Below are 142,494 nucleotides of genomic sequence, written 5' to 3'. Positions count from 1 at the left end.
TATTGTTATTTGATCTTTATTTATAAAATAAATTATGTGAAAAATCTTCAACATTTAAATTGAAATATTTTGTTTATTTTCGTATGTTGTTTATTATTTATGATTTATTGTATTGTAAGCAAAGTAGATAAATATTTAAAGTATAAAAAGTTGAAAAACCAATTACACTACGAAATAAATTGAATGTTATTAATGAATATATTCATGTTGTTTATACAATTTATCACAAAATTTGTAGGGATAATAATTATGAATATTTTAGTCTCTTGATTTTTGTAGGCACATTTTGCATAATTCACAACCTGTTTAAGCCACTGATGAGTTGGGATAGATTGAGTCATATAACTTGCAAAAATTCTTTTACCATATTTTAATATGTAATTTAGATAAAAACAATTATTTTATTTTGTTATTTTTTAATATATATTTGAATCCATAAATTAATTGTTTTTTATTATGTTCTTATTAAACTAAGATATAGCATACGTATCCATTTTACTTTCCACTCTGAGTCGATGTATCATCTATCACTAATGTCAATATGTTAGGACAATGGACGAGGTGTCCCCTTTCTTGTCCCAATAATATAATTTGCATTTGATACTAATTAATGACTATGGTTTTGTTCAATAATTTATACTATAATTTATTTTTATGTGTCTTTGTTCAGGAAAATTTTAACTTTAATACATTTATTTGACATGTATCTTGATCTTATATTTACTTAATTTATTTGAATTTTATTATTCATAAATTACTTATGAGGTGCAATAAAAATATAAAACATTAAAATAAAATCTTTGTTACAATATTTGTATAATTTTTTAAGATTTTATTTATGCATGTTGGCCGACAAGCCTCTGTGGACAATTACTGTGTCAAATAACTATCAAAGCCAACTTTCAATTCTTATGCAGAGAAGCTAGTTTGACCTGTTTTTAAGAATCAAATACACGATAAACCAAAATGAGATAAATCAGGATTATCATTTCTAATTTCTTTTGGATTGAAATTTTTTTCCTTGATTATAAAATTTCAAGTTATTGTTATCTATTTGACCTTAATACGTTAATATGTTTTAGAAACTTGCATCTGTGTCATTCTAAAGAGAGATTTTTAAACTTAAATTTTATTAAAATTATTTCAATATTTAAGAATATAATTTAATAAATTGATTAGTTTTTGTTTTAAAATTTTGAATTATGGAATAATTCATAAAATATGTCTTTAAAATCATAGTGGTTTCTAAGATAATTTTGATTAAATTACTCAATGTTTTAAAATTAATTTTAGCACTTACTTTCAGGAGATAAATAAAAATATTTATTTACTGTGGCATATTGATTACTTATAATAATAAGATGTTTAATATTAGAATATATATTAAAGATATAAAGTCAGTATTTAAGAACTATTATTGAATTTATTAATAAGAAATTACTATATATGAATTAATATTCAAACCTTATAACTATTAAAAGATACATATTATTTATTAAAAATTGTAGTTAATAAAAATCAATTAACAATCTCATGTGAATATAATATTTTTATTTATCTTCTTAAAAAAATATGAAACTTTAGTAGTATTTTGTAGCATTTGTGTCCATTCTGGAAAGAAGAATTATTACATTTTGGAATGTATCGAAGAAGGCGAAGTTATACAGAAAAAATGAGAAAAAAATTACAGTATCCTCTGAGAAGTAAAACAAATGTTCAAGTACCACTTTTGACCTAGTCAACCCCGTGGGAACGCACGGGGTGATTTTCTTATTCTATCTTTTTATATTCATTTATTAAATTAAAAAATATTTGAGTTATATTTATTGTACTATTAATGAAATACTTTTAAAAATTATTTTAATTTCAACCCGAGGAATGCCCACGGGTAGTTTTATATTAATTTATTAAATTTAAAATATTTGAGTTATATTTATTATATTATTAATAAACTATTTTTATAATTTAGTAAAGAACTAAAAAATGTATTTTAGGAGTGATAGTGGTATGAAAGCATTAGAATTGATATGTGTCTTAAAATAATGAGATTGAGTGTTTTAATTTTAAAGTAATTTAATAATATAAATATAATTTTTTAAACTTATTTTATTATCTAAAATATTAACCATTTTCCTATACTTCTTTTTCCGAGTTTCATGTCTTTTCTCTTTACAAATTCTAATTTCTCGATAATTTGTTTGACAATCAATAAGTGTCTATGAGATTACAGTAGTGCAATCTCCATTATTTATCGATTAGTTTCTAGTTTATAGTAAGTAAGTTTCAATTCTTTTTTTCTTTCACTCTTAGGTTGAGATCATGCTTGGTGTTTCCTTCTCGCATGTGGCTTTTGGTTTCTTTTTCTAGTTTTTGGTTAATCAAAGATTTTAAGAACTATCTTTTGATCACAATTTTGTGTTATGTAGGTGTTTCTAGGATTCTTTAAGCTCAAAGCAAGGTTGGTGAGTTGTGTAGAGTTGTGGTAGTTCCTTTTAAGGTAAGGGGAGTTAAGTGACCTTGTCTAATTTTATTTTAAATTGATGATCTTGGGAGTTAAGTGACCTTGTCTAATTTTATTTTAAATTGATGATCTTAGTTAAGTTGTGTGGAATTTAGTTAAAATTAGAATTATATATGTTTTTGTATGAATTGTGATTTAATAATTTAAAATAGTTGACTCATACTTGGTGTTGTGATGAATGTTCTAAAATGTAATGAATTTGTTTGGAATTGATCTTGATGTTGAATTTTTTGTGGTTGGAAAGTTAGTGATGTTATTTGATTGGAATTTTTGGAAAGGAATGGTTAGGTTTAGTTGTAGACCAAAATTTTAGCTTTTAAAAAGGGAGTTTTGGTTATGAAGTTTTGATTTAAGGGTTGAAAAAAGGAAACTAAATTTTAGAGTCTATTTTGAGATAGTTTGAGATTTGTTTAAGTTGTGAACTAGTTGAAATTGATCAAGAGATATGTAGTAGTTCATTGATGGTGTTTTGGATGGTTTTTAGGTATAAATTGGGGGTCTTGAGTAGTGAATTTTTGATTTGAATATCCTGAAGCAATTTAGAGTGCTTGGGGCCTGTCTTTGAGTTATTTGTAACTTTTTCAGATTCCTAAATTGCTCAAATATGAGCTAGAACTTGTAAAATTTAATTTTGGTCCCTAAAGTGAGGTTTTGGTTATTTTTTTATTGGAATCTTATAGTAAAACAATTCAAAACAAGTTTAGGTTGGTTTATATACTTTTGGTTAGGTCAATTTTAGTTTAGAATTCAATCTAGGAGTGTTAAAAATCGGTGAAAGTGCATATGATAGGTCATAAAAGGTTGAAGGGTGAAAATTTTGCAGTCTTGTTGAGCGAGTGTAGCTGTTGAGCAAGCCAAACCCACTGTTTTTGTATTCGTAGAGCGAGCTAGGAGGTTGAGTGAATTAGTTTGGGGGAGAAGTTGGTTGGATGGGCAACAGTGTCCGCTAAGCAAGAAGGTTTTCTTTTCGCTAATTGAGTGTGAATAGTGAGCGAGTAGAATCATATCTAGTTAAGCGAGTATGAGCACTGAGCGACCAATTCAGAACATGTTTTGAGTCTTTTTTTTTTGGGTTTCTGGTACCTTTGAACTATATTAGGGCGAGGATTGTTTAAAAGTATCTATCGAATTACATAATGGTTTATTATTGAGATTATATATATATATATATATATATATATATATATATATATATATATATATATTTGAAGTATGATTGAAAAATGTTTCTAAGGTGAAATTCTTAGTTCTTTCAAAGGATTGTTGATTAAAAAAAGTTTAAAAATGTCTTTTATGTATAATTTAATAATAAATTAATTTATATTAAAATATTATAGTTTAAGTACTATTTTTAGGGTGGGCAAACTGCACTGTTTGCACTGTACTATAAACCAATTATAGTTAACTATTAAATAGTTCAAAAAAACTGGACTGAACTAAAAAATAGTTCAAAAAAACTGAACTGAACTATTTTTTAGTTTAGTTAACTACAATACAATTCAGTAAATTGTTTTATAATTCACAGTTTAGTTAACTATTTATTTTGCTAGGCATAATTAGCCTAATTGTACTAAACTATATCTATACTATAAAAACTAAACTATTTTTATTAAAAAGTGAACTATACTCGCCATTTAATTTAAAAAAAATTGGATTTTTCTATTGGCAGTTAACTATTTCATATGGTAAACCATACAATAGTAACCAAAATAAACTGCAATTCGTATTGGCATCGCAAACATACAGAAACTGCATGTTTTTTTTTTATCTTAAAACTATTTCAGAATAAGTTTGAAAAATTTATTTAAATTCTTAACTTAAATAAAATTTAATTGCATTGATTACATTAGAAAAATTGATAAGAAAAACCTTGGTCAAAATCTATTCATTTATAAATTTCAACATCATAATAATTTTTAGTAAAAATAAAAATAATAATAAACGAGTATGATATATAATTATGAAAAGTAAGATATACAAATATAAATTAATACAAATAACTAAGTTACATATTTTATGAGAAAAAATAATTCATAACAATTTGTAAATAGTATTAAATGTGTTTTTTATTTTTTTTTATCTTAAAACTATTTTAGAATAAGTTTGAAAAGTTTATTTAAATTCTTAACTTAAATAAAATTTAATTGCATAGATTACATTAAAAAAAATTGATAAGAAAAACCTTAGTCAAAATCTATCCATTTATAAATTTCAATAGTATAATAATTTTTAGTAAAAATAAAAATAATAATAAACGAATATGATATATAATTATGAAAATTAGGATATAAAAATATAAATTAATATAAATAACTAAGTTACATGTATGAGAAAAAAATAATTCATACCAATTTGTAAATAGTATTAAATATTTTTTTTTTCTTAAAACTATTTCGGAACAAGTTTGAAAAGTTTATCTAAATTCTTAGAGTGTTTTTTTTTTAAAACTAACACTTAAACTTTTTCTTTTAGAAATTTAATTTAGGATATTTGTTTATTTAAAATCACTTTTCAATAAGTTATTTGATAAAAAAAATAAATAGTATGTTTTTATTATGTTTGGGTGAAGCAGCAATTTGTTTTAATCAAGTTGTATTTTCTTACTGTTTTAAAATAGTTAACTGAGTTAATTGAACTACTAATAGGAAAGTTCAGTTTTTTTAAATTGAACTACAAAATAGTATAATTCAGTTTTTAATAAAAGCAGTTCAGTTTTTATAGTATAATATAGTATAGATAATCTATAGTTTAGTACAGTTAGGATAATCATGCTCAGCCCTAACTATTTTGAATGAATAAATTTGAAGATAGAAAATATAGTCAATATTGTTCGAAAAAATATTTAATTTATTAAGTTACAACTTGTTATATTTTACATTTTGATTCGTGAGTGATAAATTTATTACTTGTTTCAACTCTAAAGATTAAATGTTGAGTCATTTATATAAATAAAGTATGGTCTTCTCTTGAATTTGTGATGCATAATGACATTTATGTTTCTATACAGTATGTGGATTCTACATTGTTTGGGACTTTGATGATTCTAAATCTTTTAATCTAAGTTTATTTTGTTTCACCAACTTCTAAGTGTTAATTTTCTTGTACTATATAGTCTGTGGTTCTATTTGTGTGAACATTACCGAGAAGTTTAATCTTATAAAAGATAAATATAGTATGTTTATATATTAACTATTTTCAATATTCTTCTGGACTTTTATGGTTCTATAATTGTTAATATAGATTTATTTTATTTTATATATACATTATTAACGTATTTATCATGTTGTTGCCTTTACTTATATTGGTGGTATTTTAATTAATCTATTTTTTTTTTAAATTTGATATCAGAGCAAATACATCAATACAGTCTGAGTAAGAGAAGGTGACATTTGAATATTTATTGGTGATCCATGCCCATGATATCATTTGTGCTAACATGAAAACTTTCTCTGCATTTACTTTTGAAATTCTAAAGATAACATTATTTCTATAATTCCAAATACTCTTTACTATAGTCATCCACACATATTGTCACACTTTATAACACTTGTTAGTGTACCTGAGTAGTTCAAACTGTTTAATTCTGGAATTGCATTGTTCTTAATTTTTTAGTATAGTTTTATTTTATTTTTAATACTCTCAATACATTATTATTTTTACTGACCTCTTTTTTAGCAAGACTTTAACAAAATATAAGAGTTAAAACACTAACTATCTTTGAATGTGTACTATATATCGATCGGAATTAACATGTATTAATGAGTCACATTGCCTTACGCTTTACAAATATACAATATTAACTATTGATTATTGGGTTTGATTGCCTAAAAATATATTACGTTAATTATTAATGAATGTGTTTGGCTGTCACAAGTCCTATAAAAATACAATTGATGTCCAGGTAAATTGATCATATTTTATCCTCATCTATCCTAACAAAATAATGACCTCTTTATCAAACATATATCTGGATTGAGCGTCGAAGTGTCTTTTGCAGGTCAACAACCCATCATAGTGGATTACGTTCTCGGAGAGGATTGGACGATCGAAAGATAGCAGAACAAGAAAGGACGACCAACCCTCGCCAATTCAACCGAAATAGAATGTAAATTATGTTTTTTACATCCTTTTGAATTGGATGGTTCATAATTTTTTAATGTAGATTTTTTTTTTCAACAATATATGAATAATATATTTGTATTGTTGCTCTGGAATTTTTTTGGTGATGTTTATATTAACATGCTTTTGTGACATTAAGGAAAAAAATTGTAAGAGTTTATGGTTTTCGTAATAATTGTATTGCATAAAGGTATGCAACATTTTATTAATGATATGGGTTAGAATCACTGACAATAATCAAAGAGGATAATTGGTGTATTAATTCTTACATTTTTGCTTCATTTTATAAAGATTATAAATTCTAAACATATTCTTTAGTCCTACACCCACAAAATAGTTTAATATATAAATACCGAAATTTTTTGAATTAAAAGGTAGCAACAATATAATAATTATTGATATATTTTTAAAACAAAAAAAATACATTAAAAATTTCAGAACAATCCAATTCTAAATAATATAAGAATCACAAAGTGTATTAAAAATGATTTAATATGCTTAATTTAATTATGTGTGTACACTATTGTTGTATTTGTTATGACTTTTGTGTTGATGTTTATATTAATATGTTGTTGCGACTTCTATCATCAACAATTAAGGATCAAACATTAACACATTGGGGAAATTAAAGAAGGAATAACTTTTTCACTTGATCTTTTCACTGTGTAGGATTGAGATATGTAGAGAAATAGTTTGTCATGCTATAAATTTTGACTACAAAATCTCTAGATTAAATTCATCCAACAAGTGTAAAATTGTAATGTTTGTTTTGAAATTCATTTCTTACTGTCTTATACGACTCACTCTTTTTTTAGTAATAGAAAGGATAAAGTAGTTTTAAAATTTTAGATCATATGAAATGTATATTTAACAATTAAGTAGTTTAGGAGTTTTTCAAATATAACATATAATTCTCCTTATTATCTCTTTTTGTGATTGTTTTTTTTCCGGGTACGAGGTCAAGTCACTACTAACGCCTACACAATTTTTCCTGGGATGTCGTCTGGTACTTGTTTCTTCTAGTCTCTCTTCGTTTCACCGTTCGGAGGTGTACTTGCCAAAGGTTCTCCAATGCTTAAGTCAGTTGACTGCCTATAGGGAGTTCAATGTAACAGTAATAAATCAGTAAATACGAACACCTACCTCTTACCTTTTACCTATATTTATAGTTTTTGACGTGAGCTTGAGATTAGAGAAATCATAATCACGATCAAATCTCAGTCCAATACCTCTAATTATCATTTACCTTAATCTTTGCAGAAAAATCTGATTATGAGTTATGGTCGGTCGTCAATACTATGCGTCGTCCGATCTTGTCAACTGTTTCTACCATGCTCAATCGCTTTTTTTTTATTTTCTACAAACCTAGGTCGTCTGACTTGTCCTGTATGGGAAAAGTGTAAGGCCGTCTGGTCCAAACAGGACAATTTTCATTAATAAATGCGTGTATATTTTGCAATAGAGTGTTATGTTATGTAAATTCCATTAATTATGTTTCGTAAACAATATTATTTCAACAAATATAAAATTTCCATGATGTTTGGTTTGGAATTTATTATCTTTGTTTTCATCGTTGACTTCCTTCTTCCGTCATGTTGTCAAGTCATATACAACATTTAATTCATGAATGCAGGCATCTTGTGCCATACATGTTATGTCAAATTCTATCAACTCTTCATTGTTAGTTGGTTGATATTTTAGAATACTAATGATCTTTTATAGTCAATTCAAATATGTGTGAAACTGTAAAGCCAAACATTGATGTATTAATAGAATTGTTTATCTAATTGATTTAACAATTATATTTAAAATGTCTTGTAATTGCATATAGAAGATTCTCAAAGTCAAAATACTACGTATCACCTCTAATTTGAATTCTAGAGATTTTATCTTAAGATATGTATTTACTTTATTTATCTTTTTATATTTTATTTTCACTACTGCAAAAATAATGTATAACGTCACGCGTTCAACGTCTAACTATTGAATAACCAATGTTAAAAATGACCGGTGGCATTTTTGTAAATAAATGTAATTATTAAACATCGTTTAGATTTGTAATTCGACGTCAATTTGTTATATTGGGTAAATTTTGCGAAAATGTTTGACCCAAGGATGAAAATGTATTTACGTATGACGTCGAATTCGCTAGAATTAGATTTTAAAAGGATATAAAACGTCGAATGTCCCAACGTTAGACGTTAAAAGGTTAGTGAATTCAATAAAAATTTGAGCGGAAGAATGAAAATTCATTCACTTTATTTTAGCGCGCGATACCCTCTTCTCTACTCAAACTTTTCTTGAACAAAGTTTAACGACCATCACATGTAATATTTCTTTCATTTGTTACAAATGCATGTTAATTAACTACTTTAGGTATGCTTTTCGTTTGTTTTTACTGACTATTTTCGTGTTCTTGTCCTTCTTAGGCGCACTTTACTTTTTTCTCTCTCACTGATGACAATACTTTATTTTAATGAACCCACTTTTGAAGGTTAGTTTGAACTTATCTGTTGAACTTATTTGTTTTTTTTCAACTTGTTTGTTATTTTTGTTTGGTTGAACCCGTTTGTTGTAGTTGTTTGATTGAACGTGTTTGTTGTTTGTTATTGTTTGTTGTTGATACTACACTACATATTCAAAGTTCATGCTTTATAAAATATCAAAAACTAAAATTTGTTATTTTTATGCGTTTGAGGTCTCGTAGAGTTGTAAGAAAGGATCACCATTAATTAAAAAAAAACAAAATAAATTGATTAACGTCGAATATTGACAAAATTCGAAGTTAATTTGATTAACGTCGAATTGTTCTATGTTCGACGTCAATTTAACGTCTCCTGATATGACGTCGATCTCAAATTCGACGTGAAAGACAAAAAATATTCGATGTTGTACGCTGTTTTTGTACTAGTACTTTTCATATATATGAAATCAAATGTGGTTTTTTTATTTTGTTATTATACCATTTTATTCCTCTGTTACTAGGTTATATACCTATTTGTTTGTTGTTTATGATTTGTTTATTTTTTATAACTTTTTAGTGTGAACAAAATACATAAATGAATGAAAATAATAAATATGATTTAGGTGACTCAAAATTGTTATATAATGACAAATTTATGTGCAGGCACTCAAAATCATATTATAAGTTTCTAAACATAAGTTTTGATTTGTTTTTCTTTATCACATACTGGAAATTTACCAATTAATATTTATTTGCAATTTTGCAGCGAAATGTTTTTAAAATAGCATATCACAACCTAAACTAAATCTTATATTTCTAACAGTGACAAAAAGGTTATGCTTAGATATCAATTAGATATAAAGAATGATGACTAATCCTAGTATGATGTAGTAGTCGCACAATTGTCAATCATTAAGAATATGAGCACTTCTTCCTGCACCTCACCTCCTTTGCACCTCTCATTTTACACTTTCGTCCTCATTTACTTAATGATTTCTCCATTACCAGCAATTTTTCTAACCTTCAACAACCCTAAATGATATAAACCTTAAATTTTACTGTTACTGTACATGCACCCCCTTCACTATTATTTTTCTGACTTTCATTTTTCACTCCTTCAGTTCTTCTTCAGTGCACTGTTATATTGTTTTCTTCAGTTCTTCATTTAAGATTAAAACCTAACAAAAAAAAATCAAATTTTACAAACAAAACAAAAAATTCTTAAAATAAAATATACTAACTTAATAACAAAATAACACAGTACAGACCAAAATCGTAAAGACCCTAAATCAAAAGATATAGCCGCAAATCGATAATTAGGTTTCATTTGTATTTTTTTGCATTCAATAATTAGCTAAAATAATTAAAATTCCAATAAATACTTGTCTCGACTAAGCAAACTAAAATTAAATAATTATTTAAAAATAATCTATTACATGAGTTGTTATTAAAACCGATATGATAGACCTAAAATTATTATTATATTTTTATTTTATTTTATATAAAAATTAGTTAATGTGTAAAATAATAAATAAATAGATATAATCCTAGATACAAGTACGTTACTTGAGAATGATAAAATAAACTTATTGGGTACAAAAATATAAATGAAAATAAATAAATGAATGATAAAACTTTACTCGTCTATTATATTAAAAAATATTTATTTAATATATTTTATTTAAAATATTTTTTAGAAAACCTTTCAATATTTAAAAAATATAAATATAGTTAATTATTATTTAAATTTAAAAAGTCAAAATTAAGATATTATTAATATTTCATATGTTACATTTTTTTACTCAATATAAAATACATTCATAAAATAAATAATTAACTATTTGATATAAATCTTTAATCTAATAAATCATTGTGGATGATTATCTGTACCGACTTAAACTCCATTATTTGTATAGTTCAGTTAAAATTAGTGCAATTTACAATTCAATTAGTAGTTCAGTTCAATTTATATTGTAGTTTAGTACAATTTAGTACAATTTAGTATGGTCAGTCTCGTTTGATAAAACAAAAAACAGTTCAGTTTGTCTGAACTATTTTACAGTTCACTTTAGACAAATTAGTTTTTAGTTCAGTTTAGACGTTTTTAGTTCAGTACATTTTTTAGTAATGCAGTGCAATTCAGTTCCATTTGCCCACCCCTAATTTCATTAATCATTTATCATCACAAAAAAAAAGAATAAAAATGATAGACGATCATATCAAATCCATGGTAAAAAAATACACTTAAAGAAACATAAGCAAATAATACCTATTATGAAAAAATATAAATAAATGCATAGGAGTAAAACATTAAGCTATTTATATTGTTCTTTATAATCAAAACTAAATTAGTTAACTTGTCATCACAATGATTTGTTTCACGAAAAATATAACAAACTTTGAAGCAACAACGTTCTCGCGAGAGAAATGGAAACAACAACATTCGCGCTACAGAAATGGAGCCAAAGAAGATAGAGACCACACCAGACACTTCACGCGAGAGAAATGAAGATCATGAACCAACAACTTCACTTGAGAGAAGAAAAAGGAAACAACAACGAAGAAGAAGGAAACTGCGAGGAAGAAGAAGGAAACCGCGGGGAAAAAGGAAACGACGAGAAAGAAGAATGAACATTAGGTTAAAAAAATTTAGTTTCTGAGAAGTTAAATATCATCGAAAGAGATACTACCTTGTTTCTTTTTTTAACCGAAGTAATAGATCACTTACTACCTTGATTATTAATGTAATCTATGCCTGAGTTTTTTTGCACTAATTGCTGTCATATTGCCTAATGACAATAGTATTTAGACAAATCTTGTTTACACAATTAAATAATATTTTTATTTGTGAGTCTAATTTTTAAGGATAAATGAATGCAATAACATTATGTACCCTCGTGATACATTAAAATTATAATATAAGGATATAACAGTACTGTCAACACTCAATTTCGTCCGGGTTGATTAAAGAAAATCTATTTTTATAAAAAAAAAAAAAATAAATAAAAAAAAATAAATATAAAAATAAAAACAAAATATAAAATTAAAAATAAAAAAAAAATAATAAAAGCGTTTGGCCTTTGACTGTGGACCGTTCGTCCCGAGCTGGAGCCTTTAGGACGTTCGGTATTGTTCGGCTTCTACTGCTCGTCCTGCTCATTCCAACTCTGTACCACTCGATCGTCCGCTGCTCGACGTCCGGCAATTTCACCATCTGGCACTCCAAATTGTTGACGTTCGCCCTTAACCGTTCGGCCGAGCAGCTTGATCAGGCGCTCGTCCAAACAGTAATGGTTTTTAGACGCTCGCTCATCTACAGCTCGCTCGTGCGTACGTTCAACCTCAATGATATTAGGACGTTCGTCCTTGGGAAACCGTTCGTCCTCTATTGACGCTCGTCCTGATCGTTCCAGCTTTGTGATCGTTCGTCCTCAACTGTAAGCCTTTAGGACGTTCGGCCTTCGCCTCTACCGTTCGTCCTCTATAATACAGCGTTCGTCACCTTCACCCTGCATGTAACCGTCCGTCCTCTCCTGACGATCGTCCTCATCTGTTCACGTTCGCTCTTGATGAGATTTGACATTTTGAACGGTCGGCCATTTTCCGATTGAGCGTTCGTCACAGATCAGAGGCTTCCGTGTGAACATTTGGTAGGAGCGTTCGGTCATGTAATTTGGACGAACGTTCGTTTGTATTGACCGAGCGTCCAAATAGTGGTGGCTGCACTTTAAAAAAAAATGGTCTGAACTTGCCACCGAAGTTTTCCACCTCCCGCTGCCACTGTCCGCCATTAGCCGTCTGAAGAGCCACTCACGGTAGGGGTTTCTGGCAGCGTTTTGAATTAAAAAAGGGGAAACCAGAGAATCATTTTGCTGGCACCTGAGTCTGCCTCCCATTCATCTTGCTCCCACTTACCTTCAGCACCCTGGCTTCCACTCAACACCCAGACGGCAGAGAAATTGTTGGAGGCACGTGGTGAAAGCATGCACGCGGCCAAAGTGAAAGCCACTCGCAGTAGGGTTTTCACAAATTAAAAAAAAGAAGAAGAGAATATTCCTAGCTGACACTTCCACCTGAGTTGGTCTTCCACGAGCGCCCATCTGGAATCTCTGTACAGATTCCGTATGGCATCTGTAAAGCCTGCTACGCCACTATGACATTCACCCACGGCCAACACCATGATCGGGGATTCTTTCATCATCATGGATAGGGGACACCAACCTTGGTTTTTGCTCACGGTTATTCACCTCATCTTCACCTATTCCCAATAACCAATACGGAGGGCCAACACCATGATCCTGATTCTTTGATCCTCCATTTTTTTGCACACAGCCGAGATTATCACCACCTTCATCCATATTCATTTACCACAGTACTGAACACCAGGATCTTCAACTCCAACATCGCTTGAGCATCACTCTGAATGGCTTGCCTGAGACAGATTTGATTCACATTCCCTCCATCATGTACATCATAAGAACCCGCCATTTCCCCAACCTTTATCATCATTCACACATTTTTTCGAGCCTCTGTCCACTCCAACTCTGGTCCTACTTGTAAGCCACCATGCTTGGATTTTCAACCCTGGCCTATTTCCCCTCACGACCATCACTCAGAAAACGAATCCCCTAACAAAACCGTCTCCATCACCTTCATCTCCAACACCCGAAAACTCCCTTCCACTGTAGCCTCACCAATCCTAAACTTTGACTCCTCTCGCCCGTAACCACCTCACCTCATCTTCATTCATTTTTTTTTTTACCAACACACTGCCAAAGGTCCATATTCAGCCCGTCATCTACATCCCTACCCTTCGGCCATCACTTTCATCTCCAACATTGTTCCACCACTGGACCTATAACTCTCATACAGTATCATCCCCATCCATATTCACCCACTGTCATAGCCAACCTCATCGCTTTCATCTCCGATACCCCTCACGACCATTTTTCTTCATCCTTATACCATTTCATGGCTGTACTTTAATCTTCATCCATTTTCATATCCAACATCATCATCTTCTTCCATTTCCAACCACCGACACACACAGCCAAACGCCCATACCCAGCCCTCCATTTTCGCCCTCACTTCCAGCAACAACCTTCATCCACTCCAGCCATAAAAAAAAAGGAACTGGGGAAGGAGCACCTGATTGCAAAGGAAATCCAACCGAGAGGAGGAGGAGATCGGACGCAGGAGGCTAGCAAAGAGTGAACCAAGCTTCAAGAGGTAAGTAATGCCTTCCACTCCATGTTTTTCTGAATTTGATTGATTGATCTTGAATATGCCTCTGTTAAGTTGCCTTTGAGCATGCCTCTGTTATGTTGTTGCTAAGTTTGCATGTGTTCAGCTTACGTATGTTAAGTTTGCATATGTTGTTGTTTAATGAATGGCTAGTGTTGTAAATATTTGTGCACGTCTGTTGTTACCGAAAATCAACCTTCATCCCTCCATGACACTGAACGTCCAATATCAATCATCCATATTCACCCAATGCCACAAGCCATATTGACACCCGCGGCCTGCACCTATCATTTTCATCGCATTCTCTTTCTCCATTATCTCCTATACTCATGCACAGCCAACTTCATCACTTTCATATCCAATACCTCACGGCCATCCTTACACCTCACAGCCGACACTTCATGACCACAACCAGAGATCATGGCCTACACCTCTGACCCTTTTTTTCACTCATCTCCAACAACCGATGACCACGGCCTAATCCCGAACTTTATCCTCCATCATCCCCATCTTCATCCATACCTCAACATTCACCCGTTACCAGGGAACCACCGTGAATCACACCAAACCTACAAGAAATACAGGAGGCAACCCAATCACCTGGAATACTTGTACATGCCTTCCACTACTAACGCGCACGGCCAAACTCCCATATTCACCACTCCAGCACACCATCTTCGTTGTTACCATTCGGCCAACCCCTTCATCTTCCCTATTTTCATCTCTAACGCCCATTGCCTCCAACCCATCATCCATCATTCATCTCTGAACCTAAAACTCTTCATTCATTAACAACTCACGACAATCCCACTTTCAAGATTCAGCATCCACAATCTCCACTCACCATCACCAACGCACACTGACGGAGACCCATTTTCAGCCCACCATATTCATCACGCTCATCTTCATCCATATACTATCTCCAACATCATTATCCCTTCATCCAGCTTCAACCATAATCCATCAACCACCGAGAAAGGGTCCCAGCAAGTAGCTCCCCTCCAAGCTTGAAAGAAGACTCACGACCTGGAAGAAACCCACCACTCTTGCAACTTCCAGAAACCGGTGCAGCAACTCTCATGCATGCAAGCTGTCCGGGAGCTTCTCGGTAGTTGAAACACTGTCCTAGCCACCCTCGAGCACCCACTATCACCTTCATCTGGAACCTCACGACCAACTTCATCATCTTCTTCCTTTTTACCTCACCCAACATCATCATTCTTACACGCGGCCAGCACCTCATGCCCACTGTCTGGGGACGTTGGCGCCCTCTGCTACTATTGTCTGCAATCACCGAACCACCATCATTCACCTCATTACCTTCGCCTCGCGCCATCCACGTGTTACACTCTGTGAGGTCTGCGAGCGGACGCCCGCGAATGTCACCTGCAAGGCCGACGCCGCCTCGCTCGGCCTCGCCTGCTACCGCGACGTCCGTCCGCCAACCCGCATCGCCGGCGGCAAGAACACGAAGTGGGAGGTGGCTGTTAACGTTGGAATCAGAGAGACTGTGGTGTGGTTCTTCTGCCAGCAAAATACCAGTTAAAAGAAAAGAACTGGACCCCACACGCATTTCTTGCACCTCTATTTTCATACGCCTGACGGATCCAGAGGGTTTCGGCCCAAACTAAAGAAGCCCCAATCTTACTCCCCACGTTTCTTATTGAATGTAACCCCTTGTATAGTAACCTTCACCCCTTTGTTTTTTTTTTATGTATATAGTAAACTTATTTATGCTGTTTTGCATAATAATTATAAAAATTATAAAAATTGTAAATAATAAAAAATATATATAAAACTTTAAAAAACATTTAATGTAATAAATAAAAGCCGTGTGAGTGCTCGTGCGATCGTACGCATCAGCCTAGTACTCATTACGCAAAACAATAAAAAGAGAAAGCCGTGTGAGTGCTCGTGCGATCGTACGCATCAGCCTAGTACTCATTACGCAAAACAATAAAAAGAGAAAGCCGTGTGAGTGCTCGTGCGATCGTACGCATCAGCCTAGTACTCATTACGCAAAACAATAAAAAGAGAAAGCCGTGTGAGTGCTCGTGCGATCGTACGCATCAGCCTAGTACTCATTACGCAAAACAATAAGAGGAAAAAGCCGTGTGAGTGCTCGTGCGATCGTACGCATCAGCCTAGTACTCATTACGCAAAAAAATATGAATATCACAATGAAAATACCAAAAACATATAAAATCTGCAAAAACTAAAAAACATCAACAATTTCAAACAACAAACAATATTGCCTTCCAGAACTACGTGATCCTTGATTCTCCATCAAAAGTGGAGATACGTAGGAGCAAGGCCAGTCCTTGTCAGGCTCACTCTCCCAAAAATCCAAATTATTTTCCAAACAATTTTTCAAACAAATTCTCAAGCAGTTTCCAAAAGAACTACGTAACCCTGATTTCTCACATGAGAATACGTAGGAGCAAGGTCAATCCTTGTCGGGCCCAAAAAACTAAAAAATATTGTTTGTTTCTTCAGAGTTCTATTGTAAGGGAAAGTTAAACATTTTGAAAACCACATCCATATTCACGCATTTAGTTAAAGGTACTGCCTTAGGGCAGGCGTTGTAGGGTGCTAATACCTTCCCTACACGTAACCGACTCCCGAACCAAGAATCTGGTTCAAATTGACCATGCCTTATCATTTATGGTTTTTCCGTAGTTTTCCAGAATAAACTATGGTGGCGACTCCAAAATCTCTTTTCAAAACCCGTTTTCTTTTTATGGATCGTTGTCCCGTCGCGATTCCGATTGCGACAAGTACAATAAATAAGTAACTTGATATCAAACTCATTATCTTTCTACCTTAGCCTATAAGACTCGGTTACTAAAGTAAGAGGAACTTAACGTCTTAAAATATAATAAATAAACTCCTATACTACAAAATATCAACACACATTAAATATTTTATAACATTAAGTCTTTCAAGACTTTTGACTTAAACACGTGTCTACTAACAAATTGTTTCTTTACACTTTTAAAACTAAACTTATATTAAGTTTAATATATCAAACCTCACAAGAATATAAATCCCTTTAAATTAATAACTGCAATAGAAAAAAAGAAAAAATAATCATAATAGAGAATAACCACTTATACTCTAATAAAAATATTGATCACTTATCGTATTCTTCACCTTGTACCTTTTCAAATTATATTATACTTATTCTATCATTAAAATAGTACCTGATTATAGTTTAATCTTAAAAGAAATTTAAAAAGAAAATCTAATTTGAAAGAGATAATATCATAATATTTTTACTAAAATAAAAATAATTCTTTATAGTTTAAATTTTCTAGTATTTACCTGTTATTAAATACATTTGCTAAGATTTCAATTCTTCCCATATTTAATATTTATATATTTTTTCTACAAAGAGGCAAATGAAGCTTCTTTCAAGCCTAAGCCAACAATACTAAAATAGAAAATATTTATTTGTGATATTTTATCCTTATAAAGTTATTATTAGGAGAGATTTACATAAAAAAAGTACATTACTTTGAATGTAAAACTCCAAGATAAGAAATCTATTAGCATTTTTTATATAATATTTTATTTAGTGATTTCTAATTAATGTAAAATTTTGTCATTATTTCCAACAATTTGACATGTATAGGAGAAAGATGAACCACATAAATAAGAAAACTTAAAGAAGATATGAATGAAGAAAATTTGGGTAAAATCTTATTGGAATCTGGAAATAGTTTAATGTCTTGTTGCATGGGTTGTGTAGGTAGATTCATAGGATAGATAAGGTGAGTGTGAAGGAGAAGATGTTGACTTATAGAGTGTGGAAAAATGTGAAAAGAGGAATTAGTGAAACAAATTAAAATTTGCTGCTCGGACACGACAAGCCATCGTTAGAGACGTACGAGGTTGGAACAGATGCAAAGGGCCACAGTGTTCAAGTGTTTGACTGTGACACACTCATCCTCTGGTCGCTTCATTTATGATAAGGAAAGCAAATCAAATCCCCCATTATTTCAATACACACAACACAACACTTAGCAACTTCTACCACACACACAAAGATAATATTATTTCCTTTATCCTTACTATTATTATTATAAATTTAATAAACTCATCATTTTTTAATTATCTCTATTATTATTTTTATTAATATTTCTTTTTCCTTTCACTTTTTTTAACTAAGATTTGAATTTTGCATTGTTTTACTTCAGTTAACATATAACTAAACCTCGAATAAAATCAATTATCTCAAATTCCCTTTTAAACTTCAGTATTATATATTTGTATCGTCAAATTTTAATCGAAATATAAAATAGGAGTCAAATTAAATAAATAACAACAACCATAATAATTAAATAATGTAAAATCATATGAAAAGAATGACAAGTTGACAAGTCATGTGATGTAATGAAAACCAAATAAAATAAGAGACATTTTGAGATTGAGAACTTAAATTTATAGTCTTTGTTTTAAAGAAAAAAAAATACTTAAATTAAAAAAAAAAGTTGCACATAGAACGTAAATTGACTAATACAATTTGATGCTTTTCATACATGTTTTTTTAATATCAACATAAAATTAATTTGTATCCACATTTAATACCTTGAAAAGAAGAAAAAAGAAACACGTAATAAACCTATCAAAATTTTCGATTTTTTTTAATCAATCACTCTTCTACGGCTCTATAGATTAGAATTCTCAATATTACAAGTTATAGATACCATAACTTGTAAAAAGGACATTTTTTACATGTGAAAAGGACACACTAATTCATAAGCACCACAATGTTGAAATCACAAAGATAAAAGCTAAACCATTCCATGATGAAGAATTTAGAATCTTACAACCAGGAAGAACAACGAGGTAATTAACGGTATTAATTAATGCCGACAAAAGATTTCAAAAGAAATTATTATATTTTTATTGTACGGAAACTATACATAGCAAAAATAGTTATTAAAAATGTATCATATTAGTATATATTTTTATGCATTTTTATCTGTTAATTTAGTTATTAATATTTGTTAAAATGAAGGAGTTGAATCCAAAATCTTTTCTATCATCGTTTCTAAATTCATCAAACAAACTTTATATTTACATATTATTAATGGGCAATTTAGTTATTATTTGTTAATTGAATCCACAATGTTTTCTATCATTACTTCTAAATTCATCAAACAAACTTTATATTTACATTACTAGTGGAAAAAGTTAAACTTATAATCTTTCTCCTCCTTTTAATTTTATCACTAAGTTATTTTTGTATATTCTTTACATATTTTAATAATTTCAATAATATTCATGTTAATTACTTAAGTAAAATTTTATTTTAGCGTGAAAAAAATGTATTAATAAAATTAAATTAAGTTTAAAATCTAATTTTTAACCATTCTTAAACGAGTAAAATTGTACTACCAAAAGTAATATGTGAATAACTCGTATGATATAAGCAGCTTTTGTATTCAATCGTAATCAAAACTTGTGACTTTTCAAGTCTAATACATGTCAATGAAAGACACTACTGAAACAAAGATGATATGTTAAACAAAAAAATGGACATGTTGGAACGTTGATTTATCTGTGGATTATACGTGGCCAGTAGTCATATTTCACTAGAAGATTCTCCTACATTTGTCGGAGGGGATCCTAAGAAGAAGATGTTTGGTGTGTATTATTTCCAAAACTTTGATGACTGAAACGTAAACTTCAACCTGTTTATAAGAGTTTCAACATTATAGACAAGTTATAAAACTAATCCTTAATCCAAAGTTTAATGTTGTTAGAGTTTATAACTCCTTTTAATCATATCTTATGTAACAACCAAACTCAAAGGCAAGTTCGGTTTCTATTTGCTAATTACTTGCACCAATCAATTTCAACTAGTTTTATAACTTTCTTTTATTACCTACAAGTTCAAATTATTTATTATCAACATAATTTTAATAGATAGAAAATAAGTTTCACATTCACTTGTTATAGAATTAATATTAAGTTTAACTTAATTTTATACTATTAGTTTATAAAATAATTTTCATTTAAATAACTAAATAACTAAAATCATGTTCTTTCTTCTTCGTAAATAAGACAATCCTTTCGAAATCCAAATGTGATAACATGGAATTTGATGCTAACATGTTTTTTCGTCTTCATCAGAAATATCATTAATTGACATTAAACAAGGAAAAAAATTCTTTTGGTGCTAAATAACCATACACTGTGTTCACTTAAGTAATAGGACCACTGAAAGCGAATGATATATATTATTTGACAGACAAGTTTTATGACATCTTAATCGCCAATCTTGGTATTATTTCTTTTTTATTAGATAAGTAATTATTTTGACATCTAATAAAGCGAATGGTTGATGAAGTTGGTTTTATTAAATTTTTATGTGATAAATATGATTAATTTTGTGATAAATAATTTTCTATTAAAAAATTGATTATAAATGTAAAGCTTGTAAAAGTTTATATTTTCATTTTATACTTCAAAAGCTTGCCACCAACATTTTCCAACTAAAATATTTCTATCATTTCCTCTCTTGTTTTGTGAAGATCTCCGAACGTAAATTAATACTGTTTAAATGACAAATAAGTTAAACAAGCTTATTATATTATGCTTCGATTGTACTTCGTGATATCACTTATGCTTTTGAGACTTTCAAGAAACTATATTTGAACCAAGAAAAACACATTAACTTGAAGTTGACTTCTGATCATCCATGTCTCCCATTTAGGTTTTGTAAAGTTAGTGAAATTGAGACAAAAATGAAGGTCGAAGAAGCAGACTATGATATTTGATTCAGTAAGATACTTGAGTATTCGCTTCACAATTTTTCAATGATGGTTTTGAGGTTGATGCATGTATTGACAAACTTTATCAATGAAGAAGACACGTTTAGGTCTTGTGACAGTTAGATATTATAATGCTCCTTCAATGGACCTAGAGTAAAGTTTGCAATAAGTTGAACAATTAGGCCTCCTTCAATTAAGCGAGAACATATTACTTTGACAAAAAATTGTTCTTTCGAGTGATAAAACTATAATTAATAAGTCATGCATATTGTTGGAGTGCAAACAAAGTCCCACATTGAGTGAAATAAGGATTGGTCAAGGGTTTATATACATATAGATATCTCCAATGATAAGAGGCCTTTTGGAGTGGTACCAAAAGCAAACTCGTGAGGGCTTGGCCCAAAGCGGACAATATCTTATCATGTGTGGAGTTTTATGTGTGTGTCGAACCTACCCCCAACACATATGTTATTATCTGTCAAACCCCTGAAAAATGACACTTGGAAGGAAGGGACATATGTCTCAAATACAAGAGAGTGAACATTTTATAGATTTTTCCAAACCACAGCTCATCTCATTTTCTCATAAATTTACATATCTCTAAAACTCAAATCTCTACCTGTTATCCTCCTTCTCTCTAAAATTTCTTACCAGTGGTTCGTTTGATCGGCGATCCGGAGCTTTCTAGGTGATCTTGTGATCAAGGGCTTCCCTTTTCACTGATCAATTTCGTGGTTAGAGTGGGTAAGTTTCGTTTCCCAAATTCTCATGAATTTCTGTATTTTCTAGTACATGCAAACACTGTTCTGTTTGCCTGTGTTCATCAGCTCTTCTTTTGGGTTTTGATTATCTTTCTGGTTCGGTGATTGGTTTCCTTTCACCGATTCAAAGTCTGTAGGTTGTCCTAGGATCACTTGCGATTTAGCAAAACTGTGGAGAAGTTTTAATCTGTCAAGTTGCTTTGAGGTAAAGGGAAGCTATTTAATTTAATTGATTTGGTTATGATATATGAGAATGATGGTTGTTGTGGTTGTATGTATGTGAAAATTGAATGTTGTATGTTCGGTATTGTTTTGTGGATTGTTAACTGTTGTGGCCATGTTTGATTTCGGTTATGCAAAATTATAGTTACTGTGCCGAGGGAATTGTGAGAAAGTGGATGTAGTGAAAAGGGGGAATTTGTATCAGGAGTGGTTTCGGTTTGTAAGGATAATCTAGGTAAGTTGTTTAGGGCCTATTAGAACCCTTAAGTCTTTCTAAAATGTGTAAAAAGTAGGAAAACAGATTTTGGGTCTTTGAGTTGTGGATTATGTAGAATTTGAAGTGAAATCTGGTATGAGACTCTTTGGAATGAGGTTAGAAAGATTTAGGTACTCTTGGATAGGTGTAAATGTGTATATGATTTGTGTTTGGAAGATTAGAAGTTTTGAATAATGTTTAGTTTTGGTAAAATTTGATGTGTTCATAATTCTGCAGAAGTTTCTGCAGAATTATGCAGAAAACTGAGGGTTCGCTGTTGACCGCTCGGTCATGTGCTAATTTGGTCGTTCGGCCTTGTTTTGCGCTCAGTCATTAACTGGGTTCAGTCTCTTTGGAGTCCTCCTAGTTCATGAATGTTCGGCCTTAGTAGCGCTCGATCTCGGTAGTGCTTGTTATGTATTAGCGCTCGGTCTCGGTAGTGCTTGTTCTGTACTAGCGCTCGGTCTCGGTAGTGCTTGTTATTTACTAGCGCTCGGTCTCGGTAGTGCTTATTCTATACTAGCGCTCGGTCTCGGTAGTGCTTGTTATGTATTAACGCTCGGTTTCGGTAGTGCTTGTTATGTACTAGCGCTCGGTCTCGGTAGTGCTTGTTATGTACTAGCGCTCGGTCTCGGTAGTACTTGTTCTGTACTAACGCTCGGTCTTGGTAGTGCTTGTTTTGTACTAGCGCTCGGTCTCGGTAGTGTTCAGTCTTGTACTGGCACTCGGTCTTGGTATTGGTGTTCGGTCTAAGCCGATAGTGTTCGACATAAGATAAAAACGTTCGGTTTAACTCTAGTTTTCAGTTGTTCTAATATTCGGCCTTAAAACTGTGTTCGGCTCATGCTTGAGTCTTACTCTTAAATGACCGTTCGGTCATGTTAGTATGTAGGGAAAGTTTCTCCCGTTCGGTCTTGTTGACAGGTTATGTTGATTTTTTTGTTCGGTCGTGTTCAAGAATGGTGGTTGTTTTGTTCTGTTTGATTATACTTAAATGTGATGATGAGGAAGTATGTTGGTATTGAAGTATGGTATGATAATTCTAATGTAATGTGAAGTTATGATGAGATACTTATAGTATGGATATGAAAGAGTATTCCAAGGAGGAATATCTTAGGATTTGTTATGGAATGGTAAAGTATGAATGTGGTCATGCTAAGGTGGCGTTTATCCTGACATTCTATGATTACTCATTCTTAATTAGAGAGGAGTAAATCATGTGTGAGAATGGCAAGAGGTCCTAGTCCATAAGGTTAAAATGGGCGAGGTATAACGGACTAGCCTCGGGTGGCAGCTGTTGAGGGCATCCCAGCTACTACATCACCCGGGTGCAAAAACGTCGTAACTACACAAAATTCATACAGTCCGGACAGTCAGAGTAAAGTGGTTGGTCATTGCATGCATTGATGTATGGTTATGGTTGAAAATGTATGATTGGTTGTTGCATGATTGACCTATTGAATTATATCATATTTATGTGAAATATATGTTTAATTGAATTAATTAAATTACATAAGCTTATCCTTATTTTCTTGTCTTGTCATGTTGTCCGTTCGGTCGTTTTGTCCTTACAATGATCACCCTATGGGTGTGAGCAGAGTGTGCGGAAGGTATTCTGGAGCAGGCGCTGGCAAGAGAGGATGGGTTCTATTAGAGTAAGACCGTTCAGTCTTGTACCTAATTCTGTAATAGTATAAGACCGTTCGGTCTAATATGATGCTTGTATGAACATTTAGTTTGTACTGGTAATAGTAGCAGTGTAGGTTTCTGTATAGCTTTTAATTTATGGTTATTTTAGGATAACTGTAAGTTAACTTTATTTCCTATAACTGTTCTATTTTATTGTAAATGTAAGAACTCTTAAGTATAGTTTATAGCTATATTTTTGGGATGTTACATTATCAATTCCTCACTCAAGAGAAAATAAACTAAAAATAAGTACAAAATTTTAAAACAAGTTCCATAATAATATTTTCAATAAGAATCAAATTTTCTTTATTTGTTTTCCAATCCATAGTTAAAGTTGGTCACTCAAAGTTAAAGTTCAAAACAAAATCAATTATATTAATTCACTATAATTTTACCAACCTTCTAACTCAATCATATACATTAAACATTTAAACCTTTTAGACAATTCAAAAACTCATATTTCACTACATTAGTCCAACAAAGACTTTTTATGTTAATGAAAAAGAGACTTTCTTTGTTGATTTTGGAATCGACATAGATACAACTTACATACAAGGTTTTCACTTTTGATGTCAGTTTTTGAACAATTGATATATAATTTTGTGTTATGTAGGCGTTTCTAGGATTCCTTAAGCTCAAAGCAAGGTTGGTGAGTTGTGTAGAGTTGTGGTAGTTCCTTTTAAGGTAAGGGGAGTTAAGTGACCTTGTCTAATGTTATTTTAAATTGATGATCTTAGTTAAGTTGTGTGGAATTTGGTTAAAATTAGAATTATATATGTTTTTGTATGAATTGTGATTTAATGATTTATAATAGTTGACTCATACTTGGTGTTGTGATGAATGTTCTAGAATGTAATGAATTTGTTTGGAATTGATCTTGATGTTGAATTTTTTGTGGTTGGAAAGTTAGTGATGTTATTTGATTGGAATTTTTGGAAAGGAATAGTTAGGTTTAGTTGTAGACCAATTTTAGCTTTTAAAAAGGGGGTTTTGGTTATGAAGTTTTGATTTAAGGGTTGAAAAAAGGAAACTAAATTTTAGAGTCTATTTTGAGCTAGTTTGAGATTTGTTTAAGTTGTGAACTAGTTGAAATTGATCAAGAGATATGTAGTAGTTCATTGATGGTGTTTTGTATGGTTTTTAGGTATAAATTGGGGGTCTTGAGTAGTGAATTTTTGATTTGAATGTCCTGAAGCAATTTGCAGTGCTTGGGGTCTGTCTTTGAGTTATTTGTAACTTTTTTAAACTCCTAAATTGCTCAAATATGAGCTAGAACTTGTAAAATTTAATTTTGGTCCCTAAAGTGAGGTTTTGGTTATTTTTTGATTGGAATCTTGTAGTAAAACAGTTCAAAACAAGTTTAGGTTGAGTGAATTAGTTTGGGGAGAAGTTGGTTGGATGGGCAAGAGTGTCCATTAAACAAGAAGGTTTTCTTTTCGCTAATTAAGTGTGGATAGTGAGCGAGTAGAATCATATCTAGTTAAGCGAGTATGAGCACTGAGCGACCAATTCAGAACATGTTTTGAGTCTTTTTTTCTGGTACCTTTGAACTATATTAGGGCGAGGATTGTTTAAAAGTATCTATCGAATTACATAATGGTTTATTATTGAGATTATATATATATATATATATATATATATATATTTAAAGTATGATTGAAAAATGTTTATAAGATGAAATTCTTAGTTGTTTCAAAGGATTGTTGATTAAAAAAAGTTTAAAAGTGTCTTTTATGTATAATTTAATAATAATAAATTAATTTATATTAAAATATTATAGTTTAAGTACTATTTTGAATGAATAAATTTGAAGATCGAAAATATTTAATTTATTAAGTTACAACTTGTTATATTTTACATTTTGATTCGTGAGTGATAAATTTATTACTTGTTTCAATTCTAAAGATTAAATGTTGAGTCATTTATATAAATAAAGTATGGTCTTCTCTTGAATTTGTGATGCATAATGACATTTATGTTTCTATACAGTATGTGGATTCTACATTGTTTGGGACTTAGATGATTCTAAATCTTTTAATCTAAGTTTATTTTGTTTCACCAACTTCTAAGTGTTAATTTTCTTGTACTATATAGTCTGTGGTTCTATTTGTGTGAACATTACCGAGAAGTTTAATCTTATTAAAGATAAATATAGTATGTTTATATATTAACTATTTTCAATATTCTTCTGGACTTTTATGGTTCTATAATTGTTAATATAGATTTATTTTATTTTATATATACATTATTAACGTATTTATCATGTTGTTGCCTTTACTTATATTGGTGGTATTTTAATTAATCTATTTTTTTAAATTTGATATCAGAGCAAATACATCAATACAGTCTGAGTAAGAGAAGGTGACATTTGAATATTTATTGGTGATCCATGCCCATGATATCATTTGTGCTAACATGAAAACTTTCTCTGCATTTACTTGAGTATTCGCTTTACAACTTTTCAATGACGGTCTTGAGGTTGATGCATATATTGGCAAACTTTATCAATGGAGAAGACAAGTTTAGGTCTTGTGACAGTTAGATATTATAATTCTCCTTCAATGAACCTATAAAAAGTAAAGTTTGCAATAAATTGAACAATTGGACCTCCTTCAATTAACCGAGGAACATATCACTTTGACAAAAAAAATGTTCTTTCGAGTGATAAAACTATAATTAGTAAGTCATGTATATGTTATTATCAATTCCTCACTCAAGAGAAAATAAACTAAAAATAAGTACAAAATTTTAAAACAAGTTCCATAATGATATTTTCAATTATATTAATTCAATGTTACTCACTTCAATTACAAAAAATGTTCTTTCGAGTGATAAAACTATAATTAGTAAGTCATGTATATGTTATTATCACTTCTTTATCATAGTAAAAATTGGTTACTCAAAGTTAAAGTTCGAAACAAAATCAATTATATTAATTCACTCATAATTTTACCAACCTTCTAATAATTTTACCAACCTTCTAACTCAATCATATACTTTAAACATTCAAACCTTTTTTTAGACAATTCAAAAACTCATATTTCACTATACTAGTACAACAAAAACTTTTTTATGTTAGTGAAAAAGAGACTTTCTATGTTGATTTTGGAATCGACATAGATACAATTGACATACAAGATTTTCACTTTTGATGTTAGTTTTTGAACAATTGATATAAAAACTTTCTCTGTCTTTTTTCACTTCAACATCACATCAGATTTAGATTTATTCTCATTTTATTCTCAAATTCTACATGAAACCCTAATTTAACCATTTCACCAAGTAAGCTAGTGATCTTTCTTTAATTTTTATTTGACATGTATGATTGGTAGTTGCTAGTATGTTATGTTGATTTAGTGGTAATTGAAATAATTGTTTTAGTGTTAATTGCGATTTTGATGAGTTTAATTAGCTATTTGATGTTTGATGTCTTGGATGATTTTGTTTTAGACTTGATTAGTCTTGTGAGTTCTACTGTTGTGAAGATTAATGGTATACAATTGGTATATTATTGAGAAATGGGGATTAGACTGAGTTATAGGTAGTTTTTAATCTAAAAATGAGGTTTTGATAGGTGAGCTTTTGAAGAAATTGTCAAAAGGGATAAATTGAGTTTTAGGATATGTTTTGGTGATTATTTTCAACTTGGTTGAGCTTTGATTTGGTAGAAATCTAATATAGAACCAGTTGGTAGTTAATAAATTGTGTTTGGTACGATTTTTAATTTATTTTAGTGAGTTTTGGCTCGTGAGATTCTAAGATAGAAGGTCTGAGCTAAAGTAGAGGGTTTGCTGTCTATTGTTGAGTTATTTTTTACTTTTTTGTCAAGTTTTGTCTTAGAAAAGGTGTTATATTTATTGATATTATTTGATATTACCCGTGTTTATAACATAATTCCTAATATCTATAAATCATATAAATACACATAGTATTTCACCAAAAATACACACTTTTTACTATATTCATAAATCCTAAAATTGTTTCTTTAAAACTTTCTGTTGAAACTAGGAATGACAACAAGTCGGGTCAGGCATGAATAATGTCAACCTGCTACCTGACTTAAAAAAAAAACTTACCCACTATCCGCACAAATATCTGTTTAAAGATATCCGTATATTTTAAAACCCACATATACTTGTAAATACTTAAAAATTTATTTTTATAAATTTTTAAGATAACATTTTAAAAAAATTATAAGAAAAAAAAGTTAAAAATTTAATATAAATTAAAATTTAATTTTAATTAAATTTAATCTGATAAAATATAAAATAATTTTAATTTTAATTAAATTAAATTTAATAAAATATATATATATTTTTTTGCGAATAAAATATAATACTCGTCCAACCTGTTTATATGTCAGTATTAAAGTATTGATTATCCACAACTCTAAAATAATAAATATAGTAATGTATCAGCTGTTGAACACGAATTATATATATATATATATATATATATATATATATATATATATATATATATATATATATATATATATATATAACACGGTTAGTCATTTAATTAAGTGTTTTAATATGAAATTACAATAAAATTTTCCCATAGACATTTAATAACATGAAAAGAAAAAACCAAAGAGGTAAGTTCATCAAAAATTTTCAAACAATATACAGAAATATGGTTGTATAAATGTTGGATATTAGAATTTAGGATAATGTTGCATATGAAAACAGTTTGTTTCTTTTATGGTGAAAAAGGCAGAATCTAATTCATAGTCTAGATAAGGTTGCCACGGCGCAAACAAGGCTGAAACTAATGTCAAAGGAACGGAATGAACTAGAACTTCAACATGGCTTTCATCATTGCTTTTATCCAACTGTTTGTTCTTTTTAATATTTACCAGAAGTGTAATTTCAATTGGCATAATCCAAAGAAAAAAATAGTTTGTACAGTACCAAAAAACGAAAAGTTTTTTCCTTTTTGTCTTATAAGACCACCACCGAAAGCGAGTGAGTGAAATCGAAAGGGGTGCTGTTTGAGTATGGACACGTTCTTATCCGTAAATAAAATTGAACATGCAAATAATAAAGCAAAAATACTATAAAAAAGTGTACGTATAAAGCGTTTTACACCTTCTCCTTCTTAAAATTGCAATAAATATGCGGAAGTACCAGTGGTTGAGTGTTGCCAAAAAAGTGTCATAAAGATATATATGACACAGCTCAAGATTTTTTACTTGGAAGAAATGATTCTATGGTATTTGAGCGACCAACCTGATCCATGAACAGCTTTATTGAAATTAGGTGTTCTGTCACTTCTGCAGTGAAAAGGAAAAAGCTTAAACCACAGGAACAAATAATAAAGGCTCTTTCTGTGGAATCAGTGCGTGGTCCATCACGTGATATTGTGTATATCTGTGGTGCCCACATCATCTGCAGCAGATGTGTGGATACTCATACAATTGGTGTTTCAGGATTTGGTGAAATGGGAGGCATTAACATAGGATATCTGCACTGTAGGCATAAACATGTCTTCAAGAGACTACCATATCAAGAAATACATCAATCTACAATCAATCAGAGCAAGTTCATTTTTCACTTGCCAAGAACATACAACATGGTAGGAAACTAGTTATTGCATGATCCTTAATTTCATGTCAATGCTTTGTTAACTTCTGTGAAAACAGATTGGCAATGCTCATATCAGTAAATTCTATGATCGCAAACTAGAAGAGTGCCAAAATGAGAGTAGAATTAGGATAACCTTCGGTAGTACTATTTTCTTTTACCAATTTTCTGGCAAAAAACTGATACACGACAATGCCTAGAGAAATGAAATTCACTTGCTTTTATTTACATCTTAAGCTTGAAAAATAGAGTTAACGTCTTCCATGTATCTATCGTAATTTATTGGCATTTCACATTATTGGTATCTAAAATGTTAGAAGTCCTACATCAATCAGAAATAAAACAAAATTATAATATATAACTCTATAAACTAGTTTTATAGAGTTATTTTGATTTAAAGTCTACTGTCTAATATGATATCAGAGGTGTCTAATATGATATCAGAGGAGTTTGTAATTGAAAGTGTTACATTATGAGTTTTATTGAGAATAGGTAGCTGCAAACCTTCATGTTCCATTTGGTGAAATTAGCATGGGAGATTCATAATTACTTGTATGGAAAACCACTGGGGCCAGTAGTGCTTCTTCTGCCTTCCTTTTCCATAAAAGAGCTACCAAAACAAACCTCAAGCATAGCAGAATTAAGCAATCAGATGAACTACTTTATGGTCTTTTACCGAATACGATTGAATCAAAACATCAAACAACACTCATTTTTACTCATCTAAACTATTCAAGATAAAAACAAATTACTAAACACATACAAATTCAATTTCTACTCAAATCAACCATCCAAACAAGTTCAAAATTAATATTTTAACTTGATAAAACACGCTCTATTCTCTTTTGTTGCTATACCAAATTTTTACACTGATTTGAGGATAATTTTTTAATTGTTTTTGAGTGGATTTGTGGTTAATTGAAAGTGGATTTGAAAGTAAAGTTTGTGAGAATTAGTGTAGGATTTGATTGATGTGATAGATTTTAAAAATTAGTTTAATTGGTAGAAATTAATGATTACCAAAATGACACATATTATAAAAGTAATATAAAATATTATATTTAATTGTAAAAATGTTTATAAAAAAAATTATGAATAATTTATAAAATTAATGTTTAAAAATTATAAAAATTAAATAATCAACTTATTTTTAATAAATTAAAAAATATGATATACCTAATTTTATTAAAATGTGCATCTTTTTAAATTATAATATTAAAATAATTATAAAAAAAACTAACAAATATATATTGCATAACCGGTTACGCGTTCGTGTAACCGGCGTTTGCCAGCCATCCCTGTGCTAAGCATGGCTGAACGGTATGCTTGGAAATTTGATAATATTACAGGGCAAAGCAGTCTTTTCCGTGTAAATCAGCGCAAATCTTCTCAAATTAACGGGATGCTGATAATGTCCAAATCTCGCAAATCTTCGCTTTTCTCTCCGTCCAAATTGTCGCAAGCGAACATGATTCCTGTATCAAATCCGTCTTCGGTATTTCACGTGTGAAATATCTTCAAACGAACACAGTGTTATAGATGTTCAAAGTAAATATACTTATACAAATAAATCCATCTAAATCAAGTATGTTACTTTCAATTTCAACATTTATAATCACACACAAAATTAACAATCTAAATAATACGATTTGAAATGATTTTGCTTACCTGTAAATTATTTGTACTCCAAATAATAGCTAAAGAGGATTGAAAAAACATCAATATTCTAGAAACATAAAACAACATAACCAAATAAAATCAAATTTTAGTCAACAATTAAACTACTTGAAATGATTACTTTTATCAACCTACCAAACCAATAATAAGTTCAAATAAGATAAAAAAAAGAAATAAAGTAAAAAGCACTTAGTTTAAAATTAAATATGGTTAATTTTAAATATTTCAAAACACCTGAATTACATGTCTGATTTTTAAAAAATGAGATGATATAAGAAATTTAGAACAACAGGATAGGAGTTAGAGAAATAAAGAAGAAAGAAATGAAATTAGAAAATAAGTGGGCCTTTGGCCCGTGTGATACAAGGATACGGTTATTTCTTTCTACCCCCATATCTTCCACTTGCACTTCCATAGGAGTCTATGAAATCCCAAAATGCTCCATATCATGCCCTAACATTATTGTTCTAGATCCCAACACTTCTACTCACAGGCGCATTGACATTTGGGTTAAAAAGGCTTAATATTTTATTTCAAATTGTAATGTAATATCAGAATACATATTTTATTTATTTTCATTGTGTACTGTGTAGAGGCATACACTAATTGGATGTTTGTTCTCAGTTACGATGATTTGGTGCAAAGATCAGTATAAGTAGCATTTCACGAGTACTCTGATACAACACCTCCATAAGAAAGAATGAAAGATGACAAATAATTTACTACATAATAGATATTTTAATATTTACTTATAAATAGGTTAGATACGAATATTATATTATTCAACTTACGGATACTAATTATTAAAGCTATTAAAACAGATAACTCGGTTCGATTCGGTCCGATTCATCACGGATTGATCATTTAATGAGTCAACCCAACCCGACTCACTTATTAACAAACTAAAAAAATTCGAACCTAGTCTAACCTACAACGGGTTATTAGATTAAATGAGTTGGTTCAATATCTTATTTAATTATAAATTTTGTTTAAAATAAAAAATTATATTTTCTTTAATTTAAATCTAAATAAACGTCACATTAAAATGATATTAAATTCCAGAAACAATTTAAAATAAATAAAATTATCAGATAATCCTGACGTAATCCAAAAATTTTTATATCCGTGGAGAAGCCTCTTGCTCCAAATGTACACATGTTGAACCATTATAGAAACTATATGCAAAGTAGCAGGGGTATCATCGAATGACACATGATTCTGTACAATTGTGAGTTTTATTTTGGTTCCATTCCAAAGTTCAAGTGGATGAAACAATACATCGGTAATGAATTGGCTTAAGGTAGGACCCTGCAAGTGATGCAAATATCAAATGCATCAAACAAGGCTTTGAATCAATGTAATTTATTTTTCTTCAACAACACTGTTGTTGCTTTTTGCAGTTTAATTTGCGTTGCAATGTAAATAAAACAAGGAAAAAGTTTATTCTTCTTGAATTTTATCTCAACATTATTATTAAAGAAATGGTTATAGAAAAGTCAGTAGCTGTGAGTTTCATGTGCGGTAAAATTTTATATTTAAAAATGAATTTACATATCAAGAATCTCTTTCATCATATATTGATTATAGATGAATTTAAAATTTATGCAGTAGATTCTTTTAAACCTCATAAATTGAGAGAGGAAAAAAGGGTATATGGTGTCGTGGAATCAATGTAATGGATACCAAAGGAGTCACACATGTGGGGCAGAGGCATCATATCCACAGAGAGTAGAGGATGGCATTGGTGGCAGTGAGAGAAGATAGCAATGGATAACATCATCAAAACTAAGCTTCACAATTCTCCTTCTCATTCTCAATCCTCCATATCCTTCTACCTCTGTGTCTATGGAGGCTTTCTCCGTACAGTCCCTCACTCTAACCACCATCCCCTCCTCTCTGTCACAGAGAGGGGCCACTGAGAAACCTTGTGCCCATGTCAACCTTTCCCATTTCACAAGGTACCCTTCTTCCACAAGATCAACAAAACACAGAATTCGTTGCACCAGAACTCAAGCTTCAGGTGATAAATGTTGCTCCTTTTCTCTGACAGAACATGTTTCTTAATTTGGAATGCCATTTGTTCTAAAATTTGGAATATACATTTTTTATATGATAAAGTTACTTGAATTTGTTTCAGTTCAATCAATTCATCAACCTGAGTAAAATATGTAAACATTAATCTGAAAAAAAAAAGGTTTTTTTTTTCTTTGTGAATCTAAACAAGCACCTTGTTGTGTACAAGGTTCAACTAAATCTAGTGTGGGTACTGCTGAGGGGATATCTGAGAAAACAGACTCCAAAGATGACAACTTGGTATTTGTTGCGGGTGCTACTGGTAAAGTTGGTTCACGGACAGTGAGGTACGTTTGTCTGCATTTTCTTTTCAAAATGTTAACCTTTTCAAAATGCTAAGTGATCATAGTCTGTCTCATCCAGGGAGCTGATAAAGCTTGGATTTAGAGTCAGAGCTGGAGTGCGGAGTGCTCAGAGGGCGGGTGCATTAACTAAGGTGGCGTAATAAGTAATTATTTGAAAAATGTTATATGACTAATATCTTTTTTAAAATGGATATGCATTAAAGATACATGTATGTGCAGAGTGTTCAGGAATTGAAGCTTGGTGGTTCAAGTGCAACTGGAGGGGGACAAGGTAAGGCAAGAAAGTTTTGAAATCAAAATGTCTTGGTTCCTACAACAAAATGCTGGTGTATTGAATAACATTGTTTTTGGGTTTTAGCCCAGCTGTAGAGAAGCTTGAAATTGTAGAATGTGATTTGGAGAAACCGGATACGATTGGATTGGCTTTAGGCAATGCATCAACAGTGATATGTACCATTGGTGCCAGTGAGAAGGAAGTTTTTGACATCACTGGACCCTTTCGGATAGATTATCAGGCCACCAAAAATCTAATCGATGCTGGTAACAGAGAACTTTCACTATCTTACGTTTAAGTGCCATTTGCATTCTGTGTGTTTTGGTCTTGATTTGTCTTAACATTGTTTGCTGCTCCAATTCTTTTAAGCCTTAAACTTGATTGAAACACTAAAACAAACCCAGTTACTGAAATCAGCCTGGCCTAATCAGTCAGTGATTATTATTTGTTATTTTTTATGTATTTTTTTCTTGAGCAGTAATTAATTCATATTGTACTAAAAGTTGAAAACACAAATGCAAATGTTTGTTCTCTGTACCTTGCAGCAACTGTTGCCAAAGTAAATCACTTCACATTGGTTACTTCACTGGGAACGAACAAAATTGGCTTCCCTGCAGCTATCCTCAAGTGAGTATGAAAGCTTTCTCATGTACTTGCTGTGTCCAAAAAATTCCATATTTGTAGTTTGTAGTCAAGCAGTACTTATTGTTCACATATTGAGATCATAAAGAAGTTCATCTGATTGCCTAATTCTGCTTCTGAAGTTTGTTTTGGGGAGTCCTTGTTTGGAAAAGGAAGGCAGAAGAAGCACTGGTGGCCAGTGGACTTCCATACACAGTGAGTTATTAGGAATCTCTCGTACTAATTTCACCCAAGTGCATGGTTCTATTTGAAAAATTATTTTGTCACTCTTCAGATAGTGAGACCTGGAGGTATGGAGCGGCCTACAGATGCTTTCAAGGAAACTCATAATATAACCCTGTCAACAGAAGATACTTTATTTGGGGGTCTGGTGTCAAACCTTCAGGTACTTATCATGTGAAATGTTTTCTTGTATATAGCTATAAATTATGATGTGATATATGGAACATGTTAACTCTGATGTTCAAACTTAAAAGTATTCAAGTACTTCATTTTTTTAAGCATCGTAATTTAAGAAAAATGCTTTTGTGTGTGATGGAATGTGAGTAAAAGCAGCTCTCATAGTTCTTTTACCTGAAAATTGATACAAAAAACAGTACACTGCTAAATGTTATTCTTGTTTGTTCTTCTTTCCTTTTGGCACTCTTTTAGTTTGTGATTATATATTTTCTTGGTAGGATCATTGCCAATCTAATTTTGTAAGAGTTTATACTAGAAATTGAGGATCATGCTAATGAGTGTCCTGAATGGGAGTGCATTAGTAGAATCCAATACTACAATTGCTCAGAAAACCTTTGTGCTTTTGATTCCTTAACCATTGAATATGGATTATCATTCTCCTTCCCATAATCCCCATCCTGAATCTTGTAGGTAATGTATTTGTATAACTTTAGATGTGATTGCTACAGTTTCTACCTGCCGATCTGCCATAGGAGTATATCTGATTATCAATACATATCTACTGAGATCAAAACAATCATTTTTTATTAGTCCATGCTTGTTTGATTCTTGTCTGCACATACAGAACAATATGTATTATATTTGCTTCCCCATGTGGCTTGTATATTCGGAAAGTAATGTAAATATGTTGGTAGTCGTTGTTGCCTCTTATGAATATTAGTACGTGCTGTTGATTAAATTGGTAAGTAAGTTCTAGCCAAGTGCAAAATTAACTTGCTCTGATTCATTGCAGATTGCTGAACTCTTGGCAGTCATAGCCAAGAATCGTGATCTATCATATTGTAAAATAGTGGAGGCAATTGCAGAGACAACTGCACCGCTGACTCCCATGGAGGAACTTCTTGCAAAGATACCTTCTCAACGTCCTTACATTTCTTCTCCCAAGGTACTTCCTCCGTTGAGGGTGCTATTTTTTATAAGCCACACCTTGCTATTGCTAACAAGTGATATTCGTTAATTGATTATTCGGATGGTTCAGAAACCAGACATTCCAGCACCCAGTATTCCAGAACCCCCTGCCAATGTTGTGACAGTGGAACCTAGTATTGCCACCGAGCAAGAAGCTTCACAACCTAAACCAGTGGCAACACAGCCACTTTCTCCCTATACTGCGTAAGCCAAATTGCAAATATTGCCTAAACAACATTAAAATGTTAGCAGTGAAATATGTTACTCTTCCTGATTAGGTAATAAGGATTAGGACACTACCAACTTTTCATTGTGGTCTGTACATGCATAAACTAATTTGATGCTTATTTATTAGTTATGATGATTTAAAGCCACCAACATCTCCTACTCCATCTCAGCCCGGTGGTGAGAAACAAGCTAAGATCAGTGAGACAGTGCCAAAACCAAGTGTTTCGGATACTCCAAGTAGTGTGCCAGGAGTAGATGGCATCACTCAGGCAACATCTTCACCCAAAGTGGAGAAGCCTCTTTCTCCTTATGTAGCGTAAGTTGCCTTCTAACCTTATATAGTTTGGTTTTCAACTTATATCAATCATGTCACTGCCCTCAATGTGATTTTCTTGTGATGTTTGTTCCCTGATGCCATGTTATGCCTGCAGATATCCTGACTTAAAACCTCCCACTTCACCATCTCCTAATGCACCAGTTGTATCAGTTTCCACATCTGCTGCAGATGGTGTGCCACAGATAGACACAATATCAAGTAATGGAACACCACAACTTTCAACACCAGATGAACCGAAGGAGGAACATCTCCCCGAACCCAAGTCAAGACCACTGTCACCTTATACGATGTGAGCTTCTTCCGAGTTGCCTTCAAATATAATTGTTTCTTCTCCAATGACTCTTCATTCCTTATGTAAGGCATGCTGCATAGTTACACTTGAGAAAAATAATATATGGTGTGAGGACATGGTTGCCAACTAATGACTAACTCATTGGGTTGTATAATTCTGAATTTTATTTACTGGTTGGAACTAGGACATTCAGGTTATGGAGAAATCATGCATTGATAATGAATGGACTTAGGTAAGAACGTGTAAGTGAGAATATGCATAGATCAAATACATCAAGGCTTTTGGTAAAAATGTGTCAAGTTCACCATTACATCTTAGAATTCTTCAATGCAGGAACTCAATTTGATTATCTCTGATCATGCTTAGGTGGCTGTCCTTAATTTTTAACATATTGTTAGTTTAATGCATATTTGTCTTATGTTTCTTGGAGGTAGTGTTAACATTCATTGAAATGAACATCCAGGTATGAGGACTTGAAGCCTCCTGCATCACCATCACCTTCCTTCAGAAATTCCTAGGAATTGCCTTTCTGTTCAATCAGACAAGGTTAGAAATGCAGATTATTTATACTATACTATGGTTTATGCTTTATTTTTATCAGTTCAGATTCTTTGCTGAGTTTTTGGTGTTGTTCCTCTGTTGAACTTTCACAATATATTAAAAACTTTTCAATACACCAAAAATTAATATATTTTGAAGATTTAATAAAGAAACAACACCAAAACTCAGCAGAGAATACAAAATACAAATTCTATTTTTACTCTTGAAGTTACTATTATACATAATTTTGATAGAACTGTTGAAAGAGACTATGCGGCAACAACTGATGGATGGTGACTCAAATATGAAGAGAATCATTTCTGCTAATTGAAATTTTCAGCAGTGTCATCTATTTCTTTATGACCTTTTTGGCGAAACTCAACAAACACTATTGCTCCTTTTTGTAATTTATTTTCCCTGTGGTTGAATCTAAACAAGGAAAAAGTATCACTTTTCATGTTCAATTTTTTACAATTTATTTTTATTATTTTCCTGTTCAGTTTTATTTACGGATAATTAATAGCTTTCCGTGATCTTGTAATTTGGATTTGGAAAGGATTGTCTTATTAATGAAGGGGACAAATAATATATGCTTTTAGTCATTTAGTACCTAGGAAAAAAAATCGTGTTTTATGCTATATAAATGAGATTTCTTATAAAGATTTCTGCTTTATGTGAACATTTAATTTAATTTCATCAATTTCATAAATTTTATAAGAAAAAACATAAATGGAAAATAAGGAGAACACAGGTGAAGAAAGAAAGAAAAAAGCTAATATTTTTAATTCCTTAATTGTCTTATCTTATTTTCGTAGTTTCTTAATTTTAATTTAATGCTATAATAATATGATTAAATATTATCAAATTAAAATATGTTTTACCAATAATATAAATCTTTTAGCAACGTAAGATCTAATAGGATGTTGATGATCGGGAATGTGATCGTCAAACAAAAAAAAGTTAAAAAGAAAAAATTATAACCTTTTTCAACTTTCAACTATTCAAAATTATTTTTTATATTCAAGCCAAATTTTTTTTTTCTTTATAGTTTAGAAACTAAAACATGTCAAACATCTATTTAAAGATTGAAATGAAATTATTTAAAATTTGTGGTACTAGATATATATTTTATTACCAATTGTAATGAAACAACACTGTTTTAACAATTTATGCAAAATATTTTTTTGTTTACATTACAATGATAAAATATATAAAAGTTAAATAATATGATGATAAAACGTGTGGGAAAAAAACTCAAATAATGAAATGTGGAAAACAAATTAAAAAATGAATACTAAAATGAATGAACAATTTATGTTTTAAAATTAACTTATTTTTGAAGTCATGTTGAATTATGCTCTGTACACGTGTCAATCTCTCTTAACAAAATTAGACAAAATTTAAAATTGTTTAAAGACTAAAAGTATATTTATTTTTTTTATATAATTTAGTAACTCAATTATAAAAAAAAAAGTTCAAATCCATTAATTTACAGAAAGGTGTCAATGCAGTTTTTTATCAGAGTTTCCAATTAAGTAAAATAGTTTACATATTTTGCTAATCATCATTTTTTACATACGAAATTAGGAAGATTAAAATTAATTACTTAATTAATTAAGTGTATTCGATTTAATCTCAAGTATTTTCTTTTCCTCTGTCAAGTGTCAACGGATACTAATAAAATTCAATTTACTGTGTTCCGAAGGAATAGAGGGGTTTGGTGTTAGGGTTTTGGATTGAAGTTTGAAGAGGAACAATGGAAGATACGCCAACACCTTCAACTGCATTGGCCTACCTTAATCCTTCCTACTGGTAAACCCTATTCGTTGATCAAATCTTCTCAACAATTTAGGTGAATTTCTCAAAAAGTTATTTTAATGTTTGTTTGGTTGGTGTCAGGGATGAGAGATTCTCGAAGGAGGAAGAATACGAGTGGTTCAAGGATTACTCCCATTTTTGCCACTTGATTCAACCCCATCTCACGCCCCATTCCACTGTATGCTTGGTTCACGCATTAGGTTACGATTTCTGGTGGAACGGGGCTAACGCGAACGTATTTGCAGGTCCTGGAGCTTGGATGTGGAAACTCACAAATGTGTGAACAATTGCATAAGGATGGCACGACCAACATAACTTGCATTGATCTTTCACATGTTGCGGTTCAAAACATGCAAAAGAGGTTACTCTCCCGGGGATTCAAAGGTTAGCTTCTGCATTTGAATTAAGGTCCTGTTAGGATAAATTCCGTAGGAAAAAAAATACAATAATTAAAAAAAAAAAAACTGATTTTAATTTGTGCATTCATAAGGGAATTTGAAATTGGGCGAGAAAGTAATTTTATTTTTTGACGAGAAAATCTTGTCTTTGGAGCTTAATTATTTGCTACACACACATGTGGGCGATTGAGTATGAATATTAGCTTTATTACGTGATTCTGTGTTTCTGGTTGTTATGTGATTTACATGTTTTTGTAGTTATTATTTTACGTGTTTTTATTTTTGTGGATAGACATAAAAGTGCTGCAAGCTGATATGCTAGAGCTACCTTTTGGGGATGAGTGTTTTGATTTGGTTATTGAGAAAGGAACTATGGTAAATTGAATGATTTTGCTTTCGTTTATGATGGGATTTTGGCTTGATGTCTTAAACTAATGATTGTGGTTCCCGTACGATGATTGTTTGAAGTTTATGGGATACATGTGATTCTTGGTTTTGAAGGATGTATTGTTCGTGGACAGTGGTGACCCATGGAATCCAAAGCCTGAAACTTTATCCAAGGTCATGGCCACTTTGAAAGGTGTTCACAGGGTTTTGAAAGCTGGTGGCACATTTATTTCAGTAACTTTTGGCCAGGTTTCAAAAAGGAACTGTTTGGTGTGTCTCCTTTAATTGGTGTTGCTGTTATTGATTCTAATATATTTAAATTTTCTTGGCAGCCACATTTCAGGCGCCCTATATTTAACGCACCAGATTTCACCTGGTCTATTGAGTGGACTACTTTTGGTGAAACCTTTCACTATTTTGTCTACATTCTTAAGAAGGTTGGTCCTATAATCTTGTTTTTCTTATGCTGATAAAAACAAATGTTTGTTCCTTATTATTTTAAGGTATTGCTACCAAGACTTGAACATACGAGTTTTCTACCATAATTCCCCATTCCATTGACTACCTTTTATAGTGAATACTCATTCTGGTCCTTCAAATTTAAACTTGACTTAACGTTACCAGATTGGTTCTTCACTGATGATGAAAATTATTTGTATTTGTACTCCAATAACCAATTTGATGGCTAAAAATGCCACATCAAAGGACTAATTTAATGTCATGCATATCTTTCAAGGACAAAGTTGTTGAATTTATAAATACAGGACCAATGTGATGTTGCATATTCCATTGAAAAATCTAACATACTCCTACTTTTTTACAATTAAAAACTGCTACATTGTGCAATATAGATAATTAGTCTATTCACATGAGGAAGTATAGATTTCATCACGAGTAGTGTGAGTGCATCTTTTCTCAGGTGAGGGAGGGTTTTTATATAGTGTGCTATATGTGCGGGGGATTAGTTTTGGATCGTCATCCTTGATGGAGCACTAGGTGAGACACCTGGCAGCTTGTTCGGATAGCAGACAAGAATAAATTCCACCACACAAAATCATGGTGATGCCTTGAAAAGGAAGAAGTGACTATTTGTTGTTTTGTCCTCTCCGTGAAAGAAAAATAATTAATTCAAATGAACAATGAGTTGTTTCTTGAATGTAGTTCTGGTTATATATGATGTATAGTAGGATTGTTCATAAGAGGTTGATGACGATTATGACTGCGTTTTTGTTTTAATTGTTTTGATGAAACATTTTTCAGGGACAGAGATCGTCATATGATGATGTGCCACCTACAAAGGGGTTTGAAGCGCCGTCTATTAATCTACTTCATGAAGAATTAGAAAGTGAAGATTTTGCTTTCCGAATCAATGTTGAAGAGTTGAACTATTAGTTTGTATTGCATTAGGATTTTGTCACCCATTTCAATTTATTTTTCTTAGCGCAAATTTAATTTCCTTGCTTCAAAGGATGAGTGCAATTATCATAACAGTGGATTAAACAATGTAATGAGGCTCCAAAATTGTAATTCTAGTTTGTTGTAAAGTCAATGAAAGCAACTCAAGTTGCCAAGGCTGGCATGCTTTAGGCTAATTACCTTAAATTGTGTTTTGGATAAGAAATTTTGAAATTTTAAGGAATTTGAAATGTTATTATAAGTCTAAATAGCTTTGATTGAAGTTTAGGGTTTAGGTTTTTATTTAAGTTGTCTATACCTTTAAATCTTTGTTTGGGACAAAATTAATTCAAACTTCTTACATATTTATTTTTTAATTTGTATAGATAATTTAATTTATATATTGTTAAATATAAATACGTATTTAGAAAATAAAAAATTAATATCGAGCTTTGGTTAAATTAAAATATTTAATGAGAGAAGGTAGCCAAACATGAGAAAGGAAGGAGGATCAATAATTCTAAATATGCTTGCTTAATTTAATTTGCTTTTGTTTAATGATTAATTTTATATTTAATTAGTATTTTGATCCTAATATTTATAAGGTTTATTTGATAAAATTTTGTTTTTAATATGATCTTCATTTTGAATTCAGTGTACTTTTTTCTGTCATGGTAATTTTTCTGTTTTTTTTTTCTTTAACCTGTACCTTCTTTCTACCACCCTTTTTTTTTTCCTTTCTTGATATTTTTTATCATCACTCATTTTCTTTCGGGTATTTTACTCTTCACACTTTGACGTTGCCTAACTGTTTTTATTTGTATTCCTTCACTCTTTTTTTTTTCAAACTCCCTTCTATTTTTCTCCTATACTTTTTTTTTATTATTCTCACTTTTCAATGAAAAAAATAAAGCTTACATTTTGTGCTCAACTCAGAACAAGTGAAATTCCTTCAAAATTAAAACTTTGTAATATTCCAATTTCATAATATTTAATTATCATTGGATATCTCACACTTTCAATGATACATATAAACAACTATTATAGTTATCCATATATAACTTATAATACAATATATATATATATATATATATATATATATATATAAAACGTCCTACAGCTAATAGTGTTTGACAATATACTCAGTAACTAAATTTGTTCGCTCAACGAGAATATCAAAGACTTAATTTATCTCAAAAGTCACTTAACGAGTATATTCTCACCCAACAAACGTCAAGTCAGTGAACTTTTTGATTTTGGTCTCATTCAGCAAGATTCTGTTTGCCCAACAACTACCACATCAATAGCATCTTGACTTTAGCTTCGTCCAACAAGTATATGCTATTATGCGAGTCTACATAATTTTGTAAAATTATATCATTCCAACCTTACAAAACAATTTAACACTAATTCTATATGTCCAAAACAACCAACCATCATATTAAACACGAATTAATGACTCAATCCACCTTAGATGCAATCTTAATCATAATATACCAACATTTCAACATTCAATCACCAAAGCGATTCAAAGCCCTAATACAACTCAACATGTCACATTTCATATGCACAAACACCAATATCAACATTTTAGCCAATTTCAAGTAACTTATACATGCAACTTAGATTCTCAACACACCAGAAACTTAAAAACAAGGTACTTTAGCTTTTCTTACCTCATAAACGACTGAAAGACTCCAGAAAATCTAAAATCGTTCTCTCAGCTCAAAGGACTCTATCTGCACCTACAAACAACATATTCATGATTAGGATACGTCGTTAGAACTATTGCTCAATAGAGAACCTATTAGAAGACTCAAATGACACATTAGTAAAACATTGTTCACATATATTGAAAAACATGAAACTAGATAGAAGAGTATAAACTAACTTACTCTTTTATAAGAACAAATTAGACAAACTTAAAGACCTTGGCATATTGATTACTTTGACAATCTCAGATGACTCAGAAGGTAAAAAATTTATAAAAGAGTAAGAATTTTAAAGGAATCAATCTATAGAAAAATGATATGATTTTAAATAATAAAATTGGTTTTATAAAATTTCTATGATGTGATTCGAGTTTCTACGTTATAAATTTTAAAAGATAAGTTTTCTTAACTTTTATAACTTTTGTCTATGTTACTATTACAAAATAATGAAAAAAAATATTGAATACAACTTTAAACTAATAAAAAAATACTTTCAATTATCTCAACTCACTCATTCTTTTCCTTTCGTAGATGTATATTTAAGTTTTATTTTTCCTTTCCATCTTTAATTTAAATATATATTTTTTGTAAATTGAGAGAGCTTTTTTGAAAATATTTTAAATTAGTGAAAGCAATGTTTTACAACTTTATAAACTGTTGAATATAGATCAATATATTTATACAGTTATATATGTTTATTTGTTATAAATTGTAATTATAAAATAATTTTAATATATTAAAAATATCTATTTATCGTAAATTTTTAAATATATAAATATAAACATTTATTACTGATACATTTATCTTTTGACGTTTACGCCATTATCTAAAAGAAAACCGCATGTCACGTATTTTTTATGTTTATATTTATATAATATAGTTTCTTTAATTTAGTCTCTGTATTATTAAAAATTTCAACTAAACTCCTCAAGATTTAAATTTATTTCAATTCAGTCTCATCCATCAATTGATATAAATAACTAATAATATCATTTAGTTGAAAAAACCAAATTGATGCTAATTTAAAAATTGAGAAACTTATTTGGAATTTTTAATAATATAAAAAATAATTGAATAAATTATACAAATATAAGCCTAAACAATAATTGCCTAGACAAACTCGAAAAGTACAACTTTACCTTATTTTAATTGTATATTAAAAACTCAACAAATCACATTAATTAAGATGTGAAGATACTTTAAAATATAATATTATAATATAAAAAAGTGATATATTTGAGAAATTTGAGTTATATGTCATCTATTCCAATTTTAAAATATTTAAATTCACAATTTAAAATTCAAAATATACATGCATTATAGGCTTTCACACGAGTAAAAACAATAGAATTGACAAATAGTAAATATAATTAGCAGCAAAATATATATTTTATAGTCCTTAAATATTATACATGCAACTTATTTGTAGTTTTGAAGTAAATTTTGTCCATAAGTTATTTTTTTAAAAGAATAAATAAAACTCAGATTGCTTCTAATTTTTTAAAATAAACTCATAAAACTGTGTTTTTGTTGTTAATATTTCTATTAATATATAGACATTTACAACTAGTTTCCTGCTACATTTTATTTGACATGATTCATTTAGACCCCAACAAATATTATCTTCAAGCAAATATTTTAAATCATTTAGCTCTATATTTATATAATTTATTTAACCGAGTCTTATATTTATATAATTTATTCAATTCTATCACTAAAAGCTCCGATTAAATTTTGTAATTTTAAAATTACCACCAGTCTTTTCTTTTCAGTTTTATAATGATGTTTTGATAATTAACAGAAAAATACCAAACTGATATTAATAAAAAATATTAAAAAAATAATTGAATATTTTAATAATATAAATACCAACTTAAAAAATAAAAGTGAAAATATAAAGACCAAACAAATAATTTACCTTTTATTTTCTAACTAAGATAGAGTGCCAAAATTATTCATTAAAGTACTCTATTAATATAAATATTAAAAGTAAAGACTTAGATAATTGATATTTTAGAGTATTTCCATTTATATTTTTAGTTTTTAATTAATTAAAAATGTTTTGACTTTCTATTTAAAAATTAATTAATTAATTATATTTCTTATTTCAATTATATATTTAAATATATATATATATATATATATATATATATTTTACATCTATTATTCATTAGACAATCTCGTAAAATTTTCAAATCAAATTTAAAATAAACTCAAAATATTCTAATTTTAAATACGCCGAACACATTTAAACCTATAATTTGTACTTAGATAAAGAGGATTATTTTTCTTAACAGTTACATTTTACTATCGAATTTATCCTCGTTACAAATTATTTTATTAATTACGTAATATATATATATATTATAACCTTATAATTATATATAAAGAGAGTTACCATTTCTCGGTGTACACATTATACTTAATTTTATCCTTATTGATATAAATTTTTATTAATCATTATCTTTTACATTATATACATTTTTTAAGACTATAATTTATATATTTAATAATATTTTAATTTCAATAATAGTTAAAATAATTACTTATTTAATAATCATAAAAGGAAACACATATCTTCCATCATGTGTTAATTAATATAATTATAGAAAATAATGTAATATGAAAAAATACTATATAAATATCTTCCAAACCTATACCTATACATACATAGAAGATTACTGATTTTATCCTTATCTTTATTAATATAAATGATTTATTCAATAAATTTTGTATTTATTCTTTTGTAATTATTTTTAAAGAATATATTTTTTATAAATATTTATTTTTGTAACATAAAATAAAAGTAAACATACATTTTTATATTTTTATATGCACGTATTTTTATTAATGTTAATTAATAATTATAATAAAATAGTGTAATATAAAAAACTATATAAATATCTAAATAATAAAATATCACATCTCATTTAACTACTCATGTATTAACTGTTTTCAAAATAATCATAGCAATTTACTTACTCAAGAGTAAATTAATTTAAAATTTAAAAGTACTTGTATTAATGATATTTAAAAAAAAAAAGAATACATACTCATATGAAAATATAACCAAGCATGTGAGTCTTAAAATTTCCAAGATTACGTCAACAAATAAAATAAGATACTCAGGAAATATAACTATATGCTAACACCAAAGCAACAGATAATAATAAAAAACCAATTTATTTCACAATTCTTTTTCAGGAAATATAGGAAAAGTAAATATAATCTATAAGTGAAAATAATGAGAAAAGAAAGTAGAAAAAATACATTTTTTCATTTATTAAAAATTAAAGCAAAAATCTGGATGACCAATGAGGTTGAACTTGAAAAAAGTGGAGACAGTGAACTATTGTTTTATTATTGAAATAATTATCATCATTTCACAGTCCTATTGAGTTATACTTGAAATACAATTAAATAATTATTAATATGATGTATGAAGTTTGGAGAAATTTCACATTTTAAATAAATAAAATCAAATGCATAATTAATTAAAAAATAAAATGAATAAAATAAATAAAATGGAAATTAAATGTGGGGTAGTTTTAAAAGTATAAAATTTTCAGAAATTGAAAAATAATAATAATATCTATAGTAACAATGAAGATTAAATCAATCTACCATATTTATATAGCAAAAGAATAATTGAAATAATTTTGTAATTTATATAAAGGAAAGGGAGTGCGAAAAACTGCAAAAGGAAGAAGGAAAGGTTGTTTCTCTCTCTTTCTGTGTGTCTTGGTGAGTGGCTGCGCTTTGTCTTGCCGGCCATCTCGTCGGAATTTCAGTTATTGAATTTCCGATCACCGGATTCGATCGAATATCGAATCCCTAATTGTGCGATATTTGTTTGTTTCATCAATTGAAATTGAATAGGCATTCAATCTTGGGTGGAGGTGATGGAGATGGAAGATTACGCGAGCAGTGATGAGGATTACCATTACGACTCCGATCAAGATGACTCCGTCGAGGCCTACGAAAACGACGAGGATTACGCGTTGCTCTCTTCCAAGGGTCCCACAACCAAGGTATTCCCTTCCGATAGGATATATCGTTTTTGTGATAATCCCAATTTTTTTCTAGTCTCAAAAACCCTCAATTATTGTGATTTCCTCTTGTCACAGTATATGTACGCGTTTGTTTGTTTGTGTGTGGGGTATTTATGTATGTATTTTTTTTTTCCCTTTTTTGTATTGGTTTGTGATGATTGTTATCACGTTAAGGTGCATTATCTTGGGTTTTGTATTGAGATGGTTTTGTTGAAGGTTGGGGCTTTTAGGGCTGCTTTGAATTTTGTTACCTGGTTGGACTGTGTGACATTAACGTTTGGACTTTCTTGAATTCGTTTGGGGTTGGAATTTGAAGGGTTTCTTTATGACTGACATCTCAGGTTACTGTGGGTTGGTTGGGTTCTGTGATTCTATCATTATTTTTTTTTGGGTATGGTGTGAAGCTGGATTATGTGTTTTATTTTTTCTTAAGTTTATTGTAGTCTGATGAACTCCTTTGGCATTTGCAGGTGATTACTAAGGAATCACTTTTGGTTGCACAGGTAACATGAGGGGGGCAAATGATGTCTTTTTGTGTTTTGTTTGGATAAATTATATTTTTACCTTTTACTGAGATCGGTATGCATATTTTTGCAGAGGGAGGATTTGCGCAGAGTAATGGAGATGCTATCGGTAAGAGAGCAACACGCTCGTACACTGCTAATTTATCATCGTTGGGATGTGGAGAAGTTGTTTGCAGTATATGTAGACAAGGGGAAAGCATTTCTCTTTGGTGAGGCTGGTGTTACTGTGGATGAACATCCCGACTCTGACTCATCCGTTCCTTCTACAGTAATGTGCTACATCTGCATGGAGGATGTTGCTAGGGTCGAAACAACAAGAATGGATTGTGGTCATTGCTTTTGCAACTCCTGTGGGTATTTGTTTTATTATTCATAACCTGTGGTTTGGAACAATGATGAAAATCATGCAAACTTCATTTATGAGCGTGTTTTGTATTTGTTTACATTTTACAGGTTGGATTGAGCATTTTATTGTTAAAATAAATGAGGGTCAAAGTAAACGTATTAGATGCATGCAACACAAGTGCAATTCCATATGTGATGAAGCTGTGGTTAGAACGCTACTCAGTAGAAAGCACCCTGATATGGCAGAGAAATATGAACGCTTTCTTCTTGAATCTTACATTGAAGACAATAAAAGAGTTAAATGGTGTCCCAGTACACCTCATTGTGGGAATGCAATACGGGTTGAGGATGATGAATTGTGTGAGGTAGAATGTTCATGTGGTTTACAGTTTTGTTTTAGGTGCTTGTCAGAAGCACACTCACCTTGTTCATGCCTGATGTGGGAGCTTTGGGCTAAGAAGTGTCGAGATGAGTCAGAAACTGTTAATTGGATAACCGTTCATACAAAACCATGCCCAAAGTGTCACAAACCAGTGGAGAAGAATGGTGGTTGTAACTTGGTTAGCTGTATCTGTGGTCAAGCATTTTGGTGAGTTTTCCTCCTCTTTCCTGCCTTAGCATATTCTGTTTAACAATTAATCTTTCTGTCTGCAAAATATCAGTTAATTAAATACAGCAGTACGGATCAGAAGTTGAAAGCCACCTCTGACACTGACACTGTGTTGACATTTACTTATATTTTAGTAATAATTCAACCCTTTTGGTGCAGTTGGTTGTGCGGTGGAGCTACTGGCCGAGAGCATACTTGGTCAAGTATAGCTGGTCATAGCTGTGGTCGCTACAAAGAGCAAGAAAAAACGGCAGAACGTGCAAAGAGGGATCTATATCGGTATATGCATTATCATAACCGGTATAAAGCTCACACAGACTCCTTTAAGATTGAAAGCAAACTGAAAGAAACTATACAAGGGAAGATTGCCATTTCAGAAGAAAAAGATTCTACACTCAGAGATTATAGCTGGGTAAATAATGGTCTCTCCAGACTTTTCAGATCTAGGAGAGTCCTATCCTATTCATATGCTTTTGCATTTTATATGTTTGGAGATGAGCTTTTTAAGGAAGAAATGACAGAAGCTCAAAGGGAAATAAAACAGAATTTATTTGAAGATCAACAGCAGCAGCTCGAGGCAAATGTTGAAAAGCTCTCTAAAATTTTGGAGGAACCTTTTGAAACCTTTTCAGATGATAAGGTTGTGGAGATAAGAATGCAGATTCTCAACCTCTCAACAATTATTGATAAGCTTTGTCAAAAAATGTGAGTGTCCGCTTTAATAAATAAGGTTGTGGTGCATTTCTTAGTTTTTGACATTGATAATTGCAAATTTTGATATTTGCTGCAGGTATGAGTGCATCGAGAATGATTTATTGGGTTCTCTCCATCTTGGCATTCATAGTATCGCTCCATACAAGTCAAAGGGCATCGAGAGGGCTTCAGAACTTTCAGTTTGCTGGAACAATAAAGTAAATACTGGTAAGTGCCTGTGTCGGTTCTGTTTGAATGATTAACCAGACCCTTTTGACGTTATCATTGCCACTTTGTGTTACCGCCTCTCATTATGTACTAAAGAGAAATTTTGAGTGAGCCACTTTTGTTATTTTGGCGCCTTTTTAATTTATCTACTGTGCATTAAATTATAGTAGTCATTGGTGTGAATTTGATGCATGCTATCTATGGTCATGGTTTTGATAGACTTTGTATTAATCTGTCAAAAAGTGTTAAATTTGTAGACGAGCGATACATAAATAATCATATTCAAGGGTGCTTATTGCAGATCTTGTTTCGTTTGTTTGTTGTTATTTACCAACATGGAAATGAAGTGGCCATTTTTAAATTTAATTTTGGAGCTTTCTTATTCAATTATGTTATGAAAGTTCTTATGTATGTTTTCTTCAGTTTGACTTTGTGGATGCCATCAGAAATGTTACTGAGTGAAAAGGATTATTGTATATATGCTGCAAGCGTAGGTGTAACAGCAGAACTTGATCGGCCTTCGGGATCAGGGAGTTCAGATGATAATGGATGCTCTTCTCGTAAACGTGCTAGAAAAGATGGTGTTGGAGGTGGTTTTTTTGATCTAAACTTGCCAGCAGAGTTTGTAGACAGAAATTGACTTTGAAGAGAAGGACACCTTATATACGTACAGGCGTACAGGTCTAACATAAATTGCTTTGCTGCTTTTGGAAGGAATTAATCTTTTTTGGATTTCTCACCCCATTCGCTTTCACCCATGTCTCTCTACTCTACTCTATTCTACTGAGATATATGTTTCTAAAGTTTATTGGCATCTCTGTCTTTCTGTCTGAAATCCTAGCGCTGTATATAGATAGCCTTGGTGCATTTATTTGCTAGTAGTTTTATGTAAATGGCTACCTGGGTTTCTAGCAACACCTTTCAGGACAACTTCTAGGTTCCTTTTATTCCTATCTTTATCTTATCAAGTCATAGGTGGAGGTAACTTCACTCATTTTTATTGTTAGTTTCACCTTTCAAACACTATACTTCTTCTATTAATGTCGATGCTCTACTTTTAAATTTGATCCAAAACCCTCATGGTTTTATAAATTGGAAGAAATATACTTTTGTTTGAGATTAAGGACATGTTTAAATTGAACTGCCTCATACACATTTTTAGGAGAGGAAGAAATAAAAGAACAAATGAAATATAACTTATTTTTAATCTATAACAATGTTAATTTTTTCTCTCAAGATATCTCTTCTTATAAGATTTCTCCAGATATAAATGTATATATTTTTACCTTTCTAAAAAGGGAAATAAAGTCCATGGGTAAAAGAAAAGTCAATGAAAAAAATATGTTGGCAGACAAAGAAGTCTATGAAGGACCAGAAAGTCAACGATTCTAATTTATGTCATTAAAGTGATCTTATCAAATCGCAATCAATAAAAAAGGTAAATGAATAATTTAGTTTTAAAAAGTGTATTTTTGTGTTGGATTAGACTTAAATCTATGAACAAACTGAACTAATGTTTAGAAATTTGTAGAGTTTTATTTAAATCTTTAAAATTATTCAATTATTCTTCTATTTTGACGTCTAAACATAGTTTATCATTACTATTTAAATGAAAGAATTGATTAATTTTGTGAATTTAAAACGAAATCTTAGAAACTTATTTAAATTTTTCTTAAGTTTAATAATTAATGGGAAAAACCATTTTGTTGTCTATAATAACATGGCATGGAATGGATAGGGCACTAGCAAGAACTGTCATAAGTATTCAAAGGAAGTTTCCTCCTCATAAGTTTCTTCTTGCACTCCAAAAAAAAAATCAGTCTTTCTTTGAACAGTGTAATCTAGAAATAAAAATAACTTCTACATCATACAATTCAAAAACTTTTTGATTTGTAAAACACTCAAATTTACAAAACATGTTTCTTAATCTTAAAAAATTTAATATTAAATAAACTCAATCAACAATATTAGTTGGTGTAAAATCAGATAACTCTACTTGTATTTGAATTTACTTGTTAAATGACAATAAAAATAATAATAGGTGAAGCAAAATAAAATAAAGTTAATACGAGTACATTTAATAACACTATTAATATCATATGATAATAATAATTAAGATGAAGTTATCAATAAAATAATGACAAGTATATCTAAAGTGATAATGGCGGTTATAAATATATTTCTTTTCAATTGTTTTTCATGGTCTACTTTAACAAAATTTTGTTCTTTTATATTTTTGTCATTTTAAAATTTTTAAAATAACTTATTTTTAGTTTAATTAGTATGGGGAGAGAAAAATAATCATGCTTCCCCACAGGAAATACAATAACACAAACATACATTAAAATAAGAAAAAATAGTTTTCTTTGACTGAAAGAAAAAAAGTATTATAGAAAAGAGAGTATAAGATAATAATAGTGAGAACAAAATTGATGCCAAACATATTACTGTCTCATCAATCTCAACGCTAAGATTCTGTTTTCTTTGTTTTGTTGAAATAAGAAACTTCGTTAGGTTCTGACAACACTATTAAATGTTAGCAACCCCAATATGCATGCATTGGTTCCTTTTACTACCATCAATGCTGCATCACTTCTCACTCCTTACTTCATGCATTTAAACACAAACCCTAATAAATGATTCATCTATCAATTTTCATATTGATCTATGTGCCAATACTCATCTTAAATTTTACATTTTCCTATGATGTTTCTCACCTTCTACTAAATTTTTTAATCTCTGACAAAATTATTTGTTATTTTTTATTTTTTTTCTTGTTAATTGTCCATTTTAGTAGGTTGTTCACAGAGTATCTTAAAATTATTCTTAACCTTTTGATATATCGTTTTCTTTATCATTAGCAGTAAGTGTATCAAAATATTTGAGAATTACAGAAGAATATAAGTAAAACACCACATTATTTAAAAGTATTAAATGAACAAAGTGATGTTATGAATATAATTTTTGTTGGACAAATATAAGATGAAGGAATAATATTTAATTTATTTATGTAAATAGGTTATATGAATGTCTGATCAATGTTTATTGGGTGTGTTGTAGTTAATTGTCGTTAAAATACTTCTTAATCTTATTACTTCAATAACCGGCTGGTCATTCAAATCCTTAAGCTTCACTAATAATTGAGTTTACATGTGAAAATATGTTTATCGATTATTGGATTGTAATTAGGTCTATGCTAATGTAAGTTCATCCCGAAATTTATAAATACAAATTTGAGGTAAAAAAGTAGATGATTGGATTTATTGTGAATTTAAAACTTTATTGTATTAATCGAACTTCATATTACTAACTTGAGCGGAGTGTCTTTGACATGTACATGTCTGCACGACTTGAATAAGTAGTAAGGAAGGTGAAGAAAAACACAATTTGAGCTTGAAAGACACTTTTAGAATTGAAAGTGACGTGAAGTGTTTGACTATGATCTAAGACCATACCCTCACCCGAAAGAGTAAAGTAAATTTTTTTACAAATCATATTATTCGATAGTTAATTGGTGTCTTTAAAATATTTTTTACCAAGGAAAATTTTATAATTTTTTTAATGAAAATTTAAACTCAGTTTTCATTTGAAATTCAACAACACGTAAAAGTTTATGTTCTAAATTTTGTGTACTAACAAGTTGCCTGTGTCTTATCTGATGACACATTAATAGGTAAAGTTTTCACTAATTCTGAGGTCTTGAAATTAGTAGAATTTTGGTTCGTTCTGGATCATTGAAAAAAACTGTTGAACTGATACGGTTTATTGGAGTAATATATATTATAGAAGTCACAAGTATGTCTGTCAGTCTCCATTGAAAAATTGACAGTGTAATGTTTTGCTCCATAAGACAGATTAATTTTTCTAATTAATTAAGTAATTAACTAATCTTGTTGCTTTGATTGTTGTCAGAAACTCATATTGGAGACTCCCAACACAGAGAAAAAGAATAGAAGGGCTTTGGTTCTGCAGGTTTAACCAAGCCACAAGTCAAACTACAAAGTACTTAAAAACTTAGTGAAATATCAAAAAGTGAGTCAGAGATTGGAAGAGTTGCAAGACCCGAAACAGAACAAATGGAATTAATAAACAATAACAGATTTTTTTATTTTTACCTTTGCTCGTTGGGGTACAAGAAAAATAAAAAAAAATTAACACATGCACTTAAAATATAAAATGTTTTTTTATTCAATCACAGATATCTGTGCTAAATAACATTGTGATTTTCTTTTTACAATTTTTTTCAGTCTTTTTTATCCCTCAGCTGCTGTTGCAAACCACTCTACTGTTATATTTCAGCCACCTTTCCCTCACTAATATATATAAAAAATCTAAAAAGAAAATAGAGTGTAATTTCATAAAAAAAAATGGACATAATGAACATGTACTTCTTATCTTTCTAATAATACGTGATAAATTTGTTTCATATCAAGAATTGGACATTGTAAATAAAAATTCATCTTATCACATCTAATAGTTTTATATCGTTTAAAAATCGAGATCTAAATAATTTAAATACTCATTCTTCTTTCCATAGTTTAAGATATTTTTTAAGGATAAATCGTGACAGAATTTTTATATTTAAGATGAACAATATTTTGGATATATGGTAATTGACTCAGGTATTAGGAATCTAAGTGTGAGTCTAAGTCTCACATTGGATAAAAATGAGAAAGTAGAACACTATATAAAAATGAAAAACCTATTAACTCATTGTCTTAAAGTTTTGGATAGAGAGTGGTGTCAATCCTTTATATGGTTGGGCTTAAATCTGATTGGTGTTTGTATATCTCAGGTGAACCTGGAGGGCGTACTGTAGTGTAAACTAGTGTAGAACTTTTTTCCATCTTTGAAGCTATGGTCAAAAGATGGCAAAAAAAAAAAGGTATTGTTCATCAAAGGGCATTATTCTGGCAATTGTAAAATTATGTGTACACATTATTCACTATGCAGGCATGCATATATCTGTACCATTATTGTAAGCAGAGATGTAGAGACATTATTTTATGCTGTTCTTCCCTACGTGTATATAGCACCCTCTCCAATGAGAAAAGGCATGGCACTTTTTCCCACCAAAGTCATTGACAATGCAAAGATTGGTTGTATCCAAGTTTCTCCATGAAATTAGACAAAAGACAGCCCACCAAAACCAGTCACCTCATATAGAAAAACATACTCTGCTTCTTCCTTTGACAATAAACTTTCAGCCCTTTTGAGGCTGCTTTTCTATAAGTGCGTTTTCCTTTTTATTCCAAGTCACCAAACTCACTGTGCTTTCTTCTTCAACCTTCCCTGGCGTTGGTAGCATCGCCTAGTGGAGGGGTCATGAAGCCTATCACTCTAAATACGTGGCATAAAAGTTATCACAGCATCCTCAAATTTATCTGTAAGTTATGTAACAGTATATTCAAACTTCTATAATTTAGTAATTAAGCATGTCCTAGTCCTGCTTGTTTATATTTTAAATATGATTTTAGTTCCTAAACGAAATTAGAATTGGTAGAGTGAATATTTGAGTTGTCTATCTATATCTTTGATATATTTCAGCTTAAATTCAATCTAAAATACCATTTAACATCTTGGGTTAAGAGGACTATATATCAATTTATTTGTAAAGTTTTTGAAACAAAAATGTATCAAAGTTAAAGACATTAACAAATTTCAATATTACTTTCCAATTTGAGGAATAAAAACATATTTAACTCTATTATAATTTTTAAGACAAGTTGGAATGCCACCAAATTAGACTAAACACTTTCATGATTAGGTAGTGAAGTTATTACCAAGTGGTTTCACCTCTCATTGTAATAGGAGGATAGTGGCAGGTTGTCTAATTAGTAGGTAACATTTGTCTTAGTTTAGTATAAACAATTAGGGGTCATGTTTCACTTTAAACCAAGAGATATACTGTCTGGTTAAAACCATTTTTTTAATCAAGTATAAGGATTAAGAAGGAAATTAAGATGAGTTGATCAAACTTCAAGAACACTAAACTTTTACCATTTCAACCAAATGATGGTAAATGATTTGTGAGATGTATCACATGGAAGTTTGCCCTTGGAATGGCATAGAAAAGAGACCAAGTGCACGAGTGGATGGAACTGTGCGGTGATGCATTATGTAAGTCCATTGTCCAACAAACTGCCATCTTAATCACAGTCTGTGTTTTTGTCACTATGTTCTATTCTAAATGGTGAAGGTCTCAGCTTTTAGACACTGCTATGAGATAAAAGAAAAAACTAAACTTATGTGATTCTTTTAATGCAGTGCATAAAGCCAACCAGCACAAAAGTTTCAAAGTTGGAGTGCCTTTTGACATGCATGCAACATATTTGCATCATTGTTGATTACATATTCTGCGATACACATATCTCAGTTTGCCTCCATGTTTCTTGTCATATCATTCTTTTGTAATCCCTAAGTTTTACTTTGGAATACATTCTACAAAAGCTATGACTTGATTTTTCTTCTTTTGATGAAATGCAAAAACCACAACTTTATCTAAAAAGGGTGGGTTGGTCAAAAATTTAAAAAAGGTGGTCATATGTTCTTCATAGATTGTTTGTCAACAGCAGTACAACACAAGTATACCCTTCTTGTATTTGTACCATAGTGGTTGAGAATAACATATACCAGACGTATATATGAAAAAAAGAATATGTTTTCGGAATTGAAATAGATATAACTGAGAGGCTGTTTGGATTTTAAACCACCAAATCGATTCAGCTTTGAAAAAGCTTCACTGGGCGTGAAGTCGCATTCCATCAGAGAGGAGATTCTGCTGCTTGTAAGCGCAGCTATGCTTTAAATTAATGCATTTTGGATGTATCTTGCCATTTTGACCTTACATTTATGAAACTTTGTCAATATCTGGTCCTTGTGTGTGTGTAGCATTAATGATTTTTGGTGCATTCATTGACAGTGTTTAAGCCAATCTGACACTAACATGCATGGAATAGAGTGGCGCGATTCTGTTTTCAAGCAATTCAAGCTCATGGACCCAACTGTTTCAATTTCAAGTCACAAGCGCTCCAACAGGTTTTTCCAGACACAATTCTTTCCTACTTTCGACATTTTCTCTTTCTTTTTTCAGTATTTGTTGTCACTTTCTCATTTCACCAACTTTTGTCTTTCTAAACCAAATAAATTGAAGACCGAGTTGCAGCGCCACACATCTTTTTCTTCTCCTTCTTCTTCTCCTTCTTCTTCTTCTTCTTCTTCTTCTTCTTCTTCTTCTTCTTCTTCTTCTTCTTCTTCTTCTTCTTCTTCTTCTTCTTCTTCTTCTTCTTCTTCTTCAGTACATTCATTTTTTAACCAAATAATGGTTCTTCAAGTTATCCAGAACTTTGGCTTCTTCAGATTTATGCTAATAAATATAGGTAATCTTACTTTTTTCACAAGATCGAAACACTAAATTAACCCAAGAGTTAATATTCCCTCTGGACTCAATTATAAGTGAAATTAACTATTTTCACACTTAAACTTCATTTAATATTCTTGTTTTTATACAATAAAGATGGGTATTTCCTATATTTCCTTCAATTAATTTTATTGAGAATGATGCTTAGATTTAAAGATAAGGGTAAATATGAAATAGAAGCTTTATGTAAGATTGAAGGAATTTAAATTTGTTTGTTTCTAATATTTGAGTCAGGGAGTAAGTATTTTAAAAAACTAAGGTTCAACCTGGTATTTGTTTCACCTCCTTGCCAAAACAGGTCCTATGAGGAAGCTTTTTTCATTGGTTTTGCAGGCTAACAGGACCATGTTAACTGTAATGATGACATGTTCTCTGCTCCCTATTTTGATATTTTTGTTTACTGTTTGGCAGTGATCCAATGAAAAGAAGAGTCATGGCAGATGGATTAGAGAACATCAGTGAAGCTTCTTATCGTCCTGAAGTGGTATCTCTCCTTTTCTCTCATACCACATTTACCTTCTTGATGAATATTTTTGAGCATTATATAGAGAGCATTTTCCATTCCTTTATTAGCGCAGTTTTTAGCATTCTTATAGAAGAATGATTTTCAGCACATAGAAGCTAATACTTTTAACTTAGTAATTTTCTCTTTCTTTTATACCACAAAAAGGAACTGGGGAAACTAAAGCACAGCATTGAATCCAAGACGAGGCAATACAATAATATTGATCTTCAAAGCTCTTTGACTCAAGAGGTACAAATCTTGACTGATAATTAAGTTGTCACTATACAATCAGCTAGTAGTAGGCTTATGACAGCACAGTCCTTTTTGTGGAGACATTTCTAGTGAGAATAACAGTAATATTGAAGGCAATGATTGGAATTGTCCTTTTTATACATGGCTTAGATAAACCTAGAGTTAATGCATTTGGTACATAGCTTTTCATAATCTATAGTTTTTATATCTCTGAAGATTCTGCAGCTTCAAAAACGATTACAGCAACAATTCGTGATAAGGCGCGCATTAGAGAAAGCACGTTATCTGCCTTTTTCACAGGATGCTGCATTAGAAAATGCAATACCCAAGGTACAGTTACATACATGTACAGTTTTTACTTTCTCAGTTGAAATTTTTGGGTCTTGCTTCTGACTATCCATTATATACATCTCTTATGTAATTTTAGGCTGCAAAGGAACTGATTCAGGAAATTGGAATATTAGAATTAGAAGTTGTGTATTTGGAACAATACCTACTCTCTTTGTATCGGAAAAGATTTGATCAACAAATTTCATCTTTATCACCTAAGGAGAGAAGATTGGAATTAGCTTCAGACACAAATAAAGTAATATCTGCAGTGCCCAGCAATGGTGCTATTTCTGACAAAGAAATTTCTGTTGTGAACTGTAGTAATGTCATTTCACCCAGAAATTCTGTTGGCTTTCGCCTTAAGGAATGCAATAACCAGTTAGAATCAGAAACTGTCTTGGACTCTAGTATTCATCGATGTCACTCTGCACTATCTCAACGAACAGCATGCTCAATTGAAGCTTCTCCTGGGAACATTGAAACCAAAGCTGTAGTTGACTCTTACCATTCTCTGCCATTATCCATGTTGGAGGTAAGTATAATGAAAACCAGAAAACTGGTTACATCCTTTTATTTGTTATGCAGCATTCTCTAATATCCGGCTTCCAAATTTTATTTCAGCAGCAAACTCAGTTTGCTAAATTCAGTTCAACAAGTCTGGCCGAGCATCTTGGGAGTAGCTATGTTGATTACGTTCCAGAAACACCCAATTGGCTTTCTGAGGAGATGATTAAGTGCATATCAGCTATATATTGTGAACTTGCAGAACCACCTTCTCTTGATCATAAAAATGCTTCATCCCCTATTTCGTACTCATCTTGTGGTAACGAGTTATCTTCACAGAGCCAGGGTAGTAAGTGGGGATCACAATGGAAGAAACACTCATCCTTCAATCTAAACTCCACTAACCCTTTCCATGTCAGGGGGTGCAAAGAATTTAGCGAACCTTATTGCTCAATGACAAGGATACAGAAATTGTGCACAGATAATCAGAAATTAAAAGAAATTGAATACATGCTACGGAGATTTAGGTGAGCCATCTTATAGTGCATAATGTTTTTTATCATATTTTATTTAGATTCAAAGTTTCTCTTCTAAATAATCTACTAGTTGGATGATGAAGCTACACATTACATTTTTTACCTTGAATATTGAAGTTATCAACTGTGGTATGCAAATTTGGTTAGATGATTTCTTTTGTCTGGAAGAACAACATCATATCCTACTTTCTTGCAGGTCACTTGTTTCTCGGCTGGAAGACGTTAATCCTAGAAATATGAGGCATGAAGAAAAGCTTTCCTTTTGGATTAATGTGCACAATTCCTTAGCAATGCATGTAAAATTTCTGAATCTCTTAATTTTTGTTTTTTATCTCGTGCATGTTATTGCTCCAAATCAGAACCATTATCATCCTCCTCGCTTTCCTCCACAGGCCTTGTTAGTTTATGGAATTTCAGCCAACAATGTTAAGAGAATGTCTTCAGTACTAAAGGTAAGTTTCTCGTTCATAAAACTCCATGGAATTGACTGGTATGTGACATTTACTAAAATAAGCTAGGATATTCAGGCTGCGTATAACATTGGTGGACATACTATAAGCGTAGACCAGATACAGAACTTCATTCTGGGATGCAGAATGCCTCGCCCAGGACAGGTAAATCTGATTTCCAGAAGCCTCAAAGAAGACTGCATATTTCATTTTACACAATAACCAAATAAGTTTGGCATAGATCAAACTGTCGTCCGTATGCTTTTCTTAACTCAGTATTGCACCTTTCTTTTTCTACTAGTGGCTGCGGTTGTGGTTTCCTTCAATGACAAAACCAAAGGTTAGAGATGCAAGAAAAGGATATGCAATACATCGTCCAGAACCTTTATTACTATTTGCTCTTTGCACAGGAAGCCATTCTGATCCTGCGGTAGACTTCTGGTCTTTCTGTATTTTTAAGTAAAAGGATACGTTCACCTACAATTTTTGTTGTATTCACCTAACTCAAGGAAACAGAAAATTCTATATCTAAAGATGTAATTACCAAATTGAAACATTGATAGGTTAGAATAAATTTATTTGGATTAGTGAAAGTTTTCAGAAATTCTTGCCTTTTTCTTAGGTTAAGGTTATAAATAGCACATAAGATTCTGTACTTGACATATATGTAGCTTTCACAGCCTCCTGCTTTAAAGAAACCCCTTTTATCGGTCATTTTCTCATAAATTCACCTGGTCCTTGTTGCAACTTCTCAGGTTCGTTTGTACACACCTAAGAGAGTATTTGAAGAGCTACAATGTGCCAAAGAGGAATACATTCAGTCCAACATCACCATAAGCAAAGAACAGAAAGTAGTTCTCCCAAAGATGGTTGATTCCTTTGCAAAAAATTCAGGTCGAGGAGCATCTGATTTGATGGAGATGATTAAGCCTTATCTACCCGATTCTCAAAGGAAGAGCATTCAAGAGTTTCATTCAAAGTCAAGCTTGAAAAACATTGAATTAACTCCTCATAACTTCACTTTCCATTACTTGATTTCAAAGGAATTAGCTTGGTAATGACATTCCTCGGTAGGATTCATGTACTTGTGTGGGTATAATAATCATCTGTCTATCCAAAACTTGCATTTGGTGGTAAGCACAGGTGTAACGAGCAAGAAGCAAATTTGTCTGCTTCAAAACATAACAGGTGAATAATAGTTGCCTGCGTTATATCCGTGAAGATATTAAACCAAGGATGGTGAGTCACTAAGGTGGGAATACGAAGCAGAGAAAGATGTACTTCAGATAGAAAGCAAAGGTTTAACTAATTTTTGCTTCATAACTCCCTATCTTAAGGTCCTTTTCAGTTAATGGATGTATATTCTTGATTCTTTTCATCAACATCAGCTTAGTATGATATTTCAATCCTGGATACTTTTTCTGTGTCTGCTCAGCAGAAATCATTATTGACACCCAGCACAGCAATTCTAAAGCACATTCTTATTGCCTTTTGGTCAAACAGCATGAAAGATAACGAGAGAATGACTGAAAAGAAAATCATTAACTCTAAAAAAAATTTAGATTTTAACACTCAAGCATTTTTTGTATTCATTCAAGTTCATGATAAGTTTGTTTTCGATCCTTCAAGTTTAAAATTGATCATTTTAATCTCTATAATTTGACATACAAAAACTTTTTTTATTTCAATACCAAATGCTTTGTACTTAAAACGCTTTCAATGGGAAAGAGTTATTGATGGCAAGAATGTAGAACCAAAATAGTTTATCAAGTAACAAGTTGTAATTTATTAACCAAGTGAAACCATGAGTTATGTTTTGGACAGAGAATAAAACATTTTTTTTTTCAAATTACATAAACTAAAGTTCAATTTTAAATTTTGAGAATAAAAACGATCTAATCCCAAATTTAAGATACTAAATATATAAGTTTAAATTTCAATTGTTGCTACAAATTAAAATTATCTGGATAGGAGCATAAATTCCCGATTTTTCTTTGAGGAATTAATACATTTACTCTAGTGGTAGACAGATTACTGAATTATTAACAAACCATGAATATAACAGATCAACTGTATCTAAAATATCTCCGAGGAGTCATGCAAACTCCCAAGTCCTTCCTAAATACTTGACTTGAAGGCGCAGAAAAACTGCACAAGGAGAAGGATGGACTCTTGCTGTGTGTCATGGTTGCAAAAGGGTCCTTTTATCTTCAAACTGCTTATCTTTCCCCTGCAAGGATCCACCTCTGCCTTGATAGTGTTGTTGGAATCTGAACTTCATACCTACAGAACGTCGTCTCCACAAAACAGCAGCAAAACCAAAACTCAACAATCAACTACAGCGGCAATCACAGAGCTGGTTTTGTCTTAGCTCCTCACATGCTTGAAAACCGAAATAGAGCACAGGAATTCAAGACATGTTTCTTTGTTTCCATTCCCACGCTTCAGATCACCCATAGCAGCACCAACACACCAGGGTGGAATCACCACGGAGTTTCATAATCACGGAGCATTAATCCTTCATTATGTTCCATGTGCCACCAAATATGAGACAGTTGGTCGTGTAGATTGTAGAGCACCACCTTTTCCGCCTTGAATAACTGCCTTCACAGAATCTGTAATCTACCAAAACTTCAACTCAAAAGGAATAAATTCTCTCGACATGTATCTCCATAAAAAGTTTGAATCCCGACAGTGAATTTACCAAGTCATCTCATCAGGCCAACTTACAGCTGTTTTTCTCTTTACTTCATTTGCCATGATTTTACTGTGATAGGATAGAATAGGATGTGACAACATCAAATATTTGTATGTAAGGAGGACATGTCATCAAATGCACCTCTTCGAAATCATCAAATGCACTTTCATGAAGAAAATAGTCTTCCAACCGTTTTTGTTGTAGTATTATAATTCCTATTGACTACTGCAAATACTATCTATAAGCATGCTGCATTGGATGGTGGCTCTATGATCCTTATGTGGCAGAGCATCCAATTTTAGTGGCATTGGCTAGTTAACCATCAAAGTATATCCTAAATACCAGCCTGAATTTCATTAAGTTGATTCAGCTCTACGAAAGATAAATACAGTTTCCCATTCAAGCGCATTAAAGTTGAATATATTCCATCTGCTTTTGAATGAGATGTATCACCAGAAGTAAATACATGAATACCATTTTCCACAAATATCCAACTGCAACCAGCAAGCTTCTTAGCCTCGTATCCTCTCATTTTCTTTCTTATTCTTCCCATCTCATCCCACTTCCCTGTGGCAGCATAGGCATTGGCCAACTGCACATATCTAGACCCGTTATCTGCTTCAACTTTTAATAGCTCCTCTTCTGCCCGTTTGACAAGTGCTGTATCACTGCTCATCTGACAAGCATTAAGAAATGCACCCCAGATTGTAGCATCTATTGGTATGGGAATCTTCCTCATGAATTCTACTGCCTTTTCTAGTTTATTAGCCCTTCCATACATATCAACCATACATGCATAGTGGTAAATATCCGGCAATACATTGTAATCTTGTTCCATGGAAATAAAAAATTGCTCTCCTAGTTCAACTAATCCACTGTGCCGACAAGCTGATAGAAGAGCAATAAAAGTGACTGCATCTGGCTTGACACTTTTATTCAGCATTTCCTGAAAAAGATAAATTGCTTTATTTTCATAACCATGATGAGCATAACCAGCAATCATGATATTGTATAAGATTGCATCTCTATCACTATCAGTAACCAGTTGGAAGATTTTCTCAGCATAAGTAACATTTCCACATTTTGAGTACATATCAATCAAAGCACTCAGTAATTTCTTATCCACATGAAATCTCATTCTCAAGATGTAAGCATGACTTTCCTTTCCCAAACTAAGGGTAGCTTGTATGGCACAGGCACCAAGCACACTGATAATGATCGCTGTATCAGGGACTACTGCTTCTTTAGTTAAAAACTCTTTGAAAAGTTTGAAGACTTCCTCACATTGTTGTGATTTGACATAGCCAGAACATAGAGCTGTCCATACAACAGAGTTTCTTTCCAAGAGTGAATCAAAAAGCCTTTGGGCTTCTTCCATGTTACCTTGAGATGAGTAGCCTGCTATCAATGAAGCAACTGAAAATGGACTTTTAATCTCAATTTCTGCATTGACTAACTCGGCATATCTGATATTCCCACACTTAGAGTAGAAGTCGATAATGCCACTGCTAATAAATTTATTTGAACTGTAACCACTTTTCAAAACCCAAGCATGAACAGATTTGCCAAGCTTTACACATTTTAGACCTGTGCAAGCACTCAAAACACTTGCTAAAGTGTGTTCGTTGAAACCAATACCATTTTCAGTCATCACAACAAACAAGGTAAGTGATTTCTCCACATAGCCGTTCTGGGCGTACCCTGCAATTAATGTGTTCCAAGACACAGTATCATTTAATTCAGGATTTTTCCAAAATATATTTAGGGCCATGGTCATCTTTTTTTCCCTACAACAAGCTGCAACCATTGCATTCTTTGAAATTAAGTCCACCATCCCATCACAACCGCTAAATGCAGTACATGCATCTTGAAACGAACCACATTTAGAGTACATGTCTATGAGAGAACTCAAAGCAAACTTACTTAAATCATTTGCAGTTTTCACCATATATGAATGCATCTGCTTCCCATAAAGCAGCACACGTAGTTTGGCAGCAAGGTTAAGAATGGTCGTGAGAGTGAACTCATCAATCCCAATTGTGTCACGTGCAGATTGCATTCTAGTAAACAAATCAAGTGCCTCAGTCTCGTACCCATCGGAGCCAACATAAGCCGACAACATGGAATTATAAGAAACCAAATCTCTGTGAGAGGCTGAGTCAAAAAGAGCTTGTGCGTGAGGCAAGTTGTGTGCTTTTATGTAAGCCATAATTATGACATTCCAAGAGAACACATTGGGGTGGGGAATTTCATCGAACAGTTTGTGGGCCTCTTGCAAAAGGCCATGGTTGGAATAAAGATGAATGAGTTGATTACAAGTGAAAATGCTTGATACCAAACCGGATTTTATAGCCTGCACATGGTCACGGTATACTAGAGCATCTCTCACTCTCAGGGGCCTAATTACCATTGCTACTGACTATTGCTTTTGAAAATGTAAGTATTGTTCTTGGCAAAAAACAAAAGGCTAATAATACCATTAAAAACTTTGGGAAAAACAAAATTGATTTTTTTCACAAACATCAAAACATTGTATATATGTGATGATATGATGTTGTATGCTTGGTTTTGCATTTTAATTCACGCTCCTTCATGCATGCATATAAAAAAAAATGGAAATAAAGGTGCACGTGCCTCTCACATTTGATCCTCTTTATCTGAAACCTCTTTTCTCTCTCAAATCAAAACAAGCTTCTAAGTACGACAATAATTCATGATTACAAATTACAACTCACCTTATAATTAGATTCTTCAGAATAGTTGAAACTAATTGTCGGGAATGTCAATTGTTTAAATAACATAAAAAAGAAATTGGTTAAATACTTACTATGTCTGCATATTAAATTAAGATGAGATGATTTATGTTTTGGTGTATCCACACAATTAAAAAAAATGGAATGGGAGAAAAATACATGCATTCCAATTTCCTCTGTTTTCTCCTTTTCCTAGAAATGTCAATAAGTTCTATTAAAAAATTTAAGTCTATTTTATATATTTAACATTTTCAAAAAATTTGTATACTTATAGAAATTTAAAACCCCAAAACATTTACTGAATATTCACTGTTCATAAGTATGAAATAAATTATAAAAATATATTATAGAGTGAGTTTTGTAACAAAAGATTCAGAAAGCTCAAGTTAAGAAGAAAATGAGAGTTTATATTTAAGTTTTTTAGAATATTTACTTAATATTTTTTTATTTAAATTATTTTATAAGAAATATTTTAGTTTTAGAAATATATTTCAGTTTTAAAAATTAGTTATTATTTTAAAATTATAAAATCAAGATTGAGATATTTATAAATATTTTATATTTGATATTTTCTCTTGCATTTATATATAGAATACATTAATAAAATACACAACTAGTTTCTTCATAAAATATGTCTCTTATATCTCTTACCTCTCATATTTTTAAAAGTCTAAAACTCCCTGCAACAGTATAAGAATCAAGGTCTGTAGAATAGAAGAAAATATCTTACAAGTAGTTATTTCACTCTTTCATGGTGAAAGCTATGAATACAAATATATCTAATCACCAACTTAATTGATGTTGATAGAAGCCAAATATAAATTGTTACAAATGCGGACAATTGAGACATGAAAAATGTATACAGATCCTATGATCTTCAAGAAAATGTTAAGAACCATAAAGATATTGATAAGAAGAATGTTGTTAATATTAAATGAGTTTTGGAACTGCATAAGGGTAAAAATGACTAATACGAAAAATATGTAAAGAGAAGGTTTTAAGTTAAAGATTAATGGTAAAAGTAAGTAAGATGATATATATATATATATAAGTCGAAAGACTCATAAATGGAAAATTTTAGTATTCAATTTGAATTTGAACTCCCACGTTAAAAAGACTAATATTTAAGTAAAAATGATCGAAAAACTAATCGAAGAAAAAATTGTTAGGATTCATCGTCTGAAATCTTACAACTCATAAAGAATTAAATAAAATAACTAATATGTAAGCTAAAAACTCCATAGATCAATAAATATGAGTATGAAATTCCACTTTACTTAAAAATCAATAAAATAACTAATATATAAATAGAAGAACTAATTAATAGGAGAATTATAAGAATTCAACCTAAAACTTAGGTAAAGGTTAAATAAGGATAAGAATTCGGTAAGGGTTATATAAAGATTCTACAACAATAATTTTTTATGAATTAATAATCTTTGAAAAGTAGTTATTTTTTATTACTTGGTAATATAATTTTTCTGTTGAAATATTCTTTCCAACTCATCACATTTTCTTTTGTTTCTTATTAGGAGATATTTTGCTAATAATTTCTACTATATTTCACGAACAGGTTAGAGAATCATAGCCCCACGGCAATCCAAAAGGTGAAAGAATACTACTTTTAAAAGAAAAATTCCCTAAATCCATCCAATCCAATTTTCATCTTATACTTTTATAAACCCTAAATTTTTCTAGACATTTGTGCAAATAGTAATATATATATATATATATATATATATATATATATATATAGGTGGAATAATTTTAACAGGGTAATAAATTAGTATTTTAACACACTGAAATAAATTAAATAAAAGAAAAGAGATGAAAATTGAAAAGTAATTTGTGGAAATGATAAAAAAAGTTTTGATATTAATGTTTGTCTGTTTGGGAAGTTTGACAAAAGCGCAAAAGTTAATGAGCGTAGATTTTCTTTCTCTATGGCGCACCAGAATCACTTGATCACAATCCCCACCACTGGAAAGCATTTGGCGGGTTTGGATTTCATGTCAAACTTTTCTTTTTCTCTTTCAAATTCACAAAATTAATATTATGAAATTGAAATTACAAGCATTGAATTTAGGGTAGAAAAGAACCGAACAAAGGAAACAAACAAAGAGAGACAGAGAGACAGAGGGAGAGAGAGAAAGAGGAGAATGGAAGAGGAAGGCATAGGGTTAGTGTTGGCCAGAGCCACAGAACTTCGATTGAAAATCACCAATTGCATCCACAGAACCGACACCGCCAATGGTCCCACGCCGCACGCCGACGACGACGATGAAGAAGCCACCGAGCGCCTTCTCAACATTTGCGATGCCCTTGAAGCCTTGGAGACCCAACTTTCTTCTTTGCAGGTGCCATATTTCAAAATTAGGTTTCTTTTCTTTTCTTTATTTTTATTTGGGGCTTTTTTGGCGGTTGGGAATTGTGGGATATCCTAGATTGTATTTGTTTTTCATAGCTTGTTGGTTGGGTATTTGATTTGCTGCTGCCTCAGTTAGTGAGTTCGAGATTTGAGTGGTGGTCTTGGTACGTTATGGAAGTTTTGTAGCTTACCAGCTTTTGTTCATTCTTGTCGATAATCAAATGCCAATAAACTCCATTTTTGTGACCAAAGTTGTTAACTGTACATGTTCAAGTTCAGTAATGCCTGTGGTTAACTGTCACCACAGGTATCTGCAGTGTATTTGCAGTCTAGGTGCTTGAGGTGCTTCATGGATTGAGAAAATACCACCTTACTAATGAATGAATACACCTTTTCATTAGTTTTATGCAGACCCTTGAAAATAATAAGTAAATTGGTATTTTTTGTAATGAAAACTGAAAACAGAAAGCATTTTCTCAAACTAAACTGTCCCGGATTGTATTTAGATGCTTGATTTGACTATTGTGGAAACATGGTGTGTCTACGTTTGTGCTTTGTTAGAAATACAGTTTTCCCTTGCATTGCATATTTACATTCTAAATTAATGGTTTCTTCATTCTTGGCCTTGCAAATCCACAATGTGAAATGAAACTTGACTCGTTGGAGTTTGGAAGTGTGTGATCAGTATGCCATCAGTCCTTCACACTCTTTCCTACTTTGTGACGCTGCGAAAATATGATTTTATTTATTATTTTGAGCTTATATTAATGCTTGTAAGATGATTTTTAAAGTTGTATGATTTTTATGCTTTGCTATGAGAAAATAATCAAATTATGATCGAGATAAGAGTTTGCGAATCATATGTATCGTTGTGCTTTTTTTAGGTTCTGCAGCAACAACAGCGATATGAAAGAGAAATTGCCTTGGCTGAGATTGAAAACAGTCGCAAAATGTTAATTGACAAGCTCTCTGAGTACAAAGGTAAGGAATTGGAAGTGATACATGAAGCTTCCACTTTTGCTAGTGAAACAGTGGAGCACAGCAATGATCTACTACTTCCTCCATATCCTAGCCGCCCTCCCTACTCTGTGTCTATGGACAAGGAATATCTCTCGCAGATTCCTTCCGTGAACAAGTCTGGTCGCAATGGGTTAATGACGCTTGATCCAATGATTGAGACCAACAAGAATCTCCGTGAAAAAGATCAAAATCTCGTTGAAAATGGGGCTAAAAATTCGAGAAAAGGATTGGGATTTTTTATAACTTCTGCAGCCAAAACAATGCTCACGGTAGTTGGCGTGGTATCAATATTAAGTTTGTCTGGTTTCGGGCCTAAGTTAGGCACACGTTTCAGCGTGCAAGGCTGGCGTCACAGAGTAGAAAATGTGGAGAGATCTACAACTAAAAACGGGGGTGAGAGACCAAGTACTCAGTGTCCACCTGGGAAAATAATGGTGTGGGAAAATGGGGAAGCACGATGCCTAGTGAAAGAGAGGGTTGAAATTCCATTTTCAGCTGTTGCTGCAACTCCTGATATAAACTATGGATGTGGTTGACAATGGCTTTTGTACTCTGCATTGTATATCAGTTCACTTTCTTCTCCCTTTCTTTTGTTCCTTCGTTCTACCTTTTGTCAATATGCTTTTGAAAATGTTATATTCAGTGGCTGAGTGTCTTGGTTTTGGTAGGTGTTGCAGTTCATCCTTTATTTTGAAAATGGGAGAAATTTTGAATAAACACGACAATTTAATAATAATTTTACATTTTAAGGATTTGAATGAAAGATCTTTAAGAAAACCATAGTTACATTAATCAAATATGAAACAATTAATTAGTAAGTCCAAAGACTAATCATTACTTTATTTTGGCAGAATGAATAAGAAATCATTACTTTATTTTGGCAGAAAAAGCCACGTGTCCTACCCTTGCCATCGCATGAATTATGGAAATATTATGCACGTGTAATTGGTCGTTGAATTTGAAAATACTATTAATATGATGTGTAATATATTGTTAACACAAGTGCTTTATGATTCGATTAGTGTGTTAGTCTGTACTTTGTTTTTCTTCTAATAAAAGTTGAGTTGATAGCATATTATTCTGAGTCTATACTAACTATAAACTATATATATTATACGAATTGTTCCTAAGTCTAAAACACATTGAATTAGTAAAGTTTTTTTTTTATTATAATACAGTTCAAATTCATTTTTTATTTCATCATATTTATATATCATAACTAATTTTGACAATTTAATATCATAATTTTGAAATAAATATTATTTTCAATAAAAATATAAATTATGATTCATGTTATTTTTAAGGAATATTCACTTCTTAAACACTTATATTTATTCTGTTCATAAAATTTTAACCTCTCTTACTAACATAGATGTCATAGAGTCTTTTTGAGATAAACTTCTTTTTTTCTCAATAACAAAAAGCTCATTTCCAATTAACAAGAATTTCTAAAACTACGTTAAAATCTTGTCACCACTCTTGCATTCTCGGTGAGATCACCAATAATATAATTCAGTGCATGTTAAAATTGTGTGTTAACATAATTCATGCTGTTTATTCTCCTTGTTCCTTTAATACATTATTTTTTATATTAAATTCCTATGTCTCTTGCTTTTAGTGAATTTCTCTTCTTCCTTATCCTCACACAGAGATTGTCGTTAAAAGCCATGGTTGGAATGGAGCAAGGTCTTAGATAAAAGGGATTCACATGTAACTACAGGAAGTCACATGGACAGTCTTTTGAAAGAACAGATGTGTTGGGGTTTGACCTATTTCTGTTGAAGCTCGTAACATGACACAAGACACATCATGCTGGAAATGCTCAGGTTCAAAAGGAATTATTCATGTTTGGATAAAAGAATTGTAACAAAATTGTTTTGGAGGTGAATGAAGAAGTATATAAAGTTTTTGTTTGTTTGTAAATATATATTTTTTTTTCTATTTGTAAGATCTTTTGTTTTTGTTCTCAATTTGAAACATGTGAATACATATTTGGATTTAGTAAAAAACATAATTTCATTAATGTCATACGAGTCTAATAAATATTTAATTATCGTATAATCTTAATTGATGTGTTTGAATACAGGTCTAAAGAAATGTGCTTTGATATATGAATATATAATAAATCATAATAAATAATAATTGATAATAATAAATATAAACAACAAGTTTGTAATTTAATTTCTATATTTAAATTTTTTATTTCATTAATGTAACCCACTTTTATTAAATTAGAATTAACATTATTTGAAAGTGTTGTGTGTAAAAATCTAAGTTTGTGACTTTAAGATCCAAATGATTTTCTATTTCGGAATCTCTTTAAATTTGACACTAACACTTTGCAAGTAGTAAATATTACAAATTTTAATGTGATATATTTAAATTTTGATACGTAACATCTTCAAATGAAATTAATATTATTTAACAAAAATAATCATATTGAATATTTTTACTAAAATAAAAACTCAATTATTTTTTTGAAGAAAAATATAGAAACTCAATTAAAAAAATAAATATAAGGATAAAAGGAAATAAAAACATATATTTAAAGATGAAATTACTAATGAAGTTAAATGATAATAAATAATATAAATGGTATAATAAATATAAGTAGTTCATAATAAATAAGAATAAATATTTAGATTTACTAAAAGCATAATTTCTTTAATGTCGTACAAGTCTAATAAATATTTCACTTATCGTAGTTTGAATAACTAATGCTTCATGTCTTAAAGACATGTGTTTTCATTTAAATATATAATAAAACAATTCATAATAAATAATATAAATTATATAATAAATGATAATTAGTATGAATAATAGATAATAACCAGTAATAAATGATTAATAATAAATTTTAATAAATATTTAGATTTAATAAAACATAATTTCCTTATGACACACAAGTCTAATAAATATTTCATTTTCGTATAATTTAATGATAAGTATGAATACCTAATGCTCCATGTCTTAAAGATGTGCTTTCATATGAATATATAATAAAATAATTTAGAATAAATAATAAAAAATGTTAACTGATAATAATAAATATAAATTACACTAAATAATATATTATATAATAAATAGTAACAAATAATATAAATATAAATAAATAATAATAAAGAAAAAATTTGTAAAAAATAATAGTGAATATAAATAATAATTAGGTTAACTATGTTTTTGGTTCCTAAACTATTATGTGATTTTAGTTTTCATACTTCTTGGTGTTAGGGTTTCTGGTGGGGAAGATGATTGACATGACGACCACATGTTATAGTATGCAACATGTTATGTGATATATCGTTAGCCACGTTAGAAAAAGACTAATATCGTTGGTTGTGGAAGACTATATCTGGAACTTTTTAAAAGGAGAGGGATGAAAATATATCAAAGTTTCAAAGAGGGACGAAAATTAAAATCGCATGATAGTTTAGGGATAAAAACATATTTAACCATAATAATAATTATAAATATACATGATAAATTATTAATATAAATAAAATAAATAAATAGTAAATTACATAAATAATAAATAAAGTTCTATATGATTCATACATAAAATGATACATGATAAGATGACACAAGCAAAATCATTAGACGAATCAATACGTAAATAATATAGTATAATGAACTTATCAAACATATAGTAGAATAAACTAATCAGAAAATATACTAGAATAAATTCACCAAATGACTCAATAGAATAACTAACTAATAAAAGACTCACTAATGAATTGATGAGACAATACAGAATAACTTATCAAATGATATAAAATCAAACAATATAAGTTTGAGTCCATCATACTATATGAGTGAACTTACCAAACGATGTATAAGATACTTCTGCCATACATCTAAAGCTCTTCATTTAATGCACTTCTACTAATAATATTAGGCGAGTATACATTAATTAAACAAGTCTATGAATACATACCAGAATACTTTTTCCATACAATAATTATATGAGTCTATCAACACACATTAGACGAGTTTGTCAATATACTGATTTGACGCGTCTAATAATATACATAAAACGTGTTTGCCCATACATTGATTAGACAAGTCTAGCAATATACATTAGACGAATATATTCATATAATGATTAAATGAGTCTATGAATACATATTAGACGAACTTGTTCATACATGAGTCTGTTTATACATCGATTAGATGAGTAATAACAAACACAACATGACTTTGTCCATACAAAAATTAGATGAATCTAGCCGTATACGTTAGATAAGTTTGTTTGTATTGATTAAATGAATCTATTAATACTTAATACACATACTTAATATACAACTTTGTGCATACTATGATTAAGCGAATTTATCTACACACTTATTTAGACAAATTTAACAATTTCAATTAGACAAATGTGTTTATTCATTGATCTGATGATCTTTTTAATACATTTATGATAATTTTGTCCACTCGTTACGGACGAATATGTCTATACAATATAATCATTGACTATATATTGTTTTAAAAAATTATATACCATACATTTTATAAAAAATATATATAAATATCTTAAATATATTCTCTTTATAAAAATAATACAAATATTATTATTTAATTTTATAAAATAAGATATTGTATTAAATTGTAATTATATTTTTGTAAACACAAATTAATATAATAAATATATTATAAATTTTAAAAATCCTATGCGTTTGAGGAGTACAAATACTAGTTATTAATATAGACTCATGTTTTAATACTCCTCTTTATAAAAAATGATGACTAATTTAATATTTTAATTGATACTTTTTTTTTTCTTGAAAATATCAGAATCAAAGAACGTGCCAGACAAACGCCTACCCATAGCATTGAAGGGGCAACCTCATCTTGAAGGAACCTGTCTATAAAAGCAAGCCACAACACCAACCACTTCTATCATATCACAGTCTCATACCACCACTTACAAACATGGAAGGAAGAGTTTTCACAGAAGAGCAAGAAGCTCTTGTGGTCAAATCATGGGCAGCAATGAAGAAGAATGCTGGAGAACACAGTGTCAAGTTCTTCAAAAAGTAAGCTACACGAATTTCTTCAACTTTTTCAATCACGAACTGCTAATTAGTACAACGCACTGCATCTTTTTCAACAATTGAACTTATCATGACTGATACGAGACTTTGAATTTAACGTCTAGAATATTGGAGATTGCTCCTGCAGCTCGGCCAATGTTCTCGTTCTTGAAAGATTCTAACGTCCCTTTGGAGGAAAACCCGAAGCTGAAGCCCCATGCCATGGCTGTCTTTGTCATGGTAATTTTATCACTTCATTCATTTCATCTTTATCATCACTTCATGCCATGTTGTTTTTGTTATTTCAGACCTGTGACTCGGCTGCTCAACTGAGGAAAGCTGGTAAAGTGACTGTGAGGGAATCAAACTTGAAAAAATTAGGTGCTTCTCATTTTAAAGCCGGTGTTGCACCGGAGCATTTTGAGGTGTGTATATATTCTTAAAACATGAGCATTTTGAGGTATGTGTATATTCTGATTGTTTTAGTTTGTTAAGGTAACAAAAATGGCACTTTTGGAGACAGTAAAAGAAGCAGTGCCTGAAATGTGGTCAGAGGCAATGAAGAATGCGTGGGAAGAAGCTCATGATCAGCTGGCTGATGCCATCATATCTGAAATGAAGCCCTCGTCTTAGATTCTAGTTCCTTTTTCTCGGATTGAATAAGATTGATAAGGTGGTGTTTGTATGGAGAATAATGTATCTTTTTTAAATCTGTAAGGTGATTACTAATAATTGTGGCTTTAAATCAGATCAGAGATTACACAAAATCAGAAACTATTATATATTTAAAACAAAATCATAAGGTTGCATGTATATTTATATTTTGTTGTGCGGATTGCATATCTTTAGGATCGGTAATGTTTATTCGTAAACTAACAGTACAGAAAATGAAGGTGTGCTTGTCTTTTACTGGTAGAATGGGAGAACAGAGAAGGTTTTATTGGAGACAGGGGAAGGGAATAAGAAATTCATCGTAAAAAATATAAATTCTTTTTTATTCTAATATTCAATAGATACAAAACTTTTTTTCATATTTGTGCTCATATGTTTTTTAATTATTTCAATGTTTTTCTAATTTTTTTGATATTAATTAATTAATTTTTACAAAAAATATAATATTATTAAATATTCTATATCAAAAAAAGAATGCATTCAATTTAAAATATTTAAAAATAATAATAATATAACTTAAATAAAAATGAAGGAATCCTATAAATTATTACTCAATTATATATAAATAAAAATTTATAACATAAAAAACATCTAATAAATTTTGAAAACATTAATAAAATAATGTTTAAAAAGTTAAAAAAATATTAAAAGATTATAAAAAACAAATATTTGAATTTAAAAATACTTCAAATAGTTACTTCCTTTATCTAATTATAAAGGTTATAATACATTAAAATTTAACACACTATTATAACTATACAAAGAAAACAAAAATGTAAATTTTATAAATATAAAATAAGTCAAACAATCAAAAGAATTCAAGAAAAAAGTAAGTAAAACAAATTACTAAAAGAATATATATATATATATATATATATATATATATATATATATATATATATATATATATATATATTACAATTATCTAATAAACCATAACTATTTAGTATTTTAAAAAGTAACAGAATAAAGAGAAGTATGAATATTGGGACAAAAACACAACAAATATATACTAATTTCAATCTCTTACTCAATTAAAAAATACATATTACCTATTCTTATATTCATACCTAGTCATTACATGAATTTTTCATCAAAATGTGAACAATCTATTTATCGTTTCTAATTTTTAATTGTAAAAAAATTAGTTTTACTTTGAATTTTGCTTAAAAATTATATATAACTTCTCATTTGACATGGTAAAACAATTCATATTAACTAGATCTGTGTAATAAAATTACATCTTTAATTTTTTTTGTTCATTTAAAGTTTTGAGCTAGTTTTTCATTATAGTTTAATCTTTGATCTTAACAAAAAAAAATATATATATATATAATTGTTAGAACATTTTATTTCCTTTTTCATTCGTTCCTTTCATTGCAACTCATGTCATCGAAAGTTAAAATTACCTTAAAATAACTTTAGTACTTTAGTTTGTTGAGTATAGAAAGAGACACATATCCAATCATATAAATACAATCATATAAGAGAATGATACTACCTTCTATCCAAAACCTTATAATAATAGATTAATGAATTTTTCACTTTTAATAATTGTTCTACTTTTTTATTTTTATTTAATATAAGACTTAGACTTACATTTTGATTTTCAACAATGTTTTCTTAGAATTAAGAAATTGATTAATCTAAAATCAACTTTTGAGTTAAAATGACTTAACTAGTTTTTGTATAGATAAAATGTTATATTGAGTTTTAATATTTTGCGTTAATCTTGTATTTTGCTTTATTTGAAGCAGAAATCTTAAAAACAGAAGTTTCTACTGATACACATAAAAAGCTATATTATTTTTTTACCTATTTAAATCAACATAAAGCATTTTCGTGATACCTGCGTTTGTAGAGTTAACAACCATTATTCATGAAAATTTTAAACAAATATTACTTTACTTCAAAAATGTTTGCTACAATAATTTTATTCAAAATCAATTTTACAAACTGAATAATAAACAAGTTGATAAATTTCTAATTTTTAAAATTTGAGCTAATAAATCAGTTTGTTCAATCAGATGTGTATCGTAAATACAAAATTACATAAAAGAACTGAATTATATCAGTTGTGTGGTGTCTGGTCTCACGAGAATAAACTAATCAACCAGAATGCGCCGCCATAATTGCAGAAGAAAAAAGAAACCGTAGTTGAGGTTGTACTCTTCATCTTTTGGTGTAGTTCTTAAAAGAAAACATGAAAGTTATAAGCAGTTATTATAATATGATCATAAGAGGAAAGAGATAAAAAAATAATGAAGCATATAAGCATAGAATAATTTGATTTGATCTCATCATGGCTTACGTAGGGCATGTTCAGACAAATCAATTCAAGTTCAAATTCAACTACACGATCATGTTGACTGATCAAAACCATGAAGCAGCCCCTGGTTTTTGTGCTCCTAGTATGCCACTTTGCAACCGTACATACCTTCAGATACACCACAAAAGGTGGCATCAACCAAATCTATCCACATATAATCCAAAAAATATGTTGTTTTGGATATATTTTTTACTATTCTGGAAAGCAAATGGACTAAGAAAACATGCAATGGGAATGACTCCACGTTGCAGTGAAAGGCCAACTTCGTTTCAATGAATCCCACTATAAAAGCTTTACCAAAGCAAGCCACAACATCAACAACTTCCACTGCAATCACAATCCTAAACAAATACCTTAGCATACCACACAACATGAACTCCATGGGAAAATGTTTCACGGAAGAGCAAGAAGCTCTGGTGGTGAAATCATGGAACGCGATGAAGAAGAATTCTGGGGAGTTGGGTCTCAAGTTTTTCTTGAAGTAAGCTTCTTCCATTTTTTCAAACTCTCTTGCTTACGTTTTAACTTTATCTCTTTCTCAAATCATTATTCAACTGATATGGCTTCAAACTTGGTAGAATATTTGAGATTGCTCCATCAGCTCAGAAATTGTTCTCATTCTTGAGAGATTCAACCGTTCCTTTGGAGCAAAACCCCAAGCTCAAGCCCCATGCAACGTCTGTCTTTGTAATGGTAAGCTGAAATTAAATTAACACTGAACCAAATCTCCAGTTAATTATTAATTAAACTATTAATGTATTATAGATGCCATGTTTCTTGGTACCACTTTCTTGTTATTGTAGACCTGTGATTCAGCAGTTCAACTGCGGAAAGCTGGGAAAGTCACTGTCAGAGAATCCACCTTGAAAAAATTAGGTGCTACCCATTTTAGAACTGGCGTTGCAAACGAGCATTTTGAGGTATATAATATAATCAACTTTCAATATAAGTATGGTTGACTAATTGAACATTGAAGTAATATATGTGGATAATACTTTTGTAGAAGAGTAATGTATGCAGTTGATTATATATTCTCTCTGGTTTTGTTAAGGTGACAAAGTTTGCACTTTTGGAGACCATAAAAGAAGCTGTACCTGAAATGTGGTCACCAGAGATGAAGAATGCATGGGCAGAAGCTTATGATCAGCTGGTGGATGCCATTAAATCTGAAATGAAACCACCCTCCTCTTAGACAAACAATTCCACACCTGAAGCTTTTCATTCCATCCCTCTGAAACTGAATAAACTTGATGACTGTTTGTGATAATAAAAGTGCCGAGTGTTGGTGCTTTTCTTTTGTGTGAATGTAATGTAGCTATTTAGAAGTTGCTAGGTAGGAAAGTAAGTGTCTGGCATTAATGTAACAGTTCTGAAATTGAAGTTGTCTGAATGAATTATAGCTGTTTGTGGCTTTGTGTACATTTATTTGCTGTGTCTTCCCTGATGAAGGGATAGTAGTTTAGCAATGGAACTTCAATGGGAGTTCACGATGTTTCTTGACATCTTTTTCCAAGCCAAAACAGAGGAACGGTAATCATAACAAGCAAGTTTCTCTTTAATTAAATAACTTTCATTTTTCATTTCTCTCTCTTATTGTTTTTTATTAACCAAGCACATGTATGGGTGTCCTACCCACATGTTAAAAATTTTGTAGAAACAGTATCTCTATGTATCCTTTTTTTTTCTTGAAATAGAACCCACGTGTAAAGAAAGATACATCATTTATCGAAAAAAATGTAGAAATTAATGTCTTTTAAATCTTCTAATTAAGAAATTTTAATTTTAATGTTTATTATTTTTGTTTATTTTAAGTCTTTATGATTGAAGTTGATATGTGAAAAAGGACTGGACAAATAAAATGTTACATCATCATAATATTATATCACATTACGTAGAAGTGTATATAAACAAAGAAAAAAAGGTTTTTTTAAGGAAACTCACAACAAAATCAAAATCAAATCATAAGACCTAAAAGTACCAAAATATAAACAGTATTTAGGTAATTAATGTCATGGAGACTAAATAATAAAACATTTAACCAACTTTTTTTTAATAAAAAAAAGTGTATTAAAGCATCTCTACAGAATAATGTGATCTCAATTAAGTGAGATATGTATGAAGCAACACACCTGAAAAAATTAAATAAAAACCCTAGTTCATGAGGAGGTGCATGTGCATCCAATATAACAAGTTCCCAGATAGAAAAGAAAGTCCTCTCTTTCATCTCATTCATTCAGAGAAAACAAACAATGTTCTGAAAACCTTCAGTGGGATCCACTGAAGTAATGTACATACAGACATACATGCACAGACTCTCAAGTCTGAACAGCAGGGGAAGCATTTGAGAAGATGCAGAAGCATATAAGCATGTGATGTGTACCCATTTGTCCATGCATGTTTGTGCTTTTCTTTCTGTCTCTTATGCTACTCGAATCTGTTTATAATATTTATCATCATACAATTTCATATGGATATTCAACCAGAATCCGAGGCTGAAACTTGATTCCAATTGTATGAATATATCTTGAATTGAAGAACTTTACCAATTAATAACCATCTAGGTCCACATAATTTGGAACATAGTTCTTCTGCTGGCTGCTTTTTCAACCCCTACATCTACTTTGAATAGAATGCAGTTAGTCAAATTTTAAATCTATGTGACGGAATCACTTACGTCATATATGTATACATACCTAACATACATAACAAGATTATTGTTTATGATATTGAGTGAGGAAATCCAACATGAATATTTCTTTCATCAATTAGAATATTATATGTATGGTCTTCTTTCATAAATAAATACAACAGACACGAACGAGTTTATTAAAACCATGATCATTGCAAAGTGCTAAAGCACAACAACTTAAATTCAATTATCTCAAGAAGCTGATGTACAGACATATAGACAACCCAATAGGTCAAAAAATTTAAGTCTAGATAACTATTTGACAAAAAATGATTATTAGCCAGAATAGGTTCTAGCATACAGATTTCATTTCTGGCTTATAATTATGAAGTCTCGTCCATTTCACATGAGTACTCTCCAGAGTAGGAATTGATCGATAATCTGGTCTTCGTCATCTTAATTCCCTTGAAAATGTTAACTTTCAATTCAACCATCATATGTAATTCTTCGTTGTATTTCATGAAAGTTTCTGCAGAACTTCGAAACTGCCAGTCTTCAACATATCTAGCTTGTCTCTTGACTTCACCATCAACATCCAGCAGATAAATCCTCAGATTTCACAACACGTGTGAAGATATCACACATGCAATTTCCAAACCCACTTTCCAAAATCTAATGGGAATAGCCCAGAGAAACGTTTGAAAGTGTAGGATGCGTACGGAATTTCTTTTGTGGATTAGCTTTCAAGATTGGGTAGTTAGGTGTTGCAGTTGAAGCTAGAGCTGCATTAGCCTTGATGGCTAGTGCCCCCAGGTCCTGAAGAGAGAGTGGAACACGGGATTTGGAAAGTGGTACGAGGAAGTATATGAGACCCAAGTGAAGATCTTCCGTTGGAGACACAGGAAGCATTGGTGATCCAACATACATGGTTTCTGAGCAGCAGATGTAGCAGTTTGGGTTCTCAGACAAGACATGCCATGCCTTAATTGGCTCCTTCAGTTGCTCCAACCTTCCATCTATTTTCACTATGTTCACCATGGATTGCCAACTCTGGTTTCCGCCTTTGACTGAGTATTCAGTAGATGTGCAGATTCCCATGCTGTTCTTCGTTCTTCCGTGCTAGAAACTTGGAGAAAAGTGTTGTGGATACTAGTTTTTCTGTGAAGGAATTGGGGAGAGTTGGTGGTGGTATTTATAAGCAAAGAGGAAAAAGAGAAGAACTTGAACGAATGAGACATAATTGTTGGATTAATATTATTATAATAAGAAAAGTAATGCAAGAAAAGCACGGAAACTGATAGGAAGGTATATTAGCCTTGAACATGCTTCTTCGTAGCTTCCTTTGTACTGTGCAGGTAACGAAACCTATGCACAGTTGTTATGTCGTGCGTAAGTGCTTTTGTCCTCAAAGGTTATGGTCCCGTTTTCCACATGTCGTCAAGGGAAACTAATCATGGCTTCAACGTCATCTTTTATTGTTCAACAACGACAGGAGAAAAAAATATCAGATTGGAGGTACAAAGTATAATTATTATTTTTTCTTGTAGTTCTTGTTTACAGACAAAAGTTTAGGTTAAAACTGCAGTACTTACGTAGGAAGGAGTAATTATAATAAAATTTGATTAGCATAAATCGAGGTTGTTTGGATTGAAGATTTGTCTTCTGATTGCATTGATGAGTTAGTGTTGTATAAAATGATATAGATGATAGAAAAAGTTACTAGTATATATTATTGGTAATGATATGGGAAATAGTGTTGTTGGGAATAATTTCCTTGCAGATGAGGAAGATGAATGAACGGATGAGAGTGGTGAAAATGACCTGAAAAAAGAAAAGCATGTAAAGTTTGAAGTCTTGGAGAGTGTGTTTGTGTGTGTGGTTGGAAGCATCACTGAATTTTCTGTGATGATACGTATTTTGTTTTCACATGACTCCTAACATTGCATGGGTGAGAGCTTCTTTTTCATCAGAAATCATCTTTTTCCCGTTACTGTTTCCACTTTCCACTGTTAGCATTCCCTTTTTTCCTCTCTTTTCTTCTATATTTGTATCATCTTCAACAATCATTAATAAGTTCTTTCACACAACATATAAGCCATTATCAATCAATCAATAAATATATATATATATATATTAAAAGTAAACAATAATAAGTTAAATAAATAATTTAGCTCGAATTTTTTTATATGTTAAAAATAATCAATCAAACAATAAGTTAATTAAAAAATCAATAAAACAAGTAAGTTATAATTGATTTCATTAAGTCATTTAAAATTTACTATTATTACAGATTTATCATTTACTGCTAAAAATTGTAAAATAATAATTAAAACAGAAATCAAGTAAAAAAAAATAAAAAGATATTTATCGATTGAAATTAATCAACTTATTTTATTTAATATAGTTAAATTAATTGTTTGGTTATGAAAAAAAAAAGTTGTATTAAAGTTATTATTGTTATAGTAGATTAAGATATAAAAATAGTGATTATCATTCTGTAATTATATCGTTCTTAATTTATTTCGTTTAATGAAAATAATTGGTTTTCAAAGAATGACAATAAAGTGTGACTGTCTTAGATATAAAAGCACTAATTTTCTGCTTTCTGAAGCAGTTTTAATTTTCCTATGCATCAAGAAAAATATAAATAAAATAAATTACATAAAATAAACTTATCTTTTATACAAATAAAATTTAAACGTGAAGTAAACCACATAAACTTCTCACTGTTAGTATAATTTTGTATCTAAATAAGTTAATAATTTAACAGTATTTTTCTTCGTTAAACAAGTTTATTTATATTATTTTAATGAAGATGGAATTAGATTATCAAGTCGTAATTAATTTTAAGAGTAATCTTATTTAAATGAAGATATTAGATGATGTGAGTTGATATTAGATAAACCGTCTGGATTTTGTAACATACAAATTTAAAATCTAAAAGGTGCATTTTTTTTATACTTAATTTATTTTTTAAAAGAAATAATCTTTCCCACAAAATTTCTCGACAATTTTACGAATTTATTTTTTAAATTTCCTGCAAAATTATTTTTTATATTTTATTCAGAGGCGATTCAAAGAGAAATCTAAAGTAATTTAAGAATAAAATATATTTTTCTTATAAGCTTAAAACAATTAGTATTAAAAAGAAAAAATTAAACTTTTTTTAAGCATAAAGCAGTTAATACTTACAATAAAATATAAAAATTTTTTAGACCTTGTAAGGGTTTTATTAAACGATTTATAATAGAAGGAAAAGTAATTGAGATACATTATAATTCTTATGAATACTCTTCCTAGATGAAATTCTAGATGAAATTGAAAATTATCTAAAAGAGAAACTTAATCACAGGTTATCAGAAAAAAAAAAGTCAACTAGTCATTATTGTTACTCGTTTCAGTACTAAGGCGACATTTCAACGAGAACATATGAACAAAAAAAGGAATATTTGAAATTATTTCCAGCGTGTTTCTTTATAAACGCGGAAAGATAGAGAAAAAAACAAAAAATTACAAATTAAGTGCATAGATTGAGGATCTAATAAGGAAAGAAAATAGACAAAAAGAAAAAGAAACTACCTGGTAAACAAGAGATAATAAATTATGTCTTTCACATAATTTTGTTATTATTGTTAATACTATAATAAAATAAATAAATAAAAAATTAAATTAACCTATAAAATTTTATACATTTTTTTAATTATATTAATATATAAAAATATTATTCTCTTATATCAATTAAATCATTTCCAAACCTTTTGTTCACTTTCTTTTCCACTTTTTCATCTCAACAACTTTACTTTATACTTTATTTTTCTTTTCAATCTGAAAAAGAACATTGAAATATAATTTATTTTAATATACTTTATTATTGATTTAATACAATATATTTTGTTAGTATTATTACTTTTACAAACAATTCGTTTTTACACTCTTTCTTTAATTTAAATAAAGCATCATTTGAAAAACAAATCAATTTTTAAAAAATAAAAGTAATGTAAAATTTTTTAGTTAAAATATTTATGCGCATTAATAAAATCTATAACATATGTTAATTATATATTGTCTTTTCTTAAAAAAATGACGAAATTACAGAACTTTAATTTCTAAAATAAATGTTTTCCAATTTAATATTTTTAAAATAAACTATTATTTTGTTTATTACTTATAAATAATCTTAAATATATTTTTAGTAACGATAAAATAACTATAAACTTAATCTATAACACGAGAAAAGTGACACATATTCCATTTTTGTGTGTGCATAATATAAAGAATTGATAAAAAAAATCAAAATAATAACTAATTTTAAGAAATTGCAAGGAAAAAATTACAAGTAAAATTTGTTCCCTAAAGTATAGAAAAAGTACAGAAAATTGATGGAAAAAGTTAAGGACCAACATGAAGGGTGAAGAATAAGATTTAGAATTTTTGAAAAGTTAAAAGAATATTTTTGGGTTTAAAATAAATAAATATAGGGGGAGTATAAATAATGAAAGCCCTACTTGAGGTGGGTTCATTTCAAGTCCAGAGCAGCACATATAGGCCCAACATGTTTCCGAATTGGACCTTCTCTTTGCAACAAAACTTAACTAGGGACTTCTTCCTGCACCACATCGTTTTCTTCCTGCACCTTCAATGTTTTTATAATGGCCGAAAAACCCTTTTGACTTTGACTGGATTGTGGAGGAGGGGTGTAGGTTTTTGTCAGGTGTAATGGAGTCACACCGGAGTGCAAATTGTGGTGAAGGATATCAAGTCCGATGAGAAAGACCGAATTGCAGTTTACATAACGTTAATATAATTTTAACAGAAATTTAATGTTAATCTAATGAAAATATCTAATTAAATTATATTAGTAGACTAAAAGATTAAATTAAACCAAATAAATATTAAAATAGAATTTGTTATAAGAATTAAAACATCAAAATAAAATTTTAGCCTAAATATAATAGAAGACAAGCAAATAGAGGATAAAAAACAGAGTCTATTCAGATTAACAACAGCATCATCAGAACCACGATAAATTTAAAGCAGTGAAGTGAAGTTTACAACCTTAAAAGTTACTAAAGTGATAGACTATGTTCCCTGTCGTGGCCATCAAGCCCTTGACATGAAGGACCCCACAATGCCTGCAATGAGAGCCGTTGGATCTCCCAACACAGCTGATATCACAATCTGCACAGCCAAACCAGCAATTTCACAGCACTTCTTCACCTTCCCTTTACTCCTCCTACTGCTATGAGGAGTGTAGAGTGTGTTCCTCAGACTAGGAATGTTGCTATCAACATTCCTTCCTTTGCAGCGTCCGACATACACCTCGTGCCAATTCTCCACCAACATCTCCCTCACACACGCCACATGCAGATTGTAGTTCTTGCACTTCGATCTGTAACTCCAGCTACGCCCTTTTCTGCCACAACGGTGACAGGGTGAGCTAACTTTTCTGTACAAGTAAAGCTTCACTTCGCCATCATCAAGAACCATTGGTAGCTTGGCACAACAAGGGTGGAGGTCGAAGCCGCATGCTTTGCAGTGGTACACGAAGCCACTCACGTCCTTCTCGCATGCGTTGCAGTAACGGGGTGTGTCTCCTGGAGGTTTGGACATGAACTGGAAGGTGCATTTGGTGTAGAAAGGGTGGAACAAAGTGGGAGAGGTTATCATGGCACAGTGCATGTGAAGGTCGAAGTCACAGATGGAGCATTTGTAACGCGACCCTATGCCTACTTCCTTGCAGCCGTCACATTTGAAGGGGAATTCTGAGTACTCAAATCTCAGCTTGTGTTGTGGGTGGCTGAAATGGGATATCTCACTGTATTTCATGGTTGGTTGTGTATGAAATATCGTATACGAGGCTTTGATGTGATGAAAATGGAAAATGATGTAGCATGCGTTTTGACATTAAGGGTATTTATATGGGAGAGGGTGAGCGGTGTGGATTTCTGTTGCATGAGGGGTAATTAAAGACATTTGAGAGATCATAGCTTTCCTTTGAGTTTTGGGTTGAGTTTGGCTTATGGCAGAAGCAATTGAAAAGGAATTATGCCTCCTCCGAAGATGGTGGTGATGGTGTTAAATACAGACTTCATTGGAATCACCACGTCAACGGGAAGGAAAAGAGCTAGACATAAGGCATATTGTGCTGTGCCCACCACAGAATATATACCAGTTTTTATTTTTATTATTATCATTTATACTTTAGTTCACAGCCTAACCTGCTATAGTCTCTGCATAATTTAACAACTGCTTCATCACTAATTGGTTATCATGTTCTGCATGCAGATCAAGTACAAAATAAAATCAGTGTGTTTTATAACTTGTATAAAACATGAAGATAATATTGCAATCTAGGGACTTCTTTTTCAGTACATTACAGAATAAGAATTTTAGCATCTATCGAATTGGGTTGAAATGGAATTAATGTATTGCTTGGCAATATTTTAGTGTCTAAATGAGGTGGTTCAGATAACTTCGGTATTGATTGAAGTTTGGTCTGTGTTTTCAACGTACGCAAAGAATCAGAGGCTTTGTTTTGGATATATATAATTGGATTTGTTTAGGTGAAAGCTAAGGATGATTGAGAATCACGGGCACGCAGGCGTCTTCCTGATTGAAGTTATGAAACAAAAAGAAATGGAACTGGGGAATAAATGCCTTCTCATAATTATTAGTAGTTTCGAACCTTCTAATCTTGAGTCCACTCGGTTATAGCCAGCAAAGAAATTATGCTTGATTTAAAGTGTTATCCATTTGTGTCTTCACCAAGAATGCTAATGACCCATGATGCAATTTTGAGGAACTGATTCTGGGATAGTTCTTATACTTTAATATCTGTAGTACATGACAAGTTGGAGTATGAGGTTATGGGATTTTCTTAGCAAAGCATTACCATCACCAATTCATAAAGGCGTTTATTGGAAGCTGCACAGTGATTGAAACGTGTTACAATGTGATAGATGTTTCAGTGGTAGAGAAGAACTTATGCCACATACCCTTTGTCAATTGCATTGCTTCTTAGTTCGTGAGGAACAGATGCTAGAAGAATTATAACCAACCCAGTTGAACAATAATGACGAAATCCTACTTTGATCCTTTTTCTATCCTTTAATTTTTTGACCATTTTTCTTTTTGTTTCTTTTACCACCGAAACAAACATCTGGAATCTTTAGTTATTTTGTTGATAACTTTCTCTGTTCAATTCTGCTACAGCAATGGTACTAGCATGATCTTCATCTAAAGTGAAAAGCTTAATATGATTCTCTTTCTGGTCTCTGTTATTGGTGCTGATCTATGGTTTGTCCTTATCAACTATGAAATTATTCCTTCCAACTTCCCTCTCTAAGCCTTTCAAACTAATCACCTTTGGCAATTGATAAAAAAAAAAAGTATCAATCAACACTTCATAATATTAGAACAAGGAAGTCCCAAGGCCTAAGCAATTTAAGATAAAAGAATAGTTCTGATTAGTGTTTTGCTTCAGCTTTTTGGTCAAAGCATCTGCTTTTGGTTTCACATCCATGTTTAATTAGGGAAATTTGATTCCCGTTAGAACATAAGACCTTCACAAAATGGTAGTAATTATTGATTTTTTTTTTGCTACTGCTAAAGAAAGTCTTCTACTTCCATAAAGCTTAGTTTTTTATCCTTTTCTTATTCCAATCATTGCCCATTCAATAAATTTGTTACTTGCTGCAGTGAATACCTCTACTGGATCTATATAGTAGTTTTACTTTTTCCCAAATAAAATAACTATAATAAAAATGACATCTTTTTTATGGAAAACGATTTTTCAGATCAGAGAAGAGAATGGCGATTCAAGTCCTTGAACAGTTTTCGCAAACACTGAGACCCAAAGCATGGACTCGGTTTTTTTCTTCATCTTGTTCAAACCATGACTCCCAGAGTTTAGTAACAAACGTGGTTACAATCCTTATCAATCACCGTTCCAAGTCACGGTGGAGCAATCTCCGTTCAGCGTGTCCCAACGGCATAGACCCCCATGAGTTTTCCCAAATTACCCTCCACCTCAAGAACAAACCCCAACTCGCCCTTCGCTTCTTCTTATGGACCAAATCCAAATCCCTCTGCCACCACAACCTCGCCTCTTACGCTTCCATCGTCCACCTCCTTGCGCGCGCGCGCCTCTCCTCACACGCTTACCACCTCATCCGAACGGCACTTCGCGTTTCCGACCAAACCGACGACCTAAATTGTCGTTTTGCCTCGCCGTCTCTGAACCTTTTCGAAACCCTCGTTAAGACCTATCGGGATTCTGGCTCCGCTCCCTTCGTCTTCGATTTGTTGATCAAGGCGTGTTTGGATTCCAGAAAGGTTGATCCTTCTATTGAGATCGTTAGAATGTTGCTCTCTCGCGGGATTAGCCCTAAAGTTAGCACCTTGAATTCTTTGATTACTGGGGTTTGTAGAAGTCGAGGGGTGGATGCAGGGTATGCAATTTACCGCGAGTTCTTTCGGTTGGATGAGGAAAAGAATGAAATTTCGAGAAGGGGTTGTGGTTTAAGAGTCACACCCAACGTCCATACTTATAATGAGTTGATGCTGTGCTGTTACCAAGATGGTTTGGTGGAAAGGATGGAGGAACTTTGGCATGAAATGAGAAGTAACTGTAAACCCAATGCTTATAGCTATAGTGTGTTGATGGCCATTTTTTGTGAGGAAGGGAGGATGGGGTATGCAGAAAAGTTGTGGGAAGAAATGAAAAATGAGAAAATGGAGCCTGATGTTGTTAGTTATAATACTATTATTGGTGGGTTTTGCAAGATTGGAGATGTTGTTAGGGCTGAAGAGTTTTTCAGGGAAATGGAATTGGCGAGTGTTGAAGCCACTGCTTCAACTTATGAGCATCTTGTGAAGGGATATTTCAGTGTTGGGGATGTTGATGCAGCTGTTCTGGTTTATGAGGATATGTCTAGGAGGGACTTAAGGCCTGATGCTTCAACCCTTGACATGATGGTTAGGTTGCTTTGCGATAAGGGTAGGGTTCAGGAAGCTCTGGAGTTTGTGAGGCGCGCAGTTAGTAAATTTGATTTAATTCCAAGGGAAAAGACTTATGAGGTGTTGATAAAGGGACTGTGTTTTGAGGGGAGAATGGAAGAAGCGTTGAAGCTTCAGGCAGAGATGGTAGGAAAAGGTTTCCAACCGAAATCTGAAGTTTATGGTGCTTTTGTTGATGGATACATTCGACAAGGGAACGAAGAAATGACAAGAGCTTTGAGGAAAGAAATGCTCCAAAATGGGATACAGAGCTAAATGAACAACTTTAGTAGTTTGCCTCATCCAGTGAAAATGATTTTCTAGTAAGGTTTTGAGGCCATCAATGAAAGAACTATATCCTGATCTGTTTTTGTTCTCAGGCTCCATTCATAATGGCGGTTCTCTATCGATAATCAGTTTGCCAAAAACTGACCGCTATAATTTTGACCGATATCTATATTCTGTATAATTGAATGTGCTATTTACTTTTTATCTTTAATTGAAAATTTCAATTTTATGCTGTTTCAAGATTGGTCAAGACATAAAACTTTAGCAGTTCACGATCATATAATAATTTCTCGAACTTAATATAGATGGCATTATTCCCCGAAACAACGCAGCCAATTAAACTCAAGTCTTGCACACTTTCTATGAAGTTTTGTTCTTAGCGAATCGGATGCAGTTAACTCCATTAACTTGTGTATATTCCCACGGTTTTGAATGTAAAAAGCTGGGTTTTTTAATGGTACATATCAGGGAATGACAATAAGTCAATGCACACACACACTGGCTTGATAAAAACCAGTATACTCGTGTCAGTAGTACTTCAATTTAATGTGTTCAATTCTGAAGCTTGCTTTGGTGTTTTTATAAAAGTAATGAAGAAGAAAGGCCATATTTGTGATCTGGTTTCAGTTCAGGATGAAGCTGTACTTCGAAAATTTAACTGTTTATTTTGTTTGTTGGTTCTGTATATCACCGCAAATTCTCAACAAGGCCACCAGAGGACTCGGGGGCAAGTGTTGATGGTGAAATACATGATAAGTGTTCAACTCCTGTACGGGGAAGGGAATTACCAAACAGCAGAACTGCAGTGTGCCATCTTTACATGTTAGTATTTTACAATCTTGTATCTGCTATGAAGTTGAGCGTGAGATTCATTGGACTCAAGGGGTACTTTGCTCCTGTGTAAAGTTTAACATTTAGCTTCTATGGAACTTCTCCAAACAAACTTTTGTAGTTATAAATATACATCATTTAAAATCCTGCACCGGGTATTTTACATGACAGAGGAAATTGCATTACAAATAATGATTAATCTAATGATTCTACAGGGGAAGTAAATGAGAATCACAAAGAGGGTAATAGCCAAAGGTTAAATAGAGAGGATGCCAAAGATAGAAACCATGACAAGAAGGCCATAATTGCAGATATCCTGTACCTGCTGCAGAGCTTTGGAGGGCAAAAAGAGCCGTGAGTGTTGAGCAGAAGATCCACAACACTAGCTGTTGAGGAAGCTGCTGCTAGTGTGAGGGTTGATAGTACCTATAGCAAAAGAACTGAAGTCACGAACAGACGGTTGCCATTATCTATCTACATCAACTGATACATAGCACCTGGATCAGAAACTACATACCCAATCTCCCACAACAATAATCAGCAGAATTCCTGGTTGACGAATGGGGCATTTGAGCAGAATCGAATATCCATCTACTAGTGCTAATGTGAAACTCCACGGTATGACCAACCCCATAATTGTAACCAAATAGCTTGGACATGGATAGTAAACACAAAAATAAACCAGTTGATTAACAGAAGAATCAACAAATTCGATTGTACTAATGATGTCTGCTCAGCCCCTAGCATTTAAGTGATGCAAATAACAGAAGCAGGATATTTAACAGATATAAGAGAACATTATCAATAAAAGGTTCAAATGTGCTGACAACCTGAACTGCGGCTTTGTTGTGTAAGTGGAGAGACGAGAAAAAGTAATTCCAGTAAAACGTAGGATTTTGTAGTCAAAAACCTTCCGTAAAAAACTAATAAAACGACTTTCTAGCTGAAATTATTTGCTCTCCAGGAGAAAACATTATTATAATTTCAGAATAAATTTTAGACATATAGAGTCCTACACTCTTGTGTTGTTTCCCACTAATTGGATCAACAAAGATCACTCTGATGCCAATTCATTGTACTGACAAGTTCTTGACACTATATGTGAACAGAGTTTTTCTGCTAATTCATTAGATCATTCTATAGAATACAGGTTTTTATTACCAAATTGTTCGTATTAAAGAAATGTCAATAGAACAATGAAATGCAGCATCCTTCTGTTTCATCGCTGGGAGCAAAACAACAGTCAAAGGGTGTAGGAAATTTAAAGGTAAATAATTGAATCCTCTCAGCCAGTCTATAGAGAAATGACATAGCTACAGTGAAGCTACCTGTTCTTAATGAGTTGAATTGTCTAATCCTAGAGGGACATTACTTAGGAGTTAATCATTTGTAAAATATTCACCAGTATCATCCTTGGCCTCAAATAAATCACCTTTTTCTATTCTAGAGCTCAAACTCAGTGCTAGATTATATAGAATAACATATATATGGAAGAAAAGGGTAGAGAAGCTAAAACATTGCATGCAGAATGTCAGGGAGAAATCCTTTTAGAAAATCAAGCCAGAAAAACCAGAGCAACATAATGGCAAACATCAACTACCCTTTGAGATCAGAATATCAGCAAAGTGAGGGGTGCAAGTAAAAGATAAAAGAAAGGTACCAGAAAGCCGTGTAGCTGTAGAATTCAACCCCAAAAGACATGAAGAGAAGGGAAGCAGATGAGAACATGGTCTGGCCCATTCTCAGACTGAAGCTAGCGGTTGTGCCCAAGGAGCCAGGTACTTCATCCATTAACTCAGTACATGGGATGTACAAAATCTATTTATGGACTTTCCTCTTTCCTTGCGATATTCTTCTATCATATTTGTTCTTCAAGATCATACCAAACTCGTCTTGTGATCATTGTTTACTTCTTTCAGCTGAAACCATCTAGTGGTACAAAAACATTCTCTAAAGTAGATAAGAACTCCCAAGCTTGTATGAAATTCTTGGCCCCTTATCTCCCCTTGTGTAGAGATTGAAACAAGCCAAGGAAGAAAAGAAAGAAAATCCAATATGTAATAAGCACGTGGGTTGCCCTTTATGACAACGAAAACCTTTCTCTTCCAAATAGAAACTTCAAGATAGAATTTAGGCAAGTTTATGTTAGGTGCAAGTTTGGACTATGTGCATAGACTTTTTCTGTCTGCTGATTGAACAATAATGCTGTTGTTTTAATTAAGATGATGGTGTTGACACATGGGCTACTTCGCCATTCGGTGCCGCTAAATATTTGAGGCTCCTTTGACAGGACTTCAAATGGGATGAGTTCTAACTCTTCTGTTTATAGCAGAACAGAAACGTTTTTGCCTTCTCCACTCTGACCTCATCATGATGGAAAGAAGAGTGTAAAATATTTTGAGATACATTCAAAAGGGTTATCAAAAGATGCGTTTTTTTGCTTAAAGATTTGGTTCTTTTTTCCATTGGGAAATTTTGTTATATTATTTTGTATGGTTTTGAACGGTCGTTACTCTTTCTTAATAGGGACCAGACAAGACAAGAGATGCATCTGTGTCCAAAATGAATTTATGAATGGAATGACTAGCGGCAGGTTGTGTGCCAGTGCTTTCTAAAGAGGGAACTCAGATTCGCCAATTGTCAAACTAGTATTGACCCCATTTTCATTGGAAAATGATGTTATCATGTGATGCAAGTGCTAGTGGAGTAACTTAGAATGATGGGACAAAAACCTATAAGGACACTCAATTCTGCACCTTTTTCTGATCAACTCACTCTCTTTAGTCTCACTTTAGCTTCATAACTTCTGAAACTTTATTTTTTAGGTGATGAACAAAAGGGTACAAAACTGTGCAACATCTCAATATGGGCAAGGAGACTTGAGCCTTCAAATTTCTCTTAACTGCAACTGAGTTACTTTCATTTTGATTTGGTTGAATGTTGGAACCTCTACAGTGAAAACAAGAACGTTCCATCTCTCACACAAGTTCAACCGTCAACTATTTATCTACCCTTCACGTCATGTAAACATCTATAATTATATCTACCAATATTGTTTTTTGATAAAGATGTTGGGGTAGTTAATTTTTCTTTTCTATCTGTTGTTTATTCTTTTCTTCTCCATTAATTTTTACCTCACTAAAAAAAACTTATATTTTTTTAAGTTTCATATAATATATTATAAATATTTAAAATATGTATATTATTATGTTTTCACGCCAATTAATAATAATAGCAATAATTATATGATAAGAAAAAGTATATTAAAATCCGGTTAATAATTATTTTTGACCGAACAAATTATATGCAGAAGGAATGTCAAATTTTTATCTTCAAGGAATATTATCTATTTTGTTTATTTTGTGATTAAAAAAATATAAACAAATGTTCATCACCTTTTGTATTTTAATATAGAATGACTAAATTGATTTCGTCTCGTCTGGCAAGAACGACAATAATCATTAAATGTAATTTTATAACTATTTCTATAACATTTGATCTTGTAGCTTTCGTTTTCTCAATTTAAGCATCATTCACTTTTAAAACGAAAAGTTAATTGGAAAGAATAATTCCATACTTTTATTATAATTTATTACAAAATATATTTCTTGAAACATTATTCTTGTAGACCAGTAAAAGCATATATTTAGCTTAAAACCATCCTTCACCTGTCACATTTTTCTTAGAATCAATTATAACAATATAATTGATTATTGAATTTGTATATTTTCTCACCAGTAATCCAAACAAACGTACATTCCAAATGCAAAAAGGAAATGTAATTAAACTAAAAATACCATCCTGGCCTCAATTTCAAGAGTTATATAACAACATTACTCCGTGATTGTCTCGAGTCCCAGGACCCGTCCTACTCCTCAAGATGAGCTGCAATAAAAAAATTGTCAATATGTCAGCATATAAAGCATTCAAACGGGGCGAAATGGCACCCGTGAGCTTATCATTTATCTGTTCACCTAAAATTAAAATAAGCAAATAAAGTAAATCAATGCCATGAACTTATACAGCATTACAGAGGTAGAAATGGAAGACAGACAGAACTGGATTTCTTTGTGTTAAAGGACAGCCGAAAAAGCCATATTAAATAGAAATGTAAGCCATATTAAATAGAAATGTTCAGGTCAACGCCATAAAAGAATAACGTTTCTGCTAAATCGTCACAATTCAAAGAAATTATAGATTAGTGAGTTTAACGATACACAAAAAATAGGTATTGCAAGAGTACTTCTGCATTGTTTCAGTAGAAGTTGATCTTAAAAAGCAGCACAAAAACACAATACAGGAATTTTACCACCTTTGAAACTACCAGTCTATGTGTGGCATATCTTTCCTTATCTTATATACCAAGAAAAACCCAATCACTTGCCACTTAAGTCTGCAACAGTTAATTTTAGAAGTCATACCAATTATCAATTTAATGAACAATGCTTAACAAAAATATAAACCCCATAAAAATTATGTCCTTATTGTAAAGGTGAAATCCAATATGTGGTTTTCAACAATATTAATTTTCTTTAGAAATGAAACAGAGCGAGACACAGTTAAGAGAGGCTAAAATTTAGTCCTCATCCAAAATTCTATTCATCATATTACCAAACCATCTTTCACTACACCAATACTAACTTTATCATTAGAACCTCCACTTTTATTTCAGATTGATCTCAACAATGCAAACCAATAAATTAACAATGCAGATATTACACAGGCAGGTATGATATGAGTAATAAGTTTTGTACTCTATAACAGAATGCAACAATTAGTAGAAAAAACAGCACAATGGTTCAAGATGCAAATATCGGTAGAAAATTTGTATGAAATAGTCCAGTGTGCTTGGGTTTTCAATGTCAAGGGAAAACACAATAAATTCGATAGATTAACATCTTCCCCCAATAATATGTTAATTTAACATTTTTAATGAAGTTCCCAAATTTTTTCACTAAAACAGGAGACCCAGTTCACAAAATACACCAGTGAGTTGCAGAAACTGTTAATGTAAATTGAAAGTAGACTATGAATGTACCAGGCGAGGAAGATCGAGAAGTCAAAGCTCGAGCTTGAGTTCTTCTTTCTCGCCACTGAGAAAATGAAGAACATAAGGGGTGACTCGAATAACAACAACCCATGCGCCGAACATGGCAACGTGAGATTTCAGCTGCTTCAGTGCTGCAGCTTTGTCTGGCTTCCGCATGAACATCCCTGGAAACATGATGCCTTTTCCAATCTGATCAAACTTAAACCCTAATTCTCAATCTTCTATTCTCTTCTCTTCTGATTAGGGTTTCTCTATTGCGAATTCTCTGTTCAAGGTTTTTCCGCTTTTACTAACCAATAGCTCTATTGGTTCAATGGGTATATACAGCCCATTCAATGGGCCCATTGGGCCATTCAACCCTTTTCTTTTTAATTGTAATTGGTATTTTAGTTTGTACAAGATAAATTTTAAATTCTGTGCAACTATTTTTTTTAATTGGAAGATTAGGAAAATCATTTTCAAATCACGAGGGACTAAGAAATACATTTTAAATTCAGGACCAAACAAGATTTGAGTTCAATTTGAGCCTAAAACATCTACTGAAATCTGTGTAATAGAAACCAACATACTCTATTAATCAGGTTTAAAATGTTCATAACATTATTAATGATTATTATTATTATAAATTATTAGAAACTAAAATAAAAGATTAAATTTATTAAAATATTTTTCATAAACAGAAGATATGGTTAGTTTGTTTCACTCTTATTCAACTCTTATATTCCATTACAGTATTCATTATTGTTTTCTTTTAAAGTATTGAAAATTTACAATCCATAATTTTATTAATTTTAACAATGTGTATATAATAAAATACTATTTGAAAATATAATTTTCTCAACGAAATTATATTATCAAATATTATTTAGTATGTAATTGTTTACTAGTATGATAAGTAATAAATAAGACTATATCTTTGTTGGTAAAATCTACATGTATATTTTATTTTTCTTGAACTAAATAAATTTATCATAGGAGATAAAATTTTGCCTCTAGTTATGCAATATGACTTTATATTTTAACTCGATATTGAAATTTGAATTTTTTAAAAAAGTTAAATTACAGAGTATAAGTAATTTGTTAAATTATAAATTTGATTTAATGTTTATACTTAAAATGGGGAAGCCTTTGGTTTTTCTGCATAAATTTGGGCGAATAAAAGAGTGAAAAATTGATATTCTAACTCTCATGGTCAGCTGATACAGTGAGAAAATGATAAATTCGTAAAATTTTATCCTTTATTTGATTTGTAACTTATATTAGAAGCAATGCATATCTTTAAATAAGAAATGTTTCAGCAAGGCTTAATTTATCATACAATATGTCTGACAAAATTTATTGTGTCCTCCTTCAACAAATATACATTATATTATTCCAGTTTTATAAATTAATAATGTTTCGATATTATTAAAATTAGTCCAAGAATACTTCTCTAATTTACTATATTATCCCATTAGTTTATTTTGTTTTATAAAATTTACTATAATTTTACTTATTTTTCTAATTTGGTGGGATCCACATAACATTAACGAAATTTAGTAATCGATTGCAGTGGGATGAGAAAAGATGGAAGTGTTGGTGGTTGATAGCACTGCTTGATAACCATATGGTGTCCGAGAGGAGAGTGTATTGTATCCTGCTTCGCACATACAGAACGTAGAAGTGGGGGAATCCATTAAGCACTCATGACAGGGCAAATTGATGACGTGTAAAGAAAGGAAAGTGAGAGGATAGCGTAGAAGAGTGGGGAGAAGCACAGGAGAAGAAAACCGTTGGCCTCAACTTCACCAAATTACACGTGTCTCCATGGAGCAGAGCAGCCACGACCATAGTCGCAAGTGAGTTAGTGAGTGCGCGAAAAAGGCAAAACGAAGATAAAAATATTAAAAAAGAAAAAGAAAAAAAAACAGCAGCACAGAAGCACGGTCAACGTTTGTATGTGGTGTTTGCATTAAACCCAATTGCACAGTTTTCTCTTTCACTCTATTTTCAACAACTAAAACCCTATTCTTCTCTTCTTCTTCTTCCATTTTCATCACCATCGCTATGATGCCTCCTTCTCAGCCACCCCATTGGGCCCCATCACCATCTCCGTCTGCATCTCCGACCCCAACGCCCACACCAATACTCAACAAATCATTCCTACCACCGCCGTCCAATACGCCGGCAGTTGACTTCAGCCCCCCACTCATAGCAATGGTCGTTGTAGTCGCCGCCGCCTTTCTCGTCGTAACCTACTCTCGTCTCATCGCGCGCCACCTCAGGCCTCCTATCCACCGCCTCCTACACCGCTTCCGCCGCCGGCGATTCCCCCCGTCTTCCGTTGGCGACCTCGAGTCCTTACCCTACGAGTCTCCCTTTGACGGTCCCCGCGTATTCTCTCCATACGGTTTAGACGAAACGGTGATTAAAACGATACCGTTTTCGCTGTACACCGCGAAATACGACGCTCGTTTCGAAGAGTCTCGCAACGACTGCGCCGTTTGCTTGCTGGAATTCGAAGACGAAGACTACGTGAGAACGCTTCCCGTTTGTTCACACACGTTCCACGTGGACTGCATCGACGCGTGGCTTCGCTCGCACGCTAACTGCCCTCTCTGCCGCGCAGGTGTCCTCTGCGCCGATTCGCCTTTCACTCCTATGATGGCCGCAAGAATCCGACCGAGCCTCGACGACGACACAATTCTTCACCGCATCAGCTTAGACCCTCTCATCGACCCCCCACCGCCTGTGGCAATATCGTCCGTGCCGGAGATAACACCCTGCATCGACGAGCAATCTCCGAGGAGGAACCAGAACCACGCGAACGTCAACTCAGAAGATTGTTTTAGGGATTTTCTGCTGAAGAGATCTTATTCGTTTGGATTTGAACGGAGTGTCGCGTCGGAGAGGATGGTGATGGAAGCCACCACTGCGTCGCCATGGCGATACCGAAGAGGGAGTAATAGTTTCTGGAGCAAGAGGCCTTCGCCGTTTGGTTCTTTGGGGAAACCAAGGGTGTTTTCGTTTCGGTATTACAGAGGGATGAAATCACCGTTCTTCAGGCGGAGGGGATTCTTCCCGCTGTCGGAGTCCAGCGTGAGGTACGGCGGCGGCGGGAGCTCGTCGCGGCGGAGCAAGTCGATTGCAAGCCCAATGTTTCTTCGGTCGTCGGGTCTGGCAGCGGCGGCTTTCTCGTCGAGCCGGCTGAGGTGCGGGGATCCCGAGGCGCTGCTGTCGCCCGAGAGATTTAACCGGAGGTGATGCAAGGAAGGTAAAAACAAAGGTTGGAGATTTTGTCGAGAAGTGAAAATGGGCGGCAAGAGGACACGTGGCGGAAGTTGATTGGTGGATGGGGGTGGAAGTTCAATCGGAGATGGGTGGAGAGTGGCGGTGTGGGTCAGGTCAAGGAGGAATTAAATGGAGGTGGTCGCATGAGGTTTAATTTAATGAGACGGTCTGGCAATTTGTAGAGAGTCATTAATGGATGGTAGGAAGAGCATTAATGGGAGAGAGAGAAGTAAGACATTTGATGGTGATAAGGGAGAAGAAGAAAGAGTGGTTTTCTCTCTCCCTATATTTATAAATCTATTATTCTCTGTGCCTATGCTCAGACAGTGTGGTGGGGAGAGAGGGTTTTAAAAGAGGAAGGTCATAAATGAGCAGAGGATTGGATAGAGGTTGGGGAATGGCATGCAGTACTACTATTATTACTACTACTTCTTCTACTCATTTACCAGCTGAATAGGGTTTTGGCAAATGCCTTCTCTTGCACTTTCTTTATGGCACCGACTGAATCCCCCATGTGAATCCATTGAAGATGATGCAAAACACACATTAATATGAGTTATGGTCTGACCTAGCTCACTCTGTATAGGTTTATGCCCACAGAAGCAAGGCATTTATTGTCGCATTGGGTATGCTGACAAGCAACATTGCTCCATTCGTTTTAGTTTTAGTGCGTGACTCTGCTGTGAATTCTTTCATCGTCAGATAATTAATGCCATTTATAAGATTTTGAATTTGGAATCTTTTGTGATCAATGCTCTTTCAACTTTTTTATTTTTCAACTCATGGGGGAATTCGCCAACATATACTACATACTCACCTTTTTCTCCAAAACCAAATACCCTGCTGCTTTCTTCCTGTAAATATTGTCTTTCTACCAAAACAACAAACACTTTTTACTTCCCTCTTACTGCCTTAAACACCCTCCTAATCTATATATGTAAATTTGATATTTGCTGTAAATTTCTCTGTTTACCAGATTTTTCATCCAGTATCTCAGAGTGTGTGATCTCCATGAATCCATTATTTTCTTCTTTTGACAAAGTAGATCTAAAGACATACACTATAGTCCACCTTTGGCATTTTGGGAACCAACACTGGTAGTAGCATTCTTTTTTATGTCTTTTCCTTTGACCCATAATTAGCAATACTTGTTAACCTCTGTAGCTATCATGAACAGACAACACAGTTACTGTTAACTTCACAATCTGTCTTCAAGCCCAAACCAACTCTTCCGTGAGCTGAAACTGTACAATCCGGCCCAGTAGATTTCAACTTGGTCCAATCACTCACAGCATACGTGGCCCCGAAAAGGATATGTAATTCATCTGAGACATGCGTTGACACCAAGTTAAGAGGTTGTATTATCATAATTCTGTAATATATGTCTGTAGTGGTCACATGCAGTATTAATGTTGCAGAAAACATTAAAGCTAGCGCAAGAAGTTAGGTGTGGATTTTATTCTGTATAATTTAGATCATCTCACTTGAACGCTCAAATATTCAATTATTTTATACCGACTCGGCCTAATCTGCATTAATCTGTTTTTAGTATGAGCAAAAATGTTTGTTCTGCTATGTAGTATTGGAAAGTTTGACAATTGACATAGATGTTTGATAAAGGGTCCACAACATCATGTGCTTGGCAATAATGAATATACTATGAAGTTAAAAGCATAGGTTTAGATTTCAAGAAAATGCATGCATTCCTATCTAATGTACGTGAAGGTAGGCCAGTGTCCACTTTCTCACAAGCTCAAATTCAGAGACAAATATATCTTCTGATTATTGAAAATTTAGGTTACATTAATTTTATATGTTATGTTTTAAATTAGAATAATAATAATAATTAAAGTAATAACTAATAATAAATTATCAAAATTGTGTATATATATTAATTTAAATTATTATTAAATATTTTTTATAATGATTACATGTAATTAATGTGTTAAGTTTGAAATAGATAAATAAATAATTTTGTATAAAAAGAGTCATCGTATATTATCTATAATAAATAATTAAACTTTTATTTCTAATAAATGATTTAATTTTTCAAATAAGAATAGCATATCAGAATGCATAGTGTGATGTGACGTTAAAAACAACCGTAGCTATATTCCTTCTTTATACTATATTCTTTCTCTTCGATGTATTTCAGATGCAAATATAATTTATAATTGGTTAAAAAATATGTAGGATTACAAAATAATGTGTAATGAACTTGTTTTATCAGTCTAAACTATTTAATTAAATTTGGGTTGATTATTTTGGTCATCACGTTTCTATAAAATAAATTATATTTTCAAAATTGTAATTTTATATAATTTGTAATTAAAATGATTCTAATTTTGAAATAGGACAGAATGAAATCAATAATACATTATGAATGAATTTTATAACATTATATTTTTACTTAGAGTATTAAATATGATTATATTTATTTTATTTGACAACATTTCATGTTTTTAGATAGAGTTGATTTGGGAATATCCAGTCCCATTTCATATTCTGTGAATTTAACTCTATTATACTGTTTAATGCAAATTTAGCGTTGAGTTTAATTTATGGTGAGAAAAAAATAACTAAAATCTTAATTATTCAATAGTTATACACTTTTGCAATTTAAGAAAAGTATTAAAATTAAATTTAAATATACTTTTGAAAAAAAAAAGTGAAAAAATACATAAGTAAAAATAAAAATTATAATTAATATTCTTTAACTATAAGTATAAGGAAAATTTTATTTGAAAATAACTTTTAATAATTATTAAAGTTTCAGTGGGCATATTATTAAAAAAATCAGAACACAGTTAGTATATATTATTCATTCATTATTATATAAAGAAATTTTTTAGATATATAGATTAACTTTTACTAATTAAGTTATAATATTCTAAGAAAAGTATAATTAAATGCAGCAGATTAAAATATAGTTATATCCAGCAATTAGAAGAGCATGATTCTGGAACAAATTTCAATTCTTTTGTTTCTAAGTACCATTTCAATTATTGAAAAGTTTACAAAGTGATCGAAACCCTAAATTTAGGGAAAGTTGTAAAATTTTGATGTAATTTACTCATACATGGTATACACAAAGTATCAATACTGTGTTTTTTTAGCAACTTCTCTTAATCAGTAACTCACCAAGCACTAACCAGTGTTACGTAATTATGTTAAAAACGCTGCATCAAAACCCACTAATTAAGTATTCTTCTACTTTTGGTTTTCTTGACAAAAGCTGATAGCAGAAGAAAACTGTAAAGTTGTGTAAATGAGAGATAAAGGAAAGGCATGAGCTTTGCACCAAACTTTGACGGCCAAAATAAATGCAGAAGAAAACACTAAACCCCGTTTCTTTAAAATGTAATGTTGAAATTTATTGCTTCAGCCTTCAGCTCAACCAACTCTTTTAAGGCCATGATCTGTTGTTAAATTCATCTACCATTTTCTCATACCATTCTTTCAGAGGCTTTTGGAGAAGAAAACAGCACCATTTTTTAGCAAGTATATCTTCTGTGCATAATAATGGCTGAGTTGTACACTGTGAAGGTGGAGGAGGCAAGGTTGGAAACTGATGAAAAACCTTCAGCAGGTCCTGTCTACAGGTGCATCTATGCCAGAGATGGTTTGATGGAGCTGCCTTCTCATTTTGAATCTCCATCGGACTTCTTCAGGTCACTTTCACTTTCTTTTTCAACTTTTCCTTTCTATAAACAAAAGGGTTGTCAAAGTTACAAAATTTATGCATAAAGTCTGTGTTTTGATGAAAATTATTGTTTCTAAGATTCAGCTGAAGCTATGTTCTTTCTTCATGTAAAAAAAATGACAAATTAAAAAGCTTTAAACTTCAAAATGGCCCATGCAGGTCTCGAACCTGCGACCTTCGCGTTATTAGCACGACGCTCTAACCAACTGAGCTAATAGGCCAGTTGATATATTGTTTATACTTTAGTATATTGAATCCATTACAAAACAGCGTACACTCTGCTGAGGATTTTCACAAGTGGTAGTGAGTTGTATTTGTGGTGGGGTTTGAGGATTCATTCTTAGTTTCGATGGATTCATGTGCAGGGACACGACCAAGAGGTGTCCCAGCAACCCTATGCTGGGTCGGCGTCAAAAAACGGATTTGAAGGTACCAACTTTAATGTGGTTTTGTTTCTTCTATCATTTTCTGTCAATTTCAGTTTAGTCTTAAGTTGGCACATGCCAACTTTTTGTAGCATAGCTCCTTCTGTGTTATTTATATTGAAAAAACTTAAATGCTTATAGGTAACACAGCATCAATGTTCTTCTGAGTATAAATAGAATTTTAATTTGCATAATTAAAAATTCTATTCAATATTAATGCATATTAGTGAGATAAAACTCGAACTAGTGCTAACTAGAAGTTTTTTTTTTTGTCCTGGGAGCTAAATTGATAATGAACATACAAGTAAATGACACTGCTAAATTTTTTGAGGCATAGCTTAATAAAATTAAAAAAAGAAATTGTTGCATTGGGTCAATTGTGCAATTATTGGTTTGATTTTGCAGGCTGGTCCCTATGAATGGATGACATATCAGGAGGCTTATGATGCTTCCATTCGAATTGGTTCAGCCATGAAGAGCCGTGGTGTCAATCCTGTAATCAATCTTGCTTTTTTTAAGATACTATTTATGGAGAAAAATATATTTGCAATTCATCTAACTCTGTGCTTTTATTCCACAAGGGAGACCGATGTGGCATATATGGGTCTAACTGCCCTGAATGGATCCTTGCAATGGAGGTATGACACTGAATTTGGAGGAGAAATTGCACTTAAGCAGTTATCATATTACCTTAATCACAACCACGGACAAAACTAAAATGAGTAGTTATTTTATTCATGAGAAATGCTAAAAGCACATTCTTTCCAGTTAGAGAAGTGCACTTATTATATTTAGGGATGTACACTGGAAATTCATTCAACTATTAAAGATTTGAGTTTGTAAAGCATGTTCTGCTAGCATTTGTCTCTTTTTCCTAGCTATAATTTGGCAACTAAAAAGTTCACTGACCTTGTTTGTATTATTGTTCTTCACTTAACATCACAAGAGTTGATTATTCCAATGGGACTCGAGTGGCTTGATTCAAATTTGCTGTTTGCAGGCTTGCAATAGCTACGCAGTAACATATGTTCCATTATATGACACCCTGGGTTTGTGTTTTGTTCCTTTTTCAAATCATTCTCAATGTGTTTGCTTTTATTTGTTCAAACCAAAGAAAAACTCAAGAGTTTATCATGTGCCTTTTGTGCTCATGTTGTCGTCCAGCTAGAATGTATCTTTAAGTTTACGTCTAACAGGTCCCAATGCTGTGGAGTTTATCATAAACCATGCTGAAGTTTCGATGGCATTTGTACAGGATAGCAAGATTCCTTCTGTAAGTTCCATCATATTCTTGGTGCACACATCTTCTATTGTTTCCTTGGATGAAATTTTATTTTAGTCAGATGCACACACCTTCAACATATAATTGTTTCAGTTAAGGATCAACTAGTTTTCTAATAAATCGTAGGATGAGAAAGTAGTTTGCAGTTTTTAAAATGAGTTATATAAATTTACTTTCTAATATTTCTGTTACTTGCTTAAAGCAGTAGTAATCATATATTCTATTCTAAGCTGACAGAATGTTGCACATACTGCTAGCGCTTTTAACATTTCTATTTAGTGTAGTTCTTGTTATATTTTAAGTTATCCATAAGTGTCTTGAAGATAATTAGCTTATTATGTCCTTGTCCTTTTACCCTATTCCTATTAAAGCAAAACCGTTTCCACAGGTTTTGTCATGCCTTGGTCGCTGTTCAAATCTTAAAAGTAAGTCAATTGTGTCTATTTTGTTCCTGTTACTGGTAGTTGGAGGGTTTTTCATCTTTTAATGGTAACAAGCCTCTTTAATTTACTGGTGTAGCTATTGTGTGTTTCGGTAATGTTCTAACTGGACAAAAGAAGGAAGCTGAGGAGCTTGGCGTATCTTGCTTCTCGTGGGAAGAGTTTCTTAAGTTGGTAAGAACCTGAGGAACCTGATTCTTAATTTCATGTTGATGTTTATAATTGAGAGCAATAACCATTTCAATTGAGTAACTGGAGAAATATATTTTAATATTTAATTGTGTATGTCATCTTTCCAGGGAGATCTGGATTCAGACATACCACTGAAAAAGAAGACTGACATATGCACAATCATGTATACAAGTGGAACAACGGGTGAACCCAAAGGCGTCATTATTAAGAATGAGGCTTTCATGGCTCAAGTGTTGTCTATTGACCAAATGCTTGAATTAACTGACAAAGCGGTATGATAATAACTTTTCTCACTGATTTCATTTTATATTTTTTCAAGTCAGTAAAAAATCTGCCACCCCACCCTGTCAGAAAAACTTTTGTTAGTTGTCATTTTTGTTTTCTGTTTATTTGTTTACAATTGAGTGAGAAAAGTAATGCCTGTTCTTGAATTATGCTAGAGAAAGTAAAGCTCATGTAATGTGTTAGTTATATTCTAGTATAAGCTGATGAATGATGAAGAAAAACACTTGTTTATCCTCTTTATATATTGATATGTGCTCACAAAACAGATGAATTATGTATTATTGATAGGGGACAGAAGACGATGTGTACTTCTCTTTCCTTCCTCTTGCTCATGTATATGACCAGATAATGGAGACCTATTGGGTTTATAGGGGTTCTTCAATTGGATTTTGGCAAGGAGTAAGTTCCTTTTATTAAGTTGTGGCTCATTGAATCTCTAATGTTGTCTCACTGGATTTCTTTTTTCATGTCAAATCTTGCAGGATGTCAGGTTCTTAATGGAAGATGTTCAGGTGCTGAAACCAACAATATTTTGTGGTGTCCCTAGAATTTATGACCGTGTTTATGCTAGTAAGACTATAATATTCTCGTACTATTGCTCTTATCTTGGTGTGGGATATAATGTTCTAAGTACTGAATTTAAGCTCTGTGTGCTCTTGTAATTACCATCTAAAATGTTCATTAAGTACTACTGACTATAAGTTTTGCACTTGAAGGCATCAAAAGCAAAATTTCATCTACAGGAGCACTGCGAAGTACATTGTTTCAATATGCATATAGCTAGTATGTACTACAATCATACCTACCCCTTTAAACTTCTACTCTTCTATCATAATTCAACCTAATGCATATTCTACTGACAGCAAGTTGGGATATATGGAGAAGGGTCTTCCCCAAGACAAAGCAGCACCTTTGTTTGATAAGCTTGTGTTTGATAAGGTATGTCATTTTATTCTGTGTCTCTTATTCATAAATTCATTTGAAAATTGAAATATTGGTTTTATGGTAGATAAAACAAGCATTAGGTGGACGCGTTCGTCTTCTGTTATCGGGAGCTGCTCCTTTGGCCAGGCACGTGGAGGAGTTTTTCAGGGTCACTTTTGGAGCTACTATGCTGCAAGGATATGGTAGTTGAATCTTTTGCTAAAACGTACTGGTGGATTGTTTTACGCCATTTTAGTGACAACTGTTCAATACAATATTTTAAGAAATGGTTCAGTTATGTTAATCTGTTGCACAATTTTGGCATGTTTTCACTTTTTTGGTTCTTAAATGCATTCTATAGCAGTTTTCACATGTTAATCCTAATCAATTTGTTTATTTGTGTGTATGTCATTCAATTATGCCATGCTTATTATCATTTTGATGTGACAGGTCTTACTGAAAGTTGTGGTGGGTGTCTCACTGCAATAAGCAATGTGTTTTCTATGATGGGAACAATTGGAGTCCCTACAACGACCATTGAGGCCAGGCTTGAATCTGTGCCAGAGATGGGCTATGATGCACTCTCCACTGAAGCCCGTGGAGAAATTTGCCTGAGAGGGAATACCTTGTTCTCTGGTTACCACAAGCGTCAAGATCTTACTGAAGAAGTTCTGGTTGATGGTTGGTTTCATACAGGTAATTGCTCATGTTTTGGTGGATTAAACATTGGTTTAAAATGTCAATGAAGAGTTCCCTTTCTCCAAACTTCTGTAGGATTCTCCATTTAAGGATTTAGTGTTTAGTTGTTTAGATTAGACACCACTCAGAGTCATGTAAACTGCTACTAGATAGAATGACACACATACAATCAAAAGAGTTTTATGTTATGAAATTAACAATTTCCCAATATGCTGTGTGAAATCTTGTGTTGAAATGGTCAAGGGGGTTTACATTGAAAATTGAGCAATATAAAAGGATCTTCATAAAATAATTAGTTCAACAATTGTTATTAAATTTGAAATCCCAGTGAAGAAGGAACACAGGAGATAAAGTTGAGGAGTTTTGTCACGAACTTCTGACATTCTCCCTCTTTGATTTTATTTCCTTGCATACTGATTGTAGTTGTTAATTTCCCCCTAAATGCCAATTGTTTTGGAATATTTGGAAAATCATTACAGGTGACATTGGAGAATGGCAGCCAAATGGAGCCATGAAAATTATTGACAGAAAAAAGAATATCTTTAAATTGTCTCAAGGAGAATATGTTGCTGTGGAGAATATTGAAAACAAGTATTTACAGTGCCCCCTTATAACATCGGTATGCTTCTGCTTCAATGATAGAACATTCAGTAAATTTATAGCTACATGAATTATGTAGGATGCCTAGTTTTGATGGGAAAGTGGACTTACAAATTCCTCAATTCTCAAATATATGTGTAATTCTTTTTATTCTACATGCAGATTTGGGTCTATGGAAACAGTTTTGAATCTTTTTTGGTGGCAGTGGTGGTCCCTGAAAGAAAGGCCCTTGAGGATTGGGCAGTGAAGAATAATTATACAGATGATTTTAAATCTTTATATGAAAATCCGAAGGCAAGAAAATACATTTTGGATGAGCTCAACAGCACTGGTCAGAAACACCAAGTATGTGCCTTGAAAACCGAATTCCATGAATTTAGTTTCGAGTAAACTCGAACTAGTCCTTGAGATTAGAGGGTCATGAAATACTTTGTTCATTTCTAGCTTTTCAAAGTGTCATTCACTTTAATTTTTTTCCCTTTGATTTCAGTGTTGGTTTGCACTAAAAAAGGACTAAAAATAGAATGCCTAATAATACAAGGCTTTTGAAATCATGGGGATTAACTTACTGAACCCAAATAATCTCAAGGAATAAGCTTACTCGTTTAGTCGTGGTGTTATACTGTATTTTGATCTTGCTGGTTTAATTTGACGTTGTTGATATTCTCTCAGCTTAGAGGTTTTGAAATGCTAAAAGCAGTTCACCTTGAACCAATTCCCTTTGACATGGAGAGAGATCTGATAACTCCAACATTCAAGTTGAAGAGACCGCAGTTGCTCAAGCACTACAAGGTTTGTTTCATGTTCTGTGATCAATATTACTTGTTTCCTTAACTTCTCCAATCAGTAAGTACGGTTTATGGTTTGCCAAAATGTGCACCACATTTGGCTAAATAAAATCTCACTCTTGGGCAACATCAATTACAGGATTGTATTGATCAACTATACAAGGAAGCAAAGGCATAGATGACCCGATCGATATTATATGCAATTATGATGATTTGGACAGTTTCCACATAAACCATTTTGCTATTTTTTGTACACTTTGGTTCATTCATTAGTGAAGTGAATAGCTGCAAACAAAACCTTATATTAGTAACAACTAAGCATATCCACTATCCATTCATTCTTAAGAAGATTACAAATGATCATTTGAAATTCCGATAGATTTGATATTTCGTGGCTTTGGAACTTCTGCTTCTTCTTTGTTTCATTATTTCATTTTTGTTTCATTATTTCATTTTGGGTCTAGTAGTGTCTTCTTTTACAATGAAAAAAAAACTGTTCGCCTGAACTAAACTAAAACTTAATTCAGACAATAATCAATAATAATAAGATATTAATTTTATTAAGATTTCTTTAATATTTTTCATATTTATCGTTCATCATCATTCTCATCATTAGATTTAAATATGTTATACGATGAGACAAATAGAACTTTACCCTATGCAGTTTTACAATAAAAATCTCATTAACTAGGACCCTTACTTAAACTATCTTTCTGGAAATAAATAAATTAAGCAATTAAAGTAATGACTATTTACCCGTTGTCCCTGGTTTTCATCAATTAACTTAGGTACATTTCAAAAAGAATAAATATAAAAATTTAACTCCGAGAAAGAAAACTTGTATACTTAGATTTTTGGGATGTACATATATAAGAATGAAAAACCTAGATTATACAATCTTACATTATCACTTAATTACCTAAAATTTTATAAACAAAACGTTCCCTTAAAATTTAATAAGATATATTTATTTTTTACAGTGATAAGTTTTGTCATGCAAATTATTGGATTAATATTTTAAGGTGCGCATTTTTCCAAAGTAAAGAACAAAAGAAATTAAATAATTAGAGAAAAGAGATAGAAAAGGCATGATGATGGTACAATCCAAGTCAGAGTGTGCGAGAGAAAAAAACTCATCAAGCAGAGGTAACTAGCAGATAAGCAGTTTCAGGTAGTTAACTAAACTGCAAATATAAAAGGTTTAGGATTTTTAAATTGAACTACTACAATTCAGATTTTGTTTTTAATTTTTCTAATAGTATAGACAATCTATAGTTCAGTCCAAAGTTAATTTTTCCTAATCCTACTCTCGTGTAGCCTATTTCAGGGTAATGCTGGATCTGCACTATTTTCATGTCTCTCTTGACCTCTTGTTACCAATGCTTTGAATATTCTTGGCAGAAATTATACTTTTTGAAGTGTGATAAAGATAAAAAACAATCCAACATAAAAAAGTTGCAGCTACTTTTAGAGTTTCCATACTTGGCATGACACTACTACAAATTCAGAAAATCCTTTAGTACTATGAACTCCAGATTCTTAAACAATGAAAAAATATTTGTCATACCCATGTTGGATACTCCTTGAATACTTCCATATACATCCGAACAATTTAATATCTTTTTTTCTTTAAATTTTTAATTTCCCCCCAGAAACTTATAGGGTATCTTGAAATAATTTTAGGCACGTAAATGCATTCTGAAAGTATATTATTTATAGGGTACCTAAATCTGACATTAACTAATATGGAACATTGGGTGTCGTATTTAAGTGTTTGATTCTCTCTCTTTAGTAGCTAATTTTTTAGGATGAGTTTCTCAAATGTTTGAGAATTCATCAGTATTAAATTCATCTTCTTTTTTTATTTTTTTTAAGGAAATGAATTGGATATTCCCAAATAGTAAGTAGTGACAAGATTATGGAGGGCAACGATCATAGATATTTTTTTATAATTGTGATCATTGTAGATATGAACTAATGAAAAAAGCATTAATATCTGTTTATATATCAGTAATTCTACATCTTTATGAAATATTTTATAACTTTTTGTTAATGTATGCATGGTCATGTCCTATCTTAAATTTAAAAAAAAATGTCGTGTTGCTTTGTTTATCGTATTCGTGTCTTACTAAGTGCATAGGGTTCATATCTCGAGTGTCTTGACATTGTTATTTCATTAGGCATTTTTTGTTTACATGCTCGTAGGGAATTCTGTTGTAGTTTCTAGGACTGCATTTTCTGGAAACAAAATGGTGTACTAATGCAGAGCAGAAATAAATGTAAATTTATATTACAACCCACAGGTAAGAGTACAACGGTTTCCCTAAATCATACATGATTTGTGAATACTCGACAGCTAAAACGATACCACAAGAATCATCTTCATCTTCTTTTGTTTTTTTACATTCCATGAAACCCAAAAATCTCAGTGAGATTTGATTCCACTATTTTAAACATGCTAAGTTCACGACAGGTCAATCATAAAACAATGCAAGGTGTTTACAGATATCAAGATCCAACGAATGAATGGTAGAGAAAACAATTGTTTTAATTCACACATATCAACCAAGTCCAAGTGATGGTTCCTAAAAAAGTATGACCACCAACGCCCAGATGGGATAGACCAACAGAAGTATTATGCCAACGGAATTTGATATGCCATGGGCTTTAGTGAAGGAGTTTCTGAAACCACCAGAAGCCCGAATATGTTCTTGCAGCAGATAGCATGCAATGATGAGACACACTACCACCCCAACAATGTCGCTTCTAAAGGTGTTTGCAAATAGAGAAGGAGCTACAACGATAAGAAGAATCAAAGCACCCGGCAATTCCAGCCAATCTGCAGTAACAATCATACCTGGTTACTAACATTACACTTAATTCTAAGCACTGAGTAACCAGATCGATAAAACATAAGATTTGGTTTCTTAATTATTATTTTTTTAAGTATGGTTCTCCAATCGAGATTGAAATTTCATTTTGATAATTTAAGCAAACTTTTTATTATGCGGATTAACATTATTTTTTATTGAAAAAAAATGACACTAAAAACAGTTAAGGATTTCTATACAAGGTTTGTAAAAGAAAAGCATTGACTTGGTTACTTTGTTTTGGAATGACAGTGATCATCAATAGGGGATAGCAGCAAAATAGTTGCGTTTTCTGAAGTTCAATAAATGGGTACCGTCACAGTGCTTCAGCACTCAGGGTATTACTACATTGTGAGCAGTTATAGCATACCAGGGAAGTGTCTTGGAATGAAAAGGCGCAATACAACAGCAATAACAGCAATCCATTTTCCAATCTCTCCCCTGCACAAGTAGAATGGTAACAGAAAGGAAATTCAATACTAGAGAAAACGAAGGTACAAAATTGATCTGAAATAAGCGTAATAGTCTAATCACCTGAAGACGGCAAAAATTATCGAAGGCAAGCTGAAGAAAATATATGGAATGAGTAGTCCTGTGAGAATATTAGTCCTCCAGTTTGTACGATCCAAAATTAACAGATAACTGCAAACAACATGATAAAATAATCGGTGAAGTCACTCAAAAACTAGAAAGTGAACACCTAGTAGTACCTGTCAGAAAGAATGTGCTTAACTGTTTATGTTTAAAAAAAAAAACTAATATCAAGTAACTTCAATTACTGTTTTTGCTTATAGAGTCAGTGTCTCTCACAGCATTGACTAATGAGGGTTTGGCACCAACTACTACAACATCAATTGTCCCATTGAAAGTTAAATGAATACAGCTTTCAAAAGTTTTGGTTGCACTTCCTCTTGGGATAAAACAAAATTTACCTGTTCTGAATAACCTTAAAGACAAACTATACTATAAGATATTGAGGTAATCAACATGGGGAGGGAGATAAGATGGTGGACCTCCTATAGCTTTAATAATATCTTGACTATTGAATGAATCTTATCCACACTCATAACTCATTCCACCCACTTTTAGTAAAGCAACTTGTCTTGTTTGGAAACAATCTATTGCTCTATTATAATTATTTGCATCAATATTGTTATTATATTAAAAAGAAACAGAGCATAGCAACCCATTATACACATGATTATAAAGTTATTTAAAAGAAATCATTTCCCTGGAGTTAATTGTGTACTGTAAAATTCATAATGAGTTATATCAATTTTACAGTTTTTCAATCAATCTAATTAAGGTCATTATAGAAAAATACATCGAATCAACATAATCTTTTTTCATAACCTCAACCAATCCAATAACTGGTTCATAGCACATCATCCAAATAATTTCTGTACCTAAACAAATTCTCAACGACCCGATTAAAGAGTTTGAATGCATTATTTTACCATTCTTTAAAAGTAAAAGCAAACGGATTTACCTTCTTTTATATTACTATACAATGATATATTACAAGACAAAGTCATACTATAATTACTACTTTTACAGATCCAATCTCAGCAGCATCTTTATAAATTCATTCTATCCAGTTTCCACATGATCCATAAATCATCCGAGTGATAAAGATAAAAAGGTGACTAGTGTTATATGTGCGTGTGCGTGTGTATATATATATATATATATATATATATTTATATGTAGTGTACAACAACTACGGAAGATGAAAACAATATACAAAATGAGTAAACATCCAACTAACTTATCCTTGATTAAAAATTCATGAAAATGAATCTTTCAAAAAATTATCCGTGTATATATAAGTTTTTTTTCCGGATGCAGAGACATACTTTTTTTACAAGAATAATTTATAAGTAATTAAATAAAGTTGATTTACGATAAAGTTTTAGTCAGAAAACTTCAAGGCAGCTTTAATGAGTTTAGGAATTTCGTGATTAGAGAAAGACATAGCAGATATGGATAGTAGTAAACAGAGTGAGAAGAGTACGTACATAGCAGCAATGGCAGCAATCAATCCGAAAAAAGAAGCTCCAAAGCCTATGCCACCAAGTTTGACCACGTGATTGGCTAATTGATTAGCAGCTACACTTAGGTCTCTGAAATCAGAATTGATCAATTGCACAACTGCTTCTTCTTCAAAACCCATTTTTTTCAACATTTTTTTTTCTTTGCAGCCGAGAAGATGCAGAAGAGAGCAGAGATCGTGGTTTGGCAAGGGAAGAGATGAGGATCTGCATAATATACGTGCAGGAGTTGCAATTAGTCAAAGGACACGTGGAGCGTAACGATTTGGTAATGATGTAAGCGGATATGGACGCGCTGGCGTGCGAGTGTATCACAGCTGCTTTTGCTTACTCTAGCAATCCCTTATCAGGAAAGAAAATTCCAGTATCTGTCCGCACTGTAGTCACATGATCTAACTCTTGTATATGATTAGATTAAATTAAATTATATGATTAGATTAAATTATACCTAATAAAACAGTTATAGACGGGATTTAGTTAATTTAATAATGTGAACACGTATATCCAAATATGTTTTGTGTACAAGAGCAATCGACACATGGTGCCATGTGCGTTATTAATTTATTTATTTATTCAGAACAGCTTTTGAAGAGACCGTGTGTGGTGTCGGCCACGTGGCAACACGAACCTCCCTCCTGCCATTTGGGTCAACACGTCCCGTTGGGCCGACTCAACAACCTGCATTTTTTTTTGGGCCTTACTCGTTTTTTTTGTTTGAATTGGTTTTGTGCCGACAGTGTATTGTGTATAAATATAATAATATAATAATATAATAATGCGAAATGATTGGGTTAGTAATGATGAATTCTTTGCTGAATATTAAATATTCAGAAACGACGTGGTTTAGCTGATTAGACGGGACAGGTGCATGAGGCACTATTATGAAAATGTTTAAGGTGTTATAATTTGAGTTGGATAAGTTATTATTGACGGTTAATTATTAGCATAAACAACATTAGTTTAATCAAATATGACAGGTGTAAGAAGGTGATGGATGAATGGAGATCTGACAGCATCTGTTATGTGGATGCTTCATTATGACATTCTTTAATAATGACATTGTCACTCCTGTTTTCACTTACTCGTCACTTCATTTCCAACCAAACATGTCTGTCATTTTCTTCGCATTCAATCACTTTTTGTTTCTAACTTTTCAATCTTATCTCGATTCTCACCTGAACCAAAAGACTAAACAACTTCTCTATATATATGTGAACAGATATAAAATCCTGATAGATTAAATATAGGTAGTTTTACCATAACAAAGAAAGAATATTGGGATTTATAATATATGCATCAAATATTATCTCTGATTACGAACAATACAGACTTATCAAACTAAAACACATGATTGACGACGTAAAAAGGGATTTCAAAATAATTTGCATGAACTTTCAAGAAATCATTTTCGCACCAAGTTATTTCTCCAAAGAAATCTACTGGTCTTTTAACAAAATATCAAAGGTAAAATCCTAATAATTGATTATAATTATAAATTTTGCCTCTGTTCAAAGAGGTCCAATTCTAACAATTTGTTTATTAATATATAGAGGTGCTAAAATAGCTCAATAGGTCAATGTAGTTCATTTAAGTTTGGTCATATTTTAGACTTTCAAAAGTGAATTGGATGTAAAAACATATTGAGTTTTAGAACAAGATTTACCAAACTGTGAAAGTTGTTAGTCTGGTTAGACTAGTGAGTTGAAACAGACTTATGTTGAGCTGAAACGGGTTCATGCCGAAATGTTAAATTGAAACGGACTCATGCTAGGTTGATGTTAAACATGCTAATGTCGGGTTGATACATGATTGATGTTAGGCTGTATTTGAATAATTATTACTTATTTGAATATAACATCACTTCCTAATTTGAATTTTTTAATATAACACAACATGTTCATACATTATATATTTTAGGTATTTTTAATGAAGTGTGGTTGTCGAGTGGCTTGTCGAGATAGCTTGAATATTGTCGTGGATGAAGACGAGCTTTTACATTTAGGTTTTTTTATGATGCTTGATTACCCTGCCAAGTTGGACAGGTCACAAATGAGTGCAAGTTCCTTACATTTAGGCTTTATAATGATGTTAAATATCAGGCTGAGCGAAATGGGTTATGTTGAGCTGTCGGGTTGAAAAAGTCGTCCGGTCCAATTTTTTTGGTTGGACTTATTCATTGGACTCGACCCTTTTTGCCATCTCTGTCAGTAATATGTTTTTTAAAAAAATTTCCTCCAATAACCTATTAAATTTTTTATGATAACGTGATTTATATAATACAAATCAATTAATCAAACATTTTGGAATAGTTGAACAACTTATAAATCGATATAAACATAGATGATTATTATTTTATTTAATATCATCTTACTCTATTAATCAGTCTAAAAAAACTTAACATAAATTAATTAAACAATAATGTTAAGACATGATTAAGCCAATTAGACAATGATAAGTGAAAATTTATCTCAAATAATATATATAGAAAGTTTGGATAAGGTAATTAATTTAATTGATTACTATATTTAATTTCATTGAGCTCAAATACCTATTAATTTAAACACAGTAGTCTTTCAACAAGTACCGAAAACATTATTTAAGAGACATGTGAGGTGAATAGAAAATAAAAATAATCTGAAAAGCTATTAATAAAAAAATTAAGAGTGTTGACCGATCCAATAAAAACATAACTTATTCGTTATAATCAAGTATACGAATCTCATATATTTGATTACCTATTAGCTTTATTCTTTTATGTCGTGTAGTTGGTTAATAATTCAATTGAACTTAAAACTTTTTAAATGTGATGAAGGTTTTTTCTGGGTCACATTGCTATTATATTAAAGAGTAGGCGCATGGATTATTTTTGGACAGTGTGTCGTTATTATTAAGATTCAATGGCCTTAAAATATAAGAAAAAATAAGTCTAGTTTTTCTTCATCTGCTTTTAAGAAAACATGACAAACAAAAATGCACCTAAATATATAAGATGTTATGTCAAAATTGTGGCCAATAATTTCTATATTTTCTAAATCAATTACATATATTTACAAAAAAATCACTTTTTTTTTTCACTCTTTCATTAAGTTCTAACAATTTACTTCCAAATTTGATTATATCATCTTTATTTTCAACTTCTTCACTTTTGATATCCATCCAATAAACGGCTTATTTTAATAACAAATAAAATAATAAAATAAATATTTTATAAAATTTAAATGATTTATATAAGTGCTATAAAAATACGATGAATGTCATTGACAACCTTAAAATATTATATTATAAAATATTATATTATAAAGTAGCGTCAAGTTAATCAGTAATTAAGAATAATTAATAAATATTGAATTTTATAAAAGTTCATATTTAACTATAACCTTAAATGAATTTGACTTCAATAATAATGCAGCTTTACTTTATTTAAAAGATTAAAATGTTTAAAAATATAAAACAATTATAATTGATAATCTATTTGATAAACATATCACAAACTTAAAAAACAATTAAATAATAAAATGATTTTAATTTCTTTTTAACTGGTTATTTTTTATTTTAACATTGTAAAAATTAAAATATAACTAAATGTAAAAAAACTTAAATTAATAAAGGAAAAACAAACAATTTTTTTGAAAAAAAAATCCAATATATCAAATATCAAATAATAAAGTGTTAAACATCTAAAAAATAAATAAAAAATTAAAATATGAATTTAAGACTTGAATTATATAAATTAAAAAAATATATATATTTTAAAAAAATCTGTTATACAAATTTATATTATTTTAATTAATGAAGTTAATTATTCCAAATTTTAACATAATCACTAATTATACTTTAAACAAATATTTCAACATAAATGTAATTAAATAAAGATTATTTATGTGTTGTTAGTATACCGGCTAGCATTTCTCATATATTTTATAGAATATTACATTAAAATAATAATAATAAATAAAATATTATAATAAAATAATAATGTGTAGAGTTGTAATTTAAGCATGAGATGAAAACGATGGGGTCAAAAGTTCTCGACGCTTAATTTTATCGTCCAAATACGCATAATAACCTTAGAATATGTTAAACATCGAAATTTACGGGTTAATTTAACGATAATGATGTGATTAATGATAAATGATTAGTATAGTGTTGCTGATGTTGCTGGTTTAGCAGACAAATTAGAGCACACTCACTGATAGAGAAATATTAAAGAAAGAGAAAACGTGAAAGAAAAGGAATATATTGGATGACGAGACACCACAAAAACAAATTTAAATTTGAAACACACATCACTCTGCATGTTACAGGTAGTACTTACTCCTCTGCAGCGCGGAACAGGAAACATACTTACTTTACTTAATCCGATTTATTCAATTAATAACAGAGATTAGGAGGGTCAGTAAGATGATTTAACCAGTGACTTGATGGTGACTTGGGGACCTAGAACCACAGGTTTAAAATCGAACGTAAAAGTATCGTATCGTAGGAAGAATTCCACCAAGTATAGCCTGCACAGGAGCACCACCAGATTCTTTGCGGGACACTGTTTATTATCCGGCGTTGGCTCCTCCGTCTCGCGACCGTTGGACCACAACACGTGGTTCAACAACTTTTCTCCATCAGGCCCAACAAACCTGTGGGCCACAAACTCCTCCGCTCTCTCAAAGATCTTAGGGTCTTTCGTAGCGAACGGCTGATATCCAAAGATCATCTCACCCTTCTTGATCACGTACGTCGCATCGTGGCTCTCCACCACCAGATCTTCCCTGGCCTTTCCGTACTGGAACGGAACCGCCGGCTCTATCCTCATCACCTCGTACACCACGGATTTAGTCAAAGTCATCCTATCCAACGCACGGAGACTCACCCCGTTTTCTTCCTTAACAACGCTCCTGATTTCCTCTGCAAGCTGTCTGTGCAAACTCTCCCCGCCCAACCCAACCCACTTCATCAGAATCGGAAACTGGTTCACCAACCCTCCCTGCGCGTTGAACCCTAACATGAACACAAGGTTGTGGCAAGCTTCGTCCCTCTTTATCCCCAACCGCTCCGCTTCGTCCAGCACGGAAGAACCTGCACATCGTAATCCGAACTAGATAAAGAAAACTTGCAACTGTAATAATAACACATTAACCGGTTCAGACTAAATGACGATCACATTACCTGCGCTGGCAAAACCCTCGCAGAGTTTCTTATAGCTGGATTTCACAGTCCACGCAGGCAAAGGGATTGTTCGGATAAGGAAATCTTCTGCGTAGTTGAAGATCCTGGGTAGACCTAGAGTGGCGAGAGGAGCGAGCTGCGCCGCGAGCCAGGTCGTGACGAGGGTGGGGCCATCGGAGCCGATTTTGGTTGCGGAGGGGTCTTGACCGGTGAGGAGACGGAAGAGGAAGTTGAAGGAGGCGGAGCCGACGGAGGTGTTGAAGTCGGCCTTGGAGGATCTCCCGGCGAGCTGGTCCTCGAGGTCAGCGAAGTGTTCTGAGAGGTTGTTGCGGAAGAGCGGGATGAAGGAGGCATGCTTGGAGGCGAGGAGGTTGAGGTAGAAGGTCTTGAGTAGCGCGTGGGAGGGCTCGGTGGTGTCCTGGAAGGCGCAGACGCGGTAGCCGCCGGTGAAGGAGGTGGAAGGCATGAAGGTGCCGTCGAGGACGTCGCGCTTGTCGACCTTGGAGTTGTCGAAGAGGATTTGGAAGGAGACGCCGTCGAGGAGAGCGATGACTTTAGGGTTTGAGGAAATGAAGGGACCGGGTGGCATGTTGGTTCTGATGACGGTTGCTTTGTACTTTTGGATTCGGTCGGCGAAGAACTTGTCGCGTCCCTGGTGGTAGAAGTAGTCGTGTCTGTCACTCATGGGTCCGAAGAAGGGGAGGCCGTAGCTTCCGGGAATCTCCTTGAGGGGAAGCTTGGTGGCGGTGGTGTCGGAAGTAGCCATGGTTGATTCAACCGTAACTTGGTGGTTAGTGTGTAGGAGGAGGGTGTGAGTGGAGTGAAGTATGTCTGAACAATCTATAATCTTTATAACGTTAAGTTGGCAGCGTGGACAACGTGTTTACGTTGTTTTACTATAATAACGTATTTAAAATAACACTGGTTTGCTCCATCCACCCTTGGATTAGGATCATTTGTCTCCCACCTAAGACACCTGTCCTTAACTTTTTCACCTTTTCTTATGCTTCACATTTTTTTTACACACTCTTCTATCTGTCACTCGCTTTCGCTTTCAATGCATTGCTTAGGATGTTCTAAGTTTCGCAATGTATGTTCACACTCGGATCTACAAGATATTTTAGTGAGCTATTTATAGCGTACCCTCTGTAACATCCCAAAATTACACAGTCATCAACTATATACTTAGAATAATCACATATATTAATAGTTCAAAACAGTTTTAAACAAAGGGGTACGACAATAACTAAAGAGGCCGAACGGCCGTTACTGTACATAAATAAACGAGCGTTCTCAAAAAGATAAGGACGAACGGTTTACAAAAACAAAGACCGAACGTCCGCCTATTTCAATCGACCAGAGAGCGCTCGCTCACAGCCGCTCACTAATCTAACTAAAAACCCAAAGCCTCTACTGTTCGGCCTTTACTTCCACTTCTACGAGGTTGGCGTCCTCCAAATTTCCTTCTTCCAATGTTTCTTCCAGTAACGCCTCTCCGTCTGCTCACATCCACACGGATGATCATTGCACAGACAAGACGAAGGTTCAAGGACGAACGACAACACAAGAAAGAGACACAGGGTAAGCTTATTGAATTTAATTCAATCCAAACATACATTTCATACATATCAAATCCAGCAAGTAAGTTCACAAGATATACATTCAATTCATACATAAATTTCATTCAAAAATCCTGATACTAGACGACCGTCCGGACTGTATAAATCCTGTGTAGCTAAGGCGTCCGTGCACTCAGGTGGGGTAACTGGAATGCTCATCAGTAGCCACCTAAGGTTAGTCTGTTCTGTCCAAGTTACAGTTATGGACTAGACCTCCTGCCATTCCCACGCATGACATACTCCTCTGTACTTGAGAACGAGCACTCACGGAATATCAAGATGGATCACCATCTAAGCTTACCACGTTCATACTACAAATCTCAATATCCAGTTAAGAGTCGTTCCACCTTGGGACGCTCGTTCAAAATCCAAAATCACAAATTTCAGTTCTCACAGTGTTCGCACATCTTAATTCATCCTCTTAATTACATTCTCATTCTATGTTCCACTTTCTCAAAAGAGACGAACGTTCAGCCCCCCTTCATGATGGGGACAACCGTGGAGAACAAAACCGAAGAATTTACTCCGTTTCCAAAACAGAATAGAACCCATCACCAAATAGATGGACGACCTGTATTAATCAAGGTTACTCGACACTGTCGGTCGACACAGATGGATGATCTGTAGTCACAAGGTGATCGACACAGTAGGTCGACACAGATGGATGATCTGTAGTCACGAGGTGATCGACACAGTAGGTCGACACAGATGGATGATCTGTAGTCACAAGGTGATCGACACAGTAGGTCGACACAGATGGATGATCTGTAGTCACGAGGTGATCGACACAGTAGGTCGACACAGATGGATGATCTGTAGTCACGAGGTGATCGACACAGTAGGTCGACACAGATGGATGATCTGTAGTCACAAGGTGATCGACACAGTAGGTCGACACAGATGGATGATCTGTAGTCACAAGGTGATCGACACATTAGGTCGACACAGATGGATGATCTGTAGTCACAAGGTGATCGACACTGTTCATTATGAGCTCTAAGTGAAAGACCTACATAGCTCATACTCGACCAGAATCCTTCCCAAATGAAAGTATTCCAAATTAAATAAAGTTTACTGGAACATCAAACGGTCGAGAACCGTTTAATGTCGGACATACGTTATCATGGGGAAGTTGATATTCAAGTTTCACTTTATGTTCACTGCTCCTAAGCATGTATATTTCATATTCACATGTATCACCCATATCATACATTTCTACCAACATATATCATGTTCATGCAGTATAGCAACGTTCGATCATGCATACTCAACCAATACACACCTCATACTTATGATCATATACCAACAATCAAATAACACAATTCATACTTCATGCGACACACATAATGTTCATACAGTACACGACAAACATACGAATTAAATTTAATAAGCTTCCCTTACCTGGATAGCAGTGTTCGCCCTAATGCAAAAGTTGGGTTTGTCTCTTACAGCGTTCTACCCTCAGTTTCACTAGACACTTTCACTTGATCTAGATACCAAAATCAGAAATTACTCAGATACAGCCCATGCATGAACCGAGAGTATGGTTTCGTATGAAACCCTAAATGGACAACTACTAGAGAAGGGAACTTACCAGTTTGGATTCCAATTCTGTTCGGTCCAAAAGAATGATCACAGTTGGACGAACGTTCCTACGGTTCTGAAACGTGAATGGAGATAATGGTGGTAAGTTGCAGAAGAGAGAAGGAGAAGAGTTCTAGAGAGAAGGAGGAGAAAATGGAGGTTGGATTTTCTGAGGAAGATGAAAGTGCACGCAGGAAGGGGAAGAGTGTTTTCAGAAAAATTAATTTTCTTCCCAAGTCAAACGGACATTCTCTGTCGCGTTAACACTTGGCTTCCACTATAAAATTCAGAATGTTCCAAACTGACACTTGGCGAATGCATGCAGAGTGATCGTGAGTGCAGTTTAATGGGGGTGCACGTGTGACGAGATGCATTTATGGAAGCACAGTGGTGACTCAGCACAGTAATAAATGGGACGTGACACCCTCCATTCATTTTTTCTTTTGACTTTGATAAAAATAACATAGATCGACAACCTTTTTATTTTATTTTATTTTTTTACAATTTTTTTAGAATGAAAATTTAAAATATTAACGCTTTTTTTATTAAGGGATAAAAGTTTCTGTCCATAGAAATTAAGTCGCATTCAAATTAATAGATCTGCCGAGTAATTATTGAATTGTTTCATCATGGGAAGTCTTTTGATACCTTCCTCTTGTACGAGAACTTAATGTCATCAGTTTAATCACGCAACATTTCTGAAAAAAAAATAAAAACAAAAACACATGTTTTTCACAAAGTATTCTCAAGAAGTTTACTTTTAAAATTGTTAGATCTGTCGTCTTATTCTGCTGGTGTATTCTAAATGTTGATCACTCAATTTGTACGTTGTTGTTTTAGAGTCCATCGATCCATTTGAGGTTGACCTCACACTCAACTCAAATGTATCTTTTAATGAGTTTAGCAAAGCTAAGTCATAAAAATAAATTTCTCTTTTGATAATACCAAATTATTTATTCAACTACAAAAGAAATACGTAATTCATTTGGAAAAAAATGGTATTCGATATTTTGTAAGTAGCTCTTAATTGAAGAGTGTCAGACTTGATCTCGTTGTTTTTTCAATAAGAAGTTAAAACCAAAGTCATCAGAGGAAAATAAATTTTCAATAACACCTATATTTGAATTCATATATTTAGTGATATTATTTGTAATATTTCTAAACGATTAACCGTCGAATAAATAAATCTTCGTGGTGTTGTAGAATTATTATGTTTTTCTTAATATATTTTTCTTATATTATCTAACTTTCTCATTATTTACACGTGTACAAAGGTATATTTGTCGTTATATGAACTCAAATAAATGTCAATCCAACACACTCTTTACTTCAATGTTGTTTCATGGAAACAAGCATACCTTGAGACGTGTTTGGAAATACGTTTTCTGCTGAGGAAATCATTGGTTTAAATAAGGATAAGTTTTACGTGAAAAAGCAAAACCCATTTTCTGGTAAAAAATTGTCTGTACTACACGTTACTGAATCCATTTCAGCTACTTTTATCTTTGGTTTAATACGTATTTTGGTCCCTCTTTTCGTAGGGTCTGTTCAAATTGGTCCTACTTTTTTTCAAAAGTTCACTAAGATCCCACTTTTCGCAAAAACGATGCACGTTAGTCCTTTTTTAGGTTTAATACGTATTTTGGTCCCTCTTTTCGTAGGGTCTGTTCAAATTGGTCCTACTTTTTTCAAAAGTTCCCTATTTTGATCCCTATTTTGATCCCTCTTAGTGAACTTTTCGTATTTTGGTGAGCTGTACATTTTGATCCCTCAAAAGTTCACCTCAACGAAAAATGTACAGCTCACCAAAATACGAAAAGTTCACTAAGAGGGATCAAAATAGGGATCAAAATAGGGAACTTTTGAAAAAAAGTAGGACCAATTTGAACAGAACCTACGAAAAGAGGGACCAAAATACGTATTAAACCTAAAAAAGGACTAACGTGCATCGTTTTTGCGAAAAGTGGGATCTTAGTGAACTTTTGAAAAAAAGTAGGACCAATTTGAACAGACCTTACGAAAAGAGGGACCAAAATACGTATTAAACCTTTATCTTTTTATAAACAGATCAACGGTAGATAATTAAACACGTAAGTTCCTAATAAAACTTTTATGTTGAATTTCTCAACAACATGATCGCCTAGTCATCTCTCTGTCTTTTCTATTGGTCGTTTTCTAGACTTTGGAACTTTAAAAGTTTTCATACCACAAGTTATTAATTACTTCTTTATATAATATGTAATTGAATTTAAACAAAATATGATAAAATAATTTCTTTGGTACAATCCGTTTCTCTGGCACATTAAAAAGGGTGACGTGAAGTAAAATAATTAAAATTTCATTTATTTAATTACTTTCAATTAGATTAAACTTAATACACAACATAATATATGCGTGCTATCTTGTATTTATTTTACTTCGCGTTACCCTATTTAATGATTTAATTTAAAATAGAAAATATGGTTAACTTACTAAAAGATAATCAATTTAGAAGATCGCATATAAATATAAAGTTAAAAATAATAAATACTTTTAGTTAGTTATAGAGTCGGAGAGTAAATTATACATATAGGAAAAGGAAGATAAGAACTTAAAAATTATGTAATTAATTATTCTAATTTATAATATACGATCGCATTACATCATATTTGGTTAAGCATGTATGATATTGACGGTTCAAAATTATGAATGAGAGTTAGAAAAAATTGAATGTGTGTTGTACTTTATTGTTTCATTAATAGTAATTGATCTGTGGTATGAGACTCGACATAATTTTATTTATTTTATATATAGAAATGACATATATATAGAAACGACAAAGTGGGTTAGATTTGTTGAACATACTTAAAATTAAATGTAGCCGTTAAGTTTTAAGCCTAATTTAGAATGACATTTTTAGTTCTAACCAAATATATATATATATATATATATATATTTGTGTTAAACTTGCAAAATTAGGTCAAAATTGGGATATCTTTTGTCCCCACCTCTTATTGTTTGCATTCCCATTTAGTCGGATACGTTTAATTTTGGAAAAGAAAGATGGTTTAGTTTTGAAATATCATCAGCATAACTAATTTGGGTTTTATGAAAGCAGTTCGAACACATCATAACTGGTATAAAAAATAAAATATTTTCTCATTAGATTATTCAATATTTTATAAAAGGTTAAATATAATTAACGTGTTTAATATTTAAAAACCAAAAAGATATATAATACTTTAATTTCTAAATGTGAACTGATTATCACAATAACATAACGTAACGATCCACTTCCATAAAGAAAATAATAACCCTGCGTAAATTATTAGACTTTTGACTAAATTGAAGCTTTGGATAATGTATATAAAACGGATAACGCACAAGGCAGCCGAGTAATATTAAATGTGTAAAGTATAGGTGAAATATTCATCACATGATTGATGTTTGCCAACCACTAAAGTTACGCAGCAGTATCTTTGATGGGAATTCTTAACAAGTATATAAAAAGGATAAGTATTTTCCATGATATATGCAACAAAATAATTCAATTTAACATTATAGTGTAAATAGAAAAATTAATTTTGGAATATTCCATGTATTTTCTTTAGTTAGGAAAAGATAGTGTAAAAAGGTGGAATAATTCAATTTAACACGTTGGTAGATAATTGGAGTTGAAAATAGTGTGGTGTTTAAAAGTTCAGGCGAAGAGCAAAGGCTGCAAAATGAATTGGATAATGGAGATCAAAGTGACAGATATTACAACCCTGGAGTTTTCAACAAAATCTAATAATAATAATAATAATAAATACAATACTTTTTGCATGGAATTTCATTGTAATATAAAATTGCTTATTTATACACCTTATCTAAAGAATCCAATCCAACTGGGGTCAATAAATAAATAAATGTACGATGGTTTATGCTCATCAGAAATCATAAATAAGAGCAGTGCTGTATTTAAAATAAATTCTTCCATTGGATTTAAGCATACTTTCACTTTTTCTCTAAATTATTTTCTCTAAAGTACAAGAACTGTGATAAAATAATTGCATAAATAATCCTAATGAAGCAATGGATATAGTTATTTTCACATTTTACTTCCAGTTTAGACCTCTGAGAAAAATATAATATTTGACATATGACACTTTGTCCGTTTTGGGAAAGTAATGGATTGCAAAACACGCTTGCTTACTGTTCCCATTCCTCAGTAACGGTATATGAACAAATTCTATAGAAGTTAGAATTCCACCATAACAAATTCATAATAAAGTTACATTATTCTTACATAGGACTAGTTTAGGATTATTTAGACTTTAAAAAACTAAGTAACTAAGTAACAAATTACAGGTATCAAACTAAGTAACCAACCTTAGAAGATGGACACGTCTGGTGGTGGTCCATACACACTCATCCAAGAAAGTGGCACTCGCCATGTGCCACTTTCAATTCCTGGAAAGGCATTGTACGAAATATTAGAAACCAACTCTTACGATTTTTTACTTGCAGAAATGTGTTTATTCATTTGTCACAATTAAATCTTTAACATGCGAAAAATGAGAGATGTGGTTGATAGGAGAAATACTAAGATATTTGTATCTTAAAATAAGATACCCATGAAAATACACGCCTCAAAGATGTTCTAATCCAAGAAATTCAGCAGACCCAGAAAAATGATAATAGTCTCAGTAGTGGGATTACGGACAAAGGCTTATAAAATAATAATTTTTAAAATCCACATTTGACAAATCCGGGAAGAAATATTCTCCGTCACATTTTTTGGGAGTTAAAAATAATGAATCATTATATCCTTGAAAAAAGATATTGGAAAAATCATTAGTTGTCATGATAAGACAATTTTTATATGAATAACATAACATAGATAAAAAACAATAAAGAAAAAGAAAGATATTGGAAAAATCATTAGTTGTCATGATAAGACAATTTTTATATGAATAACATAACATATAAAAAACAATAAAGAAAAAGAAAGATATTGGAAAAATCATTAGTTGTCATGATAAGACAATTTTTATATGAATAACATAACATAGATAAAAAACAATAAAACAATATAAAAAGACGACAAAGATAAATTAAGTATAGAAATAATTATAAAAAGACAACAAAGAAAAAGAAAGCTCACCAGTAGTAGGGTGAGTCATCTGGAGAAGTTTATATGTTGCATCGGCTAATTGAAAAGCATCCGATACATTGTCCCCTTCTGAGCAATAACACAACAAGCAGGTGACCTTCAAACCTTTAGCCTGATACATAAAAACCAACACCTTACATCCATCAATCCATGTATCCATATATTGATGCTCTATTTCTTCAATTTTTGTAATTAAAAGGTAAGGGATAACCACCCTGCGACCTTTCATTAGTTATTATTTTTAAAAATGGAGATCAACTAAACTACATTCTCTGACATTGTTCTTCATATGGAAAAAAAATCCCTAATGAACCTGGTCTCTCCTTTCGCAGCAATCAGTCCAGGTAGAGCCTTAATAATTTTTTCATGCAAAAAATAGAGCATACCATGTAACTGAAACAAATTCCAACTAGAAGGAGTTCTTTCTAAAGAAAGTTTATGACAACAGGCATCAATCTAAAAAATAAAATTAAAGGATGCCATCACTTCTCTTATCTTCATACAGTGGCTTTAAGGATTAACAAGAAATGTAGCATCATGAAATATAAATGCATGTAAGTTACCTTGAGAAAAGTAAAAAGTGCAGCAAAAGGCAAGCTAGCATAATAATTTTCTTCTTCTAGCTCATCTTCTACAGAAATAATATCTTCCAGTGTAACATTTCCTTCAGCTAAATCATTAAGATATTTCCAATGCTTTTGAGAAGGATCATACTCCTGAAGTTTCTTCCATCCAAGCTGTTCGCAATTTTCATCAGTTCCATTGCTGTTGGCACTAGAAAGATAATATATCTGCAAACCACTAATGTGATAGCCAATAGATGTATCAGAATGGAAAGAATGACAATGCAATTTCCTAAACCAAGCTGGATTTAAAATACTGCATAGTTGTCATAATGACAAAGCTAAGAACCTTCTGAGGGTTATAATTTGAACAGAAGTTACAATCAGAATTGAATGACTTAAATATCTTAACCACGAAGAAGGGCAGTTTCAAAAATATATAGCTCCTCACCTTGACATATCAACTTTTTGCCACTTTCCAAAATCTAAGCTGGAGAGAACAATAATATGTTTCTTTCCACTGCCAGCAAGAAAATCAGCCATGTTTTTTGCAAACTGAACCATCATACCCTACTCAAATGACCATGTATCAGAGCAATTTCTTCTTACAGTTTCCAAAATTATGTGTACTAATGCCATCATTAAATTTAATAGAAAACATTAAGATGAGGTATAGTGCAAAAGCATCAAGAAGATTGACGTTAACAAGTGGCATGCACAGTAATTCGTGCTTAATTCAGCCAAATCACAAGTCAAAATACACACAGTTCTGTTATTGTTAATCCAAATACTAGGTAGTAATCAATTATACATATTAATCTTTATGACTACCCTAAGAATCAATCTGGCAATTGCCACACACTTCTAAATTAGAGTAGGAAATTCAGAATGGCGTTGTTCACGCACTGCACATCCTTGAATTTTTCACCTACATTTCAAAGAGGACAGCATACTAACTACATTGTTCAGAGAGGCTACTAGGACAGCTAAACAAGTAACACAATCATAAGAACAACATTTTATAGGATAATGTACTCGGAAGTTGAGGAAAAAGAAACGGAAGTGATCAGACGGATGGAATCATTTAATGAACAATTGAGAAAAACACTGACATGAGTGCGTATGTTTTTGACAGGTATAACACCTTGGATTTCGAACAAGGCAGAAATGTAGAGATACAGAACAGGTTCAAACACAAGAGGAAGTGAGATACTACTACTATCATTCGTTCAAGCACGCACTAGTTTAAAATAACAAAGGTATCACTGAAGTCTCAGTTTGTCCATATTAAAACTTTACTGCCAACAACTAAGCTTATAAGGAACAACCCACACGTTGCAAATCACTTAATGATCCGCTGGCTAGAAAATCAGCACATTACAGGCAAGCAGTATCAGATTAAAGGAACAAAATAGATGTTGCCATGGATATTACCTTAATCACCGGCGATCTCTGTTGGATGATAGTGAGAGCATTAGAAGGAGAATCATAAGCTGCAAAAAGTTGATGAGAAAGAGCATAGAAAATGAAATTAACAAGAGTAATAGTTGTGAAATAACAAATAAAATTAAAAACAAAACCAAAGGAGGACCTTCAAGGGGAAGTGCAAGGTCTCCTTGAGGAAAGGGTCCATAAGCATCATTGCCAACACAGGGCAAAACGTTAGGATCGTCCAAATACCCAACTCTCTCTGAACCCATTGATGAAATCAAAAGATCCGCAACTAGCTGCCCCACATTGCCAATCGACAGAGCAGGCTGAAAGCACACAAATTACGATGATGTAACATGCACACACATACACACTCTAAAGAACTAAATTAGTAGTTAATAGTTAGGTCTAAAATTGAACTAACTCCACACGTTATTCAGCCATGAAATGAAAAATCAATGTCTATTTGCAGAATGATATGAAAGACCGAGTAATGAACTGGGAAAAAAGGAAGGGTGAAACCCTAGAACATGAACGCACTAAAATCAAAGTGGAGCAATCCTCGTTAAGGTCCTTGCCCTCTTCTGGAACAAACTCCATTATCGATGCTAATGCTGAAGTATTGTATATGCCACTCCTTAAGCTCTTTCTTCCTTTGCTAATTACCACTCTATTTTCTTCAAACCTTTTTCAATTCTTCTGATCAACGCCAAGTTTTCAACTTGAGGAAGACGAAACAAAGAGTCATTAGGTGGGCTTTGAATCCGGCCAACTAATGGGCTTATCAGAGGCCTTACAGGCCTCCTACGGTTAAGGAATTACATCCATCTAATACTTTTTTTTTCTCTCAAAATCCTCTCAGTGTTTGAATGAAGAATCTTTAGAAAATAATTTACTTTTATAAAAAGTTAAAATCTCTTACAATGAGATATGTTGTTCACATAATTTCTTTAAAAAGAATTATATTTTTTAAAATTTACGAGAGTAATTTAATTATTTAAATTACATAACTTCACATTTTAGTAAATTAAAAATTATCATATATTATTTTAAATTTATGATATTAAATACGTACAAATTTTTATAATTCTTAATAACTACTTTTATATAATATAATTTATTTAAAATTACAAAATAAATTAAATATACAAATTAATATTTTATTTATATTTTATAATAAACATTTTTATTTGAATGAAAATTTAATATTTAAGTGAAAATGTATCAAAAAGTAGAGATGAAATAGAAATGTAATTCGTGAAAAATCTCATTAAAAACTTTGATTTATGTTTTATTTTTACTTTAGTAAAAATCCATGGCATTAATAAACTTATCGGAAAATCAATTTCATGCGACAACATCACATTTATTTATTTTTTAAAAAGTATAACTTTGAGACACATTCAAATTAATTGGTATAATCTATAATTTGTTCAAACATCATTCTTTCACCATTTCATTTTAATCTTAATTATTCAAATTCAATGTATACATACACACGTACATATTCATCCACATCAAATTCAAACATTTTATGCATAACAGTGAATATCACTTTCAAAATAATAATAAAACTAATTTCTTCCAAATGCAATATCTTAACACAATAATTTAATTTATTCAAACTATATAAATCAACATCTAAAATATGTTGAAACAACACACAGATCTACATAAAACTCAAAAATATTATAACTATCTCAACTTCAAATGTAAATCCACCAAGATTGATGTCAAATATTCATAAGAAAAAAATAATAATAACAAATCTACAAAAAAAAACAAGAAGTTACCCTATTTAAATATTTATTTGGTTAGAAATGATTCCTAACACACTTGTTGGTGTGAGGTGTCATCAAATTTTAAAAGGAATGGAAATTGTGAGCAAAGAGAAAATTTGAGAAAGAGACCGAAGAAAGAATGGTAATAGAGTGTTATATATATATATATATATATATATATATATATATATATATATATATATATATATATATATATATATATATATATATATATCTTAATCTTATGAATGAGTTATGACAGTTTTTTTATAATTATTTAAATCAAATTCTAATACTAAATAGAATTGATATAGAAAATTTTCTTATTTATTACAAAAATGTCACTACATCTACATGGTTATAATTATAATAAATATAAAAAGTTTTCTTCTTTGTTACAAAAATGTCACTGTATCCACTTTTATATTTATTATAATTACAATCGATATAAAAAGTGTTATTACAATTATGTGATTTTTTTAATTAATTTTTTTTTTAATTAAAATAGTTTGAGTTTTGATTTGAAATATAACATTTTAATATATTAATAATAATATAAATAATTAATAATTTTTATTTAATACGTGTACCTCTATATAATTATAATGTACAACATTTTTTAAAACAAATTTAAATTATCCTTTTAATTTGTTTAAATAATAATATGATCGATCTTTAAACATTGAGTTTTAAAAGGGAGAATAACTTCATTTCTTCTTAAAAAGGTGAAGCTATATTTTTAAAAGGTGCAACATTAATGGTTTGACACCATATATAGATAGGCAAAATATAACATTCTAATACTAGATATTAGTAGAAAAATGTGTGCTGAATTGGAAGTTTTATCGGTATATCTCTTTTCTCATAATAGAAAAAAAAATATCAAACATCCTTTATCCCTTAACATATTAGTCTATTATCTCATCATTTCTCCACCTTTAATTATATATGTATATGCTTTTCTTAACCTATGGCATAAATTTCAACTTTGCTACACAAATGCAGCTTGAAACAAAATTCTTAACATTTTCAAATGTTGTTTCCTTATGTTACAATCTCTCAAATCAACAAAATCTAACATTCTATTGAATTCCTCGTTGATGTTCGTTTTCTCTCGATATTGAATGACAAATGCACATGGCGGCGGCTCCATGTTAGTGGAGCTAAATACACACAACGCCTTGCATAAACCCAAATTCGAAACGCTATCACATTATGAACCCACCTCGTTTATCAGTTTCAACAATGAAGATGATGATTTCAACCATAGTCACAATTATGATGATGCCAACAGCAATAGTGCCTCTCCCTACACCATGTCCCCATGGAACTACCATCCCAACACTTCTTCTCCGATAAAAAAGTCTCCTTGGTCATTACCCAACTCTGCAAACCACTACAACGAAGATTATTCCCCGGAAACTGAGCTCATCGGATCCCTCGTCCGCGAAACAGGTCACATTTATTCTTTAGCTGTTTCTGGAGAATTGTTATATGCAGGCTCTGACAGCAAAAACATAAGAGTTTGGAAGCATCTCAAGGACTTCACTGGTTTCAAATCAAGCAGCGGTTTGGTAAAAACCATAGTAATATCTGATGGCAAAATTTTCACCGGCCATCAAGACGGGAAGATTAGAGTGTGGAAAGTTTCATCCAAGAATCCATATAACTACAAACGAATAGGGAGCTTGCCCACGTTTAAAGAATACGTGAAATCCTCCATGAACCCAAAGAACTACGTGGAGGTTCGACGAAACCGAAACGCGGTGAAGGTAAAACACTTTGATGCCATTTCAAGTCTAAGCTTGGACAAAGAAGAAGGGTTGTTGTACTCTGGATCGTGGGACAAGACGCTGAAGGTGTGGCGTTTGGCGGATTCAAAATGCTTAGATTCTGTCACTGCACACAATGATGCAGTGAATGCGGTGGTAGCGCTGCTTGAAGGAAGCGTATTAACAGGGTCTGCTGATGGGACAGTGAAGTTATGGAGGAGAGTGAATGTGAAAAAGGGGGAGAAAGAGAAGAAGCCTAAACATGTGTTGGATCGGATTTTGCTAAAGCAAGAAAATGCTGTTACAGCGTTGGCAGTGAACTGCATGGCCACAATGGTGTACTGTGGTTCTTCAGATGGGTTGGTGAACTTTTGGGAGTGTGACCATAAAGGTGAGTACTTGCAAGGTGATGTTTTAAGGGGTCACAAGCTCGCTGTGCTTTGCCTTGCCACAGCGGGGAACCTTGTATTTAGTGGCTCAGTGGATAATAATGTGTGTGTGTGGAGGTATAGTGAAAATGGCTTCCACACATGTCATTCAGTTTTGATAGGTCACACAGGACCTGTTAAGTGCATTGCTGTGGAGCAAAGGGAACAAGGATGGATTGTGTATACTGGGAGCTTGGACAACTCAGTGAAGGTGTGGCATGTTTCTGAGCAAGTGTTGGAGGGCACGATCCAATGCAAGACCACTTTGAATCATATCAATTCTTCGTATTCCTCACCAAGAACAATGAGTGTTAATTCTTCCATAGCAGAAACTAATTGTTCCACCCCACGAAAGTCCATTATTAATGAAAACGACCTTGATAACCGTAACAGTGATGCTTCTAACAGCACTCTCACTGACAACAATCACGATAGAGAAGACAAATATTACATTTCAGGTGAAACTCATGACAACAAGCACAACAAAGATGATAATATCGGTGATTATGGGAGGAACAAACAAAGTAACAATGATATTGCTACAAATGCTAAAAACATTAAGAATGACCATAAGAATGTTGATGATAATAAGAATGACATCAGTGACTTTAAAAGGGTAAGTAAAAACACTGACAACAACAACAATGTTGATAATGGTATACACTTGGGCAATGACAACGATTGCAATGTTCATGGTAGTACAACTAAAGGCATTGACAACAATGACTTCAGTGTTAAAAGCATTAAGAATGACAATAAAAACATTGACATTATCAACAATAATAAAGTTGATATTTGTACAAGGATCAACTATGGAAATGGTGGTGTTGATGTCAACAACAAGAACCATTACAACATTGACAAAAGTAAAGAAGTTAACAACAAGAACTACGACAATGATATCACTAAAAACATTAGCAACAACTTCGACAACAAATACAACAATCATAACATTTATGGTGGTAAAAGAATTGACACCGACAACCAAGACAATGACACTACTAAAGACATTGAGAATGACCATGACAACAAGTACAAAAAGAGCGTTAGGACTAAAACCACCAACAATAAAGACAATTGCAAAATTGGTGATGCTAAAATCAATGAAAGCAAGTGCACAAATGTTGATGGTGTTGGAAGTATTAAGTATGAAAGTAACAACGACCAAAAAGATGGAGATATTGTTAAAAACATCAACTTCAATTATAATCGCCACAATGAAAAAAACATTAAGAATGACATCAATGTTTACAACAAAAGAGAAGATACATGCAATTCCGACAACAATTATAACAATGATAGTGGAAAATGCATTGACATTGGCAACAAAGTTTCGACAAGTAACAATAATGATGACAACAACCATAACAATGGTAGTGCCCATGCCAATAACAGAAGTAGTTGCACCTCTGATAGCATAAAGAGTAAAGACATTGTCATTAACAACCAAGACAATGACGCTACTAAAGACATTGAGAATGACAATGAAAACAAGTACAAAAAGAGCATTAGGACTAAAACCATTAACAACAGAGACAATTACAAAACTGGTGATGTTAAAATCAATGGAAGCAAGTGCTCAAATGTTGACGGTGTTCAACGTATTGAGTATGAAAGTAACAACGACCAAAAAGATGAAGATATTGTTAAAGGCGTCAACTTCAATTATAACTGCTGCAATGAAAAAAACATTAAGAATGACATTAATGTTCACAACAAAGGAGAAAATATATGCAACTACGACAACAATTGTAACAATGGTAGTGGCCAAAGCATTGACATTGACAACAATCGCAACATTAATGCAGGTAAAAGCATTGTCAATCAAATTAGCAATATGAACTATAATACTAGTTATGCAAATGGAAACAATATATGCAATAGTGATAGCACTAAAAGCAATGACAATGACAATACCAACAAGAATGTTAGAAATAAAATTAATGACAACAAAGACAAACATTCCAATAATGATTTTTCCAATAGTGGTGGCAATGGAAACAACATTCATGCAAGTGCTTATCAAAATGGGAATAATATCCAAAGTAGTGATAATACTAAAAACAAAATTGACAAAAGGAATTCAAAAGCATTTATGAATGGTGATAACAATATCTATGACTCTAGTGACTCTTATGTCAACAACATCACTACTAATATTGATACTAAAAGAGTTGGAAATGATAAGAAGAATATGAAAAATGATAATTCTAAGAGTGGGGGTGATGGAAACAACATTCATGCAAGTACTTATTACAATGAGAATAATATTCAAAGTAGTGATGGTGCTAAAAATAGGGAAAACAAAAGTGACAAAAGAAATAGTAAAACATTTACAAGTGGTGAAAACAATATCTATGACTTTGAAGATTTTTATGTCAACAACATCCCCAAAAATCATGATTCCAAAAGAGGTGGAAATATCAAGAAGATTATGAAAGATGATAGTAAGAGTTGTGGCAATGGAAACAACATTCAGGCAAGTGATTATCACAACGAGGATAATATCCAATGTAGTGATGTTAAAAACGGTGAAAACAAAACTGCCAAAAAAAATAATAAAACTTTAACGAGTGGTGACAATAATATCTATGATTGTGGTGATTCTTATGCCAACAACATGCCCAACAATCATGATGCTAAAAAAGGTGGAAATGACAAGAAGATTATGAAAGGTGATAATTGTAAGGGTGATGGCAATGAAAGCAACCTTCATGCAAGTGTTTATCACAGTGAGAATAATATCCAAAATAATGATAGTGCTAAACAAAAAGTTGACAAAAGGAATAATAAAACTTTTATGAGTGGTAACAATAATATTTATGATTGTGATGATTCTTATTTCAACAATATCTCCAACAGTCATAATTTTGAAAGTGGAGGAAATGACAAGAAAATTATCAAAGATGATAATTCTAAGAGTAGTAACACTGGAAGCAACATTCACGCATGTGCTTATAATGACAATAATACCCAAAATAGTGATGGTTCTAAAAATGGAGGAAACAAAAGTGACAAAAACAATAATAAAACCTCTACGAGTGGTGACCAAAATATTTATGACTATGATAATTCTTATGTCAACAACATCCTCAATAGTCACGTTAAAAGAGGTGAAATTGACAAAATGATTATGAAAGATGATAATTCTAAGAGTGGTGGCGATGGAAAGAATATTCATACAAATATTTATCACAATAAGAATAATATCAAAAGCACTGATGATGCTAAAAATAGAGAAAACAAAAACGACAAAAGAAATAATAGAACATCTAAGAGTGGTGACAATAATATTTATGACTGTGATGATTCTTATGTCAACAACATTTCCAACAATAGTAATGTTAAAAGGGGTGGAAATGACAAAAAGATTGTGAAAGATGAAAATTCTAAAATTGGTGGAATTCTTAACAATAACCATGATGTTTATTATGGAAGCAACAAATATAATATTGATGATGATGTTAAAAGTGATGGCAACGACAACAACATTAACAATAATTACAAATATAATAGAAATGAGAATGATAACAATAACCATGGTGGTGGTTATGGTGATGATAATAGCATTTGCAAAAATGATGGTGCTAAAAATGGTTATATTGGTCATATGATAGAAAATAATATCTATGATAATGCTTTTAGAAATGTTGATAACAATTTCAACAATGGTGACATTAAGAATGGTGTTAATGTTGGAAACACAAGTATCATTAATAACTCTAAGGATAGAGTCAACAATTGTTATGTTGCTTATGAGAAGATCCATAAGAATGATGATCCGAAGATTAGTGACAATAATTACAATGCCAACAAAAATAGAACTTCTAAGAGTAAAGGTCATGTTGATCACACTTGCAATGGGGTTTATGATAATAATATTCCAAACAAGGATGACAACACGAAAAATAGTGACAATGGTAATTACATTCACAACATTGATTGTGTTAGAAAAGACAACGACAATAACATCAACAACAATGTTAATTCTAAGAGACTTGAAACGGGAAACAATAACCGTAACAATGTTTATGACTATAAGAATGTCATTTGCAATAATGATGATGTTAAAAAAGGAATCAATTATAGTGGCAAGGGTAATGCTGGTAATTCCAAGAGAGGTGACCATGATGACAATAATCGTAACCTTTATGGCAATGCCAATCCCAAGAACGATAAGGCTAAAACAAATGTTAGTGACTATAACAACTTAAAAAATAATGGTGTTTGTGACAACGAAAGTAATAATCATATTGATAAAAACAATTCCTACAAGGTTGAGCTCAACAAAAACAACACAGAAAGAAATGACAATTGCAACAATTTCAACGACTACAAGATTAAAAGTCATCTCAATAGTAATTCCACCAACATCAACAACAATGTTAATTCAAAGAGCAATGAAAAGGGAAAAATCAATAGTAATAGTGTATATGACACTAGAAATGTCATTTGTAATAATGATAGTGTAAAAAATAGGAGCAAATATAATGACGTGGGTAGTGATGGTAGTTTTAAGAGAGGTGACCATGATGACAACAACTACAACCTTCATGGCAACGCCAACCTCAAGAATGATGGTGCTAAAAGAAATGTCAGTGACTATAACAACCTCAAAAATAATGATGTTTGGGACAATAAAAGAAATAGTCATACAAATAAAAGCAATTTCTACAATGAAGAACTCCACAAAAATAACATTGAAAGAAAAGACAACAACATCAATTTCAACGGCTACAACAATGAAAACAATCTCGATAGTAATTCCAACAGCATCAACAACAAAGTTAATTCCAAGAGCAATGGAAAGGGAAACAACAATAGTAATAGTGTTTACGACAATGGAAATGTCATTTGCAATAATGATGGTGTTAAAAAGGGTAGCAATTATAAAGACGTGGGTAGTGATGATAGTTCTAAGAGAGGTGACAATGATGACAATAATCTCCATCTTTTTGGAAATGCCTACCCAATGAATGATGGTACTAAAACAAAGGTTAATGACTATAAAAGCCTAAAAAGGAATGGTGTTTATGGCAACAAAAGTAATACTCACACTGATAAAAGCAATTCCTACAATGATGATCTCAACAATAATAGCACTGAAAGAAAAGACAATAGCCACAATTTCAATGACCACAACATTGAAAGAAATCTCAATAACAATTCAAACTATAAGGGCAATGGAAACAGAAACAACAATCGTAATAGTGTTTACGACAATGGAAATGTCATTTGCAATAATGATGGTGTTAAAAAAGGTAGCAATTATAAAGACGAGAATAAAGATGGTAGTTCTAAGAAAAGTGACAATGATGACAACAATCTTAACCCTTCTGAAAATGTCTACCCCAAGAAAGATGGTTCTAAAAGAAATGTTAATGACTATAACAACCTAAAAACTAATGGAGTTTGTGATAACAAAAGAAATAGTCATACAGACAAAAGCAATTCCTACAACGAAGAACTCAACAAAAATAACATTGAAAGAAAAGACAATATCAACAATTTCAACGACTACAAGATTGAAAGCAATCTCAATAGCAATTCCAACAACATCAACAACAATATTAATTCTAAGGGCAATGGAAAGGGATCTAATGACCGTAATAGTGTTTACGATATTGGGAATGTCATTTGCAATAATGATAGTGTTAAAAGAGGTAGCAATTATAATGAAGAGAACACTCATGATAGTTTTAAGAGAGGTGACAATGATGACAACAATCTCAACCTTTTTGGAAATGCCTACCCAATGAATGATGGTACTAAAATAAAGGTTAATGACTATAAAAGCCTAAAAAGGAATGGTGTTTATGGCAACAAAAGTAATACTCACACTGATAAAAGCAATCCCTACAATGATGATCTCAACAATAATAGCACTGAAAGAAAAGACAATAGAAACAATTTTGACGACTACAATATTGAAAGCAATCTCAATAGTAATTCCAAGAACATGAACAACAATGTTAATTCTAAGGGAAATAGAGAGGGAAACAACAATTGTAATAACGTTTATGACAATGGGAATGTCATTTGCAATAATGATGGTGTTAAGAAAGGTAGTAATTATAATGACAGGGGTAATTATGCTAGTTCAATGAAAAGTGACAACAATGACAACAACTATGGCAACGCCATCGTAAAGAATGATGGTGCTAAAGGAAATGTTAGTGACTATAACAACCTAAAAAATAATGGTGTTTGTGGCAGCAAAAGTAATAGTCACACTAAAAGTAATTCCTTCATGGTTGAATTCAATAATAATAATACTGAAAAATATGACAATTGCAAAAATCTCAGTCACTACAAGATTCAAAGCAATCTCAATAACAATTCAAACAACAACAACAATAAAAAAGTTAATTCTAAGGGCAACGAAAAGGAAAACACCAACAACAATAGTGTTTATGACAATGAGAATGTCATTGACAATAATGATGATGTTAAAGGAGGTAGCGATTATAACGAAAAGAGTAATGAGGGTAGTTCTAAGAGAGGTGACCATGATGACAACAATCGTAACCTTCATGACAACGCCAATCTCAAGAATGATGGTGCAAAAAGAAATGTTAGTGACTATAACAATCCAAAAAATAATGGTGTTTGTGATAGCAAAAGAAATAGTCACACAGATAAAAACACTTACTACAATGAAGAACTCAACAAAAATAACAATGAAAGAAAAGACAATAGCAACAATTACAATGATTACAAGATTGAAAACAATCTCAATATCAATTCCAACAACATTAACAATAATGTTAATTCTAAGGGCAACGGAAAGGGAAACAACAATCTTAATAGTGTTTACAACAATGAGAATGTTATTGGCAATAATGATGGTGTTAAAAAATGTAGCAATTATATTGAAAGGAATAATGATGATAGTGCTAAGAGAGGTGACAATAATGAGAACAATCTCAACCTTTTTGGAACCACCTACCTCAAGAATGAAGGTGCTAAAAGAAATGCTAGTGACTATAACAACCTAGAAAATAATGGTGTTCGTGACACCAAAATAAATAGTCATACAAATAAAAGAAATTCCTACAATGAAGAACTCAACAAAAATGGCACTGAAAGAAAAGACAAAAGCAACAATTTCAATGACTTCAAGATTGAAAGCAATCTCAATAGCAATTCCAACAACACCAAGAAGAATGATAATTCTAAAGGCAATGCAAAGGAAAACAACAATCGTAATAGTGTTTACGAGAATAGAAATGTCATTTCCAATAATGATGGTGTTAAAAAAGGTAGAGATTATAATGACGAGAATAGTGATGATAGTTTTAAGAGAGGTCACAATGATAACAACAATTTCAACACTTCTGGAAATGCCAACCCCACGAATGATGGTGCTAAAAGAAATGTTAATGACTATAACAACCTAAAAAATAATGGTGCTTATAACAGCAAAAGTAATATTCATACAGAGAAAAATAATTCGTATAATGATGACCTCATCAGTAGTAGTACTGAAAGAAAAGACAATAACAACACTTTCAATGACTACAAGATTGAAAGCAATCTCAATAGCACTTTAAGCAACATGACCAAAAATGTTAATTCTACGGGTAATGGAAAAGGAAACAATAATTGTATTAACGTTTATGACAATAGGAATGTCATTTGCAACAATGATGGTTTGCAAAAAAGTAACAATTATAATAATATGGGTAATGATGCAAGTTCAAAGAAAAGTGACAATGATGAACACGATTGCACCTTTTATGGCAAACCCAACCCCAAGGATGATAGTGCTAAGAGAAATGCTAGTGACTATAAAAACCTAAAAACTAATGGTGTTTATGACAATAAAAGTAATAGTCATACTGATAAAAGCAATTCCTACACGGATGAACTCAATAATAATTGTACTGAAAGAAATGACAATTGCAACAATCTCAGTGACTACAAGATTAAGAGCAGTCCCTATAGCAATTCAAACAACATCAACAACAATGTTAATTCTAAGAACAACAGAAAGGAAAACAACAACTGTAATAGTGTTTTTGACAACGGAAAAATCATTTGCCATAATGATGATGTTAAAAGAGGTAGAAATTATAATGAAAAGAGTAATGATGGAAGTTCAAAGAGAGGTGACAGTGATGACAACAATTGCAACCTTCATGACAACACCAACCCCAAGAATGATGGTGCGAAAAGAAATGTTAGAGACTATAACAACCTAAAAACTAATTGTGTTTGTGACAGCAAGAATAATAGTCATATAGATAAAAGCAATTCCTCCAATGAAGTACTCAACAAAAATAGCACCGAAGGAAAAGATAATAACAACAATTTCAACGACTACAAGATTGAAAGCAATATCAATAGCAATACCAACAACATCAAAAGCAATGTTAATTCTAAGGGCAATGAAAAGGGAAACAACAATCGTAATAGTGTTTACGATAATGGGAATGTCATTTGCAATAATGATGGTGTTAAAAGTTGTAGCAATTATATTGATAAAGATCATGAAGGTAATTCTAAGGAAGGTGAAAATGGTGACAACAATCGTAACCTTTATGGCAACTCTAACCCCAAGAATGATGGTGCTAAAGGAAATTTTGTTGACAATAACAACCTAAAGAGTAATAGTGTTTATAACAACAAATTTAATATTGCTACTGATAAAAACAAGTCATTCGACGATGAACTCAAGAATAAGAGCACTAAAAGCAATGACAATTTCAACAATCTCAACGACTACAAGATTAAAAGCAATCTCAATAGCAATTCCAAAAACATCTACAACAATGGTAATTCTAAGGGAAACAAAAAGGAAAATAACAATCGTAATAGTGTTGACGACAATGAGAATGTCATTTGTAATCATGACGTTGTTAAAAAAGGTATCAATTATAATTATGAGAGTAATAATGGTAGTTCTAAGAGAGGTGACAATGATGACAACAATCGCAACCTTCATGACAACGCCAACCTCAAGTATGATGGTGCAAAAAGGAATGTTAGTGACTATAACAATCCAAAAAATAATGGTGTTTGTGATAGCAAAAGAAATAGTCACACAGATAAAAACACTTCCTATAATGAAGAACTCAACAAAAATAACATCGAAAAAAAAGACAATAGCAAGAATTTCAATGGTTACAAGATTGAAAGCAATCTCAATAACAATTCCAACAACATTAACAATAATGTTAATTCTAAGGACAAGGGAAAGGGAAACAACAATCTTAATAGTGTTTACGACAATTGGAATGTTATTGGTAATAATGATGATGTTAAAAAAGGTAGCAATTATAATGAAAGGAATAATGAGGGTAGTGCTCAGAGAAGTGACAATAATGATAGAAACAGTTCCTACAACGATGAACCTAAGAATAATTGCACAAAAAGCAATGACAATTGCAAAAATCTTAACGACTTCAAGATTAAAAGCAATCTCAATAGCAATTCCAACAATATCAACAACAATGTTAATTCTAAGGGCAGCAGAAAGGAAAATAACAATCATAACAGTGTTTACGACAATGGGAATCTCATTTACAATAATGATGGTGTTAAGAAAGGTAGTAATTATAGTGTCATGGGTATTGATGGTAGTTCCAAGAGAGGTGACAATGATGACAACAATCGCAACCTTTATGGCAACGCCAATCCTAAGAATGATGGTGCTGAAAGAAATGTTAGTGACTATAACAACCTTAAAAATAAAGGTGTTTGTGGTAGCAAAAGTAATAGTCATACTGATAAAAACAATTCCTACAAGGATGAACTCATCAATAATAGCACTGAAAGAAAAGACAATAGCAACAATTTCAATGACTACAAGATTAGAAGTAATCCCAATAGTAATTCCAACAATATCAACATCAATGTGAATACGGGCAACAGAAATGGAAACAACATTCGTAATAGTGTTTACGATAATGGAAATGTCATTTGCAATAATGATGGTGTTAAAAAAGGTAGCAATTATAATGACGAGGGTAATGAGGGTTATTCTAAGAGAGGTAACAATGATGACAACAACTGCAACCTTTATGACAACGCCAATACAAAGAATGACGGTACTAAAAGAAGTGTTAGTGACTATAACAACCTAAAGAATAATGGTCATTGTGGCAGCAAAAATAATAGTCATATTGATAAAAGTAATTCTTACAAAGATGAACTTAACAATAATAGCACTGAAAGTCATGACAATGGCAACAATCTCAATGACTACAAGATTAAAAGCAATATCAATAACAATTCCAACAATATCAACAACAATGTGAATTCTAAGGCTAACGGAAAGGGAAACAACAATCATAATAATGTTTACGACCATAGGAAGGTTATTTGCAGTAATGATGGTGTTAAAAAAGGTAACAATTATAGTGACAAGGTTTATGATGGTAGTTCAAAGAGTAGTGACAATGATTACAATAATCGCAACCCTTTTGAAAATATCAACCCTAAGAATGATGGTGCTAAAAGAAATCTTATTGACTACAACAATCAAAAAAATAATGACGTTTGTGACAACAGAAGTAATAGTCATACTGATAAAAACAATTCTTACAAGGATGAACTCAACAATGATAACATTGGAAATAATGACAATTTCAATGATCTCAACGACTACAAGATTAAGAGTAGTGTAAGTAGCAATTCCAATCATAGAAACTGCAAGGGTTCTGAAAGCATTGGAAACAATATCAATCAGAATCAAGATCGTGCTAAAATCAATTATGATGTTAGCAATAATAAAATCAATGTCAGCAGTCATAATAACTCATGCAATATTTTCCAAAATAGCAATAATGACATTGGTGACTATCGAAACAAGAACGAGAGACATTTGCAAAGTAGAAATCAACATTGTAATTAATTATGGGGTACAATATTTTATTAGTTTATTGTAAAGTGAATTAATTAATGTTTGGGAAGATGTATATATTAGGTTGTATGTATATACATGGAAGTGAAATGAAAGAAAAAAAACAAGTTGATGGAATGGAAGTAAATCTTATTCAGAATTATGAATTTTGAAACTTAGAAAGAATGATAAACTAGTTAGGTTTCTTTAAAAAGAACACTTCATTTACTTTGGTTACTCTTGTATTAAGTAAGATATAGAAAGTTATGCTTGTATTACCTCGAAGAAACTAATATTAATATTACTTTTATTATCTTTCACCTTCAATGTATACAAAACAACTAACATATATAAATATTTTTTTATTTTATAATTCCTCTACACTCTAATTTTATATTAGATGATATATTTATTTATATTATTTTAAAATATAGTTTTAAAA

The 142,494-nt window shown here is 31.9% G+C and overlaps 19 protein-coding genes and 1 non-coding gene across 26 annotated transcripts; 11 read left to right on the top strand and 9 right to left on the bottom strand.

The window, feature by feature from the left end:
• The first annotated feature begins 33,025 nt into the window (after positions 1 to 33,025).
• On the top strand, positions 33,026 to 37,843 carry LOC108340753 (protein TIC 62, chloroplastic). Its single transcript, XM_017578311.2, has 14 exons — positions 33,026 to 33,340; positions 33,563 to 33,680; positions 33,757 to 33,829; positions 33,918 to 33,969; positions 34,062 to 34,238; positions 34,518 to 34,599; positions 34,737 to 34,809; positions 34,889 to 34,999; positions 35,807 to 35,959; positions 36,053 to 36,186; positions 36,338 to 36,526; positions 36,642 to 36,836; positions 37,303 to 37,385; positions 37,634 to 37,843. The coding sequence occupies exons 1-13, from the start codon at positions 33,166 to 33,168 to the stop codon at positions 37,355 to 37,357; spliced, it is 1,587 nt and encodes a 528-aa protein (XP_017433800.1). The 5' UTR covers positions 33,026 to 33,165; the 3' UTR covers positions 37,358 to 37,385; positions 37,634 to 37,843.
• A 1,205-nt stretch (positions 37,844 to 39,048) lies between these two features.
• On the top strand, positions 39,049 to 41,561 carry LOC108340754 (uncharacterized). Its single transcript, XM_017578312.2, has 7 exons — positions 39,049 to 39,191; positions 39,279 to 39,375; positions 39,443 to 39,581; positions 39,888 to 39,970; positions 40,097 to 40,231; positions 40,315 to 40,419; positions 41,243 to 41,561. The coding sequence occupies exons 1-7, from the start codon at positions 39,136 to 39,138 to the stop codon at positions 41,372 to 41,374; spliced, it is 747 nt and encodes a 248-aa protein (XP_017433801.1). The 5' UTR covers positions 39,049 to 39,135; the 3' UTR covers positions 41,375 to 41,561.
• A 5,201-nt stretch (positions 41,562 to 46,762) lies between these two features.
• LOC108340602 (probable E3 ubiquitin-protein ligase ARI2) lies at positions 46,763 to 50,547 on the top strand. Of its 4 annotated transcripts, none has more exons than XM_017578092.2 (7): positions 46,763 to 47,120; positions 47,612 to 47,644; positions 47,739 to 48,015; positions 48,119 to 48,599; positions 48,780 to 49,325; positions 49,411 to 49,541; positions 49,965 to 50,547. In XM_017578092.2, the coding sequence occupies exons 1-7, from the start codon at positions 46,992 to 46,994 to the stop codon at positions 49,967 to 49,969; spliced, it is 1,602 nt and encodes a 533-aa protein (XP_017433581.1). In that variant the 5' UTR covers positions 46,763 to 46,991; the 3' UTR covers positions 49,970 to 50,547. The 4 variants fall into 4 exon arrangements, with proteins under 4 accessions (XP_017433581.1, XP_017433580.1, XP_052733552.1 ...); XM_017578091.2 differs by having other exon boundaries at positions 46,765 to 47,120; positions 50,036 to 50,547; XM_052877592.1 differs by lacking the exon at positions 46,763 to 47,120 and adding an exon at positions 47,188 to 47,482 and having other exon boundaries at positions 50,036 to 50,547.
• A 5,012-nt stretch (positions 50,548 to 55,559) lies between these two features.
• Positions 55,560 to 60,952, top strand: LOC108339656 (uncharacterized). 2 transcript variants are annotated; one of them, XM_052877285.1, is made up of 12 exons: positions 55,560 to 55,661; positions 56,464 to 56,579; positions 57,373 to 57,445; positions 57,632 to 57,715; positions 57,935 to 58,048; positions 58,146 to 58,580; positions 58,670 to 59,079; positions 59,285 to 59,384; positions 59,481 to 59,540; positions 59,616 to 59,702; positions 59,839 to 59,967; positions 60,293 to 60,952. In XM_052877285.1, the coding sequence occupies exons 1-12, from the start codon at positions 55,653 to 55,655 to the stop codon at positions 60,593 to 60,595; spliced, it is 1,920 nt and encodes a 639-aa protein (XP_052733245.1). In that variant the 5' UTR covers positions 55,560 to 55,652; the 3' UTR covers positions 60,596 to 60,952. The 2 variants fall into 2 exon arrangements, with proteins under 2 accessions (XP_052733245.1, XP_052733246.1); XM_052877286.1 differs by lacking the exons at positions 55,560 to 55,661; positions 56,464 to 56,579 and adding an exon at positions 56,654 to 56,920.
• Positions 60,953 to 61,490: 538 nt separating this feature from the next.
• On the bottom strand, positions 61,491 to 64,806 carry LOC108339892 (putative pentatricopeptide repeat-containing protein At3g18840). Its single transcript, XM_017577115.2, has one exon. The coding sequence runs from the start codon at positions 64,643 to 64,645 to the stop codon at positions 62,570 to 62,572; it is 2,076 nt and encodes a 691-aa protein (XP_017432604.1). The 5' UTR covers positions 64,646 to 64,806; the 3' UTR covers positions 61,491 to 62,569.
• A 2,079-nt stretch (positions 64,807 to 66,885) lies between these two features.
• On the top strand, positions 66,886 to 68,962 carry LOC108340567 (plastid division protein PDV2). The gene is made up of 3 exons (XM_017578037.2): positions 66,886 to 66,986; positions 67,075 to 67,345; positions 68,241 to 68,962. Exons 2-3 carry the CDS (start codon positions 67,148 to 67,150, stop codon positions 68,910 to 68,912), a joined length of 870 nt encoding a protein of 289 aa, XP_017433526.1. The 5' UTR covers positions 66,886 to 66,986; positions 67,075 to 67,147; the 3' UTR covers positions 68,913 to 68,962.
• Positions 68,963 to 73,255: 4,293 nt separating this feature from the next.
• Positions 73,256 to 74,176, top strand: LOC108340569 (hemoglobin-2). The gene is made up of 4 exons (XM_017578040.2): positions 73,256 to 73,412; positions 73,535 to 73,649; positions 73,718 to 73,834; positions 73,905 to 74,176. Exons 1-4 carry the CDS (start codon positions 73,309 to 73,311, stop codon positions 74,040 to 74,042), a joined length of 474 nt encoding a protein of 157 aa, XP_017433529.1. The 5' UTR covers positions 73,256 to 73,308; the 3' UTR covers positions 74,043 to 74,176.
• A 2,391-nt stretch (positions 74,177 to 76,567) lies between these two features.
• On the top strand, positions 76,568 to 77,826 carry LOC108340568 (non-symbiotic hemoglobin 1). Its single transcript, XM_017578039.2, has 4 exons — positions 76,568 to 76,891; positions 76,989 to 77,103; positions 77,214 to 77,330; positions 77,462 to 77,826. Exons 1-4 carry the CDS (start codon positions 76,683 to 76,685, stop codon positions 77,600 to 77,602), a joined length of 582 nt encoding a protein of 193 aa, XP_017433528.1. The 5' UTR covers positions 76,568 to 76,682; the 3' UTR covers positions 77,603 to 77,826.
• A 1,422-nt stretch (positions 77,827 to 79,248) lies between these two features.
• On the bottom strand, positions 79,249 to 80,264 carry LOC108339750 (uncharacterized). Its single transcript, XM_017576950.2, has one exon. It carries the CDS (start codon positions 80,135 to 80,137, stop codon positions 79,712 to 79,714), a length of 426 nt encoding a protein of 141 aa, XP_017432439.1. The 5' UTR covers positions 80,138 to 80,264; the 3' UTR covers positions 79,249 to 79,711.
• Positions 80,265 to 83,985: 3,721 nt separating this feature from the next.
• LOC108339974 (uncharacterized) lies at positions 83,986 to 86,855 on the bottom strand. The gene has a single exon (XM_017577208.2). It carries the CDS (start codon positions 84,863 to 84,865, stop codon positions 84,140 to 84,142), a length of 726 nt encoding a protein of 241 aa, XP_017432697.1. The 5' UTR covers positions 84,866 to 86,855; the 3' UTR covers positions 83,986 to 84,139.
• LOC108339460 (pentatricopeptide repeat-containing protein At2g15980) lies at positions 86,849 to 88,312 on the top strand. Its single transcript, XM_017576587.1, has one exon. It carries the CDS (start codon positions 86,849 to 86,851, stop codon positions 88,310 to 88,312), a length of 1,464 nt encoding a protein of 487 aa, XP_017432076.1.
• A 654-nt stretch (positions 88,313 to 88,966) lies between these two features.
• LOC108340719 (CASP-like protein 5C1) lies at positions 88,967 to 91,558 on the bottom strand. Of its 3 annotated transcripts, none has more exons than XM_017578256.2 (4): positions 90,816 to 91,558; positions 89,673 to 89,805; positions 89,478 to 89,581; positions 88,967 to 89,220 (listed from the first exon to the last, which is right to left on the bottom strand). In XM_017578256.2, the coding sequence occupies exons 1-4, from the start codon at positions 90,944 to 90,946 to the stop codon at positions 89,148 to 89,150; spliced, it is 441 nt and encodes a 146-aa protein (XP_017433745.1). In that variant the 5' UTR covers positions 90,947 to 91,558; the 3' UTR covers positions 88,967 to 89,147. The 3 variants fall into 3 exon arrangements, with proteins under 3 accessions (XP_017433745.1, XP_017433746.1, XP_017433744.1); XM_017578257.2 differs by having other exon boundaries at positions 89,169 to 89,301; XM_017578255.2 differs by lacking the exon at positions 88,967 to 89,220 and having other exon boundaries at positions 89,308 to 89,581; positions 90,816 to 91,546.
• Positions 91,559 to 92,711: 1,153 nt separating this feature from the next.
• LOC108339843 (mitochondrial import receptor subunit TOM6 homolog) lies at positions 92,712 to 94,508 on the bottom strand. The gene is made up of 2 exons (XM_017577060.2): positions 94,194 to 94,508; positions 92,712 to 93,040 (listed from the first exon to the last, which is right to left on the bottom strand). Exon 1 carries the CDS (start codon positions 94,377 to 94,379, stop codon positions 94,215 to 94,217), a length of 165 nt encoding a protein of 54 aa, XP_017432549.1. The 5' UTR covers positions 94,380 to 94,508; the 3' UTR covers positions 92,712 to 93,040; positions 94,194 to 94,214.
• Positions 94,509 to 96,058: 1,550 nt separating this feature from the next.
• On the top strand, positions 96,059 to 98,197 carry LOC108338803 (RING-H2 finger protein ATL65). Its single transcript, XM_017575833.2, has one exon. The coding sequence runs from the start codon at positions 96,252 to 96,254 to the stop codon at positions 97,446 to 97,448; it is 1,197 nt and encodes a 398-aa protein (XP_017431322.1). The 5' UTR covers positions 96,059 to 96,251; the 3' UTR covers positions 97,449 to 98,197.
• Positions 98,198 to 100,723: 2,526 nt separating this feature from the next.
• On the top strand, positions 100,724 to 107,191 carry LOC108340833 (probable CoA ligase CCL6). Its single transcript, XM_017578434.2, has 20 exons — positions 100,724 to 100,835; positions 100,939 to 101,146; positions 101,544 to 101,607; positions 102,009 to 102,098; positions 102,185 to 102,241; positions 102,604 to 102,652; positions 102,800 to 102,876; positions 103,274 to 103,310; positions 103,405 to 103,499; positions 103,625 to 103,789; positions 104,091 to 104,201; positions 104,285 to 104,372; positions 104,519 to 104,585; positions 104,666 to 104,741; positions 104,812 to 104,929; positions 105,177 to 105,422; positions 105,905 to 106,044; positions 106,188 to 106,370; positions 106,698 to 106,817; positions 106,953 to 107,191. The coding sequence occupies exons 2-20, from the start codon at positions 100,998 to 101,000 to the stop codon at positions 106,989 to 106,991; spliced, it is 1,971 nt and encodes a 656-aa protein (XP_017433923.1). The 5' UTR covers positions 100,724 to 100,835; positions 100,939 to 100,997; the 3' UTR covers positions 106,992 to 107,191.
• Positions 101,326 to 101,399, bottom strand: TRNAI-AAU (transfer RNA isoleucine (anticodon AAU)). The gene has a single exon. It is a non-coding gene; the product is annotated as a tRNA-Ile (tRNA).
• A 1,892-nt stretch (positions 107,192 to 109,083) lies between the features above and the next one.
• On the bottom strand, positions 109,084 to 111,935 carry LOC108339006 (cold-regulated 413 plasma membrane protein 2). Its single transcript, XM_017576132.2, has 4 exons — positions 111,702 to 111,935; positions 110,218 to 110,325; positions 110,054 to 110,124; positions 109,084 to 109,652 (listed from the first exon to the last, which is right to left on the bottom strand). The coding sequence occupies exons 1-4, from the start codon at positions 111,866 to 111,868 to the stop codon at positions 109,399 to 109,401; spliced, it is 600 nt and encodes a 199-aa protein (XP_017431621.1). The 5' UTR covers positions 111,869 to 111,935; the 3' UTR covers positions 109,084 to 109,398.
• A 4,020-nt stretch (positions 111,936 to 115,955) lies between these two features.
• On the bottom strand, positions 115,956 to 117,772 carry LOC108339581 (allene oxide synthase 1, chloroplastic-like). The gene is made up of 2 exons (XM_052878066.1): positions 116,895 to 117,772; positions 115,956 to 116,804 (listed from the first exon to the last, which is right to left on the bottom strand). Exons 1-2 carry the CDS (start codon positions 117,658 to 117,660, stop codon positions 116,128 to 116,130), a joined length of 1,443 nt encoding a protein of 480 aa, XP_052734026.1. The 5' UTR covers positions 117,661 to 117,772; the 3' UTR covers positions 115,956 to 116,127.
• A 6,533-nt stretch (positions 117,773 to 124,305) lies between these two features.
• On the bottom strand, positions 124,306 to 127,974 carry LOC108339591 (uncharacterized). Its single transcript, XM_017576744.2, has 7 exons — positions 127,766 to 127,974; positions 127,386 to 127,551; positions 127,229 to 127,287; positions 126,246 to 126,364; positions 125,795 to 126,032; positions 125,223 to 125,343; positions 124,306 to 124,528 (listed from the first exon to the last, which is right to left on the bottom strand). Exons 1-7 carry the CDS (start codon positions 127,823 to 127,825, stop codon positions 124,449 to 124,451), a joined length of 843 nt encoding a protein of 280 aa, XP_017432233.1. The 5' UTR covers positions 127,826 to 127,974; the 3' UTR covers positions 124,306 to 124,448.
• Positions 127,975 to 130,130: 2,156 nt separating this feature from the next.
• On the top strand, positions 130,131 to 142,064 carry LOC108339459 (uncharacterized). Its single transcript, XM_017576586.1, has one exon. The coding sequence runs from the start codon at positions 130,131 to 130,133 to the stop codon at positions 142,062 to 142,064; it is 11,934 nt and encodes a 3,977-aa protein (XP_017432075.1).
• Positions 142,065 to 142,494: the final 430 nt, after the last annotated feature.

This window comes from Vigna angularis, chromosome 5 (assembly GCF_016808095.1).
Source record: "Vigna angularis cultivar LongXiaoDou No.4 chromosome 5, ASM1680809v1, whole genome shotgun sequence".
Classification (NCBI taxonomy): Eukaryota; Viridiplantae; Streptophyta; class Magnoliopsida; order Fabales; family Fabaceae; genus Vigna; species Vigna angularis.
This window is presented reverse-complemented; position numbering and strand designations above follow the sequence as displayed.

Coding starts and splice junctions, on each gene's coding strand:
- LOC108339460 (XM_017576587.1), top strand. CDS start 86,849: ATGGCGATTCAAGTCCTTGAACAGTTTTCGCAAACACTGAGACCCAAA.
- LOC108339843 (XM_017577060.2), bottom strand. CDS start 94,379: ATGTTTCCAGGGATGTTCATGCGGAAGCCAGACAAAGCTGCAGCACTG.
- LOC108339892 (XM_017577115.2), bottom strand. CDS start 64,645: ATGGTAATTAGGCCCCTGAGAGTGAGAGATGCTCTAGTATACCGTGAC.
- LOC108340569 (XM_017578040.2), top strand. CDS start 73,309: ATGGAAGGAAGAGTTTTCACAGAAGAGCAAGAAGCTCTTGTGGTCAAA. Junction 73,413..73,534: donor AGTGTCAAGTTCTTCAAAAA/GTAAGCTACACG, acceptor TTTAACGTCTAG/AATATTGGAGATTGCTCCTG. Junction 73,835..73,904: donor TTGCACCGGAGCATTTTGAG/GTGTGTATATAT, acceptor TAGTTTGTTAAG/GTAACAAAAATGGCACTTTT.
- LOC108340719 (XM_017578255.2), bottom strand. CDS start 90,946: ATGGATGAAGTACCTGGCTCCTTGGGCACAACCGCTAGCTTCAGTCTG. Junction 89,806..90,815: donor TACAGCTACACGGCTTTCTG/GTACCTTTCTTT, acceptor TCCATGTCCAAG/CTATTTGGTTACAATTATGG. Junction 89,582..89,672: donor TTATTGTTGTGGGAGATTGG/GTATGTAGTTTC, acceptor CTTTTGCTATAG/GTACTATCAACCCTCACACT.
- LOC108338803 (XM_017575833.2), top strand. CDS start 96,252: ATGATGCCTCCTTCTCAGCCACCCCATTGGGCCCCATCACCATCTCCG.
- LOC108340567 (XM_017578037.2), top strand. CDS start 67,148: ATGGAAGAGGAAGGCATAGGGTTAGTGTTGGCCAGAGCCACAGAACTT. Junction 67,346..68,240: donor CCCAACTTTCTTCTTTGCAG/GTGCCATATTTC, acceptor TGCTTTTTTTAG/GTTCTGCAGCAACAACAGCG.
- LOC108340568 (XM_017578039.2), top strand. CDS start 76,683: ATGAATCCCACTATAAAAGCTTTACCAAAGCAAGCCACAACATCAACA. Junction 77,104..77,213: donor CAACGTCTGTCTTTGTAATG/GTAAGCTGAAAT, acceptor TTGTTATTGTAG/ACCTGTGATTCAGCAGTTCA. Junction 77,331..77,461: donor TTGCAAACGAGCATTTTGAG/GTATATAATATA, acceptor GGTTTTGTTAAG/GTGACAAAGTTTGCACTTTT.
- LOC108340833 (XM_017578434.2), top strand. CDS start 100,998: ATGGCTGAGTTGTACACTGTGAAGGTGGAGGAGGCAAGGTTGGAAACT. Junction 104,373..104,518: donor TTATGACCGTGTTTATGCTA/GTAAGACTATAA, acceptor TTGCACTTGAAG/GCATCAAAAGCAAAATTTCA. Junction 106,045..106,187: donor AGTGCCCCCTTATAACATCG/GTATGCTTCTGC, acceptor TTCTACATGCAG/ATTTGGGTCTATGGAAACAG.
- LOC108340753 (XM_017578311.2), top strand. CDS start 33,166: ATGGAGGCTTTCTCCGTACAGTCCCTCACTCTAACCACCATCCCCTCC. Junction 33,830..33,917: donor GGGCGGGTGCATTAACTAAG/GTGGCGTAATAA, acceptor ATGTATGTGCAG/AGTGTTCAGGAATTGAAGCT. Junction 34,239..34,517: donor CAAAAATCTAATCGATGCTG/GTAACAGAGAAC, acceptor TGTACCTTGCAG/CAACTGTTGCCAAAGTAAAT.
- LOC108340754 (XM_017578312.2), top strand. CDS start 39,136: ATGGAAGATACGCCAACACCTTCAACTGCATTGGCCTACCTTAATCCT. Junction 39,971..40,096: donor TTATTGAGAAAGGAACTATG/GTAAATTGAATG, acceptor TTGGTTTTGAAG/GATGTATTGTTCGTGGACAG. Junction 40,420..41,242: donor TTGTCTACATTCTTAAGAAG/GTTGGTCCTATA, acceptor AACATTTTTCAG/GGACAGAGATCGTCATATGA.
- LOC108339006 (XM_017576132.2), bottom strand. CDS start 111,868: ATGTTGAAAAAAATGGGTTTTGAAGAAGAAGCAGTTGTGCAATTGATC. Junction 110,326..111,701: donor ATTGCTGCCATTGCTGCTAT/GTACGTACTCTT, acceptor TGTTGTTTGCAG/TTATCTGTTAATTTTGGATC. Junction 109,653..110,053: donor CATTCCAAGACACTTCCCTG/GTATGCTATAAC, acceptor TTGTTACTGCAG/ATTGGCTGGAATTGCCGGGT.
- LOC108339656 (XM_052877285.1), top strand. Junction 57,446..57,631: donor CTTCTTATCGTCCTGAAGTG/GTATCTCTCCTT, acceptor TACCACAAAAAG/GAACTGGGGAAACTAAAGCA. Junction 59,080..59,284: donor TACATGCTACGGAGATTTAG/GTGAGCCATCTT, acceptor ACTTTCTTGCAG/GTCACTTGTTTCTCGGCTGG.
- LOC108339750 (XM_017576950.2), bottom strand. CDS start 80,137: ATGGGAATCTGCACATCTACTGAATACTCAGTCAAAGGCGGAAACCAG.
- LOC108340602 (XM_017578091.2), top strand. CDS start 46,992: ATGGAGATGGAAGATTACGCGAGCAGTGATGAGGATTACCATTACGAC. Junction 47,121..47,611: donor CCAAGGGTCCCACAACCAAG/GTATTCCCTTCC, acceptor TGGCATTTGCAG/GTGATTACTAAGGAATCACT. Junction 47,645..47,738: donor AATCACTTTTGGTTGCACAG/GTAACATGAGGG, acceptor ATATTTTTGCAG/AGGGAGGATTTGCGCAGAGT.
- LOC108339581 (XM_052878066.1), bottom strand. CDS start 117,660: ATGGCTACTTCCGACACCACCGCCACCAAGCTTCCCCTCAAGGAGATT. Junction 116,805..116,894: donor CGAGGGTTTTGCCAGCGCAG/GTAATGTGATCG, acceptor TACGATGTGCAG/GTTCTTCCGTGCTGGACGAA.
- LOC108339591 (XM_017576744.2), bottom strand. CDS start 127,825: ATGGAGTTTGTTCCAGAAGAGGGCAAGGACCTTAACGAGGATTGCTCC. Junction 127,288..127,385: donor CCTTGCACTTCCCCTTGAAG/GTCCTCCTTTGG, acceptor AACTTTTTGCAG/CTTATGATTCTCCTTCTAAT. Junction 126,033..126,245: donor CAAAAAGTTGATATGTCAAG/GTGAGGAGCTAT, acceptor CTATCACATTAG/TGGTTTGCAGATATATTATC.
- LOC108339459 (XM_017576586.1), top strand. CDS start 130,131: ATGACAAATGCACATGGCGGCGGCTCCATGTTAGTGGAGCTAAATACA.
- LOC108339974 (XM_017577208.2), bottom strand. CDS start 84,865: ATGAAATACAGTGAGATATCCCATTTCAGCCACCCACAACACAAGCTG.